Genomic DNA, 139,412 nt, shown 5'->3' on the forward strand with positions numbered 1-139,412 from the left:
GTATATATATATATATATATATGTATGTATATATATATATATATATGTATGTATATATATATATATATATGTATATATATATATATATATATGTATATATATATATATATATATATATATATATATATATATATATATATATATATATATATATATATATATATATATATATATATATATATATATATATATATATATATATATATATATTACTACACCGGTTCTTTTATGTGCTTCTCGTTTAATTTTTAAACAATTTTCAAATCAAATTTTAAACTTTGATCTCTTTAAATACACATAATAAAAATTATAAAAAATTTATAATAAAAAAGTATATATTAAGACAAATCTAACGAGATCTCACATACATATATTTTATCTTCTAAATATGTCTCAAAAACATGCATTATTCGAAAATCTCTCTTCTTATAATAGAATATTCCAAATGAGAAGAACATTAGAAAATAAAAGAAGTATATTAGTATTTCAAATTTTCAATCAGATTCTAGCAAAATCAGTGAGATAAAGAAGTAAACGAGAAGGTATTATTACATAATGTTCTTTTGGTCACAACTCATGACAAGCATCGTTTTCTCTAATTAGAGTGATATAAGAGGGACAATGTTATACTCCTAGTAATCAAGGCAAATGACCCGAAATGTTTGTTAATGAGGATAATAATACTAGCAATATATATTAAGTTGTCAATCTTGATGCGTAATTTGATGATAATTTCAAATTTAATATTTTTTTAGATGATATATATAATATTTATATAATTTAAAATTTAACGTATTTAATATTCTTGTTAAGAACCGCCCTGAAAATTATTGAGATCTTATTTTTTATGTTTAATTACAGGGTAGGATGAGAAAAAGAGAGTCACATATAAATCGAACCAAAAAAAATAATATTTACTCCAACTAAAACAAAATTCGATTATTACGAGATCCTAATATTAATCATGTACTTAAATCTACATTAATAATAAGACCAACCACCCGTTGCTAAATTTTCGGCTTCTTCCCCTTGCTACCTATCCACTAATATTTTTAAAGAAAAAATGAATAGTTACTTATAAGTTTTGCTTAATTAAACCTTTATTATAATTAAAATAGGGATTGATTTACATAAGAGTTAAATTATAGCTTGAATTTGGGTACTAGTATTTTTCCTAATATTTTGTAATTTGTACTAAGTAATTTTATATTATGGTTATTGACATTGTTAATACAAGTGTCAAAACACTGAATAATAATGATGAGTTTAGCCACTTAATCGAACATGCCTTAGCTTGTACTTTAGAGTGGAACGATGAGGATGTGTCGAGTGTAAGCCAATTGAGGTTTGGAACGATAAATGCGGTGCTTAATGTGAGGCAAATGAGGCTTTACTAAAGGGTGGAACCATGCCTTGAACAAGGTAAGACAGGTATGAAGGTTGCTCGAACAAGGCAATATGAAAACTAAGTCAAAAGTGGATTGGAGAGGCATGCTCGTTCGAGGCACAATGTGCAGGAGGGTTTTGAACTAAGTGCTCGTTCGAGCACTGTGCCTCAGATTCTTTTTTGGTCAGTTTGACCATTTAAAAGGCATTGAAAGGTTGTGTAATTTCTTGTTTAATGCTTGTTTCTTGTCATATTTAATTGGTATGTTAATTGTGTGATGTAATTGTACTTTATGGTGCATTGAAGTGTGACTTTAAGAATGATACTCACCTTTCTCTATAAAAGGGTGTATCATTCATAGAGCAACGAACACCACAACCACACTTTGAGAGAAAACTATTACTTTGTTTGAAACTTGAGAGTGTTCATCATTGTTCTAACATTTTGTGATCTTGAGAGGATTGTTCTTAAGATAAAGGGAGGTTTATTACATTGTAATTGTTGAATTTAATCTAATAAACTACATATGAGGGGGAGGCATACAAGATACCTCATAAAACACATTGTGTCCATTCCATTGCTTTTGTTTGATAATTCTCATATTGTTTTTCATTGTTGAACCTCTTTAAGGCTTACATTTCAGACATCATTCATCGTTCAAGCTTATTTTTTTATTACAACTAATCTATAATTAGTATAATCAATTTGAATTATTTGATTGTCGAATTATATATTTTAATAATATTACTCCTTGCGTTCCTTAATGAAGTTCTGACAAAGAATGTTCACGAATATTAAGAAAAATAAGAGTAGAATTTTTTAAATAGTAAATATATTATTTTATTGAATAATACTAATTTTGATGAAGGAAAAGTAGTGACTATAAACATTAAAATATTAAAATGTGGATAAAAAATATTTTTGTCCAAAATTTGTTGTATAAACGAAAATTTTCTTTATGAAAACAATAAATAAAATACATCAAAACAGCACAAAAACTTCTTTGAGAAATGAAAAGAATAATTTTTCATATTTTTTAATTACGAATATTTATCAAAATATAACGTTTTTGAATTGAAGTAACTATAATAACCTAGGAAGTACTTCTGAAGTGGGAATCTTTTCCTTTGCTAGTGTCAGTTATGGTTCATCTTGTCAATGTGAGCAATGACTGTGAGTGTAAGAGTACCATTAAATAATTCATATATATTTTAATAGTTAAAATCACATGCCATAACATCTTAACTTTCTACTTCCTCCATTTCACGACATTTGCTATATTTTTTATTTTTGACAATTTCATATTATTTGAAGTTGCAATATTTTTATTTTTAGTAATAAAACAATCCTATAAATATCTACTTTATCCCTATTTTTATCCTATTCTATACCTCATTAAGTGGAGGATATAATTGTACTTTATATGTTGTGTTCACTTTTTTTCAATTTTTATGCCCATACAAATATAGCAATAAAAACAAAACATATAAAGTATAAACTAATGGTATTTCACTATTTTGTGTATGATTAAAACTATTGTTTTCAAAAAAATTGCTATAAATGGTAAGAATTATTCATTAAAAATATTTGAAATAATAATAAATGGGAAGAATATGATGAAATTAAGTTATGCCATGTTTAGAAACAATGCTTTCATTGGAAAATTTAAAATTGATTCAAATTTATTGTTTGGCAAATTAAAAAATTTCAAATTTGGATTTGAATCAAATTCCACCATTTGTTTTTAAAGTAGTTTTAATAATTTGAGAATGACTACCCAAATCTTATCATTCTCAAATTTTTAATTTATAAAGGTAAATTGAAATCCATAATTTGAAATGAACTAATTGTTCCCAAATACTACATTAAGATTAATGCTAAAAATGTGTTTATTTTTTGTTAAATTTAAAAAGTGCATAGATATACATAGAGAGAGATGTGTAATTTTAAAGGGATAGAAAAATAATACTAAGCTAATTTAATTAAGTTGAATTGGAGAAAATAAATTGAAGTGAGTTTAAAAATGTTAGTGTAGATATATAAGTTTATGAGATGTGTTAAACTAACTAAAATTAAGATAATACTCTTATTTGCACTTTGATTTCACAATATAATAGTCTAGTACAAAATTGAGTGGTTAAATAAAATTTTGAGTGTCTAACAATAAGATATACAATATAATAGAAAAAAAAATATAAAATGACATTTAGTGTAATGTATCTTTTTAACATAAAAAGATTATAAATATTTTTATCATATTCTTTAATTCTCATTTACTCAACTTCTTTCTCTTTAAAGATCATTCATAGGATTTGAATGACCTAACTATCTTTAATCTTTCTACCAAATACCATTGTTGTAATGTAAAATCGACTGAAACATTAATAAATAAATCAACAAGTCAAAAAACAATAAAAAAAAAAGTGTCTAAAACAAATTTGTCATCTTGGTTTGAAAATACTTTTCAACATAGTCACAAATCTAGTTATTAACAAGTTTATTAACTACAAGATTAATTAATAAGATAAAAGTAAAAAAAAAAGCCAAAATCAATAAATTATCAACATTAGAGTTATTTGTCAAACATCTCTTAACCATATAATTCTTTTGTCCCATTAAACTTGTACAAAAAATTGATATTTTACTTAATTAGATATTATTTTAATTAGAAAATTCAAATAAATAAAAGGGTATATATTCGTGGGTTTATTCATGATTAACCCTTCTAAGTTCTATGTTTTCTAACCACTCTTATAAAGTTGATCCTCACTAGGTCAATAAAAGCAAATAAAAAAACTTGTTTTAATCATTTCACTATAAGATAAATTCATATAATTAATTTATTTCCTCACTTTTTACTTAAAATTATAAGTAATCAATTTAACTCTAATGTCCATGAACCAACCTATTAGAAATAAAGAAAGTTTCGTGTGGTAACCTTGAATTTAGGACTTTTTTGCTTGGTAGACAAATCTTTTTTAATCTACATGGTAACGTTGAATTTTCAATTTTTCTATGTGATAGACAAAAGGGAAGTTTTTTTTGTTAATTTTACGTTATTTTTACACAACGTAATGACATTTTTTTTAAAAAAAATATCATGATCACCCTAATTGATCACATATTTCGAAATTCAGTTGAAATAAATATTTAATTTAATAAAAAATTTAACATTTAATTTATTACCTAAAAAAACTGAAAGCTTAAAGTCACCATATAAATTTTAAAAAATATTTATAGAAGAATCAAAAAACTAGGAATCACCACGTATGAAATTTCCTTTACAAATAATCTAAATTGAAAACTTTGTAAATAAAACTCTTTGACCAGAGTTTATTTCTTATCTTAATAATCTTAATAATTAAAAAAAAAACCATAAAAATAAAAATAAAAGTTGTTGGGTGCTCTATAAAAAACGAGTTGAGGGCCATCATTTAGGATCATCATACAATGTAATATTATTTCTCAATTTTCTCTATCTAAAAATCATAATCATCTCCTTTCTTTTTCACTTCTCTTCTACCAAATCCTCTGTTTATGTTTATATACTTCTTTCACTACACTCACAATTCACAAGAACAAACAGCAAGTTGGAATCAACGTACATTAATAATCAAGTAAATTACCCAACAAAATTTGGAAGAAAAAACTTAAATTCTGGCGTAAATTTGGGAAAAAATGAAGTATGTTTTAGTAACTGGTGGTGTTGTAAGTGGACTCGGAAAAGGTGTTACTGCTAGTAGTATTGGTGTACTTCTTAAAGCATGTGGTCTTCGTGTTACTGCTATTAAAATAGGTATTTTTTCATGCATTTTAGGGTTTTCGTCTGTTTTTCGAATTTATACGACGTGGGTTTTGGAAATTATGTTGAAATTTCAAGGTTAATGGGATTAATTTGGGGGATTTTCATTTTTTGTGATTGTTTTTTGGGAAGAAAAATGCACATATTTCGTTTAGGGAAATGAATATGGTTCTGTCTTTTCATAGATTTCTTGAGTTTTTAATAGATTATTTCGACGTGAGTTTTTGAAATTATGTGGAATTCAAATGTTTCTGGGATTAATTTGGGAGATTTACATGTTTGTGATTGTTTTTTGGGAAGAAAATATAGGGAAAGGAATATGGCTGTGTTTTTTCATAGATTTGCTGAGTTTTTAATAGATTTTTTCAACGTAAGTTTTTGAAATTATGTTGAAATTAGGTTGAAATTAATGGGTTTATGAGTTTATTTGGTGGGTGATTGTTTTTTTATTTATTAAATCTATGCGGCCCAGATTCTATTTTTACTGAAATTTTTTAGAGGAAGATGCATTATTTCAGATGACGCCATTTTTATTGTGCGTAGTGAGTGAGAAATGAATCTGGTTTATGAAATTGTTTCATCTTCTAATCTGGCATTAAGATTGGAATTTTTCCCAGAAAAGTAAAAATTGCTATACAGATTTTTTCTATTTTTGGCATGAATTAGAACTTCACTTAAAGGGTTGTAATTTTTTTGGAGGGATATAACTTGATTATATATTAAAATATATTCATTTTACTGATTATTATTTCATAATTTTACTAAGGTTATTTTTTTTTAAAGTAACAACTCAACTAAAAGTTAAGTTAATGGAAGGTTAAGTTAATGGTTGAGGACGTAGGATAACACACCCTCTCACCCACGAGAGGTTTTTTAGGCTAGAAGTGTGGATTCAGGTCCTCCTTATATCCGGTGCAGAGTATTACACTTTAAATAAAGTGTCCTTATATCCGGTGTAGAGTATTACACTTTAAATAAAGTGTCGTTGTATTTTGAAGCCGTAACCTCTTGTCACAAGCTGTGAACCATCAGCTTTAAGCTGGTTGAGACCCGGGATATGTTATATGTTATAAAAAATTTTCTTTGTTTAACTGAGTTTTAAATTAATTTGTTTCTAATTGTTTTTTTTTTTTAATGATTTTGCAGATCCTTATTTGAATACAGATGCAGGAACTATGTCACCATTTGAGCATGGTGAAGTATTTGTTTTAGATGATGGAGGAGAGGTAATAGAGCTAAAATTTACTACCTTTTTTATTGTTGAATTCTAGTATAGAAATCAAAATTTTTGATGATTTCAATAATAAACTTTATTGAAGTCATTATTGATGTTGATTAATTATCCCTTCATTTACACTGTTAGCAATTTGATTTTGTATTGTTTGTCTTGGCGGCAGTGAAGGTAGTTGGAATGGATAGGCATCTTAGAATGTGATATTGATAGATAGTTTTATTTTCTTACAAAGTATACAGATGGGATATATAACCTTTTGAAACGTGGTTATAAGCTATGCTGAGGGAAGGGTAGGGTAGGGGCTAGGGAGAATCGAACCCATGTTTTGGAAAAGCGGGACATGCTCTAATTGAGACGAGACCCAATTCTTAATCTTTTGAATCTCGAAATATGCTTATTTTTTTAGATTTTATGGTCTATTTAATATGGTTAAGTAAATTGGATTTTTGTTGTATTCAATTTATATTAAATAAATAAAGGGGGGAGAAAGAGATATACTTCTATTGTGGAACCTAAGATAGCAATTGGAAATTGTTAATGAAGATTCTTATGCACAAAATCTCTCTTTTCCTAGAAGTCAAAAGGGGGGAAAAGAGATGGAAGATTTAGATTTTGTATTCAAATGTGCATGTTTTTCTTCTTTATGCAGCAAAATCATTTCCCTTGTTCTTGCTGGTATCTATGTGGGGCCTGATTAGCAAGTTGCTACCTTGATGAGCTTTTCTATATTATGATTTTGAGTTTGAGCTTAAAGATATTGATGCTTTACTTAACTTGTGATCATCAAGTGCTCACGAGCTAATTTTTGAAGAGTTTGTTGCCTTTTTGATGGGCTAGTCTTAAAACTTAAATGTTTTGAACTTAGTTTAAAGTTCAATCAAAAACAAGTCTTTAGTTTTACAAATGTAAGGCACCTTGCTAACCCGTCTAAGTGTGAGCTTAGGTGATAGTAACTTAATGACACTGGAATGATGGGATGTGTACTTTATCTTTTAGAAAAGGGGTTTGTTATGTCAAACTTCATGTTTCATAGTACTGAAAAAATGTGGTTTGTTTTAACAGGTGGACCTAGATCTTGGTAATTATGAGAGGTTCTTAGACATCAAGCTGACGCGCGATAATAATATTACAACCGGGAAAATATACCAGGCAAGCTTAGTGCTTATTACCGACACTAGCTTATGTTTTTCCTTATTTTATAGTCAACCTTACCTTCCAAAAGATGGAGTAACCCACTTGACTATTATATATTAATGATGCTGATTATTTTGTCTTTGTTTTGTTGTATGGACAGTCTGTCATTGATAAGGAGAGAAGGGGAGATTATTTGGGTAAAACTGTTCAGGTCATTTTCCATTCTAATCCAGTATTTCCATTGCTACTGTAGACACTAGATAGTCCTTTGAATTATTTTCTTTGTGTGTGATAGGTCGTTCCACATATTACTGACGAAATTCAAGATTGGATAGAACGTGTTGCACATATACCAGTGGATGGACAAGAGGGCCCTCCTGATGTTTGTGTGATTGAATTGGGTGGAACTATCGGTACATTATTGAATATGCCCATTTAGACTTAGTTATTTTACATTGTCCGAAATGTTGTGTATCTAAAGTAGTATGAAAAATGTTTTTCATATTGTAGGGGATATTGAGTCTATGCCGTTTATTGAGGCTCTTGGACGATTTTCATATCGTGTCGGTAGGTCGGCTTGGAAGTATTGTGTGCTTGAAATGATTTATTTATGATGGAAGAGTTTACTTAAACATCTATTTTTAACAGGTTCCGGTAACTTTTGCCTTATTCATGTCAGTTTGGTACCAGTGCTTAATGTTGTTGGGGAACAGGTAACGCAGTAAATTCTGTCGATAGATCTTTGCTTCTATTTGGCGTAAGGTTTACTTACTTGACGTAAGGTTATCGTTACTTTTAACAGAAGACAAAGCCAACCCAGCACAGTGTTCGGGGACTGCGAGGCCTGGGTTTAACACCAGATATTTTGGCTTGTCGCAGCACAATGGTATCTATCTCTTTTCATTTTGTTCTTCGTGCTCCGATACATTCTCTCAGGTGATGTCAAGCTTAAAGATTCACCTTTCCGTGCAGCCTCTAGATGAAAATGTGAAGGCAAAGCTCTCACAATTTTGCCATGTTCCGGTACTTCTAATAACAAACCTGTCTCATGATTGCATTATTCGACTCTTATGTCCTTTAGCATTAGTTCGACGTCCGCAACATCTGGCACATACTCTGTTCGACGCCCTAAAAAATGTGTTTCTGTGCAGAATGAGAATATCATAACTCTGTTTGACGTCCCCAACATTTGGCATATACCTTTGCTTCTTCGAGTAAGCGCTTTAGTTCCGTCTTTTACATTCGTTTTTTTTCTTGCTGCTAATTTGGCGGTGCTCATTGAATATTTGGACTTGTTTTTGTCTCTGTCAGGATCAGAAGGCTCACGAAGCTATATTAAAAGTTTTCGATCTTTATGGGTTTGTTCTTTACCCTTACATTATCTCATTTCCTTGTTTCATTGAATGATATCAAATTCCATCTGATTACTCATCCTCTAGCAGTGTTGGAAAGGAGCCTGTACTAGATGAATGGACTCAGAGAGCTGGACTCTGTAGCAAGTTGCACATTCCTGTAGATTTCCTTTGTTAGCTCGTTGATGTTCTTCGCTCTAGTAATTAGTATGATCATCTTTAGCCTCTACTTATATGTATTTTCTCTACAATCTTTAGGTGAGGATAGCCATGGTCGGAAAGTACACCGGACTTTCAGATTCTTATCTCTCTGTGCTGAAGGTAATTGATTTACTTCTTTAAATTACAAGTTATAGGATGGGTTCAAAAAACCTCTTGTACGGAATCAACATAACATAATTCGCCAGTTAATTCACTTTTTGAATTTGCAATTTGCTCAAAATGACCCTAAAATTGCCCAAAACAAACCATAATTCACTTTTTTAGATTCGAGATTTGCGAGGAGATTAGTGAATCATGTGACAGTGGTATGGATGCTCTTAGTGGATTTTTTTGACCTCATTTTTTGAGATCGGAGTTATTTTTGACATCTTTGTGACATCTTGGATTTGATTGCCACTTTAGAACCACAATAAAGTATCCATCTTCATATGTAGGCCACTTTAGTTAGATAATGAAATTTCCAAATTTTATTTTGGTGAAAGCTACTATTTGATAGGTTGATCAAGAGAAAAATCAAACTGTGTTCACCAATGGGATAATGGAATGCAGGCACTTACCATACAGTAAACTATAGTTGCCTTTTCTGACCACATAGTAAAGTTTCTTATATTTTTTGCAATGAGAGGATTCACATTCCGACTACAAGTTGTTCCTGCTGGAAGAACAATCAACGCTCTCAACGAGGATCAAGAGAATGTCTTTTAAGGTTCACAGTGGATAGGAACTACCGGGGAGGCTTGAGTAGCGTCCTACCTGTTTCACCGTATCTTCCTACATAAGGTAACGAACGAGGTTCCAAGAGGGGTCCTTCGACGATGATTAAGTCAGTAAAGGTACTGAGAAGATTTCTGTTAAAAAAGCTCGAGAGAATATTTTGCACGGGTTTTTGTGTAAAAAGATACTTACCCTTGGTATGCATGGCATCACGTATTTATAGTAGTGGGCCTTAGGAGAGGATCCATAAACCCTAATGGCCGTTTGGCTTTTATCTTGAATGGAATCTTTTTAGGGATCAGTAGAGAGAGAAGTAGAATATTTCTTAAACCTATGTGGCATTTGGTGGTTTGCTGATCTTTGTACCATGGTTCCCACTCTCTGTCTTTCAGTACGTTTTCCTAGGTAGGTTACGAGGTAGGTGTGATGCCTTACCTTATACAAGTGTTGATAGCTTTTTCTGAGTACGACTACAGTTGTTTCATGCCACATCATTATATCCGTTGTTGTCATTCTGCAGGATTAACCATCCTACAGGTATTTGTGCTTCTTTATCATTCTGCAGGGTAAACCATCCTGCAGGTATTTGTGCTCCTCCTTCAGGGTCTTAGGGTTAGGGGCCATGTGTTCCAGCACATACACAAGCAATTTGTGGTACAGGCATCCATCATATAGGGAAGAATAACATCCTTTGTTGACCCAGTCGTAGAGTTTCTTGTATAGGGTCCACTTCTGCTACCAACATGGCACATGTGTCGTCATGACCATGTCGATATGATATGGGCATAACACAATGTGTTTGATTGTGACATGGCGCAAGGTTACCTTGTTATCTTTATCTTTACCTTACATTTTGATGTAAAACGAGCACTATCACTTACTATCTTTAGACTTTAGGCTTTGTTCCTTTTAAGTTTCAAAGCAACACAACAATAAATAAATCAACTCCTCTTGTATAAGACCGACTCACCATGAGACAAACTTATATAATTATGCCATTTTCTAATTAATCAATTTAAAATTGTTAAATGTACTTGGGTCAGCCCAATAAAGATGGTCTCACCATGAGACCGTTTCATTTAACAATTTGCGATAAATTAAAGCATTAACGTTTTATAATATTCTGAATTTGTACATAAAAACATAAATATTTGTGTGTTTGTGTTCAAATTTTAGATAGCGTGTCCCGTGTCAAAATTTTATCGATGAGCCAACACTGACACTTGGATCTGTAGTCAATATGCTCGGTTTGAATATAAGCTACTCATGACGCGTTTTTTGTGTTTGCGCCGTATCATGCATCATCTAGCTTTAGATTATCTATACTTACAGGCGCATATGCTTTGCAAGTCATATCAGTCACACGACTATGATGTTACTCGTTCCTTCTGCTATTAAACGTGATGCTTTCCGTCATCATCAGGCTCTCTTGCATGCATCGGTTGCTTGCCATCGTAAACTTGTTGTGGACTGGGTTCCAGCTAGTGACCTTGAAGATTCAACCAAAGAGGAGGTGATAATAACTGTTCATTTCACTTTCGGTTTACTTTGCCTAATCTCCTGAACATTTCCTGGCTTTTCTCGCTCTTTTAATTGTTATATCCCTAAGTTTGAAAAAATTTCTTCTTAAATTGCAGAACCCTGAGTGTTACAAATCTGCTTGGAATTTACTCAAGGTTTGTGTTCTTTGATACCCTTTGGCATGTTTATATACATGGTTTCTTTATAAGCTAAAGTGTTCTCGCCTTCTCGGCTATATCTTTTGACATCTTTCAAGTATGTTTGAACGCATTTTGTGCGAGCACTAACTGTCATGTCAATGTATCATCCAATATTTACAATGTGCATCAATTGCTAACTCTTGATAACATTAATCAGGGTGCAAATGGGGTACTTGTTCCCGGAGGATTTGGTGACCGAGGTGTTGAAGGGAAAATTCTCGCAGCAAAGTATGCTAGAGAAAATAAAATTCCATATCTCGGAATTTGTCTGGGAATGCAGATTGCTGTCATTGAGTTTGCTCGTTCAGTTCTTGGAATACAAACTGCAAACAGCACAGAATTTGATTCAGAAACTCAAAAAACCAAGGACCCATTTGTTATATTCATGCCGGAGGTGTGTGTTATGATTCTATGTTTACCCTTTGGTGGAGTATATGCATAAATTCTTCGGCCGAAAATCTTATGATACTTAATTTTTCAGGGATCTAAAACTCATATGGGAGGCACTATGCGGCTTGGTTCAAGGAGAACATTCTTCCAAGCGAAGGATTGCAAGAGTGCAAAACTGTAAGAACATAGATAGTGTCCGTGTTTAAATTGAACAATGATTATTTCATATAGCGCTCATGTTTTCTTTTTTCCCTCGCCTTAGATACGGCAATGCAAACTTTGTCGATGAGAGACACCGGCATAGATACGAGGTCTGTAAATAATCCGTAATGTACTTTTCGTAAAAAAAAATGGTTTTACTACCTGGGTGTAGATTTGGTAAACTAATGTTACATTAACTACATATTTTTACAGGTGAACCCTGATAAGATTGCTCAGCTGGAGAGTTTTGGCATGTTGTTCACGGGAAAAGATGAATGTGGCCAGCGAATGGAGGTCGGCATTTTAGTTTTGGAAATATCACGGTTTAACATTTTCGACAACTGCTGTGTGTTATTCATTTAATGGTGTTTATGTTCTACAGATCATTGAGTTGCATGATCATCCCTTCTATGTTGGCGCTCAATTCCACCCTGAATTTAAGTCGAGACCCGGAAGTCCTTCCCCGTTATTTGTTGGTGTGTATTGTTCCATTTTTTAAGTATCACTTGGGATTATTGTTGATCATTTGAGTCGGAAACATTAATGTTTGAGTCGTTAAACTTGATGTATATCTATTATCTCCGTGCTTGTAAACAGGTCTCATAGCTGCAGCAACAGGACAGTTAGATCTTTTTCTAGAAAATCCGAATCTTGTACATCTTATGCTGCAAAGAGAAACGCCCAAGTGCAGCCCACGGCCAACGATACCTCCACCCGTTAAGCCCAAAGATCTTGTTAACGGTTTTCACGATAAATTACACGAAAAGTTTGACAATGGTTCGGTGAACCGCACAAGTAAGGAGCATGCTACTGACGGTGTATTGAAAAATGGCATTCATCCAGTAAATACTAAAAGAGTGGCAAATGGAACTCATCAAAAGCATGTTAATGGGTCTACAAACGACATTTATCCCGAACATTCAAATGGTATTGTTCCGTCACATGTTAATGGTTTAAAGAATAGTAAGTTTCCGGAATATAATCATAGCTCTCTGGGTGGCATTTGCAAGGACCACGATAATGGATTGTTGAACGGAGTAATGCATAGTGATCGTAGAAACGGTTATCTGAATGGCATCTGCAGCAACGGTAATGGTCTTCTCTACTGAAGAAATGAAACGAAGTATCGCAACTCCTAAAAAGATTATTCAACAAGCTTGATGAGCAGATTTTTGCTAGTATTTTTCGGTTTGGATGTACAGTTGATTATAGTAAAGCTAAGGTATTATAGCTCTCGAGATTCTGCGTACTAACAGTGCTGAAATCCCGTCTTTTATTCAGGGTTGGCCTGTGTAGTGTAACTAAGAGAGGGGTTGAGCCGTTGACGTTTTTCTTCGTTTCCTCGATGTTTTTCCGGGTCAACTAAAACCGCTGTTTCCTTCCTACTGCCTGACTAGGAACCTTAAAAGAGTGAATTTCCTTCCTAAAACATGTATTCCTTGAACCTTTTCTATTTAATGAATATTCTTGATTTAGTATTCATTTTAGCTCGTTTTTGTCGGTGTATTTTAAACTAAACTTATCGAAACTTATTTTTTCTTTTCTTCTGTCTAGAATAAAGGCGAAAACGCGCATAGATATTGTTAGGAAAATGATTGATGAAGGTTGCAAATAGAATGTATTGGCACCAAGTCATAAGTTATGTATGTATTTGGGACAGAAAATGAACATGAAAGCACAGTTGTGGGGCTTCACTGTGCCCACAAAACATGTGATGTATGAAATGTTGTCTCCTTAAGATCGAGTTTGAAGACTTTGATTTGCACCTTAACAATATCAAGATAAGATGTTTTATCCTCATTGATATTTAATTACATGTATGTATCAGTCATGATTAAAAATAAAAATATAACCGTTTTTATGCGATAGGATTTATATTCAAAATATAGCAATTCCCTTAGCCCTTACGACAAAGGTAGTACACCCTCATGTCCCTATGGGGTATATGTTTCATTTGAGATTGCATTAATATAATAATTAAATCTTTAATATTTTTAATTATGCATAATAATAATTTTTTTAAAAAAAAGAAAATTAATAAAATTTACATTAAGATGAAACGAATGATACTCCTATCTTACATGATTATGAGTCTATGATATTAGTTATAGATTGAGAATATAATAGAATACAAATTTATTAGTGATTGATAAATAATGTCAAATCTCAAATGAAACAAATAATAGGAATAAAGGAAGTAACTTTTTGTTGAACCAAATAATAAAAAATAAAAGAAACCTTTCTTTTTTTTCCGAAGTATGACATGTGTTTGCTTTTAATTTGTATAAAAATGTTTTTAATGAACCTTGTAATTTGAAATGTAATACGATCCAAAAAAATTTTAAATCGAGTCAAAAAGTAAATAATATATTGTAATATTTTTCATTTTAGTCTTTTTTTTAAGTTAGAAATAGAAATTAGCTATATATTAAATTAATTATTATATTTTGAGTTGATAATTATAGCTCAAAATTTAATAACTTCTAAGTCAACAAAAAATATTAATTCAATATTATTAAATTAATTATAAATAATATTTTTAAAAATAAACCCTATTGTTCTTTAAACCCTATCTTGATTCCAATCGACCATCGGGAGTTACATTTTGTGTTTCCAGGTAATTTGAAGCTATGTTCAAATGTTAATTATTCATTTGTTTCCGTATTGATTATCTACATTGTGTAGATTAGGGTTTTTTGTTCCTAAATCTATAATTTGAACCATTTACACATCTGAATTTGACTTTCGAATGTTAATTTTGTGTTTTCATTGGTAATGTGGTTGTTGTATACTTGTACGTTGTTGGTGTTATTCATTATCATGGTAGTTTTTACACTTTTTGCGGCCTGCCAGCTTCATCCCTCACCGTCACTCTCGTCAGGCCGTCAGGCGTCAATTTGCCGCAGCCAGCCACCATGTATATACTTGTTTTCTTTTTCTTTTTCTTTCTTTCCATAAAATTTTAGTATTTGTGCAATTCTTATAGATTTCTCGTTTCATTAAATATTAATTGTTAAACTTTGTTTGTCATTCATATGGATCATGATACAGTGCCCCAAACCACATTTGTTAATCAATTTAGGGTTTTGCGTGATAAAGTGGTAAATTTATAAATTTAGGGTTTCATATTTAATTTGTTGGAATTTATCTTTGAATTGGGTCTTAATAAATGGTGTATTTGTTCGTGATATGATTAGGTTATATTTTTTCACTTTCAATTTCATTGTCTACTGAATATATTTGATAAATCTAGCAATTAGGAGAGTTGATTTTTTGGATTTTTGATGAACCTAACAATTGGTCTTAATAAAATTGTGAATCTGGATGGTTGATTTTTTGGATTTTTTGAATTCGGTCTTAAATTCTTATTAAATGGTGAATTTGTTTGTCATTTGATTTTTTTTTTCAATTTTGATTTATTTGTCTACAACATATTCGACGATATGCTAATCTTGGAATTTGGTACCTGTGCAGAAGATTTTAGTTTCTGGATTTGAATATTACTTGTTCTTACATGTAGTTCTATTTTGTACCTGTGCAGAAGATTTCAGTTTCAGGATTCGAAAACAAGGTTTGCTTTTCCTCATGAAGATGTACATTCTTTTACGCTATTCATTCTCCTTCGTTTAGTTCTCTATTTGTTAATAAACTAACTCATTGATTGTGCTGCAGTCAAAAGGCTAATGCTGGCCCTCTTACTAATTTTGAAGTGCTCGACTTGCTACGATCTAGAGGGGCTGCAAAGGACACTACTCGAGCTATGTCTTTGATAACCCCATCTGAATTCAAGGTTACACTTTTGATTCATTTCTTTGAAGCTGTCACCTCGTTTTCATGTGGATTACACGAAAAAGCTTACACAAAGGTTCCTGTTTTACAATTTGTTATTCAGGTTTATGATTATTTGGTTGAGAGTGCTGCATACAATCAGACCAGAGAAAGTATCAATACTTTTCTAGAGAAATCTAAAGATTACCAATTACCAAATGCTGAGTTAATAAACATCATCAACATTCGACCCACTTCTGCCGTTGAAATAGCTTCGGTATTGGTCCTTCAATATATTGAACATGTTCTATTTTGTTTATATTCATGTTGAAGCCGGGGTCATGGCTACAAAGTTAGATGTTTCATGGAACTCGCCAGGATTTTGTTACGTAGCACAGGTTTAGTTTCAAATTAATATGTTCTACTTGGTTAGGTTGCAAACTTGCATGTGCTTAAAACTTCTTATTTTCATCCTAGAAGCCTATCAATGTTTTTAGTAAGTTTAGTGTGTTGCTTTGGGCATACACATATAAGAGGGGTTTAAATGCAGATAAAGGGAATGTCATCATTGTCTTCATCATCATACCCTATATATCTCGCTCATAAGTAGAGGTGTTTAACGGGGCGGGGCGGGGCGGGTCACATTTTAACGGGTCATTAGCGGTCGGGTCAATAACGGGTCGGGTCATTAACAGGCCTTGGTTTAAAGGGTTGGGCCGGACCGGGTCATAAGTAATGATCAGGGTCTAAAAACCAACCACTATGAAATTCCTCATTTTTCAAAGGATTGCACTTTTACTAGACTTTACTCTATATAATAAGATCTGGAACTTGTCCCCATATCAGAGGTAGCAGTAAGTGATGTGTTTTGCGTTGGTATCCAGTTCAGGTGCCATTGAATTACTGTAGGATTTTTAACTTTTAAACCTTTTTCGAGTAGTCTTCTCTATAAGAACTATAAACTGCTGATGGTTTCTATCAATGATTAATCAAAAACTTTTGTTTTGTTTTTACAAAAGTGAAGTTGCGTACATTCAGCCCCCGAGCCCTGTCTAGGTGGAAGCTAACAATGAAAAGCTGTTTCCTCTTTTACTTTGCAGATCATAGAACAGCCTGAAGAGCGCAATCTGGAAGAGCAGTTGGACAATATCGCGGAGATGATAATGGAGGTGCTTCCACCGCCGTTAAATGAGCAGAACTCTAACGAGGAAGCTGCCGCGGATGGTGATGCCGAAATGCCTGCCGAGGATGGTGCTGCAGAACTGCCTACCGAAAATGGTGATGCAGAAATGCCTACCGAAGATGGTGATGCAGAAAAAGAGGCGGACACCAGTTGATATTCATATTCCCGAATGCCTAAATTTCTAGTCAAATTCTAGGTCAAGTTTCAGTCAGGTCACTTTCGAGAAAACCCCAATGACCCACTAATTTCCAGATGGATTTCAAGTCAAGTTTAAGCATAAAAAATTAACAAGTCTAGTTAGGATTTTTTTTTCCAATTTTGTTAGTGTAACAATTTTGTTATGATGCAGTTTAACAATGTTTTATTTTTTTCAGTTTTTGTGAATAAATAGAGAAAGCTAAATTTACTGGTAGTTCCAATAACATAGCTACATTTATATTTGATAACTGACTATACTTTACTGATCAAAACAAAATGCAATGGTTGGAAGAATTCCAAATGGCTAAGAGCCTAAAATTACATGTTACATATTAAGACTTCAACGTGATGAAGACATGGAGTCAAGTATTAACATACAAACGTTTGAGCTCGAGTGCACACGAAAACCCCTCCACCTCATAACGTCCTAATAGCATGTTGTCGTCTAAGTAGGAGAGGTGGAGGGGTTTTGGTTCATGTTATTGAATGCAAATTGTGGCGAATGTAGTGTCTAGACTTCATCGTAAATCATAAAAAATGTACCGAGTTTCTAAAGAAAAATGGCAAACAATGTTGAATAAAGTAAAATAACCATGTCACACAAACTTTTAGTTTTTGTTGTCTGATTATTATGGATAATTTTAAGGGACTTATAGTTAAAATCCTGGATCCACCACAAATTATGCTATAAGTTATAAGTTTTATCATATTTGTTAATTTGCCAATATTTTAAAAAATAAAATATAAAAAAATAAATGAGTCGTGTCAGATTAGGTCAAACAAGCTGATATAATAGTGAACTATTTATGGATTACTATCTAGTTGGACTAGTGGCAAGGTTTTCAACCACTAAATCATAGATCAAGCATTGTTACTAACATTTATGCATTGTGTTCCTTGTCAATGTCAATATCATGATCGAGTAATAACATATATCGGTGGTTTCTTGATATGGTATCAAAAACTAGGTTATGGATTCAATCTCATCCACCTCTAAAGCATGTAACATATCTCAGGGCCTAAACCACAAAGCTTTTGCTGGAGTTGGTTGCTAAACATATCATACAAGTGCCTCAATCACCAAACTTTACAAAATTATGTTTGTCTACATAATCTAATTTCCAGGACAATAGCCAGGATTAGCATGAGTGCAAGAATGACTGCATAGGTACTATACCATCTGGAGCCCTCCATACCCAAATGTATACCATAAAATATGTTTGAGATTGCCAAAATAATCAAGATCCGTCCTGCATTATGGTGGTACCAATTCCAGTATTTCCTTGGCTTTGTTCCTTTTTTTGGTCTAATCAAGACAGCCATTACCTGCAGAAAGTCATACACTTTTTTATTTTGGTGCACTTTGTTTGGACATCAGTTTAACCAAAAGCTTAAGCTGATGGTTGAGGCCCATGGTATGTTATATACTTTATCAAATCCCTTACATCAGACCCTTTAGACTAAAAGTGTGAATGCATCACAAACCCTTCATAAAAGAGTTGGTGTGTCAGTTGAAAACAAGGATAAGACTACATACATTCGACCCTCCAAATTCTGTTTAAGTGGGACACACTAATGGCATTAGAGTAATAGAATGTTTGACTAGATGAAAATTACCTGAAGACAACCAAGTATGAGGATAAGGATACCAAGGTTCTTGTGGTGTGTTATTTCTGCATTTATGAATCCTTCCACTACCAATCCTAAGATGAAGCCAACTAGTCCAAATACAAAGGCAAAGATCTGGATTATAGCATGAGAGTAAAACCAAATTGGATCCCATTGTCTGAAGTATCTACCGGCTATGGCTCCGATAGGGATCAAGATTCCCCATCCTATCATGTTTAGGGCACCATGGGTCCTTTTTATGGTTGTGTATGGGATACTTCTTGTTTCGCTTTGCCCTGATACATAAACACGACTAAAATCAGTCAATACTTTCAGCTTGTCAAATCAGCCAACAACTACAACCAGCAATCAACCAGATCCATAAGTCCGTAACATAAATGAAATTTACCTGTAGTATAGTCCAATGAAGCACTGTCTTGTTCTCGGTGCTGTAACAGTTTCAACCCATCGGAGGCTGCTGGCAACCGATTGTATTGCCCCACAGCGTAGAGCAGCTGTTTTCGAGGCTGGCTTGTGTTGATCTGGAAAGCCAGATACAGGCGGTTTGATCGGGTAAACACTGTGGTTGCGTTCATCTTTACATTGAGTTCACCTGCATCAGGTGTCACCTCATCCGGGTCTTTAGCCTGCAGGTAGTACTGCTTGACAATTGCTGTCCCGTTTTGATAGATCCAGCCCACCATCGCACTAGACCCAACCATCTGTCCAGTGGTCGAGAAACCGATCCCAAGCCATGAGTTTGTGTTTGGGGCTGACAGTAGGAAACTCCAAAGCTCTGATCCTGCTTGTGCATACTACAGAATCAGAGAGAAATATTATGAGATGTTGTTCCAAATGTGGTCATTGTTAAGGAACCAACTCAACCAAAAACTTAAGCCGATGGTTGAGGCCCAGAATATGTTATATACTCTAACACGCTTCCTCACATGAGATCCCTTTGGACTAGAATTGTAGATGTTGTATAGCCCTCCTTGTACGTAACATTAAATATTCCACTTTAAATGAAGGGTAGTGGAGATTCGAACCTATAATGTCATGCTGACTTCTGATACCATGTCAAGGAACCAATGTAACCAAAAGCTTAAGCTTATGATTGAGGCCTCAGAATATATTATATACACTAACAGATTAATGACTTTCTTTAAACTTTATACTTAAAAACTATGTTAACTTGTCAAGATTATTATCCCTAGGGTAATCTAGACCCGGGCCTTCCTAGGCCATGACAAACATGACACAGGAAATGACAGTCGAGTTGAGTTTGTATACTACCACTATGGATTCTCTCGACTATGTTCACCGTCTAAACCCCTCTATACAATGTATCAGAATTACCCATAAGGCCATAACCCATTCCCTCCACACGTCCAGAAACTACCTAAAATTTCATTAAATCCTATCTGAACGGAGTTACTTAATGACATAGGGATAATAAGGTCAGAAAACATACCCGAAGAATGTAATCTTTGTTCGACCAGACAGTTTGGCAAAACATGGCAGTAGTGTCGAACAGAACATCATCATTGAAGTTGATTATAGTGTTGCATTGCTCTGTATTTTGTGCTTGCACAATCAAACATGTGTTTTGTAGGATGAATATGGCGTAAAAGAAGAATGTTACATGCTTCATTTCTTTCTCTATGTTTTTGGGTTGGTTCCCTTCTTATTAAGGGAAACTTTTTGGTATATAGTTCTTGTAATTGGTCATTTTGAATGAGAACATTGTGGTAGGTTACCATCTCCATTAAATAAAATTCTGTTAGTAGTTGACTATTTTTGTTGTCTAGCTCCCAATTTATGGTTTGGTGTTTGTTATAGAAATATTTTAGTAGAGTAGATTTTGATGGGGTTTTTGGGATCGGTTAGTTTTGTTGGCTCGTTGATAGATTGGTAGTATCGGCTATTTTGTTAGCTGTTAAGTCAGTTGTTTAATTTAATTGGTATGAAGTGTTTGGTAAAAGTTAATTGTTGGCTTGGGGATGTTTGTTAAAAATAAAGTGCACTAGAAAAAAAAATGGTTATTTATGTAGGGATTCTCTAGTCTATCCTGAAAAAAAAAAATTTCCGTTATTTTAACTATAATATTACAATTACAATAGTAATTGAATCTACACAACCTTATCATTGTAAAAACAAAGAGAAGTAATATTATTATATATCAAGAATCTTATCCATGTTAGCTTAGGTGGGTGCTAAGGCATTCAATAGATGTAGCCTTACATATTGATAGAGTAAAATGTTTATACTAAAGGGTTTATCACTTTATCTACAATTAGGCTAGGCATTATTCAATTCAATGACTATAATTAAGGTATACAATCTCTAGAGTTTTTTTTTCTTTTTTTTTTTAAAATTTTTTTTTTATCATAATCCAATTGATTGATTCCACGAACATAACAAGATAATGCCGAAAGATCCACATCATGTTAGCATTTTACAAAATATTTGGATGTTGGACAATTTGGTGATGAATAACCATATATACAAAAAAAAAATGGCGAAAATGATCATCGTCATATTTAATTTATCCTACTTATAAAAGTTATAATTAAAGTTTAAAGAGAGTGAGATGACAATAGATTTTACCCTTATCAAAATAAATAAAAAAATGAAATGACATAGTAGTATTTGTTGTCAATTCTTATTACACCATTTAGGGTGAAATGTAAAACTATTTTCACTATTTTAACAATAGTTACAAATTAACGATATTTCATCGCCTCAATGCTTTCAAGTAGTTTTTACCTATTTGGTTTGAGGATCACAATGATCATTTACAGTTTCACATTGATAAGAAATGCACATAAATGTCTTTGAATCCTTCATTTCTTCACCATCATTGTGTTTTTCCAATACTACATCAAACTCAGCAAAAAATTCTTAGAAACCCGTTGTTTAGCATTGCATTCTTAGAAATACTGATGAGTGAATTAGTGCATTGACACGCATACATAAGCTTATAAAACACTTAAAATGAATAGAAGGAAATACATTTTTACTATTATTGGAATGGGATGAGGCGGGGCCGACGTACGCATACCCCACGTCTCGGCACTACCAACTCCGCCCTTGTCACACACGGAATTATATATAAATTCTAGTCTTATAGACTAATACCATCTCATATAAGTATAAGAATATCACTTCATTGATTTCCTTTTGTTGCACAAAAACATCATTGAAGAAAAAACAGCCCTTTACAAGAGCAAATACATCTTTAAACAGACATACAATGCACCTAGGCTGCAGTAGAGCTCTCATCCAAGATCATTGAATTCTTAGAACATTGTCGTAATCGATACCAAATTCATTTCTACACATACTTCCTACGAACTATACTATAACAAGTGAAATGATCACCTCTTTTCCGAAGATCATACACATTTACCAAACGACGTCTCAAAAATGTGCAACGAAGGCTACATAACACTGTTGCTGCACCGTATAATAACAATCGACTCCTCAAGTATTACTATGTTGAATATCACTCCTGCCGTTTTCCTTTTGAAGAAGTGCCGCCATCTGAATTCTCGTATTAGAACCCTCGGTTGATGTCCCACCAGTTGTAGATCCGTTAGCGCTTCCTCTTAACCCTTTCTTCTTCTTTACCTTCTCCCGCCACCCTAGGATGCCGGCTTGTACATGTTCATCGAATATCGCCTTCTTAAAACTACTTCCCATCTTCATATCATATTAATAAAAAAAGGGAAAAAAAAAACTTTCAGCATAACGATAAAAGTGAGACGTATACTTGTAGAATTGATTGCTTGCAATATCATAACGTGGAAAATTGTAAGGAAAAATAACAACATTTTGTAGTACATTGACGCACCTGAGTAACAATCGCGTAAAGAGGTAGAGTGCTGTAACTACAAAGGACTTGGATGATAACTCTGCAACGGAGAAATTATAAACTATAAATTATAAATTATACTGAATTCCTATAAGAAAAATCGTAAAAATGTCATGGCCCCTCTAACTTTTTTTGTATATATCATTATTACAATCAACTTCGAGAACTCTCCATAATTAAAATCTTAGGTCCGCCACTGTTCTGAATGAGAAATTACGAGATGATTTACCCGATGACGAGTCTAGGTATAATATAGCGCACTTCTCCCATTATACAAGAGTCAAAACCATATTGCACCTACAAATTTTTGCGAGAGCAAGAGGGGAAGAGAGCAAAATTTCTTGTCAAATTATGAACATAAAGATGTAGTTAATAAGATGAAAAAGAATATGTGAAGGCTTCGAAAGTAGCTCACCCATATCCAAAAGAAAAAAGCGATCTCAAACGCATTTTGGAAAAGGATGAAGTGAATCAAGAATAGAGCGATCTGAGGCCGATTAAACCAGAAATGGTCATCGGAAGGATTAACCACCAAGTCTCCTTCGATGGCGACATGTTTTTCCGCAACTTCATGAGCAAGCTCGGTTATTATATGTTCAAGTTTTGTTCCCACGGCAAGTAGAAGCTGCGGCAATAAACAACCAAAGATGAATAAACGAACCTCAAGATTATCACACATTTGAGTGCATATAGGAAGATACTCACGGTGAAAGGAATGAACGCAATCCAAAAATATGTATGCCATCCTACAAAAAAGAATACAAAATTAAGATGGAAAGTAATTACTAATCTAAAACTATTTGGCGAATTGTGGTTGGTTTTGGGCTATTTTAGGGTCATTTTGAGCGAAATGTGAATCCAAAAAGCTAATTTACTAATTAACTGGCGAATTATGTTACACTGTCTAAAACTAATCTAAAACAAACAGATATATGACTAGTGCTACATAATCCAAGTTTAAAAAGTTCATACCATCGACATTTAGTAACAAGAAGATGATCACAAATATCCAGAGATACCAACTGCATTACACAAAATAAAGTATCACTCGATAAATCTACGGAGGGAAAAATATGCCACAAAGAAAATTAGCCAGCATATGCTGAATAATGAATATACGACTTGCCTTATACCAACAACTTTCTTAAAATCATCTTCCAGAGCACGAATCATGTACTTGTGAAAATTAAACTTGCGATTTCCACGGCAATGTGTCTGAAATAAAACCATCTCAATCCAGATTAAATATATAAAAAGTTTACTGTGTTCACGACTTAAAGGTTAAAAAGTGCATTAGAAATGCTGAAAATGCATTAAAAGTAGCACGAACAGCATACCATGATGAAACCCATGCGCAAAGTAAGGTAATCTGCTTTGGTAACTGCTCCATAGAATTGCTTGATGAAGGAATGCTGACAAACAACAAATAGACTTTCCACTTATTTTCGTGACACTATACATTGTAATTACGGGTTTCAATAAGCAAGACAGGACATGGGATTATAGTGCAAATATGCGTTTCGGTTGTGATTGCGATAAAGATCACACTGATGAAATAATGGAGTTGATATGGTTGTCGTAAGATAGTGAACGAAACAATGACATATTCCATCAACCGGCCTAAAACGTGTTTTTTTAGACCTTTTGCGATGCTGATAGTACTAGTTTAGTAAATTTGAAAAGTTTTACAACGCAAACGATATAATACAATTTGGCCTTATTCTTGCACAATGCATGAGATCTCTTAACAACTAAAGTCTAGTTTGATTCACAACTTACATCATAACTTTCCAAGGTTCTCGTACCATTTATTAATGATTCAACTATTTCTCGGTCTAAATGCCAAATACTAAAATTCTACTTCAATGCAAATATCAACATCATAGATGCATGCTAATGGCAAAAAAGTTGACAAGTATAAGCATAAAACCACCAAACGGCAAAAAACTTGAATAATCACAATTGTCTAGTTAAAGTAATGATTAGTTTTGTCAATTGCCATCACCACGTTTGATGTTTCCCTATATAATAAGATTTAACACCCATCACGCAAGCAAAAAAAAAAAGGAAAAAGAAACTCACTCACCATCCAACGTATGATAGAAGATTTTTCACCAACACCCACAAAATGATCACGGATGAAAGCATGCTCATGAACATGGGTGACGGCAGGCCCTAACGCTGCACAAATTAAAGAGTGACAGCGATTCAGATCAATGGTAATATGGTTCACAAACACTTCCACAGACAACACGTTCTTTTCCTGATACGAAATCTATCTATACAATAAAAAACTACACGACATAAATGTTCTACGATTTCTTACCTTGATCTGTATCATAGTTTTCCTTAGCAACAACATCTTCCCAGCGCTTCCATTGTCTTATCTATTCCCACGAGATTCAAATTAGAAAAACTCAAGTCAATTCGATAAATTGACTGAATAAAAATAATACGGGACACATACTCTTGCTCCTCCGAAAACAACGGTCAAGACAGAGAAAGTGCAATGAACAACCGCTAGAACAAAGATGAAGATATGAAGATGATGAAGCCCTTCAATTGATAAAAAGGGAACCTTATGCTGCAAAAAAGGTACACTTTGATATATTAAGTTTCGTAAAATAAAACCCAAATAACAAATAAATTGAATCACTAGCTTATTTTCTCGACAATAAATATGTGTTAACTCAAGGTACGCTTTGAATAACCGATTCTTATACCTAAAGGGATGAAAAATCTAACTTGGCACAACGCAGAGATGAAATGGTTTCGATTTCTGTTTCTATGATTCTGTCCCCGAAAAAACACTTGACTTTAGAATCGAATCTCGTGACAATAGCCTATAAGCTCAATATTCCAATGTCTATAGTATCCAACATTGTCAATCCAGATCATATTTCTTTGGAATTGGGGATGGAGCGTATATACAACAATGTCAAAGCATCAATCACAATTCAAGACTATATGGGGTGGGCTATACGAACCAAGATAAACAACATAATCATCTGTAACAAAGAGTATACTTTAAAGTAATGTCAACTAACATTTGCAACAAACCACTATCACATAGTTCCCTAATCTCCTTGCAAATCGTGAGTCAAAAAAAGCGAATTATGGCCGGTTTTGGGCTATTTTAGGATCGTATTCAGCGAATCGCGAATTGAAAAAGAAAATTAACTTGCGAATTATGTTATAATGCGACAAACAAAAGTACACTCAGTCTATTTAATATGTAAATTAATTGCAAAAGTGTATGCTCAAGATGGCTATCCAACAAAATTACTAGGTATTCAAAAAAACTGAAGACCCAAATGGTTTCCCTGACAAGTTCATTGGTGATTCTAATAACAGAAAAAGGAATATAATAATTAAATAAGAACACAATAATACAAAAATTCCTTAGAAGGAAACATTCTTCTTGACAACTTAGCAATTACTCCAAATAATTAAAAAATATATACACCTCCAAAAAAGAACAATAAACAAGTTAGCAACAACTTGATACACACTAATTAGCATACCTACATAATGGTCAATCATATTAAAGTTGTCAAAAAACATGGAATATGGCATAGATTATGGCTCTACAACATGCAATGTAAAGTTAATAATGCAAATCTAAACAGCTAATAAACTTATCAAAGCATAAGCTTACAACTCAGAACCTTACCTTACTGGCACAGTAAGCAGCCTGAGACCCAGCGGCCTCGGAAAGAAGCCGCTGGAACCTACCAAGGTGCTCAGTCGTCGATAGACCAGACGACTCTTTATCTTTAAGACTACAGGGAAGCATGTGCTTGACATATTTCTCAGGAATACAAATTTTGGAGATTGCCCCTTGTAATACTGTCAGCATTAAGGATATAAATCCCAACAGCATCAATTCTGTTCATCACCAATTCAAACAAATCCATCAATTCTTTTTTAATAAATGTTTTCAAAACTCACAAAATTAAATAAAAAAAATAAAAAAAAAACAACAACAACATATATCAAATACTAATTCTAGAAAAACACACACAAAAAAAAAAAGAAGCAAGAAATTCATGATTTTTCTCATATTCACATTCAAAATAAAAGAAACCCAACAATATACATCAATTACTAATTCTAGAAAACATAAAAAATAAAAGGAATTCATGATTTTTCTCATATTCACGTTCAAAATTAAAAAAAACCCAAGAATATACATCAGTTACCAATCCTAAAAATACATAAAACAAAAGAAAGGCATGATTTTTCATATCCATATACAAATTCACAGTTTAAACATCAACGAATGCAAAAATTAACAGTTCAAATATGCAAATCTGAAAATGCAGATTTCTGACAATAAAATTCAGATAAAAATTAGCAATTTCTTGACAATTTAGTAAACCCCACAAGATTTACCAAAAAATAATAATTTTTAGCAAAAAAAAAAAAGAAAATTTACCTTCTTTAACTTTCTGCAACGCCTCAAAAAGTGGTTTTTGATCTTTCTTCTTCAAATACTGAAATTCCAACCAACAAAATTGTACAAAAACTGTTAAATATGATCTGGGTATAAATAAAAACCAAACACAAAAAATGGGTTATGATTATCAATGCAAATTAAAAGATCAAACCTTGCCACCATAGTGAAGACAACGTTCAACAAGAAGAGAAATAGCAATGATGATAAAACAAACAGCAGCAACAACCCATGTTGGAGTGAACTCTAAACTTAATTCTTCAGAAGATTCTTCACCATTTGACATTGTTTTTTGAGTGATTTTACTAAAAAAATACACTCAAATTGAAATTTGTTTGGTATCGTTCTTGAGTATTTTGATATTTTTTCTGTAAGTGGATATGTTTGTAATCCGTGAATCACTGCGGATTTATAAATTGCTTTGGTGATGAAATTTGGTGGGTCAATATCAACCAAACCGGACTAGTATTTTTCAAACCCCGTGTAATCATATTTAGATAGAGACCATTTAAGATAGACCTTAAAATAAGAAAATTATATTTTTATTTTCTTTCTAATTTGTATTAATTGGTTATTTAATTCATAAATCTTATATTTCTATCGGAATAATCGTCTCTTATAATAATTTGTGTATATTGATTAGTACTCATAGGGGCAGTTCTGGGGCCGTGCAAGGTGCCCAACCGCATAGTAGAGTAGTTGGTAAGAGTTGTACTTAAAACCTATTGATTATATTTTTCTCTCTTTTTTTTATCTCTTTCCAAAACAACTCTTTACCTTTCAAATATTTATTCTTACCTTATTTAATGTTTACACATTAATCAAATAGCAATTATCACTAACTTAATTTATAAAAATAATCAACAATTTATTTAAAAATTTTTCAATTCTTCAAACTTTTACTCTTTTTATTATCGGTCATCAATTTATTACTATTTTTTTCTCTTTCATTTTAACATTAGAGAAGAAAGTTTAATTTTTAACAACTTAATTTAAGTTTAAGAAATAAAAATTGTATTGAATTTTATTTTGTTAAAAAAATAATTTTTTTTAATTATAAAGGGCCCTAATTTTAGAAATCAATAAATAATAAACAGTTCCTCGAAATTATATGCTCCGTCCTTGAGTACTCATTTTCGCCGACTTCTTTTTATGTCATCACTTTTTTTATATAAATTTTAATTTTAATGTTGCCTTTTTTAAGAAAAAAAAGTTTTAATTTTTATCAATGTAAAAAATTCAACTCAACGCTCATTTAAAAAGCAAAAAAAAAGTAGCACCAAAATGAAAAAAAAGGGTGTTATCCATATTTAGAACGACTTATTTTAAAAACTGATTCTAGATAGTGAGATACCCCTCCCAAGTCCTACCCAATCCATTGTTCATTTGAAATTGCATTATTTTTGGATGTAATAGCAGTATTTTCTGTGTTTTTTCTACTTGCACTAAAATATTTTTTTACGCAGTTTAATGTTTTTGTCGAATTATTTGTATTTAGAATTATACTCAATTAAAAATTATAAAAATTAATATTATGAAAATATCCGACGAAACAAATAAAATAAAATACCACATAATTACGTTTTTTTCCTCGTATCATATCCACAATATGTAAAATTTCATATGATGTTGAATAGTGTAAATATTGTTTTGTGTGCAAGAAAAAAATAGAGAAAGTATTAAATTATACTTCCTTGAATAAGTTTATAGATAAAACTAAAAAAAATAATGTGACTATTGTCTTTGTCTATAAAATAATGTGTAGTTAGTTTTTTTTTTTTTTAAGCGAATGTGGAGTTAGCTTAAAATTGCACATAAATTTGAATTTTTAAATTGGTGGATAAACTTTAAAAAAAATAGGTATAATTGTTATAGAGCATATTTTTTTATTGGAAAAATTATCTAAAATAATCCAATCTTTCATGATTTTTCTACATAATTTAACCATGAATAGTCCCAACCTTATGGGTATTTGGCTAGAATAAACTTAAGTATCCAAATGACCTGCTATGAAATAAACTGAAAATTAATATAAAGTTAGAGAAAAATATTCAACATTTACGTAAAAAATTCTAAAATAATTTTAAAAAAATTTATCATTTTTTTTACATCTATTTTAATTTATCTTTTTATTTTAAAAAAATAAAACTTACTATAACAAATCATCAGGTTACCCATTTACTTTAGATAAATACCCCCACTTTTAAAAAAAATTGGATTATTGTAAGGAATTTTTCTTTCTATTTCAATAATTCAATTCATCTTTTGTCCGTTCTTTTGTTTTAACTTCCAATATAAATTCTTGCTATTTTTTTTCTTTCTACCCCATCTTTTTCCAAATTATTAGGCGCTTTTTAAATTCGTCTCGACAGATACATGGAGTTGGATCCAAAGCTTTACGAGAATATCGTATGTTGATTTTTCTTTCAAAGTCTAATTTGTATTTTGTTTTCATATGATTTTTTTTATTGCCTTGTTTGAATTCGATCAAGTAGTTTAATTGCTGTATTAAGAAAGGAAAATTGTGTACATATAATTTGGGAAAATTTCAAAACCCTAATTTGGGTTTGTTTGTTACTAATATATGTATATATATATATGGGTATGATGTATTTAGAAATGCTTGTGGAATGTGTTGGAATTAGATTTGGATAATGTGGGTGGTTTTTGAATAGTTTTTAATGGTGTGGGGTTGAAATTTGGAAAGTGTATTGCAAATTTACATGATAAGATTGGTTATAGGGATAAGAATGTATATTGGGTTGATGAATCATTGTTTTAGTTCATTCTTCCATGATTGGCTAATCTCCTCGTAAATGCGTAGATAAAAGCAAATTCTGGTTGATTTTGGGCTAATTTTTGCCATTTTAATGGAATCACTAGTTTGAAAAGCAAATTTGTTGACGAATTATGTTACAATGGTTTAGATTTAGTTATATAGTATTTGTTTACCCGGTGTTGATGAATTTTGAAAAGGGTGTTCCTTGATTTGATACTATTATGTTGTATAATTTTCGCGGGGAACTTTACCATCCGATGCCTATCAAACAAGAACCACATATGGTTTAGTGAGCCATTTTAATTTAGTAGTTTATAATCCAAAGCAGAAGAAAAATGACTTTTTTAGGCAATTGAAAGTGGTATATGTGGGAAGTTGATCATTTTAACAGGGTGTGCTATAAATGTGGCTATATCGATTGATTTTACTTGGGAAATGATTGTGTGACCAAATTTAGTGAAATGAAATTTGTAAAGTTTTTAGAGTATGTTTTGAGTTCTGCCAATTTACCTTTGAAAGTGTACAAATAACTTGCAATTGGATGGAGCAAGATTACCATTCGAATTTATTTGATCTTCTAAACTTTTTGAATCTATTAGGCTTATCACACATCTATTTAAGCAAGATTCTAGGATAAATTCTGTCACTGTGCTTTCCTGTGTTGATTACTTGTCTCTCTTTGCAGCAGTGATTCATTTAGTTGATGCTTGTTTTCCTCTTTTATGTTTGAAGCAGTGTAACATAATTCGCTAGTTAGTTCGCCTCTTGGATTCACGAGTCACTCAAAATGATTCAAAAATAAGCTAAAACCAACCATAATTCGCTTTTTTCGATTCGCAATTCGCAAGACAATGAGCGAATGGTTTGAAGGGTTCTAATAACGGTTTTTGATCGATTTTTTCTTCTTGACAGGTCGTAAGTGACAGTGACATCCACAACATTGTGCTGTCATATCTCGTACATAACTGCTTCAAAGAGTCTGTGGAGTCCTTTGTTAGTTGTACAGGGATAAAGCAGCCGACAAATTGTCTCGAAGAGATCGATAAAAGAAAAAGTACCACCCCTTCATCATAATTCTTTTTATAAGCATATATTTTGATTTTCTTCTACTTTTGGATGTGCCATACAATGTGTTGTAATGCGGTTTCCTGCTCTACAAAAACTCTGTCAAAGTGACCACTGGCACACAGACTATCTGACATGGAAAAACTCTTACCGTACTTGTGTCTATATGACCTGGAGAATATGATTTTGGACCTTTCGGATTTCTTATTTCCCTTTTTTTCTTTTTTTTTTTAACTGTTTAGTGTTGAGCTGATGCTACTATAGAATCAAATGAGGGGAGTCTTGTGGATGTTCTTTCTTCTATCTGTGGGAATTTTTTTATTGGAAAGAATCACTTACATATCGATATATACATGCATTCATACATATTGGATTTGTTTGGCACTTTTTTGCTCAAGCTTCTAGAGAAGTATTCACGATGCAAGTGGTAATGTAAAATTATGGGTTGACGCTAGCAGTTGTTAGTGTTTGCCCGAAATCCTTGACCTTACAGATGCTTTTGCCGCATTCTCATGTGACCATGTTTGCCCTCTTCTAAGTATTTGCTCTTTCTACATATTATCACTGAATATTCTGATTTTCTGTTTTGTTAGAAATCCTCAAGTTTGCCCTGGAAGGCAATGTTCTCGAAGCTATTGAACTTACAAAAGAGCTGGCACCAGAGTTATTGGAGGAAAATAAGGATTTGCACTTTGATCTTTTGAGCCTTCATTTTGTCGAGCTTGTGTGCTTACGAAAATGGTAAACACAACATTTAGTTCCTTTTGATCTATTAGGATTACACCCTTCTGATAGAACATTTTCGTGACAGCACAGAGGCCCTTGAATTTGCTCAGAAGAAACTGACTCCTTTTGGCACAGTCCAGAAGTACATAGAAAAGCTTGAGGTACGCATTTTATTGTTGCTACTCGGTCTAATACTATACTCTTAATGTCTTAAAATATAAGTTGCACTTTTTTCAAAATAAATAAATAAATAAATAAGTTGATCTTGTTTTAGGATTTTGTGGCTTTGCTTGCTTATGAAGAACCAGAGAAATCACCAATGTTTCATCTCCTTAGCGTAGAGTATAAACAAGATGTTGCAGATAAGTTAAATCGGGCTATACTAGGTATTATTTATGTATACTTACTACCCTTTTAAAACATGTTTTTACTCCCTCGTGTTCATTTCATTGGTTCCATTTCTTATTGAACGTTGACGCACTAATTCAACCCTTAATATCTTTAATTGTGAATAATAAAAAATTATAAAAAGTCGATATGAATAAAGTTTACAATGAGACAAATCAAATCAGATTCCGCTTGACTATGTTTTAACTTATAGATTAAGATTAAAATATAAAGTAAAAAGTGATTGATGAATAGTGAGAAATGGGAAATGGAACAAATTAAATGAATAGGAGGGAATATATGTAGCACTTCACTTGTAATGTGTTTTTGTAACTCATGATTTTAGCTCATGCCAAGCAATCGAGTTATTCATCCTTGGAAAGACTCATTCAGCAGACTACAGTTGTCAGACAACACTTGAATCAAGAAGTTAACAAGGTAATCTTAATGAATGCAATGAGATTCAAGGCTCAATCCTTTGATATCATCTTTTCTTTTTCGTTCTTTTTTGTTTGGTTATTGATGATTACAGTTGGTTTAGCCATTGTGTTTTAGATATCACAGCAGGTTTACTTATGAAGCTCATTCTTGTTTGTTTAGAGATTTTGTGAACTGGGTATGATAGATATAGGCTGTTGATACCCTAGAATGGCACATTTTTTGAAGGGTTAGTTACTTTCGTATTGGGGCATTTTAATCGGAAACTGGGATGTGGCGCATTTTAGTTTCGTGTTTCGTGCTTCAGTGCTCCGGAAATATTTCTCGTGAACTGCCGTAATTTGAATTTTGTTCGATAAATTGCAAGTTTGGATTGACCCAATAGAGGGACGCACACGACATGAGTTACACACAGAGCAAAGGGTGTCATTCGAGTGAAACTAAAATGTACTAAAATAAAATTACCCCTTGCATTAGGAGAAAATGCCTCAGTTTTTGTTGTTATACGGAACTCATACATGAATGAACCAATACCTTGTTTTGCAGGATGGTCTTCTTCCATTTTCGTTAAAGGATTTCATCAAGAGCTAAAATTAAAATAACTATTCGAAATGTCGAGCAAAGAGCAAGCAAGATGAACATGGATTCAGATCAAGTTATTTCATTTGCAGATCGGTTTTTGGAAGCTATGCATAATATAAAAGTGTATCGACTTTCCGCTGGCTGAGCACGAAACCATTATAACACTGTGTACAGCTTGTAAATTTGTCACCAGACATTGATTGCTGAGTTTAGCTCATAGAAATTCACTTTCATCATTGTATTAACTTGTTATCCTCCTTTTATTGTCACAAATTTTAGCGCGTTGCAATTAGGCCGGCTTTGTTGTATGGGACAGAATGTTGGTCCGTGAAGAAGGTTTTCGAACAGAGGATGGAAGTAATAGAAATGCGTATGCTGAGGTGAATGCGTGGTAATACTATGATCGATAGGATTATAAACCAGGAGCTTAGGGAGAAGTTAGGGATTGCACCTCTCACCGCAAGATGCGGGAGAATAGGTTGAGATGGTTTGGGCATGTGCAGAAAAGAAGGATCGAATGCATTATAGTAGAGGGCAAGAGAAGTCGAGGAAGACCTAGGAGAACGTGGGAGGAACAACTTAAAAGTGACATGCATGAAATTTACCTCTCCAAAGACTTGACCAGGGATAGGAGCAGTTGACGGCACCTTATCCATGTTTTAGATTACTAAACTCGTCCCTTCTACCCATCGTTTGTTTTTGTTCATCGCTCTTTACCTCCTTCTTTACTTTTATCTTTATTTTTAGTTATTTGTACATATTTTTTTTATTCTATTTGTAAGTTGCAAGTTTCTCTCTCTTTGAAAACTTTTTTCGAGCCGAGGGATTCTTTGACCGCATTCTCTATGGGGATGAGCTGTCGTCTTTCTTTTCTCACCAGACCCTGACCATAATTTTCTATGAGCGAGATACACTAAGTATGATGAGGGTGACTTTGTCACAAATCAATGGATTAGAGAAATTATAAGTTTATATATTTTCTTTTGTAATTTATGGTCGGAAATGAAATATTCTTTAGTTTAAAGGTATAATTTATTTATTAAAGACGTTTTTTCCCAAAAATTTAATTTCATTTTTATTTGTTCTTATAAAGAATTTTATTACAAATGTTAGACATAATTAATCTTTTCATTTTCATTTTAATATACTATTAATAATGCTTTGGTTGTCATAATTTTTCCTCAAATTTCATTTTAACATTTTTATATTGTTTATGGTCTTCACATGTTTTCTATTAATCTTAATAGAATATTTTTTAATAGTTGTGATCTCCATATATTTTTTCACTAACTTTAATTTAATATTTTTAATGCTTATGATTTCCACTTTTCCTCCATCAAATTTATTATTCAATAAAATAATACATCAACCATTTAAAAATTATATTTTTCTTTATTCTTATAAACATTGTTGCGATAATAACTATAAGGAACATAATAAGTATTATTTAACACTCCTCCAATTCCTCTGCTGTTATTGCAATTTTCAAGTATAAAGAAAGTAATATTAATGAATCTTATAGAAGTAGCAATTAGTTGTGATTTGTGAAGCAAATTATAATTAAAGGGTCAAATGTTCCAATAAATAACACAAAGAGCTGCAGTAGCACATTTGTTATATCTGAAGCCTAAGATTCCAGGTTTGACTCCTGGCTGCAGCAACATATATATATATATATATATATATATATATATATATATATATATATATATATATATATATATATATATATATATATATATATATATTTTATAGTTAGTGTTATTAATATTATACTTTTGGTATTATTATTAGTGATTGTATCACTGTTAAAGTTAATTTCTAATTACTAATAGATTTCAGCTATTACAAGTACTAATAGATCTTCACGTATGTTTTTTCAAGTGCAAGACAAGATGAAACTTCGACTCATAAATTGTATGTTGATTTTTATATATATGTCATTACAAATTTACACTGTATGTCATAATTAGAGGCGTTCAACGGGTCGGGTCGAGGCTGGATGGGTCATTCAAATATTAAACAGGCCGGGACGGACCAAAGTCCGTTTAAATTCGACCCGATTATTAAATGTTCATAAAATAGTTTTTTTTATTCTATTTTATGGCTTATTAGATCGATCCACTTATGTATATAATAATATCATTTAAAAAAAAAAATTGGTAACTTTTTTTCACAATAAATTCTTTTTATTATCCGGCCCGACCCTTTGCATCAAGGCCCGTTAATGACCCGTCCCGCTATTGACCCAACCCATCAATGACCTGTTAAAATGTAACCCGACTCGTTAAAATATAATCCGACCCTTGACCCACTAGGTCGATCCGTCCCGTTGAACACCTCTAGTCAAAATACAAATAGGTACTTTTAAGTTCGAGTTCTTATCAACATCGAACTTTGCTACACAAAAACAAATTATGGGAAATTTGCTAAGAGTAAAATCAAACATTTCCGAGATCAAGAAGTCGAGAAAAAAAGCTATGCATCGCTTTGTTATACAGAGGCGCGATTCCTCAATTGAAGCACTGCATATGCAAATAATCCGCAAAATGGCTGCTCGACAGTAAAGATCTAACGATGGCGTAGAATATGTCTGATCGATGCTTGCAGGATTTAGTCGACATCTTTAGATACTGGTTGCGTTTAAGGTTTAGTCGCAGCAATTCTGCGACGACTTGATGTGATCTCGTAGATACAATTTTAGGGTTCCTTTGAAGTCCACTAAAGTTGATTTATTAAGCTGGTTTGCAGAAATATGAAGCATTTTACATTCAAGTACACAAGTAACATGGTAATGATTGACGAAGATCTACTAAAAGCAGATTATGATGACAAGCAAAACAACGATCCAACTTTTGCGTTCGACCGAGATAATTTTACCTACAACATGTACAAACACAGAAAAATCTTGAAATAAAATGTGTAATGAATCACGAAATGTGGAAACAAAATGAACAACTTCACTTAAACGAAATCCTCTCGCGGCGAATCGAAAAAATCGAATTATGATTAGTTTTAGGCTATTTTTGGGCTATGTGAGAGAATTATGTTACACGGGCGCACGTTAAATATCGAGCACCTAATACAGCATAAACGATAGTAAACTCGAAAAGCTTACTTACATTGGCAGGAATGGGGAGGAAATGTTCAAAACAGACCCGATGACCCGAAAACACAACCTTGTAACCAAACTTGATTTGACCCTAATTCAAAAATGATATACAATTATGTAAAGAACAATATGAACATAAAACTCGATTTCAAGCTGACCCGAAACATCTAACCCAAGATCAACCTGATGACCCAAATAAACACCTCTAATGATAACCTACCAAGACAGCATCTTACCTCTAGTAGACCCCCACCAAGGACAAGGCCAGAGCATGAATTAGACAAGGCCAGAGCATGAATTAGGAGTGTGTAATATATTGTTACTCTGAAGCCCAAGATAAGCTTATTGAGATCGACTCTCTTATGAAATGGCATGAAACTAAAAAACTACTTAACAAGAAACAATAGATATTACTGAGTGTCAATTTAGTCCATTCTAGCCATGGTGCAAAATGCAGTTTCGAGGGCGGTTGTGGTAAATGTAACAAATCAACTTTTGCTGTCAATGCAAATGGTTTTATCATTTGGGGTTGTCAATAAAGCAATACTAATACTGAGCTCAATATATATTTTTAGATTACCGACTAATACAAAAGGAGATACATTATAAACAGCAATGCTAATGTAGAACATACCTAAGGAATTGTAAACTGGTAAGCTAACATATTTTGGACAAGAGGGTTTTGAAAAATCCACCTTTTCTTTGATTGCGCGGTAAGGTGCGCAATCTCGAGGCTGTATCATCAAAAAAATTGAGGTTAGATATGCTTGGAAGGGTGACTACAGGAAACAAACTGAGAATGCAGGATATGTTTAAGACAGTTCACCCAACAAATAATAAATCCAAGACAAAAAAAAAACAGATAACGGCTGTATAGTCAATAGTGTTCAATCTAGGGATGAGCTTGGGTCGGGTTTAACTAGACCCAGATCCAGACCCTAATTTTTTTATTGGACCCAGACCCGGATATAGATTCATAGGATCTGAAATTTTTAGACCCGGACCCAGACCCTTAGGGTTAGGCGGGTCTAGAGTTTGGATCTGGGTCTAGAATATTTTTTTTTTCCTGAAATATTTTTAAAAATATATAATTAATTACAATTTCGACCATTCGCATAAATTTATTCAAACATCTTCGACTAACGAGGATCTTCTAATACTTTATACTAATTGAGCAAATAAATATATGAAGTTTTCCAACATTCAAGTTTTTATACCGAAATATTTATCAAGTCTTTAATTTTTAAAGTATAGATTCGACAACCACATTTTAAATTACATGAACCGAAAAAGTTTAAAATCACGTAATGTTCAGAAATATAACAAGATTTCAAAACAAATAATTAAATACACATGATAGCTAATATATAATTTTTTTAAAAAGATATGAATGGGTCCATGGAGCTAAATCCAGACCCAGACCCGGACCCTAAGGTCATGGAGCTAAATCCGACCTGGATCCATAGGGTCCAAAAATAGGTGGACCCTGGATCCATAGGGTCCAAGAATAGGTGGACCCAAACCCTTAAAATTAGGGTAGGGTCAGGTCTAGAAGTTCAAACTTTCAAAAATATAGGTTCCCATTGCTACAGAATGAAGAAATCACCTAAGAAAAAGCGTACTTCATATATTAGAGCAAACAACATTTGTCGAGGAACGAACTCAACCATAAGCTTAAGCTGATGGTTGAGGCAACAAGACGTTTTATATACTCTAACACGCACCCTTATACGAGAGCCCTTTGGGATAGAAGTATGGATGCAACACATGCCCTCTTCATACGTGGTGCTAAATATTCCATTATAGATGAGGGGTGGTTGAGATTCGAACCCATGACCTCTTGTCACGCTGGCTTCTGATACCATGTCAAGGAACCAACTCAACCAAAAGCTTACACTGATGGTTGAAGCCCCATGATATATTATATACTCTAACAACTTCTACCAAAGAAAAAGAAAAAAAATAGTTTTAATTTTGAAGAGCTAAAGTGAACTATGGATCATTTGCATCCTTCCCCATTGAATAGGAAATTAAACTAAAAAGATGAAGATTCTAAATCAATGAGATGGGCTCCATGAAAATTTTTCACGAAAGCAGTTCAATATGAGAAAACTGCAAAAGGTTTAGAGTAGGAAAATATTAACAAGATCTGACCTTAAAATCCTTGTAAAAACATAAATGAACTTCTTCAATAGCATCACCCGAGCAAACTACCAAAGGTGATTGATGGAAAGCATTCTCAATAGCCGAAGTAATACCTCCAAGAGGATACTTCTCAGAGTTTGATGGAACATATCCAGCTTCACTCAGAACTTCCTACAATTGTGCATTAAATTTCACAAAAACACTAGAATTAACAGATTTGAAAGACCATTTAACAAGAAATATAAAATTGACCTAAACTTATCTAGTCCCTAAATATATCATCTAAAGCACTCACTGTGATGTTGTGTTTGAAGTAGACATTGAGTGTTGTCAGGAAAAAATTATACTCGTCTCGGATCACTGGAGAAGCACAAGTCCCATGCATTTCTGAGATGTGCCACATTACATATCATCATCATACCAATGAGTCCCGTCCAATGCAGGAAAAATTATACAAAACGTTGCTAAGGTAGAAGAAACTTTAAGAACTCGAGAATAGAGAAAAGCCAAAGACACTTACCCCACTGATATTGTCGATAGTTGCAATTCAGCAACACAAAAATACAAAAGAAACGATCTGTTAGAAGCATAATAGAAAAGATGTATCAGCAAATTTATGCTTGATAAGTGGTAAACGGTAACCCACCTCATGTGCCCAAAAAGATCCTTTTTGTCCATGACATGTTGATGATGAGCCACAACTTAGAGATGGCCAATACTTGTCTAGTGCGTTGCACAATGTTGAGATCTAGAAACCACAAAGAAAGGGAAAGATCATAAGTTGTCCTAATATATGTATTTTGTGATCAACACACATGGCATAAGTCAAGCATCGGAAGACATATAATTTTAGACTCTTGAGGTTTATCTCATTAATGCTCATGCTTAGCTATTGTGGGATGGCTCGTGAGAAATGGAGGCTTCTCCTGGTCCTGCAGAGAGAAACAATTTTCCATTCTTCCTTTGGGGTTGGAGGGTCAGGGAAATCCTGCTGATTGCAATTTTTTCCAAACCTCGAGCATGGGAAAAAAGAAAAAAGCTTGATGTGGTATAATCCATTCATCACTCCAAAATGTATGATAGGGATGATCTTATTGTTCTTGGTCTGTGAAGATGCATAGTTAGGTGCTCCATATGTTAACTTGAAATAAATTGAACATAAAAATAAAAAATAAAACTCCGTTATCATGTTAACCAATTACACACCAGTACAACCCGACCCAAAACAACTGACTAGATGACTTAAATCAACACCTTTAATCACAAGCATTAAAAAGTAGGATATAATTACCATATTTTCATAACATATTACCTCGTTCATGTCAAAATCTGACTTGGTGCAACAAGAAGGCCAACTTCCATCATTGTAGTCAGGCCAAAGGCCATCTGCAGGGTATGTAATGATTTAAACATGATTCAGATCCAACCAAAAAATAAATATGCTTTAGTTAAGCCTTTCTGGTACACTGCTTTACTTACGGATGGTGAAGTACCTCGCAGGACCGTTACTGAAAAAAAAGGAAGACAATAGCACATCATAAGTATCTCCCAGTAAACTTCATACAAAAAGGGAGCAACCACAAAAACTTCTGACAACACCCCTCCTACCGTCCTACGAAGGCCATGTTCTTCCCAACTTATTAAAGTTGCATCAAACTTATAAGAACGTTGCAAAAATGTGGAAGTAAAGCAGTTGACAACCTGAACTAAATGATTTGACTTGATAGAATTGAATCCAACCTTAACAAAGTTAGGAAATAGGCCCTAAATTTAGGACTTTTGTTCCATCAAATCTTCACATCCCAACACTCATACATGCATTCTATATTTTATCCAAGATATTTTCTTTCAAAATATGATCAATGAAACTACATATAAGCACCAACAAGTAAACACAAATAAGCAAAACAAATGCCTTCAGTTTTGTTCTCTTCACCTTACTACAATCATTAGGAGCCCAACAGCTCGTTCGAGCCCTTGTGTGCAGGGCAAGCTCAGGTTTTCTGATTTGCTCGATAAGTTTGCCTAATGGGCTAGGGTTATTCTAGATGTTTGGGGGGCTAAATCAAATTTAGAATCATCTAAATGGAGGCTAATACAAGGGAAAAGGGGTTTGGGAAACCTAGAGTGCTTTGCATTAGACGTGTGTGATCTCCATTAAATGTGAGATTTTTGAGCTTGAGAGGTTATTCTCAAACCTTGTGAGGATTGTGTCATTATTTTATTGGTGGATCATTAATGATACACAATCTAGTTTGAGGGGTCTAAGATACCTTCTTAGAGTTCTTGAGTTCTTGCTTGTGAGTTTATTGTGTCAATTGGGGTGTGCTATGTTTTTCTCTTGATTTTCTTGTTCTTACCATTTATTTCTAGTGGAAATACTTTACATGTGAGACAAGATTCTACTTTGATAAAATAGTGAGTTGTTGACTTGCATATTTATATTGGATGAGCTAATCTTCCGAAAAACATATGATTTTGGGAAACAGTGAACCTCACCAAGTGTATATGCAAGTCAACGCTCTTGACCTGTGGGTTTGTAGGCCGAGCCCACGGGTGTCCCGTGTCCACGCGAGTGGGCCATGGTGAGATTATGCCACTAATTGTCACGACCTAATAATTTCAACAAAGAATAGCAAATATTATTAGCAACTTCATGATGATCAAGGGAGCCATTTAAAGGATACCCAATTTTAACTAAAAACTATCAACTTCACAAAAATCCCATATAATGATACAAGTCAATAGAAGAAAAAAACGACTCTTTCGACCCAAAATAAATGCCATAATTGTTCACAAATTTCAAATACCCAAAAACTCATCATCAAAACCCAGATGCAAAAAATTCCGACTCGATCAACAAGCAAACCCCCAGTAGATAAAATCATAAAGACTTTAATTTGGAAAGAATTGAATGAACTACCTTCGACAACAGCCATTGCTTTTGCAGCACTTATGAGTATTACGGCAATAAGTTCCAGGCCATTGAAGAGCTAAGACGAAGTAATCGAATTCTCTGTACTTTAAGAGGCCATCATCGACGCCATTGAAGCTTATAGTAGAAGGTACTATAGAAGCTAATAGAATATGTAAGAGAATCCCAACTAGTAAAAATGCCATTGACGTGGGAATTGTGAGGTTAACGAAGAAGGTATAGGAATTGGGAGTATGTAATGTAGTCATGTAGATGTTTTAGGGACCCACTATTCCTTTTGTTTTTTTCTTTTTTGCCATTTTTATGCTAGGTTATGAAATTATGACTTATTATCTAATTATAAAATTATTAATAATAATTAATAATTTGGTGTTGCATCCATATAACATTGGTATTTGTATTTTTTTGTGTTGCATCCTAAAATTGTTGATGTTTTTACATGTTTGTTTAGGGAATTGTTAAAAATCGTTTTTTTTTATTAGGATAAAGTTTGAGATTTATAGAAAATTTTTGTATGAAAATATGTTTTATAATTGTCTAGAACCTCAATAGTTTTCAGTTATAATGCAATATAATAATGTAAAACATATAAAAGTTGTTTTTGAAATTAATTTTTCAAACAAAACGATGATATACTAGGCTGCGACACTTGCACCATGCATAAGTGTTCAAAGCGCGCAATATTGAATGCACGCACCAGGTATGCAAAGTGTTGCATGTGTTTAATAAGCATTGGACTGCACAAGCAAGCGCATATCGATGATGATTATACTTTTCACGCCATTTTATGACCGACCAATGTTTGTCAATATTAATACGAAGAGAAATCAAGATATTAATGGAGTTGTAGTCCCATGAATGAATGTTTTATAATTTTTTAATATATTTCAAGTTATCTATTTAAAATTTAACGGTTAATAATTAGGTCACTCAATGAGACGGTGTTTATTTTTGTAGGCTAAAATTCATAGAAGTAATGGACCATTTCAAAGTTTGGTTTTTTATTCTACACCAAAATTCACATAAGTTACTGGAGACCTTTATTTGTTAGTCATCTCATCATCATGACATATTCACACATTCAGGTATAATTTATAAATAAGTATAAATTACTTTATTTTAGTTTCGTAGTGTAAAACATTTGGAAAATACTTAAAAGTGATTTTTTTTTTTTCAAGTATTCCCATATTGATAGAACAAATAATTTTTTAACAAAAATGTAAATCTTAGTATATAGCACATTAGAAGTGATACTGTGACATTAAATAAATTTTAAAATTTTTTTAGTAAACTAATTGTTAATAGTATAATTTGGGTCATATTGGATCGAGTACAAATATGTTCAATTTCGATTGAATAATAAGTTTGTTATTTCTCTTAGTCAACTTTAAAATATTACTTTCTCATCCTAATTTTAGAGTGATTTTTTTTTCAGGCTAATTTTTATTGAGGTTATATGACCGTGAGACAACTTAAATTGGGTTAGCCCAAAACAATTTTTTTAAAATGTTTTTTTGTACAAGTATGAAATCGGATTTCATTGTTTTTTTTTAATATAATAATAGATCTTTAAATGAACTCGTCTCATGATGAGACTATCTCACACAAGAGGGATTGGAAAACAAAAATGTATAATTAAAATAGGGTTTATGAACTAAAATCTAATCCATATTAAACTTTTTGCTCGTCTCTTGAGGCCCAATCCATTAAAATTTAATGTTTACTTACACTATTTTTAATCGTTACTTACCGTCTTCTTCATACCTACTCACAATATTTTAAATGCCTACCTATATCATTTTTAATGTCTACTTACAATATTTAAATTATATATATATATATTAACCTGATCCAATTAAAAATTATCAAAAAAAAAAAAACAAGTCTCTTGAACTTCTACAAATTTTACAATACTTTTGTGCTATTTTTAGTAGAGTACATATTTTGACTTGTTTTCCGAATATAATTCCCCATAAATTAGGAAACAATTTCTTCTATAAATATTTGACTTTGGGGATCTAGAAACCCTTTTTTCTTTGATCCATTCTCTCTCTTCGTTTTTCTATTGCTCTACTCTTCCTTCCTTTTCTGGGATTTATTTTTTTACTTCCATTCAAAGAGAAATATCATCAATTTTACTTCTTACTCTTCACAAAAACTCGTTTTCAAGCTTCCGGATTACACAGAAACCGCTAATTTGAAGCTATTTTATTCAATTGCTTAAAATAAATCACCCAGAAGAACATAATAACAGATATAAGGTATTTTTTGAAATTAGTTTTTTATAATAGTTTTTTCAACAATTTCGGCTTTGTAAATTTGATTTTATTGAGTTTTTGATGTGGGTTCATTGTTTATATTCTTGTTTGAGATCATAAACTTGTTTGATTATGTTTTTGAGTGAGAAATTGTTGGGATTCCAAGGGTATTTCTTGTTGCTTATATTTTTGGGGAAATGTCTTTGTTTTTAGGGTTTACTTACGTGGGTATGATTTTAACCATCTGGGTTTTTGATTTAGTTTAATGTGCAGTTTGGGTGAGGATTTTTATCATTCGAATTGAAATTCGATGTTTTTAGGTTTTGATTGAGGTCTTTATGAATTTGTGTAATAAACCCAAGTTGAAGTTGCTAAATTTTTGGGAATTTATAAGCTATGTTAAATTAGAGGATATGATAAGCTTGTACTTTTGAAGGATATGTGTATTTGGAGTAAGATTCTTCTAAATTAGCTATGCCTATAAAGTTTATTTGTGGTGGTTGCAACCGTTGATGTTAACTTCTAATTCTTGTAAACTTTCTTTGCAAGAGTGAGACTTTAGTATAAGGCATATAGAGAGGATATTAATCTATGATATAGGTTTATTGTAGAAGTTGGTAACTGCTTATATAGTTGGTATGTAAAAATTAAATGTTGCCAGCTTGATGAATACAAAATTTGATTTGGGTGGAGTTGGAGAGGTGTTGTTCGAATTTCGTCCTCGAGCTAGTTATGCTTAGTTTTATGGGTAGAGAGTATCATGAATGTACGTGGATCATGGAGTACGCGCAACATCAGAATTCTTAAAATAAGAAACCAAAGATGATGCAATATTTTACAGTAACAATTTTTTCTTTGGATTTTAGAGGGTTCTTATTTAAGACTAAGATATTTGATAAAAAATTTTGCAAAATACAAGAGATGATGAGTCAATATTAAAGGAAAGGCTTCATTTTATCAAGGGATAAAACCAATGATTCATGTGTATGGAAAAGGGTAATTGTGAATAGTTTGAGAAAATGGGTGAAGGTGTCAACTGTCAAATAAGTAACCTCCATCCCCTATGGAGACAACTTTTGCAAAAGTATTTTGTACAACAATGCTAAAGTCTTAATGGGATTAACAATATGAACCAATAGAACAATCTTAGTGGGTGGGTGACAAATTTTAAGTGTAAAGAAAAAGTAATTTTACGTATAATTTTCTTGCTGAGAAGGTATGTGAGAAAGTTCCGGTGGAAATACTTTGGTGCACATTGACAAAAAAAGGCGTATCATGTAAATATGTTGACATAATTAAACCATATGTAGGGATGTGAGAACAAATATTGGAGTTTCTAGAGTGTGTTCTGAGTTTTGATCATGCATTGACAGTTTGACACCAATTCCTGGCCTCTTTGTAGCTATCAATATATGAGTTGACAAAAGAATTACATGACATGGTGTTTGTTATTGCATGGTTGTATTATAGAAAATGTGTTTAGAGTAGTTTGATTTATTTCAGGTGAAGAGATTAGGTATTTGTTGTGCTGCTGTGTCACTTTCTTTATGACCTTTGGTTTCTGATTGTTAGGGAAGGAATAGGATTGTGTATGCACTTTGTTTTCTGAGAATTCAAAGGTGACATTAATGGATTATAAACTGTTGAAGGAGTATCATTTTTGCTATGATAGCCTGCTGATACTTCAGCACATCAGCCACCAACCATGTAAGAAAGTTTATGATCACCTTCCATGGTCACTAACTTGAGAACTTCAGCTGTTGTCTAGTTTTTGCTTGCTATTCTTGTACTTTGGGGAGATCCTTTGTTTTGGACAATTTTGATTAAAAACTTCTGCTCCCTTTACTCCATATTATATTTTAGCATTTGCAATGGCACAAAGTTTTAGTTTGTTGGTGTTGGCCATAGAAGGACTGTAGAAGAGAGAAATGTGGGTAAGGTAATTAGAATGGTCGAAGATGAAAGTAAGAATAATAAATAATTGCTAGGTTCATAACAATATTAGTGATGTTAGAATTAATTTACGTCAAAAGTAAAAGGAAAATATTAGAACTAATCAATGTACAAAATTATAGTTTCGGTCATGGTCATGGTAACAAGGTTTTCGTGGTTGATGCGGTTCGGTAGTCGGAACTCATAATTCTTTACGTACAGTTGTGATACAATGATGCAACCTTTTTTTGCACTATAGAACTATTATTGATATAAGGAGCAACTTTTAGTAAAGCTTTTGGTGATTGACAAGTCTGACGGATGCAAAATTTAGCTGCTTGTGGTTGATTATTGGTTATTATGTACGATGTGGTTGATTATGAGCATATTACTATGCTCATCAGGACCATGTTTGTTTCTAGCTGTTGCTCTTGATTATGAGCTTTGGTGAGTTTTGGTGTACTCACTTTGTGCAAAATTTATTTAGGTTGTGTATCTGTGTGGCTAAGCTCCATGCTATTTAGTAAGAATCATAAGTTGGGGCCATTTAGTGAACATTAGTTTTCATGTAATAAGTTTTACCAAATACATTGGGTCTTTTTGTTTTGTTTCCTTCTGCCAATAAACAAATTTTTAATTTTACGGTGTTGCCTCCTTGACATTGAGATTCACTTGACCTTTTATCCTATAGTCCTGTGAATGCTAATTTTGATTTGAAATTGTTTTGTTTACGGTGGTATAATCCAAACAATAGAGTTTTTTACCCCTTAGTGTTTCCCTCTCTTTCCATATTGTGTTTCCCTATGCTTTATTTTGCTTGATTGAAATGTCTTCTCAAATTTATGCTCATGAACACTTCTTGATTTGTGAATGTTTATAAAGCTTTTTTATTTGCTATTATTTTGGAAAGTTCTTCTTGGGTTGGAGCTCATAAAGTGAAATCTTGTGGCAATTTCTCCATTGGGCTCACGTTCTACACATTTTTTGAAGGTGACTAATGCATTTTTGTGACCATTACTTGGGTGGTTTTATAATGCATGATTTAAATTGTATCGAATAATCGATGTTGGTGGCAACAAATTTTAAAAAAATACCTATTATCTTCAGTTAACTTTGAATTTGGAGTGCCATGAGTGATCTCTCTTTGGCAAAATAATAGCTTGCAATTCATCAAGGGATTTTTGGGTCGATTTTTAATTTTTAGTGTTGAGATATTGTTATTTTTGAAGTTTGAACCAATGTTCAACAGCGTGCTTCTTTACTAGACCTTGTTTAGGCAATTGAAAATGTTATTATATGTAAACTTTGCCATAAGTATGTGATCTTATCCATCTTTTTTTGTTACTATAGTTCAAACACAATATATATCTTCCTTTCCAGATGAATTTGTAGTATTGAAGAATCCCTATACGTAATGTAATAATGCATTTATAAATACCTGATCTTTTATTGATAATACTAAAAAGTTCATTTCAGCAAAAGAATCATTGGACTGTGTTACTCTGTCTCAAATCGAAATTCCATAATCCATAGTCGACTTTGCTTAAATAATAATCCTTGGTTTTCAGTTGACTTCCTATGTTATCTTGGTCTACTTTGAAATGAACATCTAATCCTGTAACAGTGATTGATGCACAATCCCAAAACTCTTGAATTCTATGTTTCTTTAACCAATTTTTTAACATACTTGTAAGCCAAATTTAAGGGAGTAAAAAGATTTAATTTAAGAAAGGTGTGAAGAAATAGGGAGAACTTGTGCTATTATGACCGACGTTTAATGGGATAAAATAACTTTGGACTTTACGATTGCAATGGAGGTTGCATTCGTTTATTTAAAGACTAGGTTTTTTCTAAGATTTTTAACTTATTACACCTGATTGAATCTGTCAGAAGCTTTTAACAAGGCTGCTTAGCTTAGTTTTGTGGCATTTGCTAACATTGGCTTCCACTTCCTATCATCAGTGTATGCATTTATCTAAATTGGGTATTTTTTTTTTGTGTATACAGTTTGGAGGGGATGGTCAACCGCTCTGTGAGATGTTGATTGATGGATTCTGAAGGCAGGAAGTTTGGAAGAGGTACAAACTATACTTGAGGTCTTGACCAAGTTTTATTTGATCCAACCCAAAAATGACCCAAGCCCGGAATTATTTTACGAGAGCCCAATTTAATGCTGTCTTATTTATATGGTGATTATATTTATGCCTCTCCTTTTCTATGTCTTATTTGTTATATTCTCAAGTCCAGGTCCGAGAGAGCTTACAGGTGCCGTTGATCTGATAACTCATTACAAATTGATACCGCATCACGAGTTTTTTTGCAAGAAGTCTCTTCCTGTATCAATTGCAGACACATATTATCTTCACAATGTGGTTGGGGACACGGAAATCAGGAAGGGTGAAGGAATGCAGTTGGATCAGTTAACGACATCATATTCACTGGATGGAGTTACACGCATACGGCCCTTTGATTTAGATTCTCTGAGAGAAGCCTTTCATTTAAGGGAAACAACCCCTGTTGAGTTACCTCCTGTAAGTACCTCCTGCTACACGCCACTATGTTTTACTCCGGAAACAAATTTTCCACATCTTTTAGGAGTTATTTTCACATTTGCCCGTTTTTCTGTCACTTGACAGAACTTGGATATTTGTGTCATTTTTCGTGGTAAAATGTCATGGAAGGAACTACTATTGTGCTCCCTTTTGAGGACAACTAATTTAAGGAAAATTTGATATGAATGATCACCCGTCTGCTGAATATAATTCAAACTTTTGATCAATCACAAATAATTCCAACTTTGGTATGAATTTGCTAGCAACACACCTGTAACCTGTTAACCTGAAACAGTCACCTTTGCTTTAAAAAAAAGGAAAAATCAAAAAAGCATTATAACCCTTCCAAGTTCGAACACCCAAAGCAATCCCTTCCATTACCCTTATCAACCCCTACCATCACTGCCGACTCACCCCTCTTCTTGAACCCACTAGCGACCCCCCACATCTTCCACCACCTCGTGCAGTCTCCCTACCCCTTCTTTCACCCTTTGCTAATACCGTATTAGCACAACCATCACCAACTACCTTAGCAAACCCCAAATCCTTCCCCCACTTTAGCAAACACCAAATCCTTCCCACCATTTATTTTAGATGGTTTAAGGCTTGAGGTCGTCAATCAAGGTGTTAGTGGGGCTAGTGTTTGCCCTTGCGGCGGTTTCAAGGATTTTCGTAGTCTCGCAGGGGTGGAGGGGTAGGTTTGTTGTCGGTGAAAAACTGTGGTGGCACGGGGGTAGTAAACTCATTGCAAAGTTGAGATTATTTTCAATAAAAACCTACTATTTTAGATTAATAGGCGGTGGAGGGGTGGGGGAGGATTGCTAGGGTCTTTTAAATCATTTTTTTCAATAAAAACCTACTACTTTTGATTAATAGGTTACTAAGGTTTGTTGTGCGCTTACTCATTGCAAAGTTGAGATTATTTTCGAATAATTAAAATTGGGATTATTTAGAACATATCAGTGAAAGTTGAGATTATTAATATTAGATTTTCCTGAATTTAAATATTGAATTCTTGAGGATCACCCTTTTCATTTTTATTCTTATTATTGGGAAAAGCTTTTTTGGTAGCTATCTTGGCTTATGAACTAGCGATATTAGCCGGAGTTTCTCTCTTTCGTACTGTTTTTTTTAACTCTGATTTCAATCTTAATGGCTATAATGTCACAATTATGTGTGTGCTCTTTATGGGGTTATTTGGATTGCATATAAGTGCTAGATAAATTCTTAATATAGCATTTGGGATTTATAACAAATTAAGATGTTATTTAATGTTATGAACCTTCATTTAATGCTCATTGTTTCTACTTTTAGCTCTTATTTGCAGCTCTTAAGATTACATACCTCATTTGCCTAATCAATTATTGCATCTCCCGTATCTTTTAGTCAGAGAAAGGGGTACCGACAATTGCAGGAAAATCTAAAAGCGAGTCGAAAGAAAAGGAGAGAAAGCACAAAAAGCACAAGGACAGGGACAAAGAGAAGGACAAAGAACATAAGAAGCACAAGCACCGCCATAAAGACCGGAGTAAAGACAAGGACAAAGATAAGGACAAGAAAAAGGATAAAAGCGGGCTTCATGATTCCAGCGGTGAACATTCAAAGAAACACCATGATAAGGTTTGTTTTGTTTATCGTTTATTGAACTAGCTTAGTTGCTTTTACATATAATTAGTACCTTAGTCCCTAAAATAACCTCAACTCTTCACCTTTGACGGTCCCCGTATAATGCCAAACATGATTGTCAATAGTTATGGACGAAGAAAAATACAATTCTACTGATTGCCCAAAAGGGAAAAGTGAAATGTAGACAAACAAAAAGAAACAGACAAAAATAGAAAGGTTGACGACATAGTTATTAGAATCCTGATTCTGATCTACGATTCTATGATCTTATGATCCGAAAATAGGCGACCGATCCAGATCGTAAATAGGATCTTAATGTGCTAGAATCGGCGATCCTACTTAACTCAAGAATTTAGGTGGTAGGATCTTAACACGATTCTACAATCCTACGATCCAACAATCCGATCCTACATGGGTAGTTTCAATCGTAAAATATTTTCATATTATACAAGTTTCACTTACGTATAAATATATATTTAAAAAAATTATATTAATACTTTTATAAAATTCAAGTTTTTCTTGATTTACAGTTTAAAAACGATTATTAAAAGTATTTTTTTCAAAACTTAATAGATAAAGTCAAATAAGTTTTTACTCGCATCTTAAAACCTTAAAAAGAGAACAAATTTAATTAATAATCAATAATCCAAAGAACATTAATGCATATTTGTAGGATCACACGATCCTACGATCCGATTCTACCGATTTCGATCCTACCCTCTCAACGATCCTAGGTAGAATCCCGATCCTAATAACCTTGGTTGACGAACAAAAAGAAATGAAGGGGTACACACTTTAGGATTATAGATCAGACATATGTACGTTAATTTAATGTCTAACCTCTTCCTGAAGCTTGAAGTTATGATGGCGTTTCTGGCCGTGACAAGAGAAAACATTTAATATGTCTTTATACGAAGCCTCGTTTGGTTTTTCTTTTTCCAAGTATGACAACTACGTTAGGGCAGAGGCCAAACGGATTATTTGATCATACACTTGCTGCAAAAGCTTGTGAACGTTGACCTTTAAAAGTGAAAAGGGAAGTTTATTTAGGTTTGGAGGGAGAATGTTATCTGTTTAACTTCTGGAAACCATTACATTAAACCGATGACATGCAGCTTACATCTATATTCTCTATTTTTGTACTTTTAATATTTCTTACCTCCCTCAATTGCAGAAGAGGAAGCATGATGGTGATGAAGATGTTAATGACATTCATAGACATAAAAAGAGTAAGGTAATATCTATGGTGTTAATTCAGTGCCTGTTCAATTCAACCCAGTTTTTTTTTATATTTTTATATTTTTTTATTTTTTTAAATTTATTTTTTATATGGGTTCGCGAATTTGGAACCCATTCTTGCATGAGCGTGTGATAACCAGAAATCCTATTAATGTGCTTAAATGCTCGATGTATTGATCCTATTGCGTTTTGATCGAACTGTCTCAGCATAAAAGCTCAAAATTAGATGAGATGGGTGTAATAAAGGTTGCTGGGTGAGGCATTTGCTGGTAGTTTGTTCAATTATCGTTCTCAATGTTGGGGATTTCAAGGAGTTGATTACTTCCATGCAATGAATCGAGGTAATTTCTTGTAATCCATTCAATTAGTTTGTATTACCCCGTCTATCCCAAAGTTATGTTCCACTTTCTTATGTGAGTTATTTCTTTTTTCTTTGTTCCACTTTTCTTTTAGTTAAAGATTTTAAACATCTTAAATTTCTACTCGATCAATATTTATTAATACAAGAATCCCACATGAATCAATTTTTTGTTTTGTATTTTTATAAATATTTTATCTTTGATATAAGGACCCCGCATGAATCCACTTGCATGCAGAAAAAACCGTGCAAAATGATAGGATGGAGGGATTATATGATTCCTGTTATGTTTCAGTTTTATTAGCAGTTAAATTTTCTGGTATACATTTGTTTATGCGTAATTCTGTTGTACCGAGTATGGTGTTCAATGGGTCGGATAGGGGCTGGGCTGGGCCGGGCTTTAGTAAATATGGTCGGGTTGGATAACGGCCCTTAAAATGTAATATGGGCTTTAAATGGACCGGGTTTTGAAAGCCCATCCCAGCCCATTTTTATCACTATAAATATATTTGTCCCCATTTATCAATTTATGACAATTAAAGCCCAGCCCGACATCAAGTATACCAGTCATATTCATCTATATGATCTATGGCATATTTATCTGCGGTTTTATGTTATGCTTACCTTGCCTCCACATTACAGAGTACGTGCTAATATGACGATTGCGTGGAAGGTGAACTCGTGTAAGAACATACAGATGAAAGGTACAGATTGTTGTTGGTGACATTCTGTACCATCTCGAGATCCCCTTTAATATAATTGCTAGTAGCCCCTGTTGAATTCTAATCATTTTGTTTTCTGTTTATATGGCGCTTCGGATATTCCCATCTCATGTCCATTATGATTTAACATTTTTTTTCTAGAGGTCTTAATTTGAGCACTCTTACCAATCTAACCGAGTTAGAAATTGCCGCTGATTTGTAGGCGGAAAACGTTTAGGATTGGTTGAAAGTGCTAATGTATTTCTCGTTTTACTTCTACGTCTAGGAGAGTCTCGTCATTTTTGTCATTGTCGATTGTCTAAACACGTAGGCAGAATGTAAGGGTAGGCGTGTATCCTAACTGATATATCGTTGTACATTATATTGAATCGGGAGTATGGTTCTCGGAAGTTACGAAATTTGTTAGTAGACGTCTCTGCATAAGTCACCGATGAGTGTTTACCTGTTACTGATGGATGTGAAAATTCTTCTGTATTCTTAAGTCTCGATTAATGATATCAGTTTTGCATCGAGTTCGGGACCCTGGTTTCTGAATAACTTACAACGACTTAATCGAGTCTGTATGCCTGGCTTCGATCTGTCACCCGGCAGGCCAGGACTGTGCAGTTTTTGTCTATGATTGTTTTTACCTGCAATTTCTATACTTGTTCGGTTCGTCAACTAAGATGATGGTATTGGTTAGAAATATGCGTGAATACCCTCGAATGTTCAAGGCTGTCCATTTTATGTTTTGGATCAACGTTTTGATTTTACGGCTATAATCCGACGCTAATTTGAAAAAGAACAATAATGTCAGAGCCTTAAACCCAAGTGAGTGATGATCAAAGTTAATTTGAAAGAATGGTATTAATAATGTGATAATATGATAAATTAATGTGGTAAATTATATTAAACTAAATAAATTTAAATTGAATAAACGTAATTGCATTGAAGTAACCGAATCATGAGAATATTGACATTTCAAAATAGTACTTCTAAGTTGTGGTACCTACAATTTTTTGAAAATAAAACTCAAATAAATTGCTCAAATTTGAAGATATAAAAAAGTCATTAAGAATACAATATTTGTTAGAAAAAATCAATTAAAGCATTACATCATCCTATTTCAACTACTTACCATTTTTAGTTTGTTTTTTTATTCTCAATCTAACTTTAAAAAATATAATTAAATGAGATTTTATTTGATGTCTCAAATGTAAATTTTATTAACATTAACTTTTTATTTTTTTTAATCAAGTACAATTAAAGATATTTGAAATTGAAAGTGTTTCAGTGTAAATTAAATGGAAAATTTGATTAGAATATGAGCAGTAGTTTATAGTGTTAATTAGTAAAAATTAATCCCATTGATAAAACTATATTTTCAAAATTAAATATTAGAAATGAGATTAATAAGCATTTAAAAGATTATAAATAACTTCTCAAAAAAAAAAGATTATAAATAATGTCAATTATTATTTTTTTTTTCACCTCAATTTAGTGTTTTAAAATGTCACTTTATATACCTTAAAAAAAACAACCTTCAAATATTTAAACATATAGTAAATTTGATAGGACGGACAAAAGTGAAAATTGTTAAAATACGTAGTTCGGCGAATATTAACCTTACAAAACTGATTCATGATCAAATGCAACTATATACAAATTTAGTGGAATGGACAAACTACATACAATTGACATACATTGTAACCTTATCAATAAATCAATAAAGGGCAAAAGAAAATGGATTTGTTAGAACTATATTTGTTTTTGCATGTACATATGAATTATAAATTATATCAAAAGCTCTATCTCTTTGAATTTATGTATTACGTAAATCAGAGTGAGAGCTTTTTACGTATAATGTAACATAAACTTATGATTGTTCCAACAAGAGCTCCTCAAACAATAATGGCAAACTCAACTCATTTGATAACAATCTTATTACCTTGCATTGCTAAGCTTTGGTGTCCTTTCGATCTAAGATATGGCGTGCTTCTTCTTCGGTAGCTGCTACGACATTGTATATAACGATCTTATTTTTCTCGGCTTTTGCTTCTCGACATATTGTGAATGTGAAGTAGAATGTGTTGGATACCTGTGTTGTACAACAATGCCAAAGATTATTCCCAAAAGACTAGGAGTGGCCATATGAACGAGTTGATCATTTTCAATAGTCGTTCACGTGACTTTTCCTAATCTAATCATTTTAATTTTCTATCATCTTGATATTTAAATCTAATGTTAGAATATATAATATATCTTGGGGCCTTAACCATCAACGTAAGCTTTTAGTTGAGTTGATTCCTTGACATGATTTCAGAAACCAGCGTGACAAGAGCTCACGAGTTCGAATCTCAACCACTCCTATTTAAAGTGGATAAATTTAAGTCGGATATGAGGAGTGCCTGTGTTACATCCACACTTTTATCTTAAAGGGCTCTCGTGTGAGAGGGCGTGTTAGAATATATAAATCTTGTTTGTGTGCAGTATTAGATGTTTGTTTGTCGAATGAAGTTACCATGCATAGATCTTACCTCACTTGACCTCAATTCAGGCCTTGTAACATGAGCTTCAACCTCCACATTTATCAAAGGATGTTCTGGATCTTCTAGTTCCGTGAAGAGAACACATGATTTAAAACGCAAAAAATCACCAACATCAACCTGCATGAAACGAAATTTAAATCGAACACTTAATACATCTCGGAGAGATTTTCTCATGTACTTTCTCAAAAACGCCAATGATATATATTTCTTTATATCAAACCATAACATCAACCTCTACTTTGACATGCGTTATGTAGAAAATTCAATAAACGAAAACAAATATGCTTACGGGTTTCAAAAAGTCGACATGATCAACTTCTAGAAAGGACGGCCTCACACCAGCAAATGCATAAGCAGTAGAGAAAGCAAGCTCAAATGCTCTGTGCATCAGAAAGCCTCCAAAGATCCTACCATGAATGTTTCTCTGTTGTGGCTGACATATCAACGAGTTTGCAAGTCGCGTATCCCTCAAAAGAATGCTGTTTCGATCAGCTAGCGCTGGCATATCACAAAATATTCGCCCCTCCGATAAAAGGGCTGCTAATCGATCATCTACTTCACCCTTGGCACAATCCTTTAGTCTTTGTTCTCGTTTTGTTTTCCTGAATTTGCTTCTAGTTTCCGCGTCTTGGAACAGGCTTTTTTCCGTTTCTGTTTCAGGCGAGAGCCTGTTAACTGGAGCAGCTTTCCGGGTCTTTGAGTCTCGAGCCACAAAGATGAAGTTAGCTGTAAGAGCAACTGAATCTGAACCAGCAGAGCCTGCACAAAGATGTATTCTTATGCTAATGAGCGGGTGAATTAGATCGACAGTTACAATCAGATGCACAAAAAGTGTCGGTACCTTCAGAGGCCTGACTAACGTCAAGCTGAATCTCGATTGAGGACCATCCTACCCATATGACCGAGCCAGAGATTCTCAAATCGCTGTCTACACTGATCGGTTTCTTCAACACAATCCTGTTGACAGAAGCAGTGACCAGCAACAACGGCCTTGTAGTGAAGTCATCGTCAGAACAATGCTGAATCGCCAACAAACAAAAAGGCGTAGATGAGGGGCGTTCTCTAACGTGATATGAACTAGACTAACATTACAACGACACAAAGTATTATAAAGGAAGTGTACACAGAATTATGCATCGATGTCTTGTAGGCCTCGGAATATATGTGCTATATAAAGTGTTCGAGTCTCTTGTTGATTGCAGTGTGGTAGAAATGAACACAAGAATTGATCAACCTAGCACGAAAGCAACTCACAAGACCCGGTACTACCCTAATGAGCTAGTGTCACAACTCACAAGACCCTGCATCCCTAACTAATGAAGCTCTTTTAAGCCGTTAAATAGGTTATAGTGTTAATAGTTAGGGGCCTATAATAGTATATTCAGTAATTAGGGTCTCATAATTAATAGGTTAGGGGCCGTTAATAGGTCTTTCAAATCTCGGGGCCAGTCTTGTATGAAACTAACTAATGACTAACATGAAGGCATCATGACTAGTTGAAACCTGTGTTGATGGAATTCTTTTATCTATGTCCAACTCCAACACCTGTTAAAGCGTCCTATTCAACTATTCTATGAAAAATCTCAACATTTTAAACTACTGAAGTGTCCAAATATCGTACCCATGTTTGAATGTCAAAGTGTAAAATAAAGAATTCTATCCCAAAGTTAGCAACAAAAACCCATATAATTACTCATTTAGACAATCTAAAATCAAACATGCAACACTAACAACATATGCATATCAACAAAAGCAAAGAAGCACCAACCAAAATAGTAAAGAACAGCACAGTGCACAAAGCATCCTACGTTACAACTTACAAGTGTAAGTATGTGGAAAGGTCCACTATCCACTACAAATCTTATCCTGCATTTATACAAGAGTCTTCTTTTACGACTCAAACCCATTACCTTTCAATTACACAACGAGAATAATAGAATCATGGTGCAAAAATACGATAACAGTCACAGTTGTGTTAACAAGTCGGATGATACAACAACGAGGTGATTCTGTTATCATAATCTCCAAATTTCGGCCTAAAATATAAAATAATCACTTGAAATGGCCAAAAATAGAACTTTTACACCGTTACGTTACGGATAATATTGGTTCGGTAAATTTTTTACGATACAGTTGATAGTACGATATGGCCTTGTTTTTGACTATGAATACAACCTAAAACGAGTGATATAGTAACGGGCGATGAAATTATCATAACGCCAAATTTCCGCCAATACCATGAAGTATTGCTTGAAACGGCCTAAAACGTGGTATTTTTACACCCTTACGATACGGATGATATCGGTTCCATAAATTTCTTTAAAATACGGTCGATATTTTGCACTATGAATACAATCATAGAAAATCAATCTAAAATATGTTTACCTTAACAGAGATAGTACCAGCAAGAGCATCAAGATCTTCAAGCAACTTCCCAATCCTAATTTCATTCCAAGGATCCCTATACTGTTCTCTAAGGATAAAATCAGATGAGAAATTATAAAGAATAGTCATTCTAGATTGAGAAGGAGTCTTAGTAAGCAAATGGGTTTGTGGAGGATGATCAACTAATGGATCATACATTATTTCAAATATCTTTGATCTTGTTTCCCATAAAGCAATTGTTACTGGTGAATGATAAATTCCAGGCCATAAACTTAAAGGCTTGTGGGTCCCACTTCCATCATTTTCACTTTTCTCAAATGGGTTTGGTAAACTTGAATAAACTGATATGAAATTTGATGATGATGAATTAGAATTGTTCTCCATCATCAAATTTTTTTTTTTTTTTTTTTTGGGGAATTTTTGGATTTGATGATTTGGGTTTTTAAAAGAAGTTTAGGGTTAAGTTATAGGTGGAAATTTGGTGGAGGTGTTGCTTTGTACATTAATGGAAGTTTGTTGAATGATTTAAAAAGTTTAAGTCAAATGGTTGAAGAAATGATTTGTGATGGACAATTACACAATTGGAGAACCAAATTTGACTTTTAGGATGGAGACAAGAAGTTTCTTTTTGTGCACCAAGACAATAATATTGAGTTGTGTGGGGTGTGAAGTCAAGTAAGTAATAGTTTAAGTAGCTTATAACACCCATAAAAGTTTTTCCAATTTAAACAAAATATATTGTAATATTATATTTCTTTAAAATAAAATAATTTATAAATAAATCATTTAAAAAATGTTACTTAGAATCAAAAATAAATAGCACCATTTAATATTTGAGGTCCTTTATTTCGGGGGCCCTAGGCGATCGGCTATCCAGGATACCACTAAAATTGGTTCTGGTAGCATATTGTAGTTAAAAAATATATATATTTGAGCAACTATATAACATACTCTACGATCCATTACGTCATCTTTAAGTTAAATTGTATTTTTAAGTTAAATCGATACCCTGTCAAAAAGGTGGAAGTAAAAGTCTTAAACCATTATGTCATGTTTAAGTTAAATTGTATCTTTAAGTTAAATTTTATCTTTACTTTAATGCTAAGTGGCTTTTTTCGGTAAAGTGTTAGAGAGTTGCCTGAACTTAATTTTATCTTTATAATAAGAAAATATTTATTTTGTCCGATAAGAATGTATGTATTCGAGCTACTATGTAACATACTCTACGATCCAATTCTATTTGATAAGAATATATGTATTTGAGCAACTATGTAACATACTCTAGGATCCATTTCTATTTGATAAGAACATTGTATATTCTCTCCTAAATTCCATTTCATGCTTCTTAATATCATATATTTTCGAATCATAGTTAAATTAACAATAACATTTCATTACTCTAAAATTATTAAGTGATTTCCGTCGAAGTATTAGGATCAAATATGCACAATTTAAATCTATTTTGTGAAATTAAAAACATTATTTTCGATTAACTTTTAATAGCAATACATTACATTGAGAAGAAGCAAGTTAGTCAATTACTCAATTGTACAAGTTTTTTATGCTAAATTCTCTGAAAAAAAATGAAATAGCTAAGATAAGTTATTAAAAAAGCACAAAATAAGAAGAAAATCGACTTATTTCTAAAAATAAACGTCTAGGTTTGGTTCTGTTCGTAGTTAGTAACTGCGAACAGGTGCTTAATTTTTTAAAAAGGCAAGGAAGCTGTTGCTGTTGACTTTTTTGACTCTATTCGCAGTTAGTCCATTGAGCATAATGGACCTGTTAGTGACTGCGAACAAGGTCAAAAAAGTCAATAGCCCTATTCGCAGTTACTAACTGCGAACAACTTCTTTGCCTTAAAAAAAAAAAAGCACATGTTCGCAATTAACTGCGAAAAGAACCAAACCCCAGATTTGAAAATTAGACACTTATTTTTAGAAATAAGTTGATTTTCGTTTTATTTCGTGTTTTTTTTTTAATAATTTATAATATCTATTTCAATAATTCAAATTCTTTTTTGATCTTTGGGCCCAAAACCCATTTGCCTAACCAGTCACTACAATTCAACAATGAACCATCATCTTCCACACTCACTTTTTTAAACCCTAAAACTCTTGTGCATGTTCACTCAAGAATCAAAATCACCCCATTTCAAAAACTTGCATAAATTCAACCATTTTCATTTCCCCAACAAAAAAATGCACTAAAATCCCATAATCATAAACCATGAACAAATCAAAGTTACCCATTTCATGGTTATCTCGTTTAATCCTCTCTAAATCCCACCAAACCCATAAACCCTACTCCCAAATTCACCATTTTTCTCATCAAAATCCAATCTCTGTCATCCGTCCAATTTCTTCAACAATACCCACATTGAAATCCCCATTTAAAACCCACCATTTTCGCAATTTTTCCATCCAAGCTGATGAAGAAGCTGCACTCAGAAGCCTATTGCTTGACATAGAGGAAGAGAAGCATAAAGAAAGAGAAGCCAAGAAAAAAGCTGGGATCTTGATTGATGAAGCAGCTGAAGAAGAAGATTATTTGGGTGTTACTCCTTTGATTGAGAAATTAGAGGCACAAGATGCTAAAAAGCATGTTGTGCATAATAAAAGGAGCTTTGATAAGGATAGTGATGATGATTTAGATGATGGTGAAGATTCGGATGATCCTGAAGTTATTGCAACAAGGAAGAAGCAAGATTTGATTAATGCCAAGAAGTTAGCTCGATTTGAGGATTTGACTGAGGGTTTAAACCGTTCGAGTAATTTTCATCACCTTTTCTTTTGATTAAAGTTTAATTTTTTTATAAGTGTACTACTATATGCAATATAATCCAAATGAATGAAGTAGGATAATTTTTGTGGATGACTTGTGGTATTGATTTTTGGTTCATGTTATTGAACTTAATCTTTTCGGATTAAGACTTTGACGTTGTTGTTTTTTTGGTGCTATTTCCAATGTGTTAAGTTTGAGATGAACTTTTTTGGGAAAGTAGATGTTATGAAGTAGATGTTAATTGTCGGATAAATAATCAAATGCTAGGGAAAGGTGGATTTTTTGCATAGGGAAGGAAGTAGATGTTGATTGTTGGGTAGCTAATCAAATGTTCTTCTTTTGAGTTGGGTAGGAAGTAGATTTTAATTGTTGGGTAACTAATCAAATGTTATGAAAAGGTGTATTCTTATGAATTGGCTAGGAGATAGATGTTAATTGTTGGGTAGGTGATCAAATGTTAGGAAAAGATGGATTATTTTGAATAGGGTGGGAAGTAGATTTTAAGGCGGTGTTACGAGTACATAAAATGTAACGGAAATGGAATGATAAAGAGGAGTAAGGGTAAGGATAAGGGTTGTAGTTATGTGTTGTTTGGTATAACAATATAAGTGAAACATTTGATCATAGAAACACCAACAAGAGTAGCAGCGGAAATTATTACTTGACGTAAATAAATGGTAACAGAATAAGGGTATCCATTACCCTCAAGAAAGGAACGAGGTTAACCTAATATTATACCAAACAAATACGGAGTAATGGTAATTGAATCCCTTACTTAGTATTAAAATGTTCATACCAAACACTCCCTAATTGTTGGATAACTAATCAAATGTTACGGAAAGGTGTATTTATTTGAATTGGGCAGGAAGTAGATGTTAATTGTTGGGTAAATAATCAAATGTTAGGGAAAGGTGAATAAATTTTGTATGTGATAGGAAGTAGATTAAAATCTTTGGGTAACTAATCAAATGTTATGAAATGGTGGATTCTTTTGAATTGGATAGGAACTAGATGTTAATTGTTGGGTCACTTACAATGTCATGAAAAAGGTGGATCCTTTTGAATCGGGTAAAGTAGATGTTAATTGTTAGGTAGCTAATCAAATGTTAGGGTAAGGCGGATTCTTTTGAATAGGATAGGATGTACATGTAAATCATTGCGCAACTAATCAAATGTTAGGGAAAGGTGTACTTTTTTGAATAGGATAAGATGTAGATGATAATTAATGGTTAATTAAACAAATGTGAAAATTTGGGTGTTTTAGATAGCGTATCAAACTATGCCCTTCGTTCCCTATTGATTGTTCAATTATGGCACCAGTTAACTATTATAAAGTAGAGAGATAGTAGGAGGCACTTTAATAGAGGAATGGAGTGTAGAATGTATAAAACCAAAAGTGTAAAGATCAATAGGAAAAGGAGCGAGTATCATGAAATGGTAGAATTTTTTGAAATGGGTAAGGAATTAGACCTATTTGGATTAATTAATTCAGCAGTATCTATTAATTCTTGGGAAGAATTTGCAATTTTGGGTTGATATGAAGTGAAATTGGATGATCTAGAAATTGTTGGTTAATACATTGACATAGTGATTTGTGCTAAGAATTTTATATGGATTAGGAAGGAGTTTCTTGCCGGCAGTTGGCTTTAGAGGTTAAGTTAAATAGTGGGAACATAGTAACATGCCAATAACCGAGTGGTTGTTCGTGAGGATTTTTTTTTTCACAGTTCTTCATTTATATTGAGATAGCTCCCACATTGTTAGTTCTGTTGGTCCTGTACTTTTCTGCACAATTTAGATCATTCAAAACATTGAAATTTCTTTTTATTTTTATTATTATAGGGTAGGCTGAGGAAATGAAGCGCTAAGTGAGAATTGAACTTAGAACCTTACTCGTGGGAAGTTGTGTTAGACTAACTGAAAAAGACTTGATTCTCTAACAACTGAATTTTTAAACCCTTACTACATGAGCAAACTTGTGGATTTGTCATAGCCAAATAATGGAATTATCCTATTCATGATTTCTTTTCCCACTTTTTGAACGTCATATTGGTTGTTAACGACATCTAATTGTTTGCTTAAAGATCGCCAAGCTCAAAAATTCATAGTTGCCCTAAACCCTGAAGCTTAAGCTCTCCGATAACCTTTAAACCAAACATTTGGCGCTTTTATTAAAAACCTCTGCGAGATTTACGTTTTATTGAGAGGAAATCCTGCATATGTATTGGAAAAACTGATTTTTTATGGATCTCTATGCTTATTATCAGATTTTTGCAATTAGTCAGATACTCATGCATTAGCTTAGTGTTATATTGTTGAAAGTAAAGTAAACAAGTACACACAAAATTGTAATGGAGGTTCTGCCTCATACTTTTCCCTTATCTCCCTTTTATAGCCCTGCAATCAAATTTACGTTTTCTTCTATTCCTGAAGGTTGCCTTTGGGAAATGTGCTTTTATTTTCCTCAAAACCCATGTGATTAGGTTAAATGAACTGTGCTTAATTGCATATTAAAATAGGGGCCAATTGAATATTTATAGAATCGAAAGTTTGTTCATGCACTAATAATTGAAATGCAAAAAAACAGTGCTTGCCGTAGCAGCAGCTGCGGCAGGAGAGTGCAGGATTTTGCAAGATTTGCGTTTTTTTCTGTTCACTTTTTCAATAATGTGCTAATCCTCTTAGAAACAACTTTTTTATCATCGTTAACAAGGATAAAGTTGCGTACATTCGACCCTCAAATTCTAGTTTGGTGCGAGCTACTTAATAGCATTAGATTAATGGAATGTTGTAATGGATTGTTGTCTGTATAAGAACTAAGAAGTAGTGACTTTGCAAAGCCTTGTGGTGTTTACACTTTTAATTATTTCACAGAAACCATGGGTGAATCCTTGAAATGGATGAAGAAGATCGATAAGTTTGAGGAGAAGCATTCGCATCTTCGTTTGGAGTACAGGGTCATTGGTGAGTTGCTTGATCGTTTCAGGAAAGCTACCAGTAAAGACAAGTTTATGCTTGCTCAGAAGTTGAACAGGGCTATGAGATTGGTAGAGTGGAAGGAAAAGTTTGATCCTAAAGATCCGGTCAATTATGGCGTCATCGGTAGGCGGGATGCGAATATAGATGAATCCATGGCAGATGAAGTTCAGAGAGAAAAGCCAATGGTAGAAGGTACGGACGATGAAGAAGAAGATTTTGATGACATGAAGGAGAGGGATGATATACTTCTTGCAAAGCTTAATGATATTGACAAAAACCTAGAAGAGAAATTAGCAGCATTGAGTCATACGTTTGGAAAGAAAGGAAAACTTTTGGAAGAAGAAATTAGGGAACTGGCCGAGAAGAGAAATTCATTGACGGAAAAGATAAGAAAACCGATGTACAGGAAAGTAAGTGCAAATATTTTTAAGAAAATTGACATAATTAAAATTTAACCTTTTACCCATCCGTTGTGAAATATTTTCGCTTTTGGATTATTTTCTAATAATCTAACATTTGTCATAAATTTGTCCACAACATACAATATTACTATTAATAATAGGGTATGCTTCCAGCAAACTAAAACAAAGGTTGGATTATTTACAACGAACTAAGGACAATGTTGAATTATTAGAAAATAATCTAATGTTGAGATTATTCACAATGGACGAACAAAAGATTGGATTATTAATGTCAATTTTTCCTGTTTTTAACTGTTGCTATTCCACCCACAGAAAGTTTCAGTAATATTTACAGATTGATGTGGGGATGTAATAGTTTGATGTGTCAAATTACTTTTTGTGTTCTCTCGAAAAAACCTCTAGGGGTGTTTGGCATGAGGGAATGGGGTTGAGACTTGAATTAGACAAAAGTACCATGTTTGTCTATGGGGAATGGGCATGAGACTTTCAAGTCTCACTCATCAAGTACCATCTTTTAATGTCCTAGGGGGTATGAGGATATTTGGAATGAGACTTGGATTTGTTTGAAAATGGCAATTTTGCCATTAATGAAATAATTAGGACGAGATATAATAAGAAAAAATGGGTAACTTTATAACTATTTTTAATTTAAATCCCTTTCCATTCTAAAATTTTACCAAACAAAGACATAAAACATTCTTTCTTAAAGTCTCATTTCAAGTCTCACATATAAGTCTCACAATTCTCATTCCCTCATGCCAAACACCCCCCTAGTGGAAAGAAAAGATGCATAGTTTCTTATTTATTGCATATGTGACATCCTTTTTGTGATTGAATTACAGGGTTTTGACACAATATTAATTAATCTGAACCGGACATGCAAAGTAACAAAGGTAAAATCTTTCCCATTCTGTTTGTTTTCTCACATTAGCTGATTAATTTCTCTATTTTAACCTCGCTTCATCATTAGGGTGGTCAAGTGGTTAAGTATTCAGCAATCGTAGCATGTGGGAATTATAATGGTGTTGTGGGTTTTGCAAAAGCGAAAGGTCCAAAAATTCCCGTTGCCCTTCAGAAGGTATGTTATTAAGTTGCCGTACATTTATTTTTTGGTTGATAAGCTTCGTCTATTAACATAAATTTCTTCTGTTCAAGTATCTTCATTACCTATTAATTTCATGTACTTTCCGATATGATACAACTTTGTATTTTTAATTTTGTTAGTTAATACATAAGATTGCATGCCCATAACCTTTATCTCGAGTTAAACCATAATGCAAAACACGGCCGTATCACCGTTTCACAATCGTATGTGAAGGTTTTTGAGTTTACAGCAACTGAAATGCATTGACCGTGAAATCTTCCGCCTTGACCACAATATCCGTTTTGCGCCCATTATCACAACCATCTGAAAGTGAAAATTTCAACCATCTATTCTCACGTTGTTGCCACATTACATGCTTTTAAAAAGCACGCTTAAACAAGTTTTAAGCCTTATCAACATGAACAACGCTAGATACATCACGGGAAAGCAAGTGAGCGACATGTGCATGTGCCTTCTCAAAGTACCTCAGCCCAGAAATTATAAAAGATCTGACGATTATTTTGTTTGTGTGGACAGGCGCGTGAGAAAAGCTTTCAGAATCTGCATTACATCGAGAGATATGAGAACCATACAATTGCACATGCTATACAAACAAAATACAAGAGAACCAAGGTTCTTCTCCACCCGCTCGATTTCTAGTTTCACCAGCGTTATTGCGTTTTTAGTTTCCAAATAATTATAGTAGTTAACTCAATGTATTATGTTTCAAATGCAATTTAGTTGTATCTATGGCCCGCGCAAGCTTCAACGGGTATGATAGCGGGGAAAACTGTCTCGTCGGTATTGAACTTGGCTGGCTTCAAGAATGTCAAATCTAAGGCATGTATCCGCTTTCTACTTTTCGGTTCTCTTTGATGATACTTTCTTTAGATGAATATAACGGTTTTAAACGCAGTGATGGTTAATATCGTGTATTTCTATATACTTGTGTTTTGTTGTTTTGTTTAGGTTGTTGGTTCAAGAAATCCGTACAACACCGTTAAGGCCATCTTACTAGCATTAAACGCGGTTAGTAGTAGAGTTAACTTGCATTTTCGTCATTTAAATGTTATATTCTTTGATTGGTTGACTCGACGTTATTTCCTCATTGTTGTGTATTGTTTGTCGTTTTACACAGATTGAAACTCCTAAAGATGTTCAAGAGAAGTTCGGTCGATCTGTTGTTGAAACCCAACTCCTATAGTTAAGTACCATCCATTTGGTTTGAATCATGCCCTTTATTTGTTTCTCCGTTTTGGGAAATAAAACTACTCGGGAAGGGATTTGGAGTGGAGAAAACTTGGTTCGACTGGAAATCGATTTTGTTCACTAGTCGCTCCCCTCGACTTAACATCTATTTTGTAGCTTTTCGATTTTCAACCATAGTGTATGGGAAGAAAATGCCATGTTCGGGTGAAATATTCTTCGATTATTTTTGTTGGATTTTAAAGATATTTTTGGGCAACATCAATTTCTCTTGAATACCATCAAATTTTTTGTTGGAAGGTGACTTATATTAGAAGGGTGAAATTATGTATATCCATCCTCTGACGCTTTGTGCTTAGGTGGATGTCAAATAATGACATCTTATTACAACCGAACCATTCCAAAATATTACTCGTTACTCCCATTTTAAGTTTGAAGTAAAGTTTTAAAACCTACTTTGGTATGAGTTTATGTGAAATCTATAATGACATCAGATTAATGAAATGTTATAAATGTGACTAGAAATTTGACAGATGACTAATTTTAAAGATCGTAGCAATAGGCATTCAATTGCAATTCGCAAGCTTATATATCATGTCAAAAGTAGACTATTTGGACATTAGAACACGTTCTGCTGATCTGATTCAATTTGGTCTTACTAATTCATGATAATTTGATTCATTGATATATAGTCATGAGTTAGATTTGTATCTAGTCTTTTTGTTCTCGTTGCTTATCCTATAATAATGAAAAAAACATCAATGTAAACGAAAATTGAATATTTTACGTAGAAACAAAATTAAATACTATGTAAAAAATAATTAAATTGAGCTATACTACCAACACTTACTAGACATAAGCATAGAGCCAACGCAATGATGGATATTCATGCCTTCTATAAGCTCTATTGTTCTAGTAGTATGTTACATTGAAATACTCATCTGTCATTGCTTATTTTTCTATAATTTTAATTGATTACTAATAAAAATTTATGAAAAAATTTAAAGAGAAAAACTATAAAGTTAGGAAATCATGGTTGTGAACGTGTTTATAGTTAAAGAATACAAAATTTTTGATAGATAAAATACTAAAATAGTACCTAGTTCCAACAACCACTGATTGGTCATACCTTGCACCATCCCATAATTTATATTTTGTATCTTAATCCTTGCACTACTTTTACTTTAATTGAGAAATATTTTTTGGTGAGATGATCCAAATATTAAGATTTACACCGATCAAAAGAAATATAGTAATATATATTAACCACATGCACAAGAAATAAAAATGTGAAAACATTAGAATGAAATGTACAACAGAAAACAAAGTTCATATATTAGAGGATTAAAAGGTCTCATTATACATGAAACTGAAAAGAGCTAAAACACTAGATTTTTTTTTGTTTTTAATCTCAGCTTTTTCGCACTTAATACTAAGATTAACTGAACAGTACCTGACATCTCAGAAAAGGGTTAAAAACTAAGCAGTTAAAAACATAAATTCATGGAAGTCACCAATTAGCATCAGCACTAACTAGTGAAGATAAGGAGGGCCCTGGTACTGATAACCATTACCGTAGTAATTACCGTGACCCGGAGGAAAGCCGTAAGCTGGAGCCCCCAATACAGGGGGGCAGTGATTGTCAGTTGGGGGTCCAGTGGTGTAAACATAGGTGGGTCTGTTGTCGAACACGTACTGAGGAGGGTACCTGTCAGTTAGCCTGGCGGCATAGGGAGAAGTGTTGGCAGAGATGTTAGTGACGCGAGGTCCATACCCTACGTTAGTAGCACGGGGTCTCTTGGATTGAGGTTTAGTAACTTCAGTTGCCCGTTTCTTTTCTGCTTTCGCCTTCTCAAGCTGGAGTACGCGTTTGGCCAGAGTGTCCACAGGGAATTGATCTTCGAGCTTGTGGTCTTCCACACATTTTAAGACAGCTTTCAAGGCACCAAGCTCTCGTTCATTCACTTCATTATTCTGCAATATGATACCATTTGTCAGGAACTTTAAAAGAGGAAGAGCACAGTTAAAAGAATTCCAAAGTAAAAGAATGTATAATTATCTAGTTACGTCATCATAAACTCCACTTAATATCTCAACAGGCTGGTCCAGATACTAACAGCTTTTTTTTATCAGAGCCTGAAGCTAGGAATACAAGTAAGGGAATGTGCACTATCTCATGATTTACTAATTTGCTCATGATTCGTTAGTTTGCTGATGATTCGCAAATCGGAAAAGCACATTGTGGTCAGTTTTGGTCTATTTTGGACCATTTTGAGCACATTACTAATTCAAAGTGGATTAGCTGAGAAATTATGTTACACTGGGAATGCACAGAGCCAAACATTTAAACACAAGAGGGACAAATGCAAGAATCTCAATGGGAAACATACAAGATGAATCATTTTTGCAAAAATCCATCCAGCATCACTTATGTTTCCGAAAAGAATTCACTAGAACAAAAGGAGGGCGGGGCACTCTTTGGCCTGAATAGCAAGCGTCATATTTCAAATGTAAGAAATATCGTAACCATAACTAGACCCAGAATTTGAACAGAAGAATGAAAAGGAAACCTGAGCATTAGGAGATGAAGGGGATGCATTTCCGGGTTTCGCAGGAGAAAGAACTTTTTTTGCTTCCTTCAAATAGGAATGCAGTAAAGGCACAGGTGGAAACTGCTCTGTCAGCTCAAATTGGAAGGCCAAATTAACAGCATCAATTTGTCTGCCGCTGTTTATCAGAACTTCAATTACACCTGATGTCAAGAACAGAAAAATAAGAAAACAAAATTGAAATTCTTCCTATTAACAAGAAAAGTTAATCACATTGATATGGGAGATGGGACCATTAAGCAACTATAAACCTGATGCAAAGTGCAGAGGAGGGAGGGGGAACTACTTTTCAAAACCTATCCTACTGTTCGTTCAATTTCTAAGCTTCATATGCACATAGTAAAATCCCCCACCAGACTATCCACACTAGTCCATCCTTGTCTTTTAAGAACAGCATAGGAAAACTTGATGATAACTAAACAAATTTGTAAATGATCACAACCCCAAAACTCAACGTATCATTTATAAAATCTTCCCCCTGTATTATTGATCAGGATTTCAGTATTGTAAATATAAGTAATAAACAAGACTTGCCTGCCATTTTGTTAGACAACCCAAGTGAACGGCAGAGATCAGCAGCTTGGCGACGACGTGATACTAAAGGAACAAGTTTGATCAGCTCTTCTGCATCAAAGTCAGAGGCAATAGAGAATGTAGATAAAAGTTGTAAAAATGCATGAGCCTCCAAGGAATTTCCACTGCCAGCTTCAATGTCAAGTTCATTCAGCTTTGGCTTCCATGCTTCAGCAATAGCTTTTGCTCGTGCCTTGACATTTGCAGAGACTATTTTGGAAACTGATGCAGCATCCAAACTCAGAAATAGATCACTAAGACACTCCATCAACATGATGCATGTTCGGCGAAGACCCAAAAGATTGGAATCCTTTTTAGCATCCAAATTTGTCACATCACCACGGTAGAAGTTATTCAGAGAATCGAGAACCAAACGAGCAGGGTCAGTGGCAGCTTTCAAAGCCTGTGGTATTTCCTCCCTCATTGAAGCAAGGTTCTTACGGTTGTCAGATATAAAATCATGAAGACCCTCAGTGTTCATCTCTCCGCATAGTTTGACAAGCTCTGGATAAGATGTCACCTCCCCATTTCCATTATCAGCTGACTGTACTTCTGGACTTCCATCTTCCGCTGCTCCACTAGTACATTCAGAAGTTATCTCAGATATCATAGACTCAGTTGGTGTGTCAACCATGGTTCCACCTTGGCTTTCAGTGGAGGCCACAGAGTATTCTTCACATGATACTCTCCGCTGCTTGTCTCTAGCATTTGCAATGGCAGACACAGCAGCATCTCTCTTCTCCTGCAGCCTCACTAGAGAAGCCTGCTCCTTTGCTACAACAGCTGCTTTACGCTTCTCTATAATCTCTTGTGCTTCAACTGTCTTTGATTCATATTCCTTTTCCTGATCTTCCAGCTCATGAAAGCGTCTCTTCAGTGACTTTTCCAGACCATGAAAATGGGCTTCCAGCTCTTTCCATTTCAAATTTAAGGAAACAGCTCGATGACTTTCAAGCTCAGCAAATGCCTTCTGAAGCTGTTGAATCTTAGAAGTCGTAGAATCTATGAGCACCGAAACAGACTGAGTATCTTCCATTGAACAAAACACCTGGAGAAGAAACACCAATTACTAAAATGAAAGGATAATAAAAATAAAAGGAGCTTGGCACAGTTCTTGCAAGCACTGCCGTAGCAGATAACATCAGATAAAAATATCATAGCTACAAAGAAGTAAATAGTTATAAGAATTATGATGAGAAACTGCATATAAATCTAGGCAACATTACAACATAAACACATTGGGAGAGAAGTGAATGATAGTTTTCAAAGAAATAAATCACACAACATGCAGTTCAAGATTTGGTATTGAGAAAGACATTGAAGAATTATATATTACACTTTTGCTCATCCAAGTAGTTAATTTTAATATAGTGATAATTAAGACTAATTACATCCTTCATCAGAATAAAAAATAAGGTACGTGAGCACATGAGGAAAGGGCCAACGCTTCACAAAGCACCCCAAACTTTACAAAACTCCAATAACTAGAACTTAACCATATGTAGAATTTTGAGATCCATTCCCTCCCTTAATCATAAACCGGCATGACAGAGTTAGGAAGCGATATGGAGGTAAAAAGTAAGGAACAGAAGACGAAACAGACTGCGTCAAAACTCAACAAGAGAGATACAGACATACACATAAATCAATCATGTAAAATGGAATTTAATAAACTTTCTATCCTCGAATACATTCACCAAAACCATCACTACCATCCTCAAATGAATATAGAAGGGCCCAAGAGCCCAAGAAAATTAACATCTTCAAATGAAACCAAACTTCTAGAGTTTAAGACAATCAGCTAGATTTCACAAAGTAGATCATCTAAAGGGAAACTGTCAAACGTGATGTCTCTATACAATTTCGATGCTTAAAAAACATTTGTATATTTTGGATGAGCGCGTGTGACATGTAGCATAACAGACCAGCTTGAAAAGCCAGTTACCCTACGCCATAGCTAACTATTATATTAATTCTCCATCCCGAAAAGAAATCAGAAACAGCCAAAGTAAAACCAGTAACAAGCACAATAAATACAAGTACACAATATACAAATGAAACCAAGGCTCTTAACTGGTATGTAAATGAATTGAGAAAAGGAAGCTTACAACAATAATATACCAGCGGCTTGAATTTCTTCAGACACCAAATAGATCTACCATAAACCTAAAGAGATTAAGTGTAGCGCAAGCTAACCACCAAAACTAAAGCATTTCCCAATAAAATAAGCTCAAACAAACAAAAATTAATCAGAAATTAAATAACTTATAGCTAAAAAGACAACCAACACATTTTTAGATCTACAACTCTACAGTAAAAAGCAACAGACTCAAACAACAAATTCCTGAAAAATCAACAACAATCACAACATAAGCATCGAATTCCTTTCATTTTTTCATCAATTTCCAGCTAATTTACATAATTAACTGCAAAACCTCACAAATGTCAACAGTACAAAGCTACAAGCTATACGATCCTTCAGCAAAACAAATCCTCCAAAACTGACACAAAAAACATCACTCACAAATTGCCTCGATCTAAGCAAAAACTAAAAGATCAACAACAAAATTAGAAACAAAAAAAAACAAATAAAACTTACCAAATCGAAGAGAGAATAAAAGTGAGAAGATAGTGCCAGTACGGCGGAGAATGGAGAAGATAATTCTCAGTCCATAGTGATACGAATTTCACCTAGTAGAGTGCGCAATACCTAGAGAGAGAAAGACAAGGAAAGAGAAAAGGAAAGAAAGAGGAAAGTGTTAGAGAGAGAAAATAGGGAAAAGCTTTATCGCTCTCTCACTCTCACAATTTTTTTCTCTCTCATCCAATTGCCTATCATGATCCGACACAGGAATTTTCGCTTTTTTTTGCCAGTCTAGTCTAGCGGAAATTAAAATAAAAATTTTGAATAAAATAAAATAAAATAAACAAAAAGAAAATAAGAATGTTACGGGGTCTCGTGTAATTTAGTTGTTTTTTTCTCCAAATCCTCGTATTAGGGTTAGGGATTTACGGTAGACATTCTTTCTCTAGAAGATACTTCTACTTCCCCGGTCCCGCGTCTCCAAGACTAAGACCATCCACAATTAAACAACACTTAACCTTATTATTGTACCGACTCATATATCTATATATTCAGTGTGTTAATGTAATTATTTATAATTTAAAATTTATTAGTTATAAAATAAGTTAATTATATGGATATGTTTTATAATTAGCGATCTCATATAGACTAGTTGATTAAACAAATTTGTTTCCTCTAATTTTCTTACTTGCATCTAAATCCAATTTAGCATTGTTCTATCTTAGATATTGCGTATATTATACGAGAAAAAATAGTCATGTGAGATCTTGTTTGATTCATCTCGACGCATATTTTCATAATATCACATTTTTATAATTTTTTGTTAGGTATAACTCTAAATATAAATAATTGGACAAAGCGTAAAAGGTGTTTGGATGCAAGTAAAAAATTAAAAGAAGTATTAAAATATTAGTATGGACTATTAAATTGTATGGACTATTAAATTGTGTAGGTATGATTAAAATTGAGAGAAAAATAAAAAAATATACATAAATAAGAATTAAAGAAAATATTGAAAACATTTCTTAAATCACAAATATTAAAAACTTAATGACCGAAATAAAAAGAAAAATGTAACAACCTCTTAAGTACAAAGAGAATAGGTGTACAACCCATGGTATGCTTCCGTGTTCCATTATACATGATACAATTTAACATTTTTTTATGCAGTTTAATGTATTATTTTATTATTATTATCTTGATTTATGCATAAGTAAAAGTATTAAAAAAATACTATATAATTCTCTTATTCCAATTAAATGTCTCGTTTATATTTAAACGTAACTTTTTTGCTTTGGAACATAAAATTCAAAAATTTACTTTATTATTTTAACATTTATTCTTTATTAGGAAATTAAAATAATTATATAAAATATTAATTGTTTTTAATTTTTATACTATATTATCTTAAAAAGTTGAAATTAGTGATTAAAAAGAGCGTTTGTTAATTTGTATGTACAATCTTTATCCCTTTGGGAGTTAGGGTGTAAATATCATTATACATAAAAATTTAAAAAACAAAAAATTTTAAATGAATTTATTTTTTAAAACTTTGCTTCTTTTTTTTTTAATAGTTCTAAAGCTCTAACTAATCAGAAAAGGTTTACTCAAAAAAAAAAAAAAAAAACTAAGCAGAAAAAAAAATGGTAGCAGCCCAAGCACGACAGGCCATGCAAGAAAATCACATGAATGTTTAAAGTGAAGTATTACTGTGTACTCAGTACTGTACTAGTGCACTATAAAAGTCTCCAAGTTGATGCCTTGATATATCATCGATATAAGTAGGTGTTTTTGACAATAAGTGATAATTCATAATTGTTAATTGATTTGAATAACTGATTTAATTAGCTAATTTTATTAAATAATTTAACTAGTGGATATTAATCAATTTGTTAGAGCATATAGTGGTGAAGTTAACTTTTTAATAACTTTGAGGTTAAAATATATTCAAACCTTTACCACTCACTCTTTATTTTAAGTTTAGATTATATTATACGCTTTTATTCCTTCAAATTTTATTTCCAAATTTCGACAAATGATGGTGAAGTTTGAGATTTGCTTCATTTAACAAAAAAAAATTCTCACATACAATTGTCAAATGAGATTAACTCAAAGAAAAGAGGCAGTATTAACTACTCTCTATTCTTTTTTGTTTGTCCACTTTAAGAGAAAGAAAATTAAGTTAGATTTTTAAAGTATATATTCAAGATAATATATATTTATGTGAGATTTTGTTAGATTTATTTTGATGTAAAATTTTTTAATATATCTTTTATGATGCATACTAAGAGATATTAAGGCTTAAACTTTATTAAAAATGCGTGCAAAAAATAAAATGGACAAACAAAAAGGAACGGTGTACGAAGCATTGATCGTATGATAGCTCTCTTACATTGAAAGTGGGGTTCATAATTCATCTTTCAAAGAAAAATAAATTTGTTCTTTTTAAAAATCTTTCTTTTGATTGTTTAAAAATTATGGTCACAACCATGTTTGTGTATAGTTAGAGTTAAAACATAACAACTGATATTATATTACTATGTCATAATATTTTAACATAACCAACATGGGAGACATCATTGATCAAGGCATGCTTCATACTAGTGCTAGATCATGGATTTGGTAAACTATGAAAGAAACTATTTTTTATTGAATAACAATATTTTTGTGAAGATTTTTTGTCATTTTACATAGTTATTTATTATATAGTTTATAGTTAAGATTTCTATAGTGTTTATTTTGTCATAAATTTAACTGCTGCTAAGTAATCTAAAATAATAAATAATTTGAACATCATTTATATTGTAAAAAGTTTCAGCTTTGATTTCTTATATTTAATTTGTATATACAACCGTTTTTACTATTTGATACGCAAACTAATACGCTAAATGTAATCCAAACATTTACCACTTGCATCTTTCTTGCAAATATAATAAATCAAAATTTTACTCCTTTATGGTGAAAGTAATGGACACTTTTTGGCCATAAAAATCATATATGACACTTTATTTTAATGCATAGTAAGTTGTAACCAAAAGAAAAAGAAAGGAAAAATTCTTCTTATACTAAAGAAAATTCTAATCCAATTGAATGCATAGTAAATAATATTGTTTTGTAAAATACTCATAAATCCCTCATTTTTATTGAATTTTCTATGAATGTATTGAAGATTCTTATTAAGGAAAACAAGTTAACATGAGAATAAAACACATAATTACATAAACTAGAGTTGCATGTGTGATTAGCATACACATTGTTGATGACAAGAAAAATAATATAGGGTCATATCTCAAAATAAACACAGCAAATTCAGTAAATAAAAACACAATAATAATAATAATGTTAAAGTCTTAATCCCAATGCAACTATACAAATTAATAGATCAATTTCAGTCTTTGTTTACCATAATTTTTTTCTTCATTCATTTCGATCTCTTAAAATCTTAACATTAATTATCAAATCATTTCAAACTCCTAAAATATCAAAGTCTTAACTCCGATGCAAGTACAAGAACCAATAGATCAATTTCAGTCGTCGTTTACCGGAATTCTTTTTTTGTCATTCATTTTAATCTCCTAAAATCTCAGCATTAAGTAGCAATTCATTTCAATCTCCTAAAACATCAAAGTCTTAATTTCAATGCAACTATAAGAACCAACATATCAATTTCAATCGTCGTTAACCATAATCTTTTTCTTTATTCATATCAATCTCCGAAAATCTCAACATTAAGCACCAAATCAGCACAACAGACTAAAATTACATTTACAGTAAACTCAAAAGAACAAAGTAAGAGGAAACTATATAACTAACATCCACCAAGATAAGTCACAAACTCATCAATATTCTTACAAGAACTCCCACCTTCCTCCATAGCTTCTTTAGCTAACTTCTTCCATTTACTCACATTCTTCATCATCTCATCCCTTTTCTTTCCTTCCATAACTTCTCTTATAAACTCCTCCACTTCTTCTCTTCTCACAACCCCTTCCTCATCAACCTTAGCCCTTATCCCAACTCCCCAAACATCCTCCACAAACTTAGCATTAGTCCCTTGATCAGTATATTGTGGGTACCCCACAACCACGACACCAAGACTCAATGCTTCAAGAATAGAATTAAACCCACAATGAGTCACAAAACAACATGTAGCTTTGTGGGCCAAAATTTCAAGTTGGGAGGCCCAACTTACAACTAAACCTTGATTAGAAGTTTCTTCTAGAAACCCTTTTGGAAGTTTAGAATGTTCTGATTCTCTAACTACCCATAAGAAGCTTCTTTTACTGTTTTTTAGACCTTGTGATAGTTCTTTGAATTGTTGCTCACTTAGAATGGCTGCACTTCCAAATGATATGTAGATTACTGAATTTGTGGGTTTGGTGTCTAACCATTTTTTGGTTAACTCTGTGTTTGGCTTGAAGAGTTGGAGATTGTAGTCTTTGTCATCTTTTAGTCTTTTGTCTAGGTAATGTGATGGTGTTGTGGGTCCTATTGTTCTTATTTTCCACATTGTTGACATCCAATCAACTACCTAAAAAGATAAATTCGATCAAAAATTAGTGAATTATAACCGAAAATTTATTGACCCTTAATATGAAATGACCACCTTAGATTGATTTTTTTTAAGAAAAAAGTCTAACTCGACCACCTAACTTATTGATTTGACTTGATTTTTAAATTAGGTCAATATTTTTAAGCAGGAGATATTACTTTTGAGTTGACTTACAATATTTCTATTTAATTTTTGTTTTCTGACAAATTCTTTTTACAATTTTGAAAATGTTAAAAAGGTACCGTCCTTTTTTTAATACTTGCAACTCACTATTTAGGCTGATTAATGTATTTTTTTCATTCTCTATAATCATTCGGAATTGTGTGCTATAAGCAAATGAGTTGCAAACAAAGGAAATTAAATTAAATTAAATAAATAAAACATATTTTTTTGGTAAAATTTTAGTGATAGGAAGAAATTAGAACTCTTAACAAGTAGATGAATTTGAATCGACTTATATTAAAAGTAATACAATTAGAAAACAACTCAACCTAAAACAGCGGATTTTAAATCAACTTGACGAACCTTCTAACTGTAATGTTGTGGAGTCATTTAGTAGCTATTAAGATTTATACAATAAAACAAATTAAAAAGAAAATTAACGCAAATTCATTGAAATACATATAATATAAACCTAAAAATGTATATGTATAGATTAAGTTCTCTTACCTCGTTTTCCATATCATAAAAAATATTGCACAACACCCAATCAGCTTGATCAATATTAGAAAACTGCTCTATAACTACCCGAAACCAAAATGGGTACGACCCATATTTTTCAACAAATGAGGGAAGGTCACTTTGCTGAAGCTTCGGAGCTCCGGGTATGGATACCGTATCCTGACCCGAAAGTGGTAGTTGGATCAACCCACGTTGTACATGGTAATATACACTATTTACTGTACAAGATTGAGTAAAAAAACACACCCCAATGAGCCCAAATTTTTTACCCACATCCAAAGCCCACGGTAAAAACCCATCATAAATAACCGCCTTAACGGGGTCCCCATCCTCAGCTAGTTGCTTAATAAGTTGGGCCAATGTTTTTGGGCCGTGGATATTGAGACTATCTAAATAGGTCGAAGTGGACCCGGCTTGATTTTTACCACCATCGTCAAACCCGTCTGAAATGGGTCGGATTTGGATCGGTGGCCCTGTTTGTGTGGGTATGTCAAAAAGTTGCATGGATTTGACCATGTAAACAGTTGGTGTTAAAGTGGGTTTAATACCTTTTGAAGCTAAACGTTTGGCGAATTGAAGCATTGGGTTAATGTGGCCTTGGCCCGGGTATGGTACCACGAGAACATGGGCTTTTTGGGCTTGTTTGATGTCTTGCATAGTTTCGGGTTTCTGAGTTTTCGAATTAGTCGATAAAATTACAAAATACACGGGAAACGATTGTGATAATGGTGAAATTATTTATTTATTTATTTTTAGATGATGATGGTAAAATTACTTAAAGATAGTAAAAATGTAGGATTGTTTTGTCATGATGAGTTGAAGTGTTTGTTAAGGAAAGAAAGTAATGTTATTTATACCAACCAACCAAAGCCTTAGTTCAGTATAAAGGAGTAGTGGAGTTACTGGAGTACAAATGTACAAACAATTGTAGTGATGTCAGCGATGACGTCAAAGTTATTGTTGATCTTTTAGGACTTGTAACTTGTCATTCATTTCATTTTTAGATACTACATCTCTTCTGAAATAGATGTTATACAATTATTTTTTATTGTTTAAGTTTATTTTTTATATATGGTTAATATGAAAGAAAAAATATAGTCAAAAGAATTTTATTTAAATTATTTGACTATATATTTTAATAATATTAAATTTTCATAATATATTTTAACCAATGATAATACTTTTTTTATAATTTGCCTTATTTTTTAAAATATGTCATCAAATTTTCCCTAAATTTACTTCATATATATATATATATATATATATATATATATATATATATATATATATATATATATATATATATATATATAATTTACTTCATATATTTAAAGATGTTTGCAATACATTTAAAAATTCTCAAAGATTAGTTGTCTCGCTTTACTTGGAAATCAAGGCGGTAATCACATGATACAGAATTAAGCACCTTAAGTAAGAAAGACAAGTGAGAGTAGAAGACTACCACCTCATCACCAAATTTGCCCCACATTTTTCTTTTCCTTAGGATGGTTTAAAGTAAAGGTGTTTAAACAAATCGACCCAACAAGTTAAGGATTAAATCATTTTAAACGAATCATTAACAGATTTAGTTATTATCGAGTTTTGATATAAAGGAATGGTTCAGGTTATTATTGAGCTTTGATATAAAAAGTCGAGTTAGGTAATTTTTTGGGCATGATTACCCTAAAAATATTCTCACGTTTTTTAAATTTTTTATATGACATTATATATATATATATATATATATATATATATATATATATAAGCGGGCCAACTCAACAAACTACAGAGTCGATCTAAAAGATCATTAGATGATTTATAAACAAATGAAGACAGATCAAATTTAAACAGCCAACTATAGTCTATACATCATTTGGCATCCTTCGTGACAATCGATATCATATTTGTATTGGAAATCGTGCGAACTTTTACTTCCATCCTTTCAATAAGAGTTCAGTTTTATTGGTGCACTAAATAAGTGCATCTTATGCATATTGCATAGTATTTTGATTAGCATTTATGCAGTAAAATTTTTGTGCTACACTTCTTAGAGCTAATGGGATCAAAAATTACCAGTAAATGTATAAATAAAAGTTGGATTCATCCCAAGGTATTTGTGCATGACTAAACACATTCCTCCATATACTAATTCTGTTCAAGCAAAATTTCCCAGCAGTAGCTTAAATTTTATCTGGCAAATTGATGCTTGTGATCTTCATATCATTAAATTTACGAAGAATTCAATCACGATCAAGGGCACGAAAATTATCAGGTATTCTGCTTCATAGGTTGCTGAATGGATCGGTCCAGGACTTATCGTGTTTTGCAGCTTTCTTCCATGTATTCTTGAATCGCTCTAGATCTGTTTGCGACTGTGTACGCACCTACAGACGAATGATCTACATTACAAATTAATCACAGAAAAGAACTTCTAGATTCCGATCCCACTTTCATAACGAACTATTGTCATGGCATAAAATTTTTTGAAAGAATGAAAAAAATTAAGCTTTTATTGAAAAAAATTCTGAAAATAAGCATTGGAACAAAATAATTTCTGAGATAAGCGTCTTTCACCCGAATCTAAGGTATGGCTTTGCCAGATGTTACTAACAGCGGGCGAAAACTGAATTGATCAACAATCGACCGTTGTTACTAATAGGAGGCGATTGTCGAGCAGACTTGGACTCAGTTCAGTAATCGTCTGTTGTTACTAGCAGCGGGCAATGCCGTACTTCAAGTTCGGTTGAAGGATGTTTATTTTAGAAAATATTTTGTTTTTGCATTTAGTTTTGGAATTTTTTATTATAAAAAGCTTTTTATTTCACATTTTTTACTAGCTATGTCCACCATCCAAAATGATCACCTTGAATAGGAAATAAGTCGATTTAGAAGGAAAAACTATGCTTGAAGATCCAACTCGGGATCCTTCACATTTCATTGAAAGTACATATGCAAATATTGGGGTTTTAACCATCAGCTTATTCTCTTCATTGTGTTAGTTCTTTGACATGGTATCAGAGCCAACGTAATGGAAAACCATGAATTCAAATCTCATCGACATGAAGAGCGTATGTGCTGCAACCCCACATTTTTAGCCCAAAGGATTAACAATGCTATTTGAACGATATTGAGAAAAAAGAAGTTCAAAGTGTGTTTTAGGACTTACCGCGTTTCTTGCATCAACGAGCAGTTAGCACCAATGAATCCACTGATGCAGCGTTTTCAGCTAGGAGTGTAAGTAATTTGGTGAAAAACCGAACACCGAACCAAACCAAATCGAATAAGTAATTTGGTTTGACTATATTTTAAATTTGGTTTGGTTTGGACTGAATTTTAATTCTAATTCGATGTTCGGTTTGGACTCGGTCTAGGGTCCAAGAAAATTGAAAAAACCGAAATTTTAAAGGCATTTTATATCATCCATTTGTTTGTTTAAATTTTTGCCCTTATTTTTAGAATTTTGTTAAAAGTTTTTTGTTCAAATTAAAAACCCTAAAATTATTAATATTTATTTAGGAGCTTTAGAAAGAATAAGTTTGAAATAATACATGCGAATTTGATTTTCGGTGCAAAATATACAAATCGGTGCAATTCGATCTATTCGGTTCAATTTGGATTGGTATTTTAAAAATCGGTTCGGTACAATTTGGATTATAAATATTATAATTTGAATTTGGATTGAAAATATCAAAACCGAATTTTATTCGGTTTGATTTGGATTTGTATCGAATCCAAACCAAAACCAAACTTTCACCCCTATTTTTAGGGGCTTCAAGACTAGAGGCCTTAGCATCAGTCTGCATGAATTATCATCAAAAGTAATGGCAAATGTGAACCATTGAAGGGTCCTTTTGTGATGTAGAAAACAAAATATTGTCGTAAATGTTACCTCGTTCTGTGCAGTACCCTCCAGAGTAGGATGGCCATAGTGCACTACATAATCGGAATCAACAATGCCAATGTATTTAGTTCTATCACCCTTTAACACAATGGTGGGTATCAGAAGTCAATATTCCGAAAAATAAGAGAATGAACAAGTAGTGAACAAACGTAAATAAAGCCTTGAGAGAGATCGGAGATTTGCCTGAGCACAGTAACCAAGCTGGAATTCCGCTCCCCATTCATGAACCAAGTCGCTCTGTAAAGAAAAAGAAATCTAACGGTTACAAGCCAGTATCTTGCACATATCGTATAGGGGCCTATATGGCTCGTTCTATTTAGCTAGAGCGCGAAGTATAATTAACTCAAGATATTTACAAGTATATTTATATGTTGTATTGTTGCGTTACAATAATGGGGTGATGAAAGGCGTACCTGGATCATATACCACGCACAGCGCCATGCTGCTCTTGAGAAAGCCGGAGCCATCATCTCCACCCACCCAGTACAAGGAGGTTCTGTGCTATTTTCGTTGCACTTTCTTCCCCCAGGAAGGACCTTGTCGATTCTCCTACAAGTAAAACAAAAAAGGAAATATGCATCAAAATTTGGAGTAACGAGTTTAAGATAGAGTATATAATATAAATTGAGACTTTTAACCATAAACTTAAGCTTTTAATTGAGAAGGTTCCTTGACATGATATAGTAGCTTAGGTCACGGATTTGATCACATCCACCTCTACTATCAAGTGGTATTAGCGGCAAGTATGAGAAAAACTTGTGTTGCATTCACACTTCTAATCTAAAAGGCTCTTGAGCGAGGGGGCGTGATAGATTATACTATAGAAGCTATGTTACTCGGACTCTTCATTTTGCTTTACGTACCCGTGTCCGATCTTTGATAATCGGACATTGGTATGACACTTACACTTAAGCGTAAAATTGAATATTTAGACATATCCGACACTTGGACGCGCCAGTATTCGGCATCAGTATACCCGAGTCCAAATAACATAGTATAGAAGTATAAAAGTATAAATTGGGGTCTCAACTATAAGCTTAAACTTTTTGTAAAGATGGTTCCATAATAAATCTATGTAATACCCCTGGAGTAGGAAGGCGATAGTGCACCGCATAATCGGAATCAACAATGCCCAAATCAGACATTGGACAAAATATATGTTATCTACAACAATATATATCATATACTTTATCACTTTGTTCGGAAAGACATTGGATCGACAAAATCGATTGTTATTTGCCCTGTTGAAACATTTCAAATTAAAAAGTGAACCTGTGCACAAGTACGCGATGGCCCTCTGATTTTTCCTGATCAAGGGCAGGTTGTGATATCTGTAGTCCTTCTTTCTTAATGACAGATAAGTACCTGCAAAACTTATACCCGGAATTAAGGAACCAAATTAACCAGGAGCTAAACTACCTACCCTTTAGAAAACGAAAGACTTACAAAGACTAAGTTACCGTTGAACATTGAAGTTTTCAACTCCTAGGTCTTCGTCCCAAAGGAAAATGTACGAGTATTGTGAAACAATATCAGGATGTAAGAAACGCTTTGCAAACCACCTGAAGAAAATATTGTGAGGAAAACAATGTTTTTCGAGAAATGATGTAGTCGAATCAATCTCATGAACATACCATTTAGTTTGATGGGCAGCAACGACATGTAAAACTCGAGTGCTCCACTTAAAGTCACTCCAGTCATCCACATTTCCATCGTAATGAAAAAGCATGACGACAAAATTGTATCCCATAAACTGTAGGAGAAAATAACGCACATCAAGCATAACAGCTGAAAAACAATGAAGCCAAAGCGGATTAAAAACTTTCCTCACCTTCCTCACGATTTTATCAACGCGTTCTTCATGCTTCAAACCGACAGCCATAGCCAATAAGTTCTTATCTGATTTCTAGATAAAACACAAGGGATCAGGGAAAGAGAAGGCCAACATCCCTCAATATAACAAATGCACAGTACAGATTTATAGTTTTTTGGTTTAGATTATATTGAAGAGCGTGATATACTAAGTATGATGATGATGATTTTGGATTATAATGGTCTACATTAAAATGACCCGTTAATCATGTGCACCTTTTATTATGGGAAGTTGTGGATGGTGCTACCAAGGACTAATCAGAAGTAACTTCTTTATTATTACTAACGAAGGTATGGTTGCGTACATTCGACTCTGTCAAACCCACCAGCATATGTAATGTATACCGCACATCAATAAGTACTAATCATTTGTTTTCACTTTCAAAGAGATTGGAATGTACTCACATATCTAATAACATTGTAAGGTAAAACATGATACTATATGTCCATAACAGAGTATTTACTAACCTTCTTCACTGGAGTGCCCCATAATGGTCGCATTTCCAAGTCAGATGTGCTCGAAATAATGCCTTTAGGCAGTGCCTCCGTTCCAATAGGTTTACATCGCCCCTGAAAGCAGAAAACAGTACTTTGTTACAACGTCGAACATCATTAACTGACCAAAACTACATGCACTTGAAAGCGATTAAACGTGAACCTGACACTTCATGGATTGTGTTCTTAGAAAAATGTTCAGCACGCCCTGTGGTGAGAATCTCTGCAACAATTAAGTTCGTCTAAGTAGGAAAGGCAAACAGTTAAGCAAAATGTCAAAACGAACAATGATATTTGATAATGAACAACAGCTTAGGAAAGGAACATATTGCATTAATAGAGGAGTTTCTTTACTAAATGCAGAGGAAATGGAAGAAATAGCATTCAAAGCAAGTCGTATCTGTTAGGCTGTGACAATTCGTCACATAATCATCCTATGGGCCCACTCTTGTCGACACACCCACAAGCCACAAGCCACAAGGCACCCATGGGCTCAAGCCCACAAACCAACGGATAATGAGCGTTGACTTGCCTATACACTTATAAGGTTTACTATAACCCAAAACCATATTGTATTAGGAGCACTGCCCACCAAGCGGTATATGCAAGTACACAGACCACTATTTGTCTATATCAGTGATGTGGGATCTTCCTCGCACGTGAAGTATTTCCAATAGTATCCACGAATTATGTAATCTACATCAATAATTAAAACATGTATGGACCATTGACATGTACCTCTTTATAATCTGTTACAATAAATGTGCTACCAATGAACACAGCAGCACATAACAAAGCCAGAGTAGGAAGGGACTTGATAGAAAAGGATCTTCGTTTTTTAGCACCAATAGCAGTCACCTGGATGATAAAAACCTAAATACTCAAAAATTAATTTAAACCCACAACTCAATAAAAGAAGAAATCTTTTTTATTCACAACACAACCCAATCACCCAATGCAGCATAAATCAATACAAAATCAAAAGGGTAACCAGAATAGAAAAGATTATATGATCTCATACAGTAAAAGTTCAGCTAACCTTCACATATACGAACTCATACACTAAAAGATTATATGATCATAAATGTAATCAAAGGCTGAAAACAAGAAAAGGGAAGAAAAACTTACAAATTTTGAAGGCTTCATTTTGTGGGAATTGGGAAAAATGAGAAGGGAAAGGGAAAAGGGTGATAATCAAACAATGGGTTTTGTTTCTTGTTCCTTCAAGTAGAAACAGAAGTAGAGAGTGACCAAAAAGCAAGATGTTTTGGCATTTTTTATGAAGAACAAAACCCGAAAATATTGAAGTTCCAATAAATGTAGTGGAATAAAGCAGGTCCCTTGATTTGTACTGTTAATCCTGTAATTGGGGATGGTATGCTTCGTGTTATGTGCTCATTGGCCATTGTTATCACCCTACGAACTCACATAAACATATAACTGAGATTTTTCGAGGGTGTAAGAAGTCGGAGTTATTGGCTGATTTGATCTTTGAAAGTTAGTTGATAAGTCTAACGGATGTTTGGCAAGATAAGTTATTGAATAATTTTAGTTTCTTTTAATACAAACAGAAGGTTAAATGGTCAAATCATCTAATACTAATGTTTAGTAAATTAACTTGTTAAAACAGCTTATTGATATAGATTAGTTGTTTTGTACAAACTACTCAAAATAACAGCTTCAAAATCAGCTAGTCAAACCAATTGATAAAATTAATTAATCAAACTAGCCATTATAATCAACTATTAGCTAGCAGTTATTTGCCAAACACCTCATAAATTTACTAAATTAGCAAGTTTTTAAGTCTATTATAAAAATATTTCTTACAAATTTTTTGTTAGTTATTGGCACTAATGTATATTAAATAAATCAAAATATGAACGTAAAGTTCCTATATTTGATTTTGACTTATAAAATAGCTTTTTAACTAACTCATCAATCACCAAATAATTTTTTTAATCATCTAACAAATCAAAAAGTCAAAAATCAAAATATGGACAAAAATAGTTCATACATTGGACAAAAGGGCTTAAATAGGTTTTGGGATGACTTTTGGAGCAAGTTGTATCATTAACAAATTGAGTTAAGAATTAAGATTGTGTTTTGATATTTTTCTGGTTGACCAAATTCTTGTTGTCGGTGGACGACTGACTTGCATTTTAATAAAAACGCTACTCAAATAACCTAAAAAAACAAATATATTCTCATAACTTGTACTACTTAATTAAATTAAATTATTTGACTTTTGTGTTTAACAAAACATGAATTAATAAATATATTTTAATCAAAAATTTATGTTAGTAATTGGGGATTTAACTTGTAAAAGTAGGAATATTGGAATCAAAATATAATTATTCCTTTTAAGATTTGATGATCAATTGAATTCATCCACAATCTTATTACTTGATTATTACAATTAACAACGAACTTCATCATAAAGTTTGTAAAAACAAATTAAAACAAATATATGTTTAGAATTATTAAAAAATATGAACAAAATAAATGGTGAAATAAAAGAGTAGTAATCTCCAGTAGCACAACTTCACTGGAGAAGGTTACATTACTTCATGAGTCCCTAATTGTAAACATCAAAATTTCAGTTCCAGGTCAAACATCCAAACACTGAAGACGAACACGGAGGAGATAAGCTCATCGCCTGCTGAAAACCGAAGACTGAAAACAATCGAGGATAAGCTCCGATCCACACACTTGATAGTTCTAAACCACGACAAACTAGACATAATTCTTGGATGGCACAGCACGACACGACACAACTCTTCATAAACAACTTGGTGTTTATAAATGATTTGGAGCTAGGCGGCTCAAAACGACAAGATTTCTTACCGCAAAAGATCAACAAGCAAAATATTGTACAAAAGGCTCAAAAACTAAATGAATAAAAAGAAGAGACTCCAAGCACATGGACAGCCAATGCGTCAAAACATTGCACATTGGCGGATCCAACCGTTCTCGATACCAAATGTGATCAAAAGCTAAAGATAATCCGAAAAGTTCATAATACATGAAAATTACATTGAATTTAACAAAAAAAAAAAAGACGATTTTCCTTGCCGACTACAAAGGGTATGTTTATAACGAGATAATATGGTTTTGTAAAACGTGGATGTCGTCTTAAAATCTCTTAATCCCTTATAAACTGTATAATAATATGTGCCTATGAGATCACTTCGATCAAGAAGTTCACAAACTGTATGATAATACGCCAACCAGATTTTGTTTAGAATAGTAGATCCGAGAAACTCGAGACTTTCAATATAAAGTCATCAGTTTTGTGAAGGCTTTAATGAGTTATTTCGTTATGCAAGCAAGCCTATTATACAACGGAAAAAGTATATACAAGTAATGAGATTAGTCAGTACAGTTAGGCCTTCATAAGTAATACTTACGAGATCAATCTTTGTCTACGACTCTGAACCACGCCAACACCACGATCTGAGGTGGTCGTCTGTACACAAAATGACATACACCGGTAAACACACATATGCAGCCAATTTTCCCAAAACAAAAAAGAATAGGAGCAGTCAACAATTCGAACTGAGATGTACAAACAACTAAAATGTAACATACCCACATGAATGTTAGACACAATAATTGAGCTTTGGACAAGAATGAACTCTAATTTTGCAGCCTGACATGTATGAAGGCATCAATCATAAGCCAAACAAACCTCCACAATAACATTTATACGGTGCAACCTGAAATCCTAAAAACATTTAACATACAAGCACTAAAATATTCCGTAACCCTAATGTGGCTCCAACGTGTGATCAGATATATGCAACCTTACCCTTGAGATAGATGGTATCCAATTAACCCTTAATAAGAAATTAAACATCATTAGTAAGTACAGACATTTTACTATACTCCATTAAGGTACAATTAATGAGGGCAAACAGAAGCTCAATTGATGATATAAAAAGTTCAAGCCTAACAAACTAAGAAACGCAGCTGTGCTAGACGCCTAGGGTTTATTAATGCAATTCGGGACTAGTAAAACCAAGTAGGTGTGACGAATAAATAGTGACAAAAATATTGAATACCAACGAACTACCTATTATCCTTTATAAACATGTACTAATCCTTGCGTGAAACTAATACCAGCGGAAAAATTTTAACAATCCGGCCCAACCTATTGTTATGATATCTATCGAACTCTTACACTTACCATGAATCATAAGAAAAATTCTGCGTAGTATGTTGTATGGGGAGTAGACACAGATAACACAAAGATAGTTCAAAGGCAAAAAAAAAATTGAGGAAGCATCAAACAAATCCACAGGCAGCACAAACCAAGTCTCTTAATGGTTGTATTCATAGAACCCTACAACAATAATACTTGATCAAATTTAACAATGACGGGCAAATAGTTCTAATCTTGAGGCAACGATGTCCCTCAAATTCCTCTTTACACGAGGCTCTTACCTTTGGGGGTAAAATCGACCACATTCACCTAGAAGTACGGGTATGGATTGTCTGTCATCTTCTCCCACCTGACCATGTTGGGTTGAAGATGATGACAAGCTTATTGAAACTTCGTAAAAAGAGCATCAATTAGACAAATTGTATGCTTCTTGCCCGAATGAGAAAACAAATATATGCCACAACAGCAAATGAAAAACTTTTCACTTACCAAAAACACCAAACAGCAGCCAATTTAAAATCAAAATCCTGATCGAGCAAGTTTGTATTCTGCTATATTGATACGCTGTCCAAGCACGAGGAAAAGAAAAATAAAAACGGGTGCTTCCAACATTAGATTATATGACAATGACAGAGAGCACGCATGTACTCAGTCACTTAGTTGATGAAAGTCGACAAGCGTGCTCTCTCTCATCGTCAAACAATCTTGGGATGGATATTTAAAGAGTATATCAATATCAAAACCTGCGACAAAGAGAAAGTAACCATCATGAGAATGGATGAAATCGAAAGCCTCGTTCAATGTAAGATCCAACTATTCAAAAGTCGACTGTACGAAAACTAATTATTTACGAAAACAAAAATCTGCTTAAGGGTCCGAATTGATGCTATAATTTTATGCAATCCACTTCTTTTCACCCAATGAAAGCAAGTGGAAACTTATTTGTACCATACTCTTGAAATCCACACTGATTGAAACCTACATTACTCAAAACAACAATAAAGATACACGACCCACAAAGATACGTTCCTAGATTTAAACACTCAACGAAATTTGATCTTGTATGTGCAAGATATGCACATTAGGAAGATGGAAAGTGGAAATTTAGGGATCGAAAAAGAAAGCCACAAAGACCGAAAATGATCTAGAAGGCAGAAGCGGAAAAGGGCACACGAATTATTTAGATTTATAGCTTGAGATGACAGAAATCAAAACAAATGAAGGAGGAGAATTCAATTAGCGATCATAAAAAATGATCTATCGATTCATATTAATGAGGCTTTAGCATTGTTATCCCTTCCATCCTCCTAGCTAGTTGTAAATGGCAGTCTAACAATTTTGACTTCATGTGTTCAGCAACCAAAATTAACAAATAAAAGGAAGATTATCATGTGCAATGTTACACATAACAAAATTTGGTTCAATACTAAAAAACTAAACGAGAAACAAGAAATATTAATCAGCTCGTCTTGCATGAAACTATCTCACAATCTGCCCATTTTTAATTGATCACTTTAAGATACAAGTGATCACACTTCGACTATAAAAAGTGTGACTTTTAAATTATAATTGATCATTTAAGAATTTGTAAACATTAATTTATCATTTCTTGAACTTTAGACGAAATTTGATCTAGTAGAAGCTAAGATAGGGTCATAGTGTTGTGCAAATACATTGATAACCATTATCAAAATAAAGTAGAAAGTGCAAAGTCCAAAACCCCTAAAAAAATTTTGATTGGATTAACTAATTACAATTTCCAACAACAAAAATGTTTTATTACTTAATTAATTATTTTCACCAATGGAAAATCCATTTGTAATATCACATGAATGATTTATATTATTAAAGTACTCCTATAATCATTGTCTCCAACAATCTCTCAATAATTCTACATATTTAGATTGATTATTGTTGTATGCTTTAACGATAACATCAATGTGAGAGTCTTCATTTCAATTTGGGATCGAGATTTCAACATAAATTAAGCCAACTAAAGAAACAAACACTATATATGAACTAATATATCAGTTCTAACGATTGTAATTAATTACTCCTTGTTATTTAATTTTGTTTTTTTAAAAGAATACAATAAATTAATCTCAGAATATGTATGAAAGAAGAAAGATGAGCATAACATTCTATTTAGTATCAAGAAGCCCTAAATTCATTGTACAAAAATTTGCTCCATAAAAATAGATGAACTGTCAGATAAAACAAGATCCAAAACCCATCAAATCAAGAAAACGTACTGTAGAAAGGATCAAATAAATGAACCCTAAAGCAAAAATATCAGTAATTCATTATAAAAATTTTTAAAACTAAATAATTAAACCTATATAAATAAAAAGTAATTGGAAAAAAAACATAAAAATTCATATACACCCACAAAATTCATAGCAATAAATTCAGGAAAAAAAACTTATTAATAAATTATCTGTAAAAATAATATATGTGAACATGCAACCATACAATCATTAATATTCAAAGGAAAAATTAGTATAATAATTAACAAAAATTACAAATTAAATAATAATTTTTTAAAAAAATTGTACCTTTTTTGTACTGCAAACAGCAATTCATGGTAGAGAGAGAAATTGCAGTTTTTCTGCTTTGAGATTTGAGAGAAGTAAACACACTTAGGATTTTCAACATTTTTGTAGGGTTTTGGAACTTTAAAGGACAAAATAAAATTTAAAAAAATAAAAAGGAAAATTCTAGAAAGGTACATTGAAGAACAGCTAAGATGGGACCCACATGGATGAACAAATGTTGATAATATCAGCCCACGGGTGGGGACAATCGTCTTAGGTGTTGCCACGTAAGAGTGTACGAGAAACAACGTACTCTGTGTTACACTGAGTTATGTTCATGCTATTTATTTTTCAAACTAATTTTATGTACTGCGTTAATATGTTTGAAAAATATAGTTAAATTTATTTTATATATTGCAGTTAATATGTTAAAAAAATACAATTAAGTGAAATTTTGTAAATTATCTAATTAAATATTTTTATAATATAACTTTTATAATTTTTAGTTAAGCATAACTTAAAATATAAATAATTAAAATAATATATTAACTTGCGTAAAAGTAGAAAAAGCAGAAATAAGGAGATATGGTGATATGAATTAAGTAAAATAAAAACAAAACTAACTATTAAGATTAGCTAACGAGAGTACTTAAAATAAATATTTTAATATTTAAAGTATCATTTTAACAATTAATTAATATATAACATGTTCAATAAAATTTAAAATGAGTACTTAAATTGCAAATGTTAAAATAAAGTTATTCAAAAATATATATAATTAAAGGCATAAAAAAATATTTAAATTAGAATCAATGACATTAATTATGTTCAAAAAATAATAAATTATGATATACTATCACCAATTCAGAGTTAATATTTTATTTGGATTTTGAATATTGTTCAATTTTGTATATTTAATTCTTAATCTATAAGTTAAAATATTGTCAAATAAGAACTTATTTAATTCATCTCAATGTAAAGGTTATTTATATCAAATTTTAAAATTTTTAATTATATACAATTAGAGATATTACACGTTAAATTAATGTATTGACAAATGTACAAAAGCAGTTGAGATATTAACTCTAAATTGAGATAGTAAATAAAAACTTTTTGTAAAAAACAACAAATAAAACTACCAAAAATTAGAATAACTGCATTGAAATTTTATCTTAAATTAAAATTAAAATGAAGATAAAAAGGTAATATAGATAATGATTGATGTTTGGATAACTTGATATGCAATGGAGTAGATGATAAGGTCATATACTTGTACATAAGTACAACCACCAAATAATCTGGTAATTTTCTTGTAATTAACAAAAAATGTACGATCATTGAGGTACTTTTTGTAGTAATAATATGGATTTTATGCTTTTAGTGGGAATCAACATTATTAGGGTTAGGTTTTTATTTTGAAAAAAAAAGGTACAAAACCTTTTTATTTAAAAGACAGTTTTGATTTACTATTCTTAAAATGAAGGTACTCCCACGTAAATTTCTTAAAATTTTTTTTATTTAATTTGTCCTATTAGATTAATTTTAATTTATTTAATTTTTTGTTGTCATAATCTTTTAATTTTAAATTATATCTATACAATTAACTTATTTTTTTTATTTTCATTCATACGTTTTTGCTATTTTTTTTATGAAAATAACCCTTTTACTCACTTTTCTTAATTTATTCACCAATTATCTATAAAACAAATTTAATAATACAAGAACAAAATAAATTTTTTTATATGTAGCTGAATTGTCTACTTCAAATTGTAGGGCTTTTTTGAGATAGCGGAGGGGTATGACCTAATGAGTTCATCCAAATTACTCATTTCATTTGTTTCTTTGCAATAACACAATATAAACAAAAAATTCTTTTTGAGTTAATTGGGGGCATTTAAAGGAACAGAAGGACTAATTCTATAATGCATATTTACCAATAATTCTTGGATTATTCCTCTCCTCTTTATCATAAGAAATCCTATAACCTACTCCAAATAAAAAAATAATTAATTAATTAATCAAATTTAATTTTGGATAAAATGAGTTTGAGTTAAAAGCATTTAATATTTGTTATTTAATTTTTTCGAGATAAATGTTTGTAAAACATCATCTAGGGAAAATCACCATAAATACTATAAATTTTCACTAATTACCTATAATAATAGTAATTTTTAATTAACTAGGAATAATACTGACTTAGGGGTATTTGCTTTGAATAATATAAGCTTTTATTGGTTTGGTAAATTGGCCATGCTCGACTCTGTTGATCAATCCTGAGCCTAACCCAATCGAGCAATGCACTCGAGTAATGCACATATGCACAAAAACTATATTTCAGGGAGGCACAGCCTCAATTGGCCGTAATAAAGATCTGCCAATGCATCACTAGTTCTTTTGTTGATGTTTCGCTTTATGTCGTAAAGTGTAGCGGTAGTTTGGAATAGCTAAACAGTTGCTCCTGATTCCAGACGAAAAAGTAGCAGCTTAAACCAGCTACAACAACAAATGAACTGAAGGGTTACAAACTTACAATGGTGGAGCGGAGTTCGATTGAAATTCGATAATCGAAACAGAAAATTGCAGAATCCCGTAAATTTTTGTAGCTCTAACGTTACATCTTCAATGTGTTCATCAGCGACGCAAAACTAATAATGTAAATAAGGATATCCAAAAAAAAAATTAAGCTACATGCCAGTGTTTTTGGAAAAATTCTTGGAAAGAAAACAAAAACCCAACACAATGCGTCTGGTACAAAAGAACAAATTTTGGACTCGACTTACAGGACACAGGATAAAGTTAACAAGAACAATAGATTTAGTCTCATCCTTCGATCAAAGGAAATGATAACTCACTCAAGTTAGCCTCCTTCGCGTCCAGTTGTCGTCTTCACGCCATGAAATTGAAAGAGCTGCTTATTGGAACTTCAACAAGTTACCTGCATTACGGATTCGGGTTATTTAAAGGATTTTACAAACTTCCATAATTTATGATGGATTGATTTACACTATAATGTTTCAAACAGCTAAATCTCAAGTACTACCTCAAGACGCTTTGTTGCCTCCCGTCTGGGATAGCAAAGAGAACAATAGGCTTGGAGCGTCTCACAAAGGGAACATCGCATCTGAAGTACCCCTTCCTCTCTAGCTGTATGATTTCTCCGTGTTTCAGATTCCGCATGTTTGCGTCTCCAACCGCTAAAGTCTCCTTCTTTGTGACAGGGTTTAGAACATCGAGAAAATCCTCATCCTCTTCCACCTGACTCAAGTTAGAGCAGGAAGATTGGTTAAAGGAACAGTTCTATGCTTCCTGATAATACAAGGTTAAATTTCAGAAAGATTCATTAAACAAGTACCTTTTTCTTTGAAATCAAGTAATCAAACTCCAAGAGTTGAAGTTTAACTAATTCATCTGTCTCGGGAAGCCAGGTTAGTTTCAACTTAGTGGTTTTTACGGATCCCTCAAGATTCAGAACACCAGTTAACTGAGTTACATTTCCTGCCTCGTCCTTCTTAATCTCTTTAATAATAGCATTTCCCCAGTCCATCAGAGTTACTTCTTCATTGGCAGAGATGACCTCGGCATCAGCATTATCAATCCATATGTTCTTGGTGTATGTTGTGCACTTCTCTCCAGCAGGTTCATACTTCTTATGACGGGGTATTATGCGACAAAATGGTTGCTCAGGGCCATCAATCAGAGTCACCAAAACGCGACGCTCCTCAACTACTGCGGTGTGTCTAGGACACACAGGGTCAATGATCTTTTTGTTTATGGTCCACAACTTATCCCATTCCATGAGATTGAGATTTTTGGAGGCCCCCTGTAGTAAAGATAAACTAAACATCAATTAAATTACATAGAGAAAAAGTAGCACAGATTAACATATATTAAGCTACAAAACACATTAAACACATTTTACTCTAGTTGAAAAAGCAATAAAAAATGTGGTATCATCACACCTGTTCGAGTATGAACTGGATTAAAGCCTCAATCTTCAGCCCTCTACGGACAATTCCTTGCACAGTGGGGAACCGAGGGTCATCCCACCCATCCACCTTTCCATTCTGAACAAACCAGAGAAGCTTGCGCTTGCTAAGAAGAGTGTAGACCATGTTCAGTCGACTAAACTCATATATGTGAACTTTTCTTAGTCCCATATCCTGTTGAATCCTGTGATATTGAGCATTACGATCATGGTATTCACTGGACCTAAGAGCATGAGATATGCCTTCGATGGAATCTACAAATGGGCAGGCAAAGTCATATGTTGGGTACACCTTGTACTTGGACCCTATCCGATGATGAGGCATTGGATTGCATCTGTAGTAAACTGGGTCGCGCAATGATTTGTTTGGATCCTGCATATCAAGCTTGCCTCTAACGCAGCACATTAAACCCCTCTCAGAACCTGCAATCATTTCTTTCCACAACTCAAGATTTGTATTGACGCTATTACTTCTACATTTTGATTCAATCCCATCCATTCTCTCTTTCTGCATTTGCTCACGAGGTGTATCATCAACATAGGCTTTACCCTGACGAATCAAATTCTCAGCCATTTCCATCAACTGAGGGAAATAATCAGAAGTATATGTCACAGTATCATACACAATACCCAAAGTCTCAATATCCTTGAGAAGGTTCTCAACAAACTCATTGCTCTCTTTAGCTGGATTTGTGTCATCAAAGCGCACAATCAATCGACCTTTATACCTTTCAGCAAAATATTTATTCAGCAATGCTGCCTTTGAATGCCCAATGTGAAGATACCCACTAGGCTCTGGAGCAAACCTAACACAAACTTTCCCCACTTCAGCATCAGGAAGATCTATTTCAGATCGACTAGGTGCTTTCACCTTTTCATTGATGTCACCACCAGTGGTCTTGGTTACATTCTGAGACTCTTGACCTTTTGATTTCCCACTGACTGGCTTCCCTGAGCTTTTCTTTCCAATATATGTTTGCACTACTTCACTCAAAACGCTGAATTCAGAGATTAGAGAGTTGTACCAACGCACCAAGTTTTGATATTTCTTGTTGGATTTTCTCAAGCTCTCCCACCTCAGGCCAATACCTAACGAGAGAATAGACATGATTTGTATTTTTGACCAAATTCAAACAGGAAATCTTCAAAGTATACAAAGCAAAAAAAAATCAAATTGCAAAACCCAACATACTAAAATACTTGTGTTTTTTGACAAATGCAAAATGACACTACAGCTCCTAGACAAACAGAGCCCAAGATTCAACAGATATTCTGATTGCCACAGAATTAAAACCTTGTTCCTACTTCCTACTAAAGCACTAGAGAATTCTGCTTACAAAAGGGAAAGATAATAGTGCATAGCAAATATCTACACTTACAGTGGAAAAACTAAAAAATCTTTAGATGGCTCTCTGTTACTAAATAGCAGCAAAGATATACTTAAGCACTTCTATGAGAGACATTCTTGTAACTTTCATCCTACACCATAGATGCAGCACAAACTCAAAAACATAGGCTGATGTATCAGAGAAATGATGCAGGATTTCAAAAAAGGATACACAATATTTGATTCTCAATAAACCCTCAACCAAACATAAACAAGAGTGTGTGCCGTTTATTTTAAAAAAGTGTGCCTTGGGTGCAGCTTGGAGCAGGGCGCACAGACGCTAGAAAATCGCTTTTTACATTCTAAGTGAAGCGCAGTCCAAGAGGTAGTGCCCAAACACAAAATTAGAAGATTTGCATGTTTCAGCCAGCGCTTCTTTCTTAAAACCACAAAGAGGCAAGGCGCAATCCCTTGCGCCTTAGTGACTAGTGTGCCTCACGCTTTACAAAACTAAGACATCCCTTACTTAGTTGCTTATGTTACAGGTTATGTTAATTATTTCCTTGTGTCCAAGAACTAAAGAACTCTTCACTTCAAGAGCAAATCACTAAGCAAGGTAATTATGGGCGTGCAACAACTGGTAGAAAAGGAAAATGTGGCACCCCTTCCTAACAAAAGGGAAACGCTTACCACCTTTTGGAAGAAATGTGTATTGAGATGACCAAAAACCAAAAACAACTGTGACATGTGAAGACCCATGAAATTGTGAATAACAAATTACTAGTTACGAAGTACGAATTGAAAATAATAAATAGAAATCGGTGTCAGTTAATGTTTGGCCTATTTTGGCTTCAGATGATTAACAAATTCAAATGGCGAATCACATCGTGTTATAGGTAACGTAACAATGACCAAGCAAAAGAAACGAGAAATAAACCTCTCTAAGAAAATGATTTCCTCCCAGCATACCTTGAGTGTGAAGCAGACACTACAAGAGGGGTTTAACCAATTTAAGATTATTCAGAAAAAGGCACGTTCACATATCGGAAACCGCATATCAATAAACATATCAACTGCGTCCAACTAATAACTCTTGACTATGAGCGCTTTAACCAACATCTTATTCTAAATTTTATGAAACATGAATAATTAAAATCTCATTACCCCAATGTCATTACATCTCCCTCACCTAGGCTCCACCTAGACACAAAATGAAGGGTCTAATTTTATCCTTGTAGTAATAAAGATTTTGTTTCCAATCAACCTCTAATAGCAAACACCATCTAACTCCATACAACTCCACATAAACGAGAAGTTCACATGATTCAATTAGTTATTCTACTACAGTCCCAAACCAAAAAGCTACAAATCATTGTCCTTGCGCGAAATGGAGCACAACAATTTGAGTAACCATCCAGATAAATCACATTCAACCCTATTTACACACAAATGCTAACATTTCTTCAGAGATCAATAACTTTACCGGCAAGGGAAGCCCACAATAAGATGTCTGCAATCGACACATCATAGCCAACCAAAAAGGAGTTTGTCAATAAATAGGTATCCAGATAGCTGCAACCAGTTTCAAACTCAGATCCTCTGTCAAGAATGGGTAGATAATCCAACCACTCATCAATCTGCAAATAAAAAGAAATAAAAACATCAGAAACAAAGATTAGATAAATAGGCTAAAGCACCCAAAACAGTTCCGACCAAAACATGTCAAGGACAAATGCAAAAAGAAGACCTGTCCAGCCTGATAAGGATCTTTCCCATATAGATTCAAATTACTTGCAACTCTACCAATGTATCTTAGAAGAACAAAAACTCCATGCAGCTTCACCCTATTACAATTAAAAAACAGTTATAGAAGAGTACTTATGTAGCTCATGAACAAAAAAAAATTGTGAATGATAAAAGTGTAATTTAGCTGTATTGTTGTAACCTGTACGATATTAACATAATGAACTAAATAAGTTATCTTGAAAGGAGGCCAGTTTTAAGGGGTGACTAAAAGTGCGACATACAAGGGCGCATGGAGAAAGAACGCCCAAATTATGCGAACAAAACCTCTTTGTTGTAAACAAATCTGCACATGTTCTTATAATTAAAACAGCATCCATGTATTCAAAATGTATATGAGGGGCTCTTTATCTACTATTTTACCTGATTGAAACTCTACAAGAGAACAAATTTATATGCAAATCCAAAGCTGAAGGTCGGCACTAGCCGTGCCACACATCGCCCATCACTTATTGTTCCCACTTTTGAGTGTCACAACAACTTCAAAACACCAGTAAGCCTAATCAAACTTCTCAACTTCAAAGCGGCTAACCAACTCAATTTTGAGCCTCATCAAGGCCTATTTACTCCACTACAACACCCAAACAGGCCACAATCTTCACTTAAATTAAATGCCACTTTATGTTCCCTCCATTTTTAAACTTTCCATTTCGATCCATTTCCTATGGTTCTTTACATCTCCACTCTCCCTCCTCTTTTGTTAAATCTCTTCTTCCATGTTCTCCTACTTTTAAGTGTTTCTTCAACATTCGTTCATCCCCTATGTTCTCAACCCCACATAGCACCACTAAATGGAGGGAGGATAGGGTCAAAAACTAATGAAAAAGAAAAAATTTGAGTATAATTATGCAGAAAATTTTCTTTTTAAGTACCGGAGTGATAATATTGTTGACAAATATTTCACATTATAAATCATATATGTAAGTTCAAATAACTTTAGTATCATTTACTTGAATATAATCTTATATACCAGACAACTAGAATCGGCATTTATCGCAATAACATTATCAAAGCTTAATCATCATTAATTAAGATATAATTACTTAACAAACAAACAAAGATAAATTTTAAGTTTTTCTGCAATATTTTTTCAATTAAGTACAGGAGTAATTAATAATAATGACTACATCAAAAAAATATTGGAGACAAAGACAAATAGTTCACGTTATATATTTTATAGAAGTACAAATTACACATTAATCAGTATCATTTCCTGGACCTAATAACTTTATACACCAAACAACTAGCAATGTTCTCTTACTATTGCAATTGAACAATTTGAATGATATTTACGAAACTTAAAATTGCACGGCTAATGAAGATCTAATTGTTAGTTACATTACATTTACGGATAAATTAGGTAATTCATATCAAATGAACAAGGAAATCGAAGATGAAAAAATTTACCCATTTGGGAAGAGAAAATGAGGAACAGAGGCAGAAGGAAGAGACGAGTCCACGGAGTAAGAAATTCCAGAGATTTTAGCAGCAGCGAGGATTGATAATGGAGGATTATCAGCTGAAAACAACAGCTTAATCTCCATATTTAATTTTTCTCTGTAAATTTTGGGGGATTTAATGTAAAACTTCTCTAGGGTTTTGAGGAATAATATTATTGCAGCTGGGAAATGGGAATCAAGAGCTAATATTATAAGGTTTCGTTTGGTACTAAAAATGTGCTTCAATTCATTTTCTTTAAATGTGCTTTAATTCATTTCAAAATAATGTTTATACACGATACAATGTGTTATTTTGTTTATTTATATGTTGAATTAAAATTATAAAGAGTTAATACTATGAAAGTATGTGATTAGACGATTTAAACAATATTCTATTTAATTATATTTTATTCACACATTAGCCAAATATGTATAAAATAAGCTTTTAAACGATGAATAATGCTCATAATTAAAATGTAGCAAATATTTCAGAATAAAAAAAGTATTATTTAATTTTTTGACGATTGATTAACGATTGAAAATACATAAAGTTTTGTAAAACCCAATATGATTCAAATATTGAAATTGTTCTAGGTATTGATTTTAAATCTTAAAAATTGATTTTTTAAAATTTTAATTTTAATATATTTTTATATAAAGTCATTTTAAATTTAACTAAATTTCGCCTAGACATAAAAATGACCCACTTAAGGTGCAAATATACGATCCACCACTGGCCACAGTTTGCTTCATTAATTTTTTTTTCAAATTGCCGTCGTAGAATATCAATACTACACGACACACTAAGCCCACCGTTTTACAACCAAATTTGAGAAAAGATTAAAAAACATATTGCTTTGGCCCGCAATACAACACAACACGACACGAATGTTCATGTCGTTTCACATACTATTGTTTGGTGAACATGAGTACGACACTACACATTGTTCATGTAAACCGTTACTTCACACGATGCCCATGTTTACATCCACATTTAAAAGTTGAATTATATTCAACTTTAAAACTAAACTTCGACCAAAATTCCTTTAGGATTCTAAAAATTTTGAAAATCTATACCGATTGTATTTAATGGGTTAGCATCGTAAATGGATCTTAATTTAATTAGGAAAAATTATCCTGAATAATCTCATTTATTTTCTATTTGCTATGAATAATTCTTACTATTGATTATTTCTAAATAATCCAAACTTTGCATATTATTTTCTGACAACGCCTCTTTTCACATTTTAACCGGTTATTTCTTTGTTGGTCTTACCTTACTCTTCTTTGACGGTAGATAGTTATAATAGTCGGTTAGGTGTTGTCAGCAAATAATATACAAAATTTAAATTATTTAGAAATAATCAATAGTATAGACTATTCGCAGTAGATGGACATGTGAAATTATTTTAGATAATTATTCTATTTAATTATTCATACTTTACTTTCTTCTTCACATTTTTTAAGTTCACAAATTATTATATAAGACGATTTTACTATTTCCTTCAACCGAAAAAAAAAGACGATTTTATTATGAAACTATGTGCAAATTTAGTGTGGTTTCACTTGGAGAAGTCTCCACTCTCCCACTCCCACCCGGGTAATCCACTAATCCTACTCCAAAATCGGTTCGTCTCTTATCCGGGTAATCCTATTCCAAAATCGGGTTCTTGCCGGTCTAAAAGAAAGATCGGTGATTGGGGTTTATTTATGTTTAATAATCCTCCCTGTTCCACGGGGTCATTTAGTTTTTCCCCAAGGAAATCTTCTCTAATCTTCGCTCCTGCAGGATTAACGCAAAATTTCGAACTTTTCCCGAGTGACTATATTCTTCTCACGTCCTTCGCGATTTCTTCGCTTTCCTCCGAGGTCAGTTTATCCTCCCTTTATAACAGTATTATTTTTATATTTCAAATCTTGATTTGTTTGATTAGGTATATGTTTTTAGCTCCACAACAAGTCTATGTTGAAAAATTTAAATTCGATTCGATTATGACGTGATTTCGGGGTTGTTTTTGTTGCTATTGTATTGAATGTACCGCGAATTGATTATTTATTGAGTTAGGGTTTTGAATTTCCTTGTTCGTTGGTGTGCAACGAATTATATTGAAATTAGGGTTTTAATATGATAAGAATTCTTGAATTACTATAAGTGTTATTGCAATCTTTGTTGTTTTCTTAGGTTTTAGGAACAGTTGTACTTCTTGCAATTATGGCATTTAGGATTTTTGGTTATACTCAGATTATTATGTTAAATGGCATGTGAAGTGTGATATTTGTTTAGATTTAGTGCATTTCATTTTTTACCTCTATACTAATGTGACGTGTTGCTGGTGTTAGGTGTGGTTGCTGAGTCAAGTTTTATTGGAGACGTTGTGGAGCATATAAGGCTTTAATTTTTGGGTGAAATTACAAATACTTTGTTTTGAATTACTTGGGAGAATCTATGGGGGAGTCAGAGGATGTAAAATTGAAGTCACGGAAGGAAGAATCTGAGGCAAAGGAGTTGTCGAAACGTAGTCGTGGACGTGAGCATGAGAAGGAAAGAGATAGACATGGGGAAAAGGAGAGGAGGAGAGACAGGGAGAAAGAAAGGGATAGGGATAGTAAGCGTTCAGAGAGAGAAAGGAGTTTTGATGATAAGCATAGGGATAAGGATAGAGAAAAGCACAAGGATAAACATCGGGAGAGGGACAAGGAGCGGAAAAGAGATCGAGATGACAAGGATGGGGACAAAGAAGATAGAGAGAGGGAGAAAGAAAGGGAGAAGGCAAAGGTTAGAGAGCGAGAGGAAAGGGAGAGTGAGCGGGAGAGGGAGAGGGAGAGAGAACGAGCAAGAGAAAGGGAGAGGGAGAGAGAACGGAGAGAGAGAGAGAGGGAAAGAGAAAGGGAAAGAGAAAGAGAGCGTGAGAGGAGAGAGCGTGAACGTGAAAGAGCGAGGGAAGAACGAGAAAAGGAGAGGAAGCGCCGTGAAGCTGAAAGTGATGACAGTGGCGAAGAGAGGAAAGACAGAGACAGGAAACGGAGGAGAAGAGATAATGACTACAGGGAGAAAGACCGTGAACGGAGTAAATCAAGAGATCGAGAAAGGAGCAGGGTGCACAGGCATAGGGAAGACAGTGTTGACAGCCAGAAGAAAAAGTGTGATGATGAGCCTGATAAAGACCTAGAGAAAATGGACACAAAGGAACAAGACATGGAGGAGGAACAGAGAAGACTGGATGATGAGATGGAAAAGCGAAGGAGGAGAGTTCAGGAATGGCAAGAACTGAAAAGGAAAAAGGAAGAAGAGGAAAGACAGCAGCTGGGGGAGGCTAATGTTGAAGAACCTAAGGCAGGTAAGAATTGGACGCTGGAAGGTGAATCTGATGATGAAGAAGCTGGTTCAGAAGGAAAATCAGATGCAGAAATGGATGTGGATGGAGTTTCTAAGCCGTCTGCTGAAGCTGGAGACACCATGGATGTTGATTCTAAGAATGGGAATGCTTTGCCCAGTGGGGTTGCGGCTGCTGATGCAGAAGAGGATGAAATTGATCCTCTGGATGCTTTTATGAACTCAATGGTCTTACCTGAAGTCGAGAAGCTAAATAGTGTCATGCTTGTTGCAGAGAATGCTGACTCAAATGGCAAGGATAAAAAGTTTGAACAAAGCAACGGTCATTCGTCTAAGAAAATAACAAAGAATTCTATTGGACGGATAATTCCAGATGAAGATTCAGACTCTGATTATGGGGATCAAGAAGAAGACGGTGATAAGTTAGAGGATGAAGATGATGACGAGTTTATGAAAAGAGTGAAGAAGACTAAAGCGGAGAAATTAGCTATAGTTGATCATTCAAAGATTGATTATATTGACTTCAGAAAGAACTTCTATAGGGAAGTCAAGGAGATTGAGAGGATGACTCTTGAGGAAGTTACTGTTTACAGAAAGGAGCTGGAGCTTAAGGTTCATGGAAAAGATGTGCCAAAACCAATCCTAACCTGGCACCAAACTGGGTTATCTACAAAAATATTAGAAGTAATCAGAAAGCTGAACTTTGAGAAGCCAATGCCAATCCAAACCCAGGCTTTACCTGTAATTATGAGTGGTCGAGATTGCATCGGTATTGCAAAAACTGGCTCAGGAAAGACCTTGGCATTTGTATTGCCTATGTTGAGGCACATAAAGGACCAGCCACCTTTAGTGTCAGGAGATGGTCCAATAGGTCTTATAATGGCTCCTACTAGAGAACTGGTCCAGCAAATCCACAATGACATTAAGAAGTTTGCTAAAGTTGTGAATTTGACCTGTGTTCCAGTATATGGTGGCTCTGGCGTTGCACAACAAATAGGTGATCTGAAGAAGGGAGCAGAGATTGTTGTTTGCACCCCTGGTAGAATGATAGATATACTTTGCACAAGCAGTGGAAAAATTACTAATCTTAGAAGAGTCACTTTTTTGGTCATGGATGAAGCTGACAGGATGTTTGATATGGGTTTTGAACCCCAAATAACAAGAATAGTCCAGAATATAAGACCAGATAGACAAACTGTGCTGTTCTCTGCCACCTTTCCTCGTCAGGTGGAGGTTTTGGCAAAGAAAGTCTTGAATAAACCGGTGGAAATCCAAGTTGGTGGGAGGAGTGTCGTCAACCGGGACATAACTCAGATGGTTGAAGTGAGACCTGAAAGTGAAAGGTTCCTTAGATTATTGGAAATACTTGGGGAGTGGTATGAAAAGGGAAAAATTCTGATCTTTGTCCATTCACAAGAAAAGTGTGATGCCTTATTCCGGGATTTACTCAAGAGTGGTTATCCGTGCCTTTCTCTTCATGGGGGTAAGGATCAGGGGGATCGTGAGTCTACCCTAGCCGATTTTAAGAGTAACGTATGCAACTTGTTGATTGCTACCAGTATTGCTGCTAGGGGTCTAGATGTAAAAGATCTTGAGCTAGTAGTTAATTTTGATGTCCCTAATCATTACGAAGACTATGTTCATCGTGTTGGGCGGACAGGTCGTGCTGGCCGCAAGGGACATGCTATTACCTTTATCTCGGAAGAAGAGGCAAGATATGCTCCTGATCTTCTCAAAGCTTTGGAACTGTCAGAGCAACCTGTGCCACAGGACCTGAAGGCACTTGCTGATGGGTTCATGGCAAAGGTTAAACAAGGACTCGAGCAAACCCATGGAACTGGTTTTGGTGGAAGTGGGTTCAAGTTTGATGAACAGGAGGATGAAGCACGGAAAGCTGCAAAGAAAGCACAGGCCAAGGAGTATGGTTTTGAGTATGGTAAGTCAGACTCAGATGATGATGATGATGAAGTCCGGAAGAAGACAGATGTTACTTTATCGACCCCTGTTCTTGTTGGGCAAGTATTACCAGATACCCAAGGGCCAAGCGCACTTTTGTCTATGAATTCAGCTGAAAATCCGGCAAGGCAAGCTGCTCTTGCAGCGGCAATGAAGCTGCAACAAAATTTACTGAAGCTCCAGCAAAATGCATTGCCTGAACATTATGAGGCTGAGCTTGAGATCAATGACTTCCCACAGAATGCTCGTTGGAAAGTTACCCACAAAGAGACTTTGGGTCCAATCTCGGAATGGACTGGAGCAGCAATTACAACTAGGGGACAGTATTACCCTTCTGGAAAGAATCCAGGTCCTGGTGAACGTAAACTTTATCTGTACATTGAGGGAACTTCAGAAAATTCAGTGAAGAGAGCTAAAGCAGAACTGAAGCGTGTTTTGGAGGATATTACTGCTCAAGCCATATCTCTTCCGGGTGGTACACAACCAGGCAGGTATTCTATTCTCTGATAACCAGAGTCCTACTTGTACTGGCCCTCGTAGTAAATTGGTCCATCTTGAGATCGGAATATCTATTAGATGCTGCTGGTGTACCCCTCTTTTGCTTCAATATGCTGTGCTGATGTTTTGCTTAATTTTGTAACTCTTAATTTTAGTTCCCATCTCTTCAATCTTCTTATTTTGACGAGTGAGACTTTTCACAACATATGATGATTTATGACTGTCCTTCATCTTATCATTTGATGTTGGTTTGTGACAAGTGAAAATTCACACAAATGTGTGTCAGATAAGGTGCTTGGGTATTTGTATGTATAGATGGATCTGCCCTTTTTTTCTTCTTTTATGCAGTTTTGTAAACTTTTGATGTGTTGACTAACTTGACCAAGTAGTTTGGCATTTGAGTACATTTGCTTTAATCTCTGGTAGTTACTACCTCTTTTGATTGTTTTCTTTTTTCTTTTTTCTCTCATCCATCTTTGCCCTGAGCTCGAGGGAGGATACAACTGGCCTTTATCAGGAGTGGCGTGTTTATTGCTTGCTTGTGCAGCTTCTGGAGGCTTTCATAAACAAATTTATCCGGACATCGGTCAATCAGAATGGGTACCTCCATTTGGCTTCAGTTGTGACCATTAACAATGACAGCTTTTCTTGAAATTTTGGATGAGGTGAAAGCTCATATTTTTCTTTGCTGATTGTAGGTCAAGGGTTGGGAAACCAGAAGCTCTTGTCTTTGCTAATAAAGGGCCAAGGGGTACTCATATAGTTTTACCCACTTAATTATCTATACAGTCCGTTTATGTACTTGTATGCATACGCTATATTGTGATTAGTTAGGTCAATTCTTATCCCGGTTAAAATTAGAATTTGATTTTTTTTTTCCTCTTGCTCATTTATAAACCTTACGGCTTCCTTTTTATTTGTTAGTTGTTAGTTCTTTTGAGTTTGGTTTGATTGGAGTGAAGACCTTACCGTTTTACACTGTTAAGATGACCTTAGGCCATCTTTATGAGGTAAAGTTCAGCACAAAAGATTTGTCTGAAATCGGGCTCATGGAAGTTGTTCAGTCTAGATTATGTTGTTTATTTGGTTCGGTTTAGAACCAGCCATGGATACTTTGTTGATTCCATTTTAGGGTCTTGTAGCTCCTAAGGACTTGAGATTTCTGTAAGGCATCAGACTACTGTCAGAGTATATAGCATGCCTATTTGAGATGGAGTTTTTTTCATTGTTGAACCAGCCTTGGGTGCTTTGTCGACTCTATTCAGGGTCTTAGCTAGGTAGGACTTCCAGTTTCCGCAAGACATTAGAGTATATAGTATGTAGCTTCTTTGGATTTGCTGTTTTTATAAGACATCGACGTATATAGCCTGCCATTTGTTTGTTTAAAGGTTCTGAAACTGTTGCGTGAAGAGTGAAAACAAGAGATTATCTTACTCTTAACTCTAGTGGACGAATACAATAGCTTATAGTTAGTACCACATCAACCATTATAATTTGTTATTTAATTAAGACATGGCGCTAAATTGAGGCATGTAATGCAAGATTGCTAATTTAGAGAAGAGCATCGTCAATATTGATGGTCACTGATTTTTGTACTCAGATTTTTGATGACTTACAATAATCAATTATTTTCAACCTACTTAATATAAAAAATATCCATCAAATTTTGCTTCCTTTTGCCTACTTGTTGAGAGGTATATAAAAGATAAGATATATTTATATGAGATTTTATTAAATTTGTATGGTGAGATATTAATTCAAAATTTATTTTGAAAATAATGTAAAAAGTGAAGTGGATAAATGGAATTAGTTATAACCTACTATTGACCTTGACATTATTTTCAACTTCATCACCGCTCCATTTAAATCATAGGTGTGAGACTTTGACTCGAGTCAAGATTAGTCATAAATTTTTTAATTTTTGTATTTGTTAGGATGTTCTTGGGTCTAATAATTCAAAAGCGTGAACAATCGTTTTTTAATGTAGTTTTTTTGAGTTTGTATCATAGGTTTTAAAAAAATTACATATTTAAATTCTATGGCGCAAATTTAAAGAAGTATTATTTCTTTAGAAGAATTGTGCAGAGCTTTGAAACAACTCTCTCAAATGATCATTTAATAGAATTTTTGAAATTGTTGAGTGAAAAAAAAAATAATAATTAAATAAACGAAGTTTTAAAAAAATTTCAAAAGTAAGCGTCCAAACCCCAAAGCTGTGCTTTGGAGCTGTTCGCAGTTACTAACTGCGAATAGCATATAAGACAAACTAGCTGTTCGCAATTAGTAACTGCGAACAGCTCTTTTGTCTTTTATTGTTGTTCGCAGTTACTAACTGCGAACAGACCTGATCTACAAAATCAGATCAGTTTCTGTTTTTTCACAAAATCGCATTTCTCAAACCTACTTCACTCGACATTTTCACCTTCTCCCTCTAAAACCATTGATTCATTTCATCAAATCGTGCAATCCTCTTTGAATTTGGCACTTCAAAATTAGTGTGTTATACTATAGCTTGCGCAAAGGTAAATTTTTTTTGTGTTTTTTTGGTGTATATTTGGATTTTAGGGTTTTAACCAAATTTGTTTATTTTTTCAAATGTAGGTTTTTAGTTGTTAAATCAAGACTAATCTTAATCATCCATAAGCATTCAAGGTAATTTCTAATTGTTTTTATAGCTTTATGTTGGATTTTGAAGTAATGTTGTTGTATTATTTGATGTTGATTAGAAAATGTTGATGTTGATGTTGGTATTAGAAATGTTATTTGTGAACTTATGAATTGATTTATTCATTTGGATTATGTGTATTATATATGTATGAACTTAACTACATTATGGATTTGAATTATTTGTAGACCAAAAAAGATTATAATCAAATGAATATAATGTACTTGTATGGATATGAGTTGATGTTGATGTTGATTTTCTTTGTATTAATGTAGAAAATGGCATCATTTCGCGTCACTATAGTATGTTTTTGGAATGGTTGTATTAAAGAAAATAATGGCAAAGTTCGTTATGTTGGGGGAAGACTTAAGTTGTTTGCTTGCAATTCGAACATGGATTTGAACCACTTTAAACGTTTTATATCTTCTAAGATTGGATTGGACCCTACTAGAAGTACCGTAAATATAAGTTTTAAATATGCCTTGAGTGGAGAATTTATTGCCTTTCCTGTTGAGGATGATGAGGCTATAGATGCGATGGGGGAGCATTTAAAGTCCACCCAAATTTCTTCTTTGGAGTTATACGTAGAAGAAGTACCATTAGGGAATGTAGTTGCTTCTAATTCAACTCCTACCCCTATGCCTATATTAACTTAGGAAACTGTAAATCCCGTCGTTTCTTCCGCATCTTGTATTTTTTCTCAACCCCCTACAAATCAAGTTCCAATTGATTCAATGCTTAACTTAGGAGAAAGTGCTGAGATGGGACCTTGGGATGATGAGAATGAAAGTAATGAGTTTATTGACGATCCTTCTGAGGACGATGTGGATGTCGATGAGGATGCGCTAGCAAATGACTTGACTCTAGGCAACATTCCTACAATAATTCCTCCTACACCTTATGCCCTATGTCCACCTTTAAACGAGTATGCGGAGGACCAATCATGGAGGACTTGGGCTTGTGGTAGCACATAGACTGAATAGGGAGAGTTTGAGAAGGGTATGATGTTTGATAACAAGGAATCGTTGTTGGAAGCTATCAGAGTGTATCATATTGGGAGAAATGTGGAGTACAGAACGGAGACCTCGAACCAAACTGTCCTTTCCTTGAAGTGCAAGTGGGGTTGTTCGTGGAAACTTAGAGCTACGTTTGACTCTAATTTATCTTCATGGCGTATTGTTACCTATAAGGGTAAGCACGGTTCTTGTGTATTGGGTAGTGACAGTGTGTCGGCTGGACACATTCACCTGACATTTTCTGTCATTAACAATGTTATTAGAAATTGTGTTGCTAAAGACCCATCCATTAAGGTATCTGTCGTACGTCAGATGGTTAAAAATCGCTTTGGTGTGGATGTGAATTATAAGAGAGCGTGGTGTGCAAAGCAACAAGCTTTGTTATCCATTTACGGGACATGGGAAGGTTCTTACTCACTCCTTCCACGCTTTTTAAAAGCTTTGCAACTTTCCAACCCGGGGTTAGTAATTGAGTGGTATTTTAGGGAGGACAATGACATGGGTGTATATGTGAGACCTAATATTAGGACCTTCCAACGTGTCTTTTGGGCCTTTAAACCTTGCATTGAAGGCTTCAATTATTGTAAACCTCTTATTGCCATTGACGGCACACACTTGTATGGTAAATATTGCCATACCTTATTGACTGACATTGCCCAAGATGGTGATAAGGGGATCTTTCCTTTGGCCTTCGCATTGGTAGAGAAGGAGAACATAAGTGCATGGTCCTGCTTCATGTCCTGTATTCGTAAGCATGTCACACAGAGGATGGGGTTATGCGTTATTTCTGATAGACACGCTGGTATTTTAGCAACCATGGAAGAGCCGGAGTGGCAACCACCTAATGCTTATCATAGGTTTTGCTTACGCCATTTGCTTAGCAACTTCAATCGTGCTATGGATAATGTTCAGTTGAAGAAGTTGTTTGGTAAAACAGCTGAGCAAAGACAACAAGTGAAGGTAATGAATGATCTAAAGGCAATTGCGACTGCAAAACGAGAGGCAATTTTCTGGATTGATGACGTGGGTGATATGTCTAAGTGGTGCTGCCCATAAGAACGTCAAAGAGATTGCAGGACCACTAGTCATATTACAGGTAATAACAATAACATTTTATTCTCATCAACATTTGGTTAATTACATACTAATTACATTTGCGATCGTTAGCTGTGGGCGTGGGAGCATATTCTTATCGGCCAACCTTACAGAACCGTTGGTCGTGGTGATACTGCTCCTCCACCACAACCAGGCCCAAATATTGCGTACGGTTCGAGGTGGAATTTTGCCCGCCGGACGCGCAAGTACACATTTCAGTACTCATTAACATTAGTACAATTTAATCAACATATCACTTACCTTTTTCAAAACATGTATTTTAGTTTTTGTGGGACCCATACCCAGCGGAAGCCTACGCAGCTGTACCCGAACACTCGGGGATTCATTCCGGGGCGTGGAGGGCTTCTGTGCCACTCATATACTTCGACATTGTCGAAGTACATCTACCAGAGCGCGTAATGCGCCAATATGGGTTGGTACAGGGCATTCCACCGCCTTGTGACACTGAACCCCAGCTGCACCTAATTTCGCGAAGAAATCAAGCCGGGGCAAACCTGATGGAGATCAACGGGCACTACATCGCTCGTTGGGATCATAGACTTGAGCTGCTTGCACAAGGTGCGCCGATCGATGTTGTCGGCGCACCTACTATACCTGACTATATGCCGTGGTTCCTCTCTATCACGCGCCGATGGATGACACCACGTGCCATCTTGGAAGCAGCACATTACGCACCTGCTGCGCCTACGATGACCCAATTTGTAAGTCTTCATTTGCATTTATTTGATTAAGTTGCCAATTAAATAATAAAATGTTACATTATCTAAATATTAATTGCAGGCACAAGGTGCGGCAGACGTTATGCGGTACAGCCAGGAGGAGCCGGTGAGGGAGATTGCGCATGGCATGCTCTTCGGCTCGCAGTTCCAGCAATTCATACCGGAAGTCGCTGCACAACACTCACCAACTACCTCCCATACGCACATGGCATGCTCTCCTTCTTATGACTACCATTTGGAGGAGATGGATTATTCATATCCCGTTGACGCTGCGGGGACCTCGCAGAATGGGCCATCACAGCCATCACAGTACCAGTCCCCTCCACTGCCAGAGCGTCACGCGAACGCCTCTTACTATCGTAGGAGGCGAAGGAGACCAACTCAGTTGGATAAGGTAGATGAGGGTTCGTGAGCGTTAACGATTACCTTTTGTGTATTTGGATCGACTATGTACATATATATATATATATATATATATATATATATTTTAATTGACTTGTATATTTCACACATTTGTATATATTTTGTTGTATATATATGTTTAATTACTTTATCATAGCCTCTAAGCTTTAACTTATGAATGATCGGAGTTTTGGCGATGAATCATGCCGCCTTAAAGATACATTGACTTGTAATTAACTATTCTAATGTCTCTAGTGCAATTACAACAAACAACAACTACCCCAAAAATAAAGGATAAAAAATATTAATTATCTGTTCGCAGTTAGTAACTGCGAACAGCTCCAAAGCACAGCTTTGGAGTTTGGACGCTTACTTTTGGAATTTTTTTAAAACTTCGTTTATTTAATTATTATTTTTTTCACTCAAGAATTTCAAAAATTCCATTTAATAATTATTTGCAAAAAATCAGCTCATGATTCTATTTGAGCATGAACGGAATAAAATATTTTCAAGCATAAGATGATTTATATTTTGGTGATCATTTTGATCGTCATTGGCTTTGGTCTAATAAACTCATCTCATTCTAAAAAAAGATAAAATTTTCATTGTTACATTTGCAATGCATTTAAAGTTGATTAGGTTGTTTAATTAAACATTGGTGTTGATAAGATTTGGTTGAATTATTTGAAAATGGATGTTGTTGATAGATTTATTTGGAAATTATCTATTAATAGTTGTTTTATCATTATGATTTTTTATGTTTAATCATAAATTTTCATTCCTTGCCAGAAATAAAAGATTAAAAGCAAAAAATCATTCTTTATGACTATAGATAGTACATATAATAATTTTAATTGTTTAACAAAGAATACAATAACCATGGGCAACAATAAAAGACGACATGAAACATAACTTATTCTAAAATCAATAATGTTTTTAAATATATCAAAAAATTAGACAAATTTGGCTCTTCTACGTATAAATCTCAAATGTGAACAAAAACCTCATCATTGGAAATCAAGTTATTCAAAAGAATCAAAACAAATAAATTTTCCACACATGAATTCAAACAAATGAGAGGCCTTAGGAGTTATCTCTTCCCATGTATTCTCTCAGATTAAAGAATACATTTCTTTTTAGATCTTGATCATGATATAGCCTTCTTTTGATTGTGATTACTCATTCATTTCGCTTAAAATTACTAATTTTTTTTTCCCTTTTATGAAAAAATAATTTCTTTAAACATAATAATTTGATTTTAGACAATGTCGATGTAAACTAATTTTTCTATGAACCTAAAGAAGCAAATCCACCACCTTTCATCATTTGCTTAAACTCTTTATAATCAACCATTCCATCCCCATCAACATCAACCTTGCTAATCATTTTCTTACAATCATCAATTGTTCTTCCTTGCTTCAAACCTAATGATTGTAAAACGGATCTTAATTCTTCAACGGTGATAAATCCATCACCATTTTGATCAAACACATTGAATGCCTCTCTCATATCTTCCTCCTCATCCCTTTCATTCATAATTGTTTTGTACAATGCTCCAAACTCTTCCATATCAACAAAACCATCCTTATTCAGGTCGATTTTTTCAATCATCTGACTTAACTCTTTATCTGGGATGTATATCCCCAAATTTTGCAAGGAGTCATTCAACTCCTTTTTGGTGATCTTCCCATCTCCATTCCTATCGAACATCTGAAACACTCTTTTAAGCTCCGCTTGATCCATAGAACAAGAAATTTGATTATATATCTCCGATAAATTTAATTTTATTTGTTCGAATTGAATAATTAATGTATTGACATAATATAAGAAAATAACAATAAGTAATTAGATAGAAGATTTTGTATGATAAAAAATCTTCAGATGAAATGAAAATGAATGAAAAAAATTAAACTCCTCAAAATTTGGATGCAAATTATGCTAGAATTCGGTAAAATTATTGGTTTATAATATATATAGAAAAATTAGTTGGATGTATAATTGTCTCCACTAATCATTTAAAGGCTAAAAAAGTACATAGAAGTATTTTGTTAGTTGGAATTAGCGCGTTTTTTGTCGTGGAAAGCTTATTGTTAATTCATGGTGACCATAACATTAGGTCTACTTGGTCTTCGTTGCATGTTTCACAAGTTTTTAACTTAAATTATTCAGAACCAATATCTAAAATGCTCTTTTTTTAGACTTTTAGTCCCTCAAAGAATAGCTATTTTGTCCAAGGTCGACATTAAAAGTTAATTACAAAGAATTGACAAGTTGATACACCAGCAAGATAATTAAAGAAATGATTTTTTATAAATGCAAAAAATAAGGCTTCATATTCCCTAAAAAAGAACTTCATTTTAATTTTATATGATCAACACAATATATGGTATTATTAGAATCAACTTAACATATACGTGTTTCAATTTATATATTATTCTCTGTTTTTAATTGCTATATTACACCAAAAACTTCTTCATACGGAAATGTGTGATGATAGCAAGCTCATCTTACTAGTATTACTTTTTAGCAAGGAAATATATATTTATAAGTTGTAACTTGTAACTTATACATAGTTTCTAGCCCAATTTTTGTAATTTTGTTCGTTTTAGTTGGTTATATTTTTATATATTTGCTAATTGATAATGGTTTACTCTTTCTTACTTCCATTAATAAATTTTATTTTATATATTTATCATCCTCATTATAAGTTACTCCCTCATTCTTTAAGCTCGTTTAATGTCTTACTTGAATCTAAACTTGATCAAATATGAATATATAATTAATATGAACCTATTAGCTTTTGTTTGGACTTATTCGCCATTATAAGTTTATCTACAATTTTTTAGATAATACATTTGCATAAGAATCTCTAAATATTTATTGATTAATTTTATCTTCTATTATAGAGTATTCATCATGTATTTTTGAAACTGATTTTATTTATTATTATAAATACACAAAAACTTACTAAAGTCAATTTGGTTTGATTCATTTTAAAGCAAATTTTCATAAACTTTTTTTTTTAAATTAAAATGAGACGAAATATATCAAAAAATAACCAAAAAAAAGATAAGAAATAAAATAATTTCAAATCATTTAGAAGAATTGCGAATTAGAATTAGGAAAAATTGTCATTTTCCCATCATTTTTAACTTCAAATCAGTAAGTAAAAAGTATAAATACTCCATTAAAGTTCAAAATATAATTAATATATCATGATAATCATATGAAATCAAAATCTAAAACCATACAAAAAATTTATGAATAAGAATGTAATCCAACCATGTGCCAACATGATCCATGGATGGAAGAACACATTGGCGAGTTAATTGGAATCTGAATGAATTCATTAATCTCGCAAACGAAGAAATTGCCTCAAAATACTGACATAATTTTGGGACAGAGTGCGTTTGCTAATGATTTTCAATTATAATTAAGAAAAAACTGTTCCAGTATTAAAAGGGCCTGAAATATCAAAGAATAATCAAAATCAGGCGAGTGATACTGGAAATTTCAATTTCGCAAGGCTCCAATTAAGGAAAAATTGTATGGACTGTTGATGATAATCGAAATCCAAACAAGAAGCTACCTTGCTTTCTATTAAGATGATATATCAAAGACTAATCAAAATCAGGTGAGTGATACTGAAAATTTCAAATTCGTAAGGCTCCGATTTAAGAAAATTGTATGAATTGTTGATATACTCGAAATCCAAACAAGAAGCTATCATACTTCTCTGATATGAATTTATGAATTTAGATGAGTAGTTGATTAGAACAGAATAGAAAAATTACCAGATTTGGAGGAAGAATTGAGAGAAGAGGGAAGGAGATAAGCTGCAGAAATGGAATCGAGGAATTATAAAGACGATGAGCCAAAACCCTAATTTTTTTCAGGAATTAGTGGATTTTTTTGGGATACAAAACCCTAATTTCATTTGGAACAAAATGGTACTAAAGCCCAAATATCATCTCGGCCCTAAGACCTCAGTCTCAATGTCAACTTTATTCACCTTTGTGATGGACTGATGGTGAATTCACTACATATATGTTTTATCTTAATTTTTAATTACAAAATGGAAATTGTTTCTCTTAATTTATTTATTTATTGAAAAATTATCTTATTTATTTATTTTGCACTAATGACCTTAATTTTCTAATTATCGATTCTCATTATACGTTACAAGTACCTAACCTATTAATAAAAATAGAGTTAAAAAAACTCTAATATTTTGCACTAATGACCTTAATTTTCAAATTATCACTCTCTTTTAAACATTACAAGTACGGTAACTTATCATTCTCTTTTTTATTGATAGTTATTTATTTTGGACAATACTTAGAGGAATATCCTAACTCATCTTAAGTAAACATGAAATGGTTGTTTTAAAGCATAAGTTTGTTACCTTATCAGGCCCGGTTATTAACAAGGGCAAACAGGTCTTTTGCACAGGGCCCAAAAATATGAAAATTTTGATCCCAAAAAATGTAAACATGTAAGCCCAATATAGCAAATAATTATTTCATGTCATTGTAAATGGGAAAGAGTAAAAACCCGTGGAAACAAACAGAAATTAGGGAGTAATATTTCCTTACCAATGAAAAAAAGTAACTTTGATCATTGGAATTCTAAATAAATAATTAAAAAAAAAAAAGTTATTGTACTCACACATTACTTTCCTCAGTTACCTTTTTCCTCTTCAATGGTTATCAAATTTCCATCAATTATCAAGCACCATTGTTATTTTGTTAAGCAAAAACTTCATTGATGCACAAATTTCTGGTTAATTTCACACGGGATCTAGTACTGAGTAAGTAAATATTTTAGTTTTCATTTTTTCGAGTTTCACCATTATAAATCAGTAATCTTGATTTTTTTTATTTTTTTTATTTCATCATTAAAAGTAAGTAATTTTGAATTTTTTTTAATTTTTATTTTCAACTAAAATAATATGAATAATAAAAAAAACCACAACCCAGAAGAAGGAATTGAAAAAGAAAAACAAAATTCTTTTGATTTTTTTTTTTATTTAAATATTGTATGCAATTTAATTTTATTTGTTTTATTTGTATTTCTTGTTCATTTATTTAATGTAATATTTTGTCAAATGCAGGTTTCTATGCTCTATTATTCTATAGTTCTATTATAAAATACAATCTGGGGATTTGACTTTTGAGATCAATTACAATTACAAGGTTGCATCAATCCTTTTTTATTTTTTTAATTATTTGTTGTTTCTTAAATAATGCCTCCAAAAGTCAAAGGCAAAAATCTAGATATGCAAAGCGTAAGAAAAGGAAAAAATTAGAAGAGTTAATTCAATCTCAAATAGGATCACTTGACAAATTTGTGATAAAAAAACAAGTAAATGTTGACGTTTTTTAACATGAATTTGTGATAAAAGAACAAGTAAATGTTGGTGTTTTTTGACAAATTTCAAGTAGAAGGTTAGTATTAAAATAAGAGTTTTTGAAATATATTTTTAATTTCTGTTTTTTTGTTGGGGGGCTAATTTTAAGATTAGACCACCAGGGCCTTTTTAAGTTGATTAAGACGGCCCTGTACCTTATAACAGCCTTATAGAACAAGTATGAGGCAATCTCTTGAAATAATTTATTATAAAAATTGAGACTATTTTGTACTAACTACATTTTAATAATAATAAAACTAAAATAGGAGTGATGAATCTTTATATATATATATATATATATATATATATATATATATATATATATATATATATATATATATATATATATATATATATATTATTTTTTATTAATATTGTGCGCTAACTCTAACGATTTTTTTTTTATTATATCCAAAAGCAATATGAATAAAAAGCATTTCAAGTCTTTTTCACAAGTTTCTCGAGCAGAACTTAGATGTATTCGGCTCTAAAATCTCGAGTCAAGCTCAAATAGTTTTGCGATCCAAGTTGGCTCATTAACAATCCCACCTACGGGCATAGCAAGTCTTCAATGGTCGTAGACTCATACGAGTATTCTAAGAACAACTCTCAAAGAAAGTAAGAAGTCAATCTAAAAAGAGAAAATAGAGTAAATCATTCCAGCTTTATTATAATTTATAAGTTGTGAGATCAAGAGACTCTATCACAATCTGAACCCTCAAAATCGAAGTATGTACCTGAAATGCACAAACGATGCCTCCCTGACTTGCAGTGAACGGACGCCTGAGTTCTGACCATTTCAGCTTATCAGCAACATCGACCTTCAACCGCAAAAGGCTTACAATCAAGTTGCAAAGGGTTATCCAAGATCATGTCGGTGATCATTTCAGCTGTTCCGAGAGCCTGGCAATCAGAATTTATACAGTAAAATTGTCAGTTTCTATAATTCTATCAGTATTTGAAGGAAAAGATGACGCAGAGTGTTACCATGCTAAGGCCTCCTCCTTCATGCCCACTTGCAAGGAATAGGTTAGACACACCGGGAACTGTACCGATAACTGGTTTGCCATCAGGCACTGAAATTGACACAAGCATATTAGTACCAGATCTGCTAGGAAAATGCTAATCTGGTTTCTTTCTGAAGGTAACTTACTGTAAGGGCGTAAACCTATTCTAACATTCATCTGTTCACTCAATGTTTCGACTGAGAATTCTTTTAGTGCAGGGAAAAACTCTTGAGCACGTTCCCATATGCGATTAACAATGAATGCATTCATTTCAGTGTTAAATCCAGCAAACTGACGGCTGCTTCCTGAAGTTGTAATACAATAGATGATGGGAACATGAGAACATAGCACATATTTAAAACATTTTGGGTAGAACAGCAAGCATAAGACATGAAAAAGTGTCATAAATGAGCTTAAGAATGAAAATGTTACCAATCAAAAGATTCCCACTTGCATCTCTAGTTGCTGTCATTGAAATAGACAAGCTTTCATCTTCGGCAACCTGTTCTGACGCACTTATGACAGATTTTTGATGCTCGACATAACCAGCTTCCATAACACCGTGCTTAAGTCTAAGGTAATGGAAGTTCTCTATGGCCAGCAGCATACCCTAGAAACATGAATAAAAAAATCATGCAGTAAACAAAATCGCAGGATATATGAGTTTGATTCTTTGGTACTCATGAAGTGGATTACAGGAGAATACCAGTAAAATTCATCGAGAAAAAAGAAATCCTTAAAGCAATTTGTGATACAGTGTAAATGTCCAACTCCATGGCCGAAATTTCGTTACATTAATGCTCTAGATTATTTAATTGAATTAGTTTATCATGCTATTGCAACAAGCTTATCTCTCTCATTTTTTTCTAAACTTTGATAATCCTCACCTTCCGAGGTTGAATGGGAACATGTAACGCAATATCTGACTCCTGTAGTAACTTGTCCATCAAAGATCCTGTCCAACAACCTGCGGCAATTATAACGGCTTTTCGACCATATAAAGTGTTCTTTTGAGTCTTGATACCATCAATCTTTCCTTTTCCATTTGATCTGAAATAAGATAGAATGTACTAGTTAATGCTTTTCCGTTTGCGTTGTCACTAATTTGCAGTTCCTAAGTATGCAAAGGTGGAAACTCACAAACCTTATCAAGCATACTGCTGGATCATGATAGAACTCTGCATATCTACCTTGTGATGTAAAGAGTCTGTTACCCTGGACACAAAACGTACAATAGATGTCATTAAACATAGCATAATAAAAAGAAGTAGGAGATCCTACTCAAGATTTAAGTGGACTAGAGCACAAAGCCACAACCTTTTCTATAAATGCCATTGTACGATAAGCATCTAATTGGCAATCATTGGGCAGAAAGGCAGCCCCACTATGTGGGTTAATTTCAAGTTCGGGTTCCCTAATATTCAGATCTTTGTCTGACAAATACTCTGCCCTTATCCCAGCTGCAGATAATTGCTGCACCCGGCTTTTCAATTGCTTAACTTGATCTTCTGTCCTACCAATTAACAAGCTTCCTACATAAACAGACAAGTCAAGACAGTATTTTTATTCCAGCCATTTATGGGAAACATTACTCAAAAGAGAGACATGAAAAGCCAATAGATTCACAGACATCAGCTACAGGAGCTTAAAAAGCTTCCATAATACATTCATTTTAGCTGGAGGCTCCAACTATGCTTATCTTAGTGTCTCTTATATTGAAATATGGGATAAACTCCTGTACGAGTTATTAATTATAAAAACAATCTTACTATTCTGCTTCAAGGTTATACAAATGTATATTCACAATGCTGGCAACAAAAAGGTTGAAGCACTATTATGCATCGAATATTCTTGAAGAAAATAAGCTCACTTTACTTAGACACTTAAAATTGAACAAAAGTTTGCAATTTCTCTAATATATGGCCTATATACGCATATAATGATAATAATTTAAGCACCTGTTTCCCTCCAACCCAATGCTTCTGAGGGATCAGAGCCGTCATTCTGTACGCTGTCCGCCAACGATTGCCACATCTTTTGGCTTCTCAGTGCAAGATTCCATACACCAGTACCAGGTGTTTTATGCACCATCCATAAGTAGCCCTGTCCTGCAATCAATCAAATGTCAAGCTGCAAATATGTTGAATAAAATCACTCCATCAGTCCCAAATATATAAAATAACAATGTATAGCATCATTACTGATTTGATATTGTTGTCAAATGGACATGGAAACTGGCATGGAAAAAGGGTTGGGACTACGAAAAGTTTTCAGCAACAGCTGACCTAAAGGTTAAAGTGTTTAGCAATCAAATTGTCCTATATCAAAGTAGTAGTCTGGGCAAGCCAACTGTGACCAACGAGGACGTTAGGCTCTATGGAGGTCGAATATAATGCCTTTGAGGCCATTGTAAAGTATAGGATTTGTACGCTTGTTATACCATCTTGGCTGTATCCTGTATGGGCAGTTAACAAGGGAATTATAGATCAAATTGGCTCTCTCACCTTATTAGAAGCTTTATAGGAATAACTCTCCCGTTCAAACTATAACAAGCGTATTATTATACACATTCCAAGTTATTACCAACAACATTGAAACTAACTAAAGTTAAATTACATTACTACCAAAATCATACACTTGATACACAACAAAACATGGAGAATCTAGGCCCAATTCATTTAATTGTAAACCCTAACAATATTGAATTCCAATTCCTTAACATAAAACACATACATAAGAATGATAGTCCAGTAATTCAAGTGTTAAGCCAACACTACACAAGTACGCAATCTACTGATCTAGCATAGACAAAACAAATCAAACTAAGAATTAACTAAAAAGAATTATACCAGCACCAGTAGCACCGGAGCAAGGAACGGATGCATCGACAACAGCGACAGAGAGATTGGAACGAAGAAGAAGATCTCTAGCAATACTTAATCCAATTATTCCAGCTCCAACGACTACTACGTCGAAATTATATGAGCCACAAACTGCACTCAACCCTAAATTTCCCCCTTTTTTGCATCTAAATTTAATCGAAGAAGGTGAAATGGAGAATAACTGATTTTGTTTGTTGAATGAGCTGCAAATTTGGTGTCTAAGAGTAAGTTTAACGTTAGGATTAGGGTTTATGTGAGATGTTGAAAGTCCCGCCATTTTCGACTCTCTTTGAAGTTCTCCTGTTAATGGAGTTAGTGACTTGTATGTGCATATGGCTTGACCGCAAACTATCACGGTATCCCCTATTCGAATAAGACTAGTTCATCTAGATTTACCAATTTAACTTATTTTTACCGAATAAAATTGTTTATTATTTATTATAATTAATTTTTACTAATTAAAATTAATTCTTATTGATTAAAATTGATTTTTAATGACTATAATTAATTTTTAGGTATAAATTACAGTTTAGTTGTACAATTTAAAATATTTTTTAATAGATTATAATTTATTTTTGTTAATTGTATCTGATTTTTGCAACTAAAATTGATTTTTATTGATTATTTTTTTAAGGTGAACTAAACATGACCTAACTGAACAATAGTTCTGATGTTTGAAATTCATTTTTTTCACTTTTTCATTGACTTTTAACTTTTAGTTTTTCTCAAGTCAACTATTAATAAAAGTTTTTGATAAAAAAACTTTTCAGGTACATATGAAATGAATATTGAACTACTATTAGAAGGAAAATTTTCATTTTGACTTAATAGTTAACTTATCAAACGGCTAAAAAGTCATTTATTAAATATCAAATATTTTTTTCTCATTAACTAACCAACTTTTATGGAAAAAGCTAAAAAAAACCAATACAAATTCCGTTCACCAAACACACCATGGTGTATGTTATATGGTTTTGCTTGGAATCTATGCCTTTATCTACTATTTACTCATTATCGAAGAATTTGAGTGTAAATAGTCTAACAAAACATTTGATAAAAATTGTAATGGCAACACAAATAAGCCTATAGAAGAGCCTTTGTATTTGTAGTAGTAGACTAGTAATAGCAAACATAGTGAAGGTAAACAATTTATTGCTAAAGAAGTTGAATAATTTTTTTTTATATGTATAATATATTTGCTTATTTTTCTTTTGGAGGAAGAAAAATATAAAGGGTACGTTAATTAGACTTTGCTTATTTATATTTGGGAGAAAGAAAAGTTTAGATAGAGCAATTTCCGATTATCAATTCAGACCAGGCATGCCTTTAAGACCAATGGTCACTTCTTCGCATAATTAGTTTTTTCATGGTATAAAAAGTTTAGGTAGGGTCGGCTTCGATTACCTATTAGGTGCATTAGGATTACATATAACATTAAAAATCATTTATCAAGGCAGTTACATACTTCTCATTTTTCCAATATTGTTCTTCATAACTTAACAAGAAAAAGTAATTGTTTCTTACCAACTGAGCCAACTAAATTGATAAACAAATACTCCCTCCGATCTTTTAATTTAGTCCCATTTCTTTATTTGGCAAAACCTTTGAATTAGTCCCATTTCTATTTTTGGCAATCCTTTTTTACTTAAATACCCTTAGTTTACACACGTAATTACGAATTTACCCCCGTAAACCCTTAAATACCCTTACTTAAAAATACCCAACTACCACCTTTTACATGGACCCCACACAATCCTTAATATGTGTGCCCAAGGAAATGGGACTAAATTAAAGGATCGGAGGGAGTATATAGTATCAATCATTGCGCAATTGGAGCAAAGGTTATTGTTGAATGATGAATGAACGTCATGCTCAAGACTCAAAAGCATTGTAATGCCCTTCTTGGACCATCTAATTCATTATTCCAATTTCCACCTTATAAGGCCTAACTATTCTCTATCTTTGATTTCAAAGTTGAAAGTTCACGTTTGTGAATAGTGATTCAAATATTTCGAATCTCAATATTTTTTAAGTTAAAGATCATAAAGAGACATGATCATGGTCTTTAGAAAAAGGAGGATGAGATCATGAGATAATAAGAAAATACAAGTATTTCTAATTTATTTATGGTACGTAGGGATGGTTATGGGGCGGGTTCGGAGCGGGTCTGGTCAGACCCCGATTCGAACCCTTTTATTTTTGTAGATCCAGATCCGGATTCAGACCCTCTAATCCAGACCCTTCGGATTTGGTGGGTCTAGGGTTCTTTATGGGTCTAAAAAAAATCTCTTTGATTTATCACATTTGAACCTTTTGTAAGGTCATTAAAGTATTTTACAAATATTTATACATCCATAGCGTCATCCATATACGCCTAAATTTTATTACAAACAATAATTTGAGTCCATGAATTTCAAATACAAAGTAATTATTAAAAACATTTGTCCAAATCGTCCAATTTGCATAAAACTAAATATATTATATATATAAATAGAAAATAAATTAGGGATAACAATTATAAATTAGCATATACTATATTATGTAAATAAAATACAGTTTGGGGTGGGGGGCAAAAATCTGAACATTAGACAAAGTCACAATACTCATAAAATAGTAAGACAATTTAATAATAATCAGGGCCGGGTCCGGGTCTACGATGCGGGTCCAGAGTACGGGTTCGGTTCCGAATTCGGACCCTCGGACTCGGACACGAATTTGCCAATAATTTTTAGATTCATATTCAACCCGAATCCGATGGGTCTCAAAAAATAAGACCCAGACCCTTAAAAAAAGGACGGGTCCAATAGGGTCCGAGATCCATGACCATCCCTAGTTGTACACAAAAATGTTTTTTTTTTTTTTGTACAACATTTTATTGTAAACCATTATTTTAATTTTATATGGTTGTATACTTGTATAGTACTCCCTTGGTTCTTAACTTCTTATTTAATGTTTTCATTTTTATTTTATTGCGGTTTAATTTGTTGCATAGTCTAAAGAATCTTTTCATTTATATCATATTTTTTTAATATAATTAGACTTAGTCACCTTTATTTTATTACTTTTTAATACTTATGGTCTCTAGCTACTTTTTTTTATTAACTTTATAATTCAATAAAATAACATCTCTATCAAAATGATCTCCAAAAATACATTAATTGAATAACTAATGTGTACATGTATAGTAGTACTTAAAAAAAATACTAATATAAAATGTTCCAACTTAATTATCATTAATCTATTTTATGTTACACAATTCAAATGATTAAGTTCATGACTTATGTTGGTTCGAACTTAAACTTCCATTTAGAACCAACCAACAATCATCAATCAACAAAGATTTGCTAAACATTCTTTTTTTTTTTTTGTTGCATATGTTTTTAATTTTAAATAAGAAAAAACAATGCAAGCAAAGAAGTGTGTAGTGTTTTGCTTTAGCTTAATGACATAATGGTTTGTTAAAACCGTCATGATTGGTGGGTTTGCACGTCTACCACTTGGATAGTTGTATTCCCTATTGGGTTTCTTTATCCTCTTTTATGGACACTACTTTTAGTCCACTAGTCAATAATAAATACTATATTTCAATCAGAGATTAAGAAATTGAATATAATTGATTGAATAATGTGATATTAAATAATGAAAAAGAGTTAGAAAGTAAAAATAGTTGAGTAATATTTTAATATAAAATAAAGTAAAATTAGACAAACTAAAATAAAAATGAGCAAATTTTATAAAATCGAATAATAATAATTTCCTAATACTCAAAAGTTTTATAGCAAAATGGCATTACTTAATTCATGATTATCAGGCAGTTTTTGTTGATCTTCCCTAGGGATAATGCTAAAAAGGAAATTTTGGTAAGTAACATTGATTATGAACTAATGGACTCTCGTTCTTTTAATAAATACATTTCATACTTGTGAGAAGGGTGAAAAAGTATTACGTTTGATAAGCAAACAAATTAGGAATGACATTAACGAGTTGCATTTCTTTGAGAACTTGATCAGAGATAAACTAGTTGGAGACTTTGAATTTACGTCGTAGACCAATAGATATCTTTGTTATGTTTATTATTGGTTTTTTTTCGAGTTGAAGGTCTTAATACAACCTTTTTGGATAAGAATATGATTTAATGTATTTTATCCCTTCTTAGACCCTAATTATAATATCTATAATATTTAAAACTTTTCACTTAAATTTTTATTTTCTTCAAACAAGGCATTTAAGGAACTATCAACATCATAAAATTCCTCAAATGTGACATTATCAATTCATGCATTACTAGCTACCTACTATAATGCACTTATTGATTTGTCCATTAAAAAATAATGGAGTGATATTTGTGATTTAATATTCATGAACATGACAAGTTTAGAGTAAACAAATTTATTTCATTGGGATCCTATCATGAATCATTTTGTGTTTAGGAACCAAAAAAAAATTAAAAATAGAGTATTATTAATTGAAATAAATAATAATTTGTTGCTTGATATCATAAAAGGAGTGAGATATTTTTGGTAAAAAAAAAAGAGTTATTATGAGGGAAAGGGTAAAACTAATATGATAGAATCAAATAATTTTTAAGGGATAAAAATGTAAGTATATGATAGTCTTTTAGTAGAATGTGTTAACATATGAGATTATTTTTGTCTATAAAAATGTCCTAAAATAAAAAGATTCATAATGAAAAGAAATTTGTGAAATTTCCTTTTAGAGAAATTAAAAAGAATAAATAAAAACGGAAAAAGTATATACCAATAATTCCATTATTGGATCTAATAACGTTTTAAGTAACATTATAATTTGAAAAAAACATTATATTTGAATGAGAAATAATGCCTTGTATTTTAAAAATTCCAAAAAGATATACTCTTAATTTAGATTTTATTTTAATAAATGAATGAATAATGCTTAATATTGGTTTCTATTCATAATTTATAATAAAAATGTTATTTTTATAAAATCTATTCCAACCTTTTTAGCTTCCTCCTTTCTTTTTAAGAGGAATTTTTATATAGGATAATATCATGTAAATACAGGTTTATATTTACTCATTTAAACAATTATGTATTTTACTCCCTCTATTTTCTAATGTTCTTCCCGTTTATAATATTCTATTTTGAAGAGAGAAATTTGATTAAGATTTTTAAGACATAGATAGATGATAAAATATATTATTGTGAGATGTCGTTAAATACTGCTTAATGTATATTTTTTTATCATATATTTTTTATAATATTTTATAGGAAAAATTATAAGAAACTATCTAATCTATAGGTTTATTTGCAAAAACTTATTTAATCTGATACATGCAAATGACTACCATTTAATGGAAAATGTTAGTTGACCGTTAAGTTTGAGGGTTTGACTAATTTGAGAGGTTAAGTTGTTTATGTGACAGTATCTCATTAGTCTGACGTCATTTTTACCCATCATAATGACATTTTTTTTCAAAAACTGGACGTTGCAATTATCCTTATGGGGTAACTCTTTCGAAAATTAGATTGAAACATGCATTTATTCGCCTATTTTCCGATACGTAAACCGAAAAATATATTTTACGTCATTTTTACCCATCATAACGATTTTTTTTTTCAAAAAAGGACGTCGCGATTATCCTTATGGGATAACTCTTTCGAAAATCTGGTCGAGACAAGTACTTATGCACCTATTTCCCGACACATAAACCGAAAAAGAAATTTAACGTCATTTTTACCCATCATAACAATGATTTTTCAAAAATCGGATGTCGCAATTACCTTTATGGGATAAATATTTCGAAAATTCGGTCGGAACACCCTTATGGGTAATCGCGAATATGCTACTTCGAAAAATTAAATAGGCGAATAAGTACTTCTAACAGATTTTCGAAAAAGTTATCCCATAAGGATAATTGCAACGTCCGATTTTTGAAAAAAATGTCATTATGATGGATAAAAATGAAGTTAAATATCTTTTCGGTTTATGTATCGAAAAATAGACAAATAAGTATTTGTTTCGTCCGGATTTTCGAAAGAGTTACCATAAGGGTAATCACGATGTCCGTTTTTAGAAAAAAATCGTTATGATGTAAAAATAACGTCAAAAATCTTTTATTTTTATTTTGTTAAATTATGTGTTTTAATTTTAATTATTTAAAAAACGAGGACCAATAAGATACTGCCACATAGACAACTTAACCTCTAAAATTTGTCAAACCTCAAACTTAACGGTCAATTAACATTTTCTGTTAAGTGGTAGTCATTTGCAGAAAAATATATGACATTAGCTAGTTTTTTGCAAAAAGTTTTTTGCAAATAGACCTATAGATTAGGTAGTTTCTTATAGTTTTTCCTATTTTATAATTCGTATTTAGAGATATTGAGACTTGAAAGTTGCGTTGAAAACTGTGCAAAAAGTAAACGGAAAGAACAAAAAAAACGAAGGGAATAGTATTTAAAGTGTTAATTTTAACATTTAAAGTGAGTAGTTAAATCAGAAACTAATCTTGTGAGTGACCGTTTTTCGACGAGACGACTTAATCAAAAATAAGAAGTTTATAAGCTGATAATTGTATTAGCTAGACTATTCAACCTATATATAAAAAACGTTTTACGGTAAAATTGTCCCGCACAAAAATTTGTGTTAAGTACAGAAATGGATGCTTTAATCAATTTAGTTAGAAATTAAGCCTAATTTAAACCTATTTCAATGTAAAACCGTCTTACATTCTAATTTTTAATCATATTTTTAATTCTATACTCATAATTTATTTTTTATTTTTTTAAATATGTGGATTGATTACCCCAACCTTGACTTCTAAGCAACATCAAACAAAACGAAAATCTCAATTCCACTATAAATTTCCTCCTTATAATTGGGTCAAAACTCAAAATTCTTAAATCTTAAGTTTAGTACAAAATTCTCTATTTTTCCTAAAATTTTCTTCTTCTTATTATTTTTTTTCTTTTTAATCTTATTCCCAGTAGAACAGAGAATCTCTACAACCATGGCTAAAGCTTATAACTTTACTCCTAATCTTATTAAAATACAATTAATATTGATTATAGTTCTTTTCCTCTGTTTTACTGTTTCGAAATCTGCCCCTCAAAATAGTCTTGTCACTCAACTTCCTGGATTTTCTGGCACTTTTCCCTCCAAACACTATTCTGGGTATTTTTCCATTTTCATTTTTATATATTTTTTATATAATTATTATGGGTTTTAATAATATGTTCATACTTATTTGGATGTATTTTCTCTGTTGTTTGATTTGTTTTTGGTTGTATTTGGGTTAAAAACTCATGTTGGGAGCTTTCTGCGCCATAACTGTGGATGTAAATGGACGCAAAACAATCTCTCTATATACGTGTCGCTAAATATGCTATTTTATACGAGGAATAGGTTGAGATTCAAACTTGTAATTTATCACGTTGGCTTCTAATACCATATCAAGGAACCAATTCAACCAAAAGCTTAAGCTAATGATTGAGGCTTTAGAATATATTATATAATCAAACAAACCCCTTCACGTTCGCTCCTTTGAATTTGCTACGTAACATTCAAATAGCGGTAACTCTATATTCTAATGTGTGTAATGTAGCAAATTTAAAAGAAGAAATGGATATATTTTAGTAATATATGATGATGATCATGTTTTATTCTAAAATGTGAAGGTATGTGACAATTGATGAAAGTCATCGGAAGAAATTATATTACTACTTTGTTGAATCTGAGAGAAACCCATCACAAGATCCTGTTGTTCTTTGGCTTAATGGTGGACCCGGATGCTCTAGCCTTGATGGTTTTGTCTATGAGCATGGTATGTAGACTCTTTAATTTACCTTATTTACCTATATGATTCTCCGCCATCCTATTCTTTCGAACTCTGTCTTATACAGAGTATTGGGTTGTTGACTTTAACAATTTAGATAAAAATAATGTAAATTTTCGTAGAACTGTAAAGTCGAATACGTGAACATGTACTATGTCAAATATTACTATTCGAGTTTACATTAACATAACTTAAAGATGCCAACTTTTATGAAAAAGTATTATTCTTACGATACAATTTTATGCAACATTATTATACATGTATGCGTTTGACCATCAACTGTTGACTTTTGACTAGTTAATAACATTGATTTTTATCAGATGTTTAAGTTTTGAAATTTTCGTATTTTTTGTTGTATATGCTAGGTCCTTTTAACTTTGAGGCAGCAAAAACAAAGGAAGGCTTACCAAAGTTGCATCTAAATTCATACAGTTGGTCTAAAGTTTCAAACATAATATATTTGGATTCACCATCAGGAGTTGGATATTCTTACTCACATAACACCACTGATTATGATACTGGGGATATCAAAACTGCCTCTGATACTCATACATTCTTGCTTAAGGTACAATTTCTTTAGGCTAAACATCGTAACTTCTCTCTGATGGCGACGGGATGGAGACCGAAAAAGCCCGTAGCCAACCTTAGCGACGGGACTCTCCTATTTCCATCCCGTAGCAAAGCTTGGCAACAGAATGTGTCCATTTCAGTTTTTTTGTAGTGTGATAGAGTATATAACACATTCTAGAGCTAAATAATAATTCAATCAAAGACTTAACTTATGGTTGAGCCTTCAATATATGTCATATACGTACCTTATTATTGTTACGCCGTGACAATTCGTCACATAATCACCTGTGGGCCCAATCGTGTGGACACACCCACAGGGCACCCATAGGCTTGGGTTCACAAACCCATGGGTAATAAGTGTGGACTTGTATACACACTTGATGAGGTTTACTCATTGTCAAAATCACGTGGTATTAGAAGGATTACCCACTAAGCATTATATGCAAGTCCAAAACCAATTATTTTAGTTAGTGATGTAGGATCTTCCTCACATGTTAAGTATTTTAAATATTTACGTCATTTCACACAAGAACTCTTTGGATTAGAAGGATAGATGTAACACACCTACTTTTACATGGTGTTGGTGCTAAATATTTCACTAGAAATAAGGGGTGTATGAAATCACGTTCTTTTGATACTATGTAAAAAAACCAACTCAAACAAAAGTTTAGACTGATGGTTGAAGCTTTAAAATATGTTAGACTAAAGTTTGATGACTCATTATATTATGTGCCCTTTAAATTTAGTGAGATCAATCATAAACAACCTTTTTATAATTACAAGGGTAAGAATATAGGATTGTGAACACCCGACCCCAAACTATGACTAGGTTAGAGTTTGCTACATATTGAATGCTATTGGTATGTGTACTTGCAGTGGTTTGAGGTCTATAAAGAGTTTGCTACAAACCCGTTTTTCATCGCGGGTGAATCATATGCTGGGATTTATGTCCCAACTCTAGCTTCCGAAATTGTTAAAGGTATCTTTTTTTCTAAGATTTGTGAACAAGTATCTTAAATTTCATCTTATTTGAAGTGTATTAAATTTTAGTTTTGTATTACAATGAATAAAAGTAAAATAACTCATTAAATTATGAGCACTTTTTATTTATGTGAAATTGCACATGACGTATGCTACTAAGAGCAAATAGAAAACAACCTCATTATTAGTTTTATCATTGATAACAAGGTAAAGTTACATACACTTGACCCTTCCAAGCCCCATCCTAAATGGAAACCACTTAATATGGTTGGGTAATGAAATGTTGAAATGAAGCCACTTAATGTCGTTGGGTAATGAAATGTTGAAATGAAGCGTACTATTCTTGGATTATGCAGGACTTGATACTGGTGTGAAGCCTGTTATCAATTTGAAGGTACTGTACTGAAATCTTTACTTTGAAAATGGCTTAGTATTCGAATTCTAACACATTTTTCTTAAAAAAAAGAAAAAGAAAATTAACACATTTTGCTTTGTTATGTAGGGCTATTTGGTAGGAAATGGTGTTACAGATGATAAGTTTGATGGGAATGCTTTGATACCATTTGCTCATGGAATGGGTTTGATCTCAGATGAATTATACCAGGTACACCTCTTTAATACGTGGATTTTCAATTTTAACTTAAGTATATGTGCCGGATTTTTGACATATAGAAATGGATTAGACAATTGGATACTTCATTTCGAGTCTAGTACTTGAGTTGAGCATGTACCCATGTCAAAAAGAGTTGTTTCTGGGGTAGCAACTGAAGTGTTGGAAACTACTATGTTAAGTAGATTCACGATATTGTTTCTACTATCTGTGACGGATCCTTAACATTTAGACAATTGGACATTTCATTTTAGACCAAAAGACAATTTTTGTAAAAAGATAAGCAAGTTTGACACTTGAACATGTAATCCTATCAAATATGAGTTTCTGAGTCCGAGTAATTAGCTAATTAGATTATTCTTTTAACCCTAAGTTTCCTTTAAAATTTCATGATATGCAATTTTGCAGGAGATAGTAGCTCAATGTGCAGGAAACTATTATGATGTAACATCTGATGGTTGTGATCTCTTACTGTCAAAAGTAAACCAGGTTACTATTTCACTAATTTACTTTTTAATTTTGATACTTATACTCATTCCATTCCTTTTAAATAGCACCATTTGACTCAAATATATGAGAATTTTTTTGAGTCAAACTACGCTGTTTTAGAAAGACAGATGAAATATGTTTTCGAAGAGATTTTGTTTACGTTCATTACATTTTGAGTTGGGATTAACTACAGGATATTGATGGACTGAACATATATGACATTTTAGAGCCATGCTACCATTCCCCTAGCTCGAGTAAGCAAAACACCGCCAATTTAAGATTACCGTCAAGTTTTAAGACACTAGGTGAAACCGACAAGCCTCTTCCCGTGAGAAAACGAATATTTGGTCGTGCATGGCCTCTTAGAGCTCCTGTGAGAGACGGGAGAGTTCCTACTTGGCCAGAAATTTCTAACAGTTTGTCTGTTCCTTGCATCGTAAGTAAAGCTTTGACATTACCTTTAGACTAAGGTGTTCAATGGGCCGGATAAGGGCCGGGTCCGGCTTAAGTAAATGTAGGCCGGGTTGGATAAGGGCCCAACCCGACCCATTTTAATATTCATTTATTAAAATTATCATTTATAATAATTAAATTGAAAAAATATTAATAATCCCCATTGACATTATCATGTATAATATTTAAATTGTACATTACTTATGCTATTTACAAAGATCTGTTTTCGACCCTTATTAAGCCCTTTTATATTTTAATTAAAGTAGAGCCCGTTTTTGTCCCGGCCCTTACAAAGTCTTTCTAAAAACGGGCTAGATAAGGGCTCAAAATGAAGGCCCGACCCATTAACACCCCCTACTTTAGACTTTATAGATTATTAAAATTTAGAAGTATTTATGTGCGAATTGTGGAACATACAGAATGATGAGGTTGCAACTGCTTGGCTCAATGATAAGGCCGTGAGAAAAGCTCTTCACGCTGACGATGTAAGAACATAGCGTGTTTTGTGTAATCGTCAATCAAAATACGCGAATAGATTGTCTAACGACGAGTTTCAATGTTGTTCGGTTATGCACCAGGAAAATGTGGCTGGTCCATGGGAGCTTTGTACAGGCAGAATTGCGTACAATCACGATGCTGGAAGTATGATCAAATACCATAAGAACCTCACTGCTCGAGGCTATCGAGCCCTCATATACAGGTATGTCAGCTATATTAAAACTGTTAAATTAGGTTAAGACTTATTGTGAATGTCAGCATATTAATGGGGAACACGAGGTGCACACACTTCATAAGCCAATGAAATATATACCATCTCAAAAACTCTATGGGAATGGAAAGAAGATCTCCAATAACTTATAAAGTGTGCACACCATCTTTAAATTATCGATGTGGATAAACCAACCGAACAAAAATAATAGAATTTGACAGTGTGATTTTGCTGATAAATGCGATATTTGTGTCTATGTACGACAGTGGAGACCATGATATGTGTGTCCCATACACCGGAAGTGAGGCATGGACAAAATCCGTTGGGTACAAAGTAGTGGATGAGTGGCGACCATGGATGTGCAACGATCAAGTTGCTGGGTGAGTCTCTTTAGCCAAGAAACTAGACAGTTTTTCTTGGTCGGGTTATTATCAGGTCATTGACACCAGATTGATTAAGCATATATACTTGAAATGTGTTAATATCAGTTATTGTTGCACTAAAATGTAGGTTTACACAAGGATATGAGAAGAATTTAACTTTCCTTACTATAAAGGTTGGTCCATGAAGTTCTTTAATCTTTTTAGCTAGTATATATATACACTACTTTATATAATGTTTGAAATTCTAACATGAAAAATATTGCTGGTGCAGGGATCAGGACACACAGTACCGGAATACAAACCGAGGGAAGCACTATACTTTTATAGTCGGTTTTTATCAGGTCAAAGCGTATGATAGATTTAATGTTAATTTCATTTCATTACCCCAATGTCATTAAATAGAAATTGCTTAGACAGGTTCAGAGGGGTCTATTGTTAATGAGAACGGATATTTATTCATCTATCTAATAAAATTATACATGGGTACAATTCGAATAAAGTATATATTGAGCTTTTCTTATCTTGTGCATACAAACTAATGTTGCTGTTTAGTTCCTTGGCTTTTGAATGTGTTGTCAAATCTTTTATAAGTCATTGATGATATCATACATTAGACACTAATAAAGAGTTGAGGCGAATTCGAGATATCAATGTATGGTGAACGGAGCACTCATATTTACATGTATACTGAACCAACTTGATTATCAAATATATCTTTTAAAATTTTATATTATTAGGACTTAATCAAATGATCCAAGCTATAGCCAAGAAGACTCTAGCCTAGATTATACCCAATTTAAGACCACATTCGGTTGTTTCAAATATACAACTTCTATATCATTCAATTTGCCTCATTTTCTATTTTTGATTGTCTCCACTCATTATGCATTATTAGCCTATTTGAAAATGAACCCGCCACTTTCTTTTAATTATATTCGAAATATATTTTAACTCTTTTAATTCCATACACACAAGTCAATCTCTCGTTTCATTGATTCTTTAAAACCCTAAATTTTATCTTTAGATGTTAGTTCAAAGGTATGGTGTACTGAACGAACAAGATGCTCAAACTTCATAAATGGCAAAACCAACAAACTAAATTCTTTTTCATAACTCTCACATTGAGGATCATCTAGTAACATTCAACATATTACACGATACAAACCCAAAATAGGAGCAATAGCCATTAATACTTACTACCGATAGTGACATTTCGTACACAATATGTCACAATTAGTTCAAGTATTTCAGAACGGAGTAATAGATTGCAACACCAATTGACATATTCCTAAAACAAATTTCACCAAAATAGCACTATACATAATAATACTCAGCAACTTCAAGTAAATCCTGCTCCTAATGGTTTTTCAATACACACTTCATCAGTATAAGGAAGCAACTTAGACAAATTAGCCATACCTTCATCATATTCTTTCTCTAAATCATCAAGTTTGGCTACTTCCTTAAGGAATCTCGATTTCTGAACGGAGGCTTGAATCTTCAACTGTCCGAGGTTGTGCAGAGACTCCACCAGTGGCTTGCTTTGGTGCAATTCCAAGGCTTTCTCGACATACGGAGTAAGCCAGTTTACATCAAAGCAAATGACTTTCAGATCAGTTAATGTAGACTTCAAATTATCAGATTGATCGTCGCTCATGTCTAAGGCCGAGTTTTCCTCAAGGGTGAGGACTACATTCGCTACCAACTCTAATGCTCTTGCTTTCAAATCACCATTAGATAATATGCAATTTTCTATGATGTTTCCGTGTTTTGACCAGATCTTCTGCAATGTCGGGATCAAATTAGACTTTATATCGAATCTCTCAAACTTTGTTGTTGGTGTTTTGCTCGTGTTACTCTGCAAGTGAAAACAAAAGGATAAGCTAACATTAATCGATACTAGAGTAAAGCTCCGACAGAAGTTCAACCCTTGCAATTTGTCTACATTTGCGTTTGTATTAGAGTATATAACATATCCTAGGGTCTCAACTCTCAACCATCAGCTTAAGCTTTTGGTTGAGTTGGTTCCTTGTCATAGTATTAGAGCCAGGGTGACAAGAGCTCATAGCCTCATAGGTTTGAATCTCAACTCCCCCTATTAAAGTCAAATATTAAGCGCCAGGTATGAGAAGGGCATGTGCTACATCCACACTTCTAGCCCAATGGCTCTCGTGTGAGGAGGCGTGTTAGAGTATATAACATATCACGGGGCTTTAACCATCAGCTTAAGCATTTGGTTGGCAGCTTGCTCTTCTAATAACCATTGTTCATATAGAGTAATTTAATACCTAACTTGTAGAAGTTATATATGGCCTACAGAGGGTACCCTTCCTTGGAGTCTTTGGATCAGGTGCTGAAATTAAAAACAGAACCAATCTTAAACTTTGAAGAGGGCATGATACGATGCTATTTCATACGGGTAGTTAGAATAGCTACCTTCCTCAACAACACACTCCCCTTCGTTTATGGTGGAGGGTGGTCTGCTTTGTCGAGTAGCAGAAGTAGTAGTATTTGAATCAGACTGCATTATTTCTTCTGCCTAAGGCTCGCTTCACAACAAACATTACTTAAGTCGAAATTTCAGCATTGCTTCAGATCTTTCGATTTCTTAGGCATGCGGTTTTGTACGCAACAAATTCTTAAAAGTTGGAGATACAATAAAACAGAACATCTAAAGAAAAAATACCTGATCGATCCTATAATCATACCCAATAGATTTCGGTCACCTAAAACTTCATTGTAATATTATCCATAACACGGGTGGTGGACTTATTTTCTATCTTGCAAATGTTAACACAGACAGTTTTTTGTTCATTACCTGATGTCATTAAATGGCTCCTACTTATGGGGGGATTCGGGGGCTCGGATACACATAACATCACCCTTGTTATAATAACAAAACGGTTGTTTTTGATTGACCCTTAGTGAAAACATCATTTGTCATCCTTGGAATGTTTGACTATAAACTTAAGCTTTTGGTTGCAGTTGAGTTGGTTCTTTGACGTGGTATCAGAAGCCAATGTGACAAGAGGTCATGAGTTCGAGTCTCAACCACCAAGCTGATGGTTGAGGCCCAAAATATACTATATACTATATACTCTAACACACTCACCTCACTTGATGTAGGATCACCTACATCTGGTTCTGATGAACTAACACGGATCAATACCATGATTCATCATATGGAAGATGCTCAAATTCAAGGTTCAAATGTTAAGTCTTTTAATTTTGTAATCATGAACTAAATCTTCTTCTTTAATTTTTATTTTGTATTTTCATTTTTATAATGAAACAAAGTCTTAGAGATGATTAAGCCAGGTTTAGGATCAAGCTTAATCATGTCTCATGTTTAGTTAGTCAAGTTGTAATTTTTATTTTATTGAGTCTAATATTTATTTTGCTCATGGGACGTTCTTTACAAAATTAAAACGCATGGATCAAAACAAGCAATCAGATTCTCCAAATTGAGCCGTTGCATTCTTCAAAACCAGCTGATTTACCACAGCCATATGTTTTGAAGATTGAGTGGGATTTTTATGATAATATCTCTTACAAATCAGCCACAAATAATCCCAAGAAGATAGAAGAGCTGATTTTCAAATCCCAAAGAAAAACTAGCTGTTGGAGACAACAAAACTAGCTGTTAGAGACAACGAAAAAAAAATCAGCAAAAATCTCCTTGTTCTTTTACTAGCTGTTGCATTTTATTGCCATTTTGGTTGTACTGTCAATTTCAAAGTTTCGTACTCATTGCTGAATGCTTTAGTATAAATAGGATGTATGAACTCTTGTAATAAACAACCTGATTTTTACATTCTGAATACAAAACAACCTTTGAGCAAATCCCTTTGTTCTCTCTTTGCAATTTACTTTAACTTGGATTGGTTTTAGTAAGTTGAAGTTCCTATGCTTTTCATTCTTTTGGCTTAAAGTTTGAATGTGTTCTTAGGAGCCCTTGGTTTTAATTTGTGGTGAATCTGTATCAAATTAATCCTTGGATCAGCCATTTTCAAGTTGTTCAATTCAACATATCTTTTCTTAGTTCTTCTTATTACAAAACCCACAAAAATCACAAAAAAAACATTTTACAATATCACCTACACTTTCAGCCTTAATTGCTGAATTTCGAAACCTCAAAACATACGTGTGCATATAGTTTGGTCCTTGTTCAAAACATAGTCAACCTATATCATCACTCTACCTCCCAGCATCATAAAACCCAAAGACAAGGAGTTGGGAGTACAAGTCACAACCAAGTACCTAAAAGTTATATATTTGATTCAACATAATGGATCTCTTTCCTTTTCTTTCCCTGATTTTGACATTTTACCGCCTTGGATACAACTGGTTTTGTACAAGGCTGTAAACAGCTAGATTTTGTGGGCTAGAAGCTTAAAACATCTTAGTTTGTTGGACTCTAATTTGGTTTTGAAAACACCTTAAAGCAGCTAGTCTTTCAACTCACTTTTAAGCATTGAATTAAGCTTCTAGCTCCACTTTCTATGATTCTATTCCTAACAGAAGTATACAAAGATTAGATTATGTAAGCTTTCAAACAAAGGCATCCAAAAGTGAAGGGCAAAAAGCACAAAACGTACACATAAACCACAGTCAATATGGAGATAACAATGGATTTGTTACCTTCTAGATTGAGATTGAGATTGAGATTGCGATTGGGATTGAGATTGAGATTCAGATTGCTGATAAAAACACATAATCTGTGAAACCCAATCAGGGGGAGACAATGAAAATAAGCTCAGAAGGAAGCTTGAAAAATCCTTCATCAGTAGGCTATAACCATTATTGAATTCTAAAGAGAAAACAGCAATCTTATTTGCCCTTATGTTTTCATACTCCCAACCAGATTTAGCCCACTTAGGAAATCCATCTTCTGAAAATACAATACAATTCTTCCTACATCCTTGGAATTCAGAAGTTGCAACAAAAAAACAGTGATCTTTTGATACATACAGAACTTGATCACCCTCAAAACTTCTAACCTCATCCCAAAACCAACCATTAGTTGTAGCATACTCCTTTTTCTCATAGACCTTAAAAATCAAACTTACTCCTTCGTCACTACTCCCCATAATTGGCACAATCAAGTAGAGTTTCTCACCTGAACGGGACACCACCAACCGCCTTCTATGTGACGAGTCCCTAATCACCTTTGTAAACCCATAAATTAGTCGAGTTCCATTAGGAGAGTTGAGTTTTCCAAGTGAGTGAACAAACCCATTATTCCTTAAGGTAAAGGTAATACCCTTGTACTCTATTACATCATCAATGGCACCACGGATAGTAGTTTCCCTTCTATCATTCCCAAATGGAAATGATTTGACCAATCTAAATTTGTTAGACAGAGATAACATTACAGAATCCTCAATGGAAGAAGTAGATGAATTAGAAGATAACAGAGTTTTTTACATATGGGCAACGAGGAAAGGAAAAGAGATTATTGCTAGGATCATCAAAAACAAGATGGTATGCATTGGATACTTTGGTGGGTCGAAATCGGGTCAAATTCAGATTGCTGGGTACATCACAAAGATAAGTTCTAGTAAAAGGATGGTAAAAACTCACAAATCTGTTGGTATATTCGACAGCAAGAACCATCCATGAAGACTCATCACGGGAATCCATGGATGGGTCACTGTGTAGAAGGTAAATGGAGGAAGAAATTATCTTCTTTGGGACGAGGGAATTAGTAAGGCGAGGTGAATAGGTGGAAATTAGGGTTGAATTACGCCATTGTTTGCATACAGCTCGAAAATTTCTGACATCATTAGGGTTGAATCTTAGCTGTTTGGTGATGTTTTGAAGAATTTCAGTGGGAAAACAAGACCAAGTATATGCTCCTATTTATAGTACGTTATGTTAGCTATTCTTCTAGTTAATAGTCTATTCTAGAAGAATTATTAATCTAGATTTTTCCTAAGATATTCTTAATTAGATTATTTTATACAATATTCTTTATTCTAGATATATATCCTAGATGTTTCTAGCTTAGATATTTTACATAGATAATTTATATACATATTTTTCTAGTTATCTTAAGAATTTTCTAGATTAATTCTCTAATATTAAGCCCCTTGATTGAATTCCTTCGACGTCTTGAGCGAGCCTTGTCGTGAAAATATTTTGAGTTTTGATCACCATTTCTGTGTTCATTTGCCCTTGAGCGCATATGCCAATAAGATTCCTCCGGTCAATGAAGTTCGTCGAGCTCATCAGCTAACAACTTACAATTGCCGATCATATTTGCATCAGGTGGGCACCGTTGTGCAGCCTTTAGTTTCCTCTCAGACGCTTTGATTTGGGATTTTAGCACACCAAAAATTGTTTCAGCCTAAGATGCCAGTTTATCCGCACAGTTTGCAATACGAAACACAATATTAGCACACATCCTATTTTGGAAATTGGAATAAATAAAAAAATTTCATTAACTACCAATAGTTTTGGCGCGGAAAAATTACATTTATAACAAACTTTTGCCGCCAAAAATAATTTGACATTACAAAAACCGAACTATAAAAAAACTAGAAATAAAACAGAAATTCCCAAATCTCAACCCCAAAACTGATAGAAGAGATGAACCGCCGGAGAATTTCTTGGTCAGAATTACCACTGGAGCTATTATCGGAAATCGCCGAACGTCTCGAAACCCGATCTGAAATCCTACAATTCAGAACAATCTGTAAAACATGGAGAAATTCACTCAGTTTCTCACAATTCTCACAGAAAAGCATTTTATCCCCTCTTTTACCTTACAAACTTTCATCTACTAATCCACCTTTATTTAGTAATAGGAAATCTATGAATCATTTGGGTTCTTCTTTGATTTTAGTTGCAAGTTCTGTGTTTATAGTTAGATCAAATCTTAGCCCTAATCTTCCTCCTTGGTTAATCACAGTTGAGGAGTTAAACCCAGGAAAACTTTTCATTAGGCAACCACTTTCTCGATTTAAAATAGAAAATGTGCCTGATTATGTAATGAAGATTTTGGGTTCTACCCATTACGATGTTTCAGAAATTGGGAGATTATATGCATTTAGATTAAATGGGTTTTGTATTAAAAGTATGAATGATCGCAATTCATGGAAGAAATGGTTAAATTTTTATAATAAAGTTGTGTTGTTTATAGACCCAAATTGTAGAATAAGCCCTAGAATTGACGATTGTATTGCTGCTATTTTGTATGATAATGGGAATCTAGCTACTATAAGGCTTAAAGATGAATATGAACGTCTTGAGGGTTATTCTTCCATTGGAAAATTTGATGATCTAGTTATGTTTAAGCAAAAGATTTATGTGATTGATCGCAAAGGAAGGGTTTATAGTATGATGTTTCGACAATTTGGGTTGTCGAAAATTGTTCATGAGCCAATTGGTAAAGGTCATGCCAATGATCGAAGGAAACGACTCGTAGAATCGAATGGAGAACTCTATTTAATTTATAGGTCTCATGAGTGTTATAAGAATGTTATGTTCAAAGTTTTTAAGCTAAATGAGAGGCTAATGAAATGGGATGAAGTTAAAGGTATTGGTAATGATCAAGTATTGTTTGTTACTTTAGATGGATCATTTTTTGTGCCAAAGAAGGATATATATGGATGGAAAGGAAATTGTATTGTATTTAGTAGAAATTCTTTCCCTACATATAATGATACTTTGAAAGGTGATAGAGATGTTTTCAAGACTTGGAAGAAAACTGAACTTGATGTTGCTGTTTTTGATTTTGAGAGTGGTGATTGTGGACCTATAGCATGTTATCCTAAATATTCTGATGTGTTTTGGCCTTCCCTGGATTGGATTTCATCTAATTGGTAAGATTTGTCTCAGTTTATGAAGTGTTGGCATCATTTATGTGTTTGCTTTATTTACATGAAGTTGCTGGTAATGTTTGTTATCAAGGCTCAATCGGAAACAGCCTATTATGGTAATGTTGTGTGTATCGGACCTTCTTGAAACCTCTCATTGGTGGGACTTGGGAACCATTTAATGGCGTTAGAGTATTGAATGTGAAAAAAAGTTGTTTCTTTGTTTTATTTATGTGAAACAAAACTCTTTGTCAGTACTTAGTACTAACAAAGATAAGATTGTGTATATTTAACCAGTCAGAACCTACATAAGGTGGAAGTTATTTAATTACATTGGGTAATGAAAAGTGGAAAAATAAACTAACAATGGTAATGTTGTGTGTATTGGACCTTCTCAAAACCTCTCGTTGGTGGGTCTTGAGAAATACTTACTGGCGTTAGAGTATTGAAGGTGAAAAAATTGTTTGTTTGTTTTATTTATTTGAAATAAACTCTTTGTCATTACTAATAAGGATAAGATTGCGTATATTCAACCTGCCAAACTCTACATGAGGTGGAAGTCATTTAATTA

At 33.2% G+C, this 139,412-nt stretch overlaps 20 protein-coding genes across 69 annotated transcripts in view; 9 read left to right on the forward strand and 11 right to left on the reverse strand.

Annotated features, from left to right (window-relative positions):
* The first annotated feature begins 4,825 nt into the window (after positions 1–4,825).
* Positions 4,826–13,881, forward strand: LOC130800199 (uncharacterized). Its single transcript, XM_057663600.1, has 21 exons — positions 4,826–5,183; positions 6,336–6,415; positions 7,486–7,572; positions 7,718–7,768; positions 7,853–7,970; positions 8,068–8,124; positions 8,206–8,270; positions 8,360–8,443; positions 8,530–8,580; positions 8,709–8,771; positions 8,869–8,915; positions 9,000–9,069; positions 9,168–9,230; positions 11,269–11,358; positions 11,483–11,521; positions 11,724–11,960; positions 12,048–12,133; positions 12,219–12,267; positions 12,371–12,451; positions 12,540–12,633; positions 12,755–13,881. Exons 1-21 carry the CDS (start codon positions 5,066–5,068, stop codon positions 13,264–13,266), a joined length of 2,142 nt encoding a protein of 713 aa, XP_057519583.1. The 5' UTR covers positions 4,826–5,065; the 3' UTR covers positions 13,267–13,881.
* Positions 13,882–14,728: 847 nt separating this feature from the next.
* On the forward strand, positions 14,729–17,635 carry LOC130800113 (uncharacterized; the record flags this gene model as incomplete). The annotated part of the gene is made up of 6 exons (XM_057663465.1): positions 14,729–14,774; positions 15,011–15,074; positions 15,678–15,728; positions 15,830–15,947; positions 16,050–16,202; positions 17,026–17,635. Coding segments are annotated over 6 exons (669 nt in total), but the record flags the coding sequence as incomplete, so codon positions are not given.
* A 569-nt stretch (positions 17,636–18,204) lies between these two features.
* Positions 18,205–20,565, reverse strand: LOC130800200 (cytochrome b561 and DOMON domain-containing protein At3g07570-like). The gene is made up of 4 exons (XM_057663601.1): positions 20,386–20,565; positions 19,324–19,729; positions 18,924–19,210; positions 18,205–18,632 (listed from the first exon to the last, which is right to left on the reverse strand). Exons 1-4 carry the CDS (start codon positions 20,563–20,565, stop codon positions 18,402–18,404), a joined length of 1,104 nt encoding a protein of 367 aa, XP_057519584.1. The 3' UTR covers positions 18,205–18,401.
* A 1,454-nt stretch (positions 20,566–22,019) lies between these two features.
* On the reverse strand, positions 22,020–27,676 carry LOC130800202 (MLO-like protein 1). Its single transcript, XM_057663602.1, has 14 exons — positions 27,399–27,676; positions 27,227–27,284; positions 26,462–26,676; positions 25,256–25,372; positions 25,115–25,175; positions 24,875–24,969; positions 24,126–24,200; positions 23,915–24,003; positions 23,761–23,810; positions 23,494–23,534; positions 23,204–23,413; positions 23,018–23,085; positions 22,768–22,828; positions 22,020–22,616 (listed from the first exon to the last, which is right to left on the reverse strand). The coding sequence occupies exons 1-14, from the start codon at positions 27,528–27,530 to the stop codon at positions 22,398–22,400; spliced, it is 1,491 nt and encodes a 496-aa protein (XP_057519585.1). The 5' UTR covers positions 27,531–27,676; the 3' UTR covers positions 22,020–22,397.
* A 1,824-nt stretch (positions 27,677–29,500) lies between these two features.
* On the forward strand, positions 29,501–33,510 carry LOC130800203 (uncharacterized). The gene is made up of 7 exons (XM_057663603.1): positions 29,501–29,653; positions 30,936–31,077; positions 31,682–31,829; positions 31,900–31,975; positions 32,089–32,200; positions 32,548–32,639; positions 33,186–33,510. The coding sequence occupies exons 1-7, from the start codon at positions 29,621–29,623 to the stop codon at positions 33,228–33,230; spliced, it is 648 nt and encodes a 215-aa protein (XP_057519586.1). The 5' UTR covers positions 29,501–29,620; the 3' UTR covers positions 33,231–33,510.
* Positions 33,511–35,109: 1,599 nt separating this feature from the next.
* On the reverse strand, positions 35,110–41,689 carry LOC130800204 (ribonuclease 2-like). Of its 3 annotated transcripts, XM_057663605.1 has the most exons (9): positions 41,402–41,689; positions 39,958–39,986; positions 39,791–39,864; positions 39,121–39,226; positions 38,774–38,865; positions 38,488–38,649; positions 36,968–37,067; positions 36,344–36,424; positions 35,111–36,101 (listed from the first exon to the last, which is right to left on the reverse strand). In XM_057663605.1, the coding sequence occupies exons 1-8, from the start codon at positions 41,659–41,661 to the stop codon at positions 36,369–36,371; spliced, it is 879 nt and encodes a 292-aa protein (XP_057519588.1). In that variant the 5' UTR covers positions 41,662–41,689; the 3' UTR covers positions 35,111–36,101; positions 36,344–36,368. The 3 variants fall into 3 exon arrangements, with proteins under 3 accessions (XP_057519589.1, XP_057519588.1, XP_057519587.1); XM_057663606.1 differs by lacking the exons at positions 36,344–36,424; positions 41,402–41,689 and adding an exon at positions 40,415–40,963 and having other exon boundaries at positions 35,110–36,101; XM_057663604.1 differs by lacking the exon at positions 36,344–36,424.
* Positions 41,690–43,435: 1,746 nt separating this feature from the next.
* On the forward strand, positions 43,436–52,612 carry LOC130800205 (mediator of RNA polymerase II transcription subunit 19a). Of its 2 annotated transcripts, XM_057663608.1 has the most exons (8): positions 43,436–43,674; positions 46,514–46,593; positions 47,611–47,681; positions 47,851–48,134; positions 49,542–49,775; positions 50,956–51,015; positions 51,228–51,361; positions 52,021–52,612. In XM_057663608.1, the coding sequence occupies exons 3-7, from the start codon at positions 47,651–47,653 to the stop codon at positions 51,276–51,278; spliced, it is 660 nt and encodes a 219-aa protein (XP_057519591.1). In that variant the 5' UTR covers positions 43,436–43,674; positions 46,514–46,593; positions 47,611–47,650; the 3' UTR covers positions 51,279–51,361; positions 52,021–52,612. The 2 variants fall into 2 exon arrangements, with proteins under 2 accessions (XP_057519591.1, XP_057519590.1); XM_057663607.1 differs by lacking the exon at positions 46,514–46,593 and having other exon boundaries at positions 43,437–43,674.
* Positions 52,613–53,721: 1,109 nt separating this feature from the next.
* Positions 53,722–57,582, reverse strand: LOC130800206 (acyl-coenzyme A thioesterase 2, chloroplastic-like). The gene is made up of 5 exons (XM_057663609.1): positions 57,014–57,582; positions 55,470–55,647; positions 54,918–55,387; positions 54,617–54,745; positions 53,722–54,177 (listed from the first exon to the last, which is right to left on the reverse strand). The coding sequence occupies exons 1-5, from the start codon at positions 57,398–57,400 to the stop codon at positions 54,037–54,039; spliced, it is 1,305 nt and encodes a 434-aa protein (XP_057519592.1). The 5' UTR covers positions 57,401–57,582; the 3' UTR covers positions 53,722–54,036.
* A 1,486-nt stretch (positions 57,583–59,068) lies between these two features.
* Positions 59,069–65,817, forward strand: LOC130800210 (uncharacterized). The gene is made up of 8 exons (XM_057663614.1): positions 59,069–59,783; positions 62,672–63,186; positions 64,041–64,091; positions 64,169–64,276; positions 64,820–64,915; positions 65,024–65,122; positions 65,252–65,311; positions 65,421–65,817. The coding sequence occupies exons 1-8, from the start codon at positions 59,243–59,245 to the stop codon at positions 65,484–65,486; spliced, it is 1,536 nt and encodes a 511-aa protein (XP_057519597.1). The 5' UTR covers positions 59,069–59,242; the 3' UTR covers positions 65,487–65,817.
* Positions 65,818–66,799: 982 nt separating this feature from the next.
* Positions 66,800–71,580, reverse strand: LOC130800207 (FRIGIDA-like protein 3). 4 transcript variants are annotated; one of them, XM_057663611.1, is made up of 5 exons: positions 71,270–71,580; positions 70,779–70,825; positions 68,632–69,718; positions 68,059–68,240; positions 66,800–67,462 (listed from the first exon to the last, which is right to left on the reverse strand). In XM_057663611.1, the coding sequence occupies exons 3-5, from the start codon at positions 69,704–69,706 to the stop codon at positions 67,022–67,024; spliced, it is 1,698 nt and encodes a 565-aa protein (XP_057519594.1). In that variant the 5' UTR covers positions 69,707–69,718; positions 70,779–70,825; positions 71,270–71,580; the 3' UTR covers positions 66,800–67,021. The 4 variants fall into 4 exon arrangements, with proteins under 4 accessions (XP_057519594.1, XP_057519596.1, XP_057519595.1 ...); XM_057663613.1 differs by having other exon boundaries at positions 70,779–70,874; XM_057663612.1 differs by having other exon boundaries at positions 70,779–70,836; positions 71,270–71,518.
* A 2,919-nt stretch (positions 71,581–74,499) lies between these two features.
* Positions 74,500–77,338, reverse strand: LOC130800211 (UDP-glycosyltransferase 74E2-like). Its single transcript, XM_057663615.1, has 2 exons — positions 76,476–77,338; positions 74,500–75,785 (listed from the first exon to the last, which is right to left on the reverse strand). The coding sequence occupies exons 1-2, from the start codon at positions 77,142–77,144 to the stop codon at positions 75,063–75,065; spliced, it is 1,392 nt and encodes a 463-aa protein (XP_057519598.1). The 5' UTR covers positions 77,145–77,338; the 3' UTR covers positions 74,500–75,062.
* Positions 77,339–78,235: 897 nt separating this feature from the next.
* LOC130800212 (uncharacterized) lies at positions 78,236–89,594 on the reverse strand. 36 transcript variants are annotated; one of them, XM_057663624.1, is made up of 13 exons: positions 83,884–84,405; positions 83,494–83,628; positions 82,919–82,978; positions 82,729–82,830; positions 82,220–82,294; positions 82,023–82,141; positions 81,849–81,950; positions 81,661–81,753; positions 80,802–80,937; positions 80,572–80,625; positions 80,377–80,420; positions 79,654–79,695; positions 78,236–79,562 (listed from the first exon to the last, which is right to left on the reverse strand). In XM_057663624.1, the coding sequence occupies exons 1-13, from the start codon at positions 83,899–83,901 to the stop codon at positions 79,532–79,534; spliced, it is 1,011 nt and encodes a 336-aa protein (XP_057519607.1). In that variant the 5' UTR covers positions 83,902–84,405; the 3' UTR covers positions 78,236–79,531. The 36 variants fall into 36 exon arrangements, 33 of the variants coding, with proteins under 33 accessions (XP_057519607.1, XP_057519605.1, XP_057519611.1 ...); XM_057663622.1 differs by having other exon boundaries at positions 79,654–79,713; positions 80,377–80,466; positions 83,884–84,403; XM_057663628.1 differs by having other exon boundaries at positions 80,377–80,466; positions 83,884–84,402.
* A 2,389-nt stretch (positions 89,595–91,983) lies between these two features.
* Positions 91,984–98,239, reverse strand: LOC130800214 (glutamate--tRNA ligase, cytoplasmic-like). The gene is made up of 7 exons (XM_057663652.1): positions 97,974–98,239; positions 96,511–96,607; positions 96,247–96,400; positions 93,411–94,525; positions 92,804–93,271; positions 92,492–92,706; positions 91,984–92,386 (listed from the first exon to the last, which is right to left on the reverse strand). The coding sequence occupies exons 1-7, from the start codon at positions 98,108–98,110 to the stop codon at positions 92,383–92,385; spliced, it is 2,190 nt and encodes a 729-aa protein (XP_057519635.1). The 5' UTR covers positions 98,111–98,239; the 3' UTR covers positions 91,984–92,382.
* Positions 98,240–99,572: 1,333 nt separating this feature from the next.
* Positions 99,573–104,209, forward strand: LOC130800215 (DEAD-box ATP-dependent RNA helicase 42). The gene is made up of 2 exons (XM_057663654.1): positions 99,573–99,874; positions 100,346–104,209. Exon 2 carries the CDS (start codon positions 100,452–100,454, stop codon positions 103,800–103,802), a length of 3,351 nt encoding a protein of 1,116 aa, XP_057519637.1. The 5' UTR covers positions 99,573–99,874; positions 100,346–100,451; the 3' UTR covers positions 103,803–104,209.
* Positions 104,210–104,812: 603 nt separating this feature from the next.
* On the forward strand, positions 104,813–110,205 carry LOC130800216 (serine/threonine-protein phosphatase 7 long form homolog). 2 transcript variants are annotated; one of them, XM_057663655.1, is made up of 4 exons: positions 104,813–106,445; positions 106,734–108,570; positions 108,854–109,291; positions 109,371–110,205. In XM_057663655.1, exons 2-4 carry the CDS (start codon positions 108,493–108,495, stop codon positions 109,719–109,721), a joined length of 867 nt encoding a protein of 288 aa, XP_057519638.1. In that variant the 5' UTR covers positions 104,813–106,445; positions 106,734–108,492; the 3' UTR covers positions 109,722–110,205. The 2 variants fall into 2 exon arrangements, with proteins under 2 accessions (XP_057519638.1, XP_057519639.1); XM_057663656.1 differs by lacking the exons at positions 108,854–109,291; positions 109,371–110,205 and adding an exon at positions 108,642–108,841.
* Positions 110,206–110,594: 389 nt separating this feature from the next.
* Positions 110,595–115,384, reverse strand: LOC130800217 (calmodulin-like protein 3). The gene has a single exon (XM_057663657.1). It carries the CDS (start codon positions 111,452–111,454, stop codon positions 110,999–111,001), a length of 456 nt encoding a protein of 151 aa, XP_057519640.1. The 5' UTR covers positions 111,455–115,384; the 3' UTR covers positions 110,595–110,998.
* A 111-nt stretch (positions 115,385–115,495) lies between these two features.
* Positions 115,496–119,367, reverse strand: LOC130800218 (uncharacterized). 3 transcript variants are annotated; one of them, XR_009039385.1, is made up of 10 exons: positions 118,978–119,367; positions 118,087–118,236; positions 117,446–117,660; positions 117,273–117,343; positions 117,016–117,178; positions 116,561–116,738; positions 116,275–116,433; positions 116,109–116,197; positions 115,859–116,024; positions 115,496–115,752 (listed from the first exon to the last, which is right to left on the reverse strand). XR_009039385.1 is itself a non-coding variant. In XM_057663658.1 (9 exons), the coding sequence occupies exons 1-9, from the start codon at positions 119,285–119,287 to the stop codon at positions 115,929–115,931; spliced, it is 1,431 nt and encodes a 476-aa protein (XP_057519641.1). In that variant the 5' UTR covers positions 119,288–119,367; the 3' UTR covers positions 115,496–115,928. The 3 variants fall into 3 exon arrangements, 2 of the variants coding, with proteins under 2 accessions (XP_057519641.1, XP_057519642.1); XM_057663658.1 differs by having other exon boundaries at positions 115,496–116,024; XM_057663659.1 differs by having other exon boundaries at positions 115,503–116,024; positions 118,087–118,231; positions 118,978–119,151.
* Positions 119,368–125,821: 6,454 nt separating this feature from the next.
* On the forward strand, positions 125,822–131,520 carry LOC130800219 (serine carboxypeptidase-like 20). Of its 2 annotated transcripts, XM_057663660.1 has the most exons (13): positions 125,824–126,165; positions 126,669–126,814; positions 127,192–127,391; positions 128,273–128,375; positions 128,734–128,771; positions 128,880–128,981; positions 129,396–129,476; positions 129,670–129,912; positions 130,349–130,414; positions 130,508–130,629; positions 130,905–131,018; positions 131,149–131,194; positions 131,293–131,520. In XM_057663660.1, the coding sequence occupies exons 1-13, from the start codon at positions 126,002–126,004 to the stop codon at positions 131,374–131,376; spliced, it is 1,509 nt and encodes a 502-aa protein (XP_057519643.1). In that variant the 5' UTR covers positions 125,824–126,001; the 3' UTR covers positions 131,377–131,520. The 2 variants fall into 2 exon arrangements, with proteins under 2 accessions (XP_057519645.1, XP_057519643.1); XM_057663662.1 differs by lacking the exon at positions 129,670–129,912 and having other exon boundaries at positions 125,822–126,165.
* A 576-nt stretch (positions 131,521–132,096) lies between these two features.
* Positions 132,097–136,858, reverse strand: LOC130800220 (uncharacterized). 5 transcript variants are annotated; one of them, XR_009039387.1, is made up of 4 exons: positions 135,663–136,858; positions 133,458–133,570; positions 133,315–133,374; positions 132,097–132,879 (listed from the first exon to the last, which is right to left on the reverse strand). XR_009039387.1 is itself a non-coding variant. In XM_057663663.1 (2 exons), exons 1-2 carry the CDS (start codon positions 136,391–136,393, stop codon positions 132,831–132,833), a joined length of 780 nt encoding a protein of 259 aa, XP_057519646.1. In that variant the 5' UTR covers positions 136,394–136,858; the 3' UTR covers positions 132,097–132,830. The 5 variants fall into 5 exon arrangements, 1 of the variants encoding a protein (XP_057519646.1); XR_009039386.1 differs by having other exon boundaries at positions 133,310–133,374; XR_009039389.1 differs by lacking the exon at positions 133,458–133,570.
* Positions 136,407–139,412, forward strand: part of LOC130800114 (F-box protein SKIP23-like) — a 4,649-nt gene continuing 1,643 nt past the window's right edge. The window contains 3 exon segments of the mRNA XM_057663466.1: positions 136,407–136,581; positions 136,628–136,685; positions 137,576–138,847. Of these exon segments, the coding sequence (XP_057519449.1) occupies positions 136,407–136,581; positions 136,628–136,685; positions 137,576–138,847 (1,505 nt within the window).

Source organism: Amaranthus tricolor, chromosome 14 (genome assembly GCF_026212465.1).
Source record: "Amaranthus tricolor cultivar Red isolate AtriRed21 chromosome 14, ASM2621246v1, whole genome shotgun sequence".
NCBI lineage: Eukaryota > Viridiplantae > Streptophyta > Magnoliopsida > Caryophyllales > Amaranthaceae > Amaranthus > Amaranthus tricolor.

Excerpts from the sequence above, each read along its gene's own strand:
- LOC130800199 (XM_057663600.1), top strand. The coding sequence starts at position 5,066 with ATGAAGTATGTTTTAGTAACTGGTGGTGTTGTAAGTGGACTCGGAAAA. Across the intron at positions 8,125-8,205 it reads ACGATTTTCATATCGTGTCG|GTTCCGGTAACTTTTGCCTT; the intron begins GTAGGTCGGCTT and ends TATTTTTAACAG. Across the intron at positions 11,359-11,482 it reads AAGATTCAACCAAAGAGGAG|AACCCTGAGTGTTACAAATC; the intron begins GTGATAATAACT and ends CTTAAATTGCAG.
- LOC130800200 (XM_057663601.1), bottom strand. The coding sequence starts at position 20,565 with ATGAAGCATGTAACATTCTTCTTTTACGCCATATTCATCCTACAAAAC. Across the intron at positions 19,730-20,385 it reads ACAAAGATTACATTCTTCGG|TATGCACAAGCAGGATCAGA; the intron begins GTATGTTTTCTG and ends CTGATTCTGTAG. Across the intron at positions 18,633-18,923 it reads TCATACTTGGTTGTCTTCAG|GTAATGGCTGTCTTGATTAG; the intron begins GTAATTTTCATC and ends GACTTTCTGCAG.
- LOC130800202 (XM_057663602.1), bottom strand. The coding sequence starts at position 27,530 with ATGTCAAATGGTGAAGAATCTTCTGAAGAATTAAGTTTAGAGTTCACT. Across the intron at positions 24,970-25,114 it reads AAACTATGATACAGATCAAG|CGTTAGGGCCTGCCGTCACC; the intron begins GTAAGAAATCGT and ends TAATTTGTGCAG. Across the intron at positions 24,201-24,874 it reads CTTCTATCATACGTTGGATG|CATTCCTTCATCAAGCAATT; the intron begins GTGAGTGAGTTT and ends GTTGTTTGTCAG.
- LOC130800203 (XM_057663603.1), top strand. The coding sequence starts at position 29,621 with ATGGAGTTGGATCCAAAGCTTTACGAGAATATC. Across the intron at positions 31,078-31,681 it reads AGAGATCGATAAAAGAAAAA|AAATCCTCAAGTTTGCCCTG; the intron begins GTACCACCCCTT and ends CTGTTTTGTTAG. Across the intron at positions 31,830-31,899 it reads CTTGTGTGCTTACGAAAATG|CACAGAGGCCCTTGAATTTG; the intron begins GTAAACACAACA and ends TTTTCGTGACAG.
- LOC130800204 (XM_057663604.1), bottom strand. The coding sequence starts at position 41,661 with ATGACTACATTACATACTCCCAATTCCTATACCTTCTTCGTTAACCTC. Across the intron at positions 39,865-39,957 it reads TGCGAGGTACTTCACCATCC|ATGGCCTTTGGCCTGACTAC; the intron begins GTAAGTAAAGCA and ends CATACCCTGCAG. Across the intron at positions 37,068-38,487 it reads GTTTTTACAAGGATTTTAAG|CCTCGAGATTGCGCACCTTA; the intron begins GTCAGATCTTGT and ends TTGATGATACAG.
- LOC130800205 (XM_057663608.1), top strand. The coding sequence starts at position 47,651 with ATGGATTCTGAAGGCAGGAAGTTTGGAAGAG. Across the intron at positions 49,776-50,955 it reads CAAAGAAACACCATGATAAG|AAGAGGAAGCATGATGGTGA; the intron begins GTTTGTTTTGTT and ends CCTCAATTGCAG. Across the intron at positions 51,016-51,227 it reads ATAGACATAAAAAGAGTAAG|CATAAAAGCTCAAAATTAGA; the intron begins GTAATATCTATG and ends GAACTGTCTCAG.
- LOC130800206 (XM_057663609.1), bottom strand. The coding sequence starts at position 57,400 with ATGATGGAGAACAATTCTAATTCATCATCATCAAATTTCATATCAGTT. Across the intron at positions 55,648-57,013 it reads CTGGTACTATCTCTGTTAAG|CATTGTTCTGACGATGACTT; the intron begins GTAAACATATTT and ends TTGGCGATTCAG. Across the intron at positions 55,388-55,469 it reads CGTTAGTCAGGCCTCTGAAG|GCTCTGCTGGTTCAGATTCA; the intron begins GTACCGACACTT and ends ATCTTTGTGCAG.
- LOC130800210 (XM_057663614.1), top strand. The coding sequence starts at position 59,243 with ATGAACAAATCAAAGTTACCCATTTCATGGTTATCTCGTTTAATCCTC. Across the intron at positions 64,277-64,819 it reads TTCCCGTTGCCCTTCAGAAG|GCGCGTGAGAAAAGCTTTCA; the intron begins GTATGTTATTAA and ends TTGTGTGGACAG. Across the intron at positions 65,312-65,420 it reads TCTTACTAGCATTAAACGCG|ATTGAAACTCCTAAAGATGT; the intron begins GTTAGTAGTAGA and ends CGTTTTACACAG.
- LOC130800207 (XM_057663610.1), bottom strand. The coding sequence starts at position 69,706 with ATGGAAGATACTCAGTCTGTTTCGGTGCTCATAGATTCTACGACTTCT. Across the intron at positions 68,241-68,631 it reads GTTGTCTAACAAAATGGCAG|GTGTAATTGAAGTTCTGATA; the intron begins GCAAGTCTTGTT and ends TCTTGACATCAG. Across the intron at positions 67,463-68,058 it reads CTTCATCTCCTAATGCTCAG|AATAATGAAGTGAATGAACG; the intron begins GTTTCCTTTTCA and ends ATCATATTGCAG.
- LOC130800211 (XM_057663615.1), bottom strand. The coding sequence starts at position 77,144 with ATGCAAGACATCAAACAAGCCCAAAAAGCCCATGTTCTCGTGGTACCA. Across the intron at positions 75,786-76,475 it reads TTTATGATATGGAAAACGAG|GTAGTTGATTGGATGTCAAC; the intron begins GTAAGAGAACTT and ends TTATCTTTTTAG.
- LOC130800212 (XM_057663616.1), bottom strand. Across the intron at positions 82,979-83,493 it reads TTGTAACAGATTATAAAGAG|AGATTCTCACCACAGGGCGT; the intron begins GTACATGTCAAT and ends TAATTGTTGCAG. Across the intron at positions 82,831-82,918 it reads CACAATCCATGAAGTGTCAG|GGGCGATGTAAACCTATTGG; the intron begins GTTCACGTTTAA and ends TTCTGCTTTCAG.
- LOC130800214 (XM_057663652.1), bottom strand. The coding sequence starts at position 98,110 with ATGGAGATTAAGCTGTTGTTTTCAGCTGATAATCCTCCATTATCAATC. Across the intron at positions 96,401-96,510 it reads ATCCTTATCAGGCTGGACAG|ATTGATGAGTGGTTGGATTA; the intron begins GTCTTCTTTTTG and ends TTTTATTTGCAG. Across the intron at positions 93,272-93,410 it reads TCCAGTTCATACTCGAACAG|GGGGCCTCCAAAAATCTCAA; the intron begins GTGTGATGATAC and ends TCTTTACTACAG.
- LOC130800215 (XM_057663654.1), top strand. The coding sequence starts at position 100,452 with ATGGGGGAGTCAGAGGATGTAAAATTGAAGTCACGGAAGGAAGAATCT.
- LOC130800216 (XM_057663656.1), top strand. The coding sequence starts at position 107,460 with ATGATGTTTGATAACAAGGAATCGTTGTTGGAAGCTATCAGAGTGTAT.
- LOC130800217 (XM_057663657.1), bottom strand. The coding sequence starts at position 111,454 with ATGGATCAAGCGGAGCTTAAAAGAGTGTTTCAGATGTTCGATAGGAAT.
- LOC130800218 (XM_057663658.1), bottom strand. The coding sequence starts at position 119,287 with ATGGCGGGACTTTCAACATCTCACATAAACCCTAATCCTAACGTTAAA. Across the intron at positions 116,739-117,015 it reads TTCCCATTCAACCTCGGAAG|GGTATGCTGCTGGCCATAGA; the intron begins GTGAGGATTATC and ends TCATGTTTCTAG. Across the intron at positions 116,198-116,274 it reads AATAGGTTTACGCCCTTACA|TGCCTGATGGCAAACCAGTT; the intron begins GTAAGTTACCTT and ends TGTCAATTTCAG.
- LOC130800219 (XM_057663660.1), top strand. The coding sequence starts at position 126,002 with ATGGCTAAAGCTTATAACTTTACTCCTAATCTTATTAAAATACAATTA. Across the intron at positions 127,392-128,272 it reads CTCATACATTCTTGCTTAAG|TGGTTTGAGGTCTATAAAGA; the intron begins GTACAATTTCTT and ends GTGTACTTGCAG. Across the intron at positions 128,376-128,733 it reads AGCTTCCGAAATTGTTAAAG|GACTTGATACTGGTGTGAAG; the intron begins GTATCTTTTTTT and ends TGGATTATGCAG.
- LOC130800220 (XM_057663663.1), bottom strand. The coding sequence starts at position 136,393 with ATGTTATCTCTGTCTAACAAATTTAGATTGGTCAAATCATTTCCATTT. Across the intron at positions 132,880-135,662 it reads TCTCAATCTCAATCTAGAAG|AGTAACACGAGCAAAACACC; the intron begins GTAACAAATCCA and ends TTTCACTTGCAG.